We start from the raw sequence: 144,179 nt of genomic DNA, 5'->3' as shown, positions 1-144,179 counted from the left end.
TCATCTCTGTCATTCTATTGATTCTATTCTTTGCACAGTGCCGATGACCAACATGTTGGCAAAACCCAGTATCTCTCAGTTCTTATCTTCCTTAAATTCTAAGATAAGACGATAAGCATCATTGGGCACTGCTAATTATTATCTCCTTGAGACATTATTTTCTTTTGAATCACTGATTTTCTTCTTACCTAACTTCTTAGGTTTTTTTGATAACTCCCCGTTTCCTATTCATTCTCTAAATTGAACAGTGGCTTGACCCTAAGCCTCCTATTTTCTCCATCTAGAATTTAACTATTGTTCCATTGTAACACCTAATCTTGTGACTTCAAATGCTACCATCATGTGATCCATCTCTCCAACACAAAATTAATTTTCCACTTGATTACATGATATCCCCACTTGGATTTCTAATAGACATTTTGTGTACAATTTTACCAAGGAAGATCTTTGTGTTTGTTTTAGCCACAGACATGCTCCTGTTTAATGTTTGCTCTTCATTTTAGTAAACATCTACTGAATTCCTCAAGCCATAAATCTAGATATTATCCTTAATTCCTATCCTTTCTCCCTTATAACCAAATAGCAATATTTTCATTCTACTTTCAAAATATATTCTGAACCCATTCACTTCTCGACACTTCAACAACATGGCCACACTGTGTGAACTGTGCAATTAAAAAGAGCATCCAGCTATGGAATAAATCTGTGCAAAAATTCAGACCATATTCCACTCACTAATCCTGGTATATTATTGGTTGAATTGTATCCCCCTGAAGCATACATTTAAGTCCTAACCCTTATTACCTCAGAATTTGGTAATTTGCAAAAAGGATATTTGAAGATGTCATTGGATGAGGCCAAATCTGATGTGACTGGATTCTATGAATCCAATAACAAGTTTTGCTTAGACAGAGGAAGAGATAGTGCTGCAGCTGCAAAACCAATAAACACCAAAGTCCAGCAGTTAACTACAGATAGCTAAGAAGAGGCAAGGAAGGATTCTTCCCTAATAGTGTAAGAGGGGGCATGGCCCTGCAGTACCTATCCTTCAGAACTGGGAAAAAATAAATTGCTGTGGCTTTAAGCTACTTAGTTTTTGATATTTTGTTTTGGCAGTAAGGAACTAAGATGTTGTGCATTTTTTTGTATACATGTTTGGTCTAATGGGAGAGTCTTGCACTGAAAAGATCATCCTTTCAAACTTTCAAACTGTGCAAAGGTGACAAAATAATTAGCCCTAGCATCACTCCAGCACAAGCCACCATTATTTCTCCCACAAACAACTGTAATGCTTTCTAATTGTCTTCCTTCTGTCTTCTCTAACACCAATACAATATTTTCACATATGGTAGCCAAATAAAACTATAAATTTAGCATGTCGCTCCCCAGTTTAAAATATTTACCTCACTTACAAAGGTCCCACACAATCTAGATCTTATTTGCTTTTCCAACTATATCTGGCATCATTTTAGAGATGTTTGATACATCAATCTACATAAGGAATTTTATTTTAACAAATAAGTTTGTTCTTTCCATTTCCAATATGCTTCCATCCAACTCACTTGCTGTTGGCTCCTTCTTAGTGTGACAGTAATATCCTCACAAAAGCTTTCTCTGAGGATTCAAATTAAAGTAACATCCAAAACACACATTTTAATTTTTGACAATCTTCATTATTAATTAATTTTCATTTACTCTTAGATTCATTTCTTGTTTATGTCTTCCTTTTCTAAAATATGTTTCTTGCCTGACATATTCACTACTTTTTCTCAGCATTTTGAATTGTATGTGGCATATAGTAGGCATTCAATAAATAATTGATCAATAACTGGTTGCCTGAGTGATTATCTTAAATGCCTGCACTAGTCACATTGTCAGTCATTGTTGTTTTCATTGTGCATTTGTTAGGGAAAAAAATCAAGCAAAAATGAAATTTGGATATTCATATGCAAAAGAATGAAGGAGGATCCCTACCTTATACCATATAAAAATCAAATCAAAATGGCTCAAAGACCTAAATATCAGAACCAGGACTATAAAATTCCTAGAAGAAAATGTAGGAAAGAATTTTAAGGATCTTGTACTAGGCAATGGTTTCTTAGGCTTTTCACCCACGGCACAAGTGAAAAAAGAAAAATTAGATGGGCTTCATCAAAAGTAAAACTTCAGAATATCAAAGGACTTTATCACAAAAGTAAAAAGAACCTATTCAATGGAAGAAAGTACTTGATAAGTGTTTAATATGGACAATATATATAAAGAAATTCTATCACTCAACAATAAAAAGACATTAAAAAAACAATTAAAATATGGGAAGAAGACATGAATAGACATTTCTCCAAGGAAGATGCACAAATGTCTAAAAAAATGCATTGAAAGATGATCAACATCATTTGCTATTAAGGAAATGCACATCAAAAACCACAATGTGAAAAAAAAAAAGAGAAGGGATAATTGGAGATGAAGGGATACAGACTGTACAACGGGACTGGATATAAAAACTCAGAAATGGACAGCACAATACTACCCAATTGTAATGCAATTATGTTAAAACACTGAATGAAGCTGCATGTGAGGTATAGGTTTTTTGTTTTTGTTTTTTTTGTTTTTTTTTCCTTCTATTATTGTTTTAATTCTTATTCTGTTGTCTTTTTATTTCTTTTTCTAAATCGATGCAAATGTACTAAGAAATGATGAATATGCAACTATGTGATGTTATTAAGAATTACTGATTGTACATGTAGATTGGAATGATTTCTAATTGTTTTGTTAATTCTTTTTTTAATTAATAAAAAAAAAAAAAAAACACAATGTGATACCATTTCACAGCCATTAGAACAACTACTATTTAAAATTTAAAAAAAAAGAAAAATTACAAGTGTTGGTTAGGATATGGAGAAATAGGAACACTAATTCATTTTTGGTGAGAATGTAAAATGGTGCAGTCACTGTGAAAGACAGTTTAGTAGTCCCTCAAAAGCTAAGGATAGAATTACCATTTGACCTGCCAATCCTACTACTAGGGATACAGTTAAAATAATTAAAAGCAAGGACTCGAGCAAATATATGCATACTGATATCCATAGCAGCACTATTCATGATTGCCAAAAGATGGAAGCTACCCAGGTTTCCATCAACTGATAAATGGATAAACAAAATGTGGTATATACATACAATGGAATATTAGTTAGCTGTACAAAAGGGTGAAGTTCTGGTTCATGTGATGTATTAGTTAAGTTACCCAAATGCGATGCATCAGAAATTCCCTTTAAAAGGGGAATTTAATAAGTTATGCATTTACAGTTCTAAGGCCATAAATACTTTCTAACTAAGGCATCAAGAGAAAGATACCTTGACTTAAGGGAGGGTATCTGGGAAGACACATGACTGGCATCTGCTGGTCCTCATTCCCAGTTCCATTGCTTCCAGATTCTCATGCCAGTGTTTTCCTCTCTACAAGTCTGTGGACCTTTGCTTACCTCCTCTGGGACACAACTTTGGGCTCTGATTTGCTTAGCATTTCATGGAAAGGCACATGGTGATATCTGCTGGCCTCTTCTCATGTCTAAGCATCTGCTCTCTCTGTCAGCCCTCCAAGCAACTCCAAACACCCGTGGCTCCTTAAGATCTGAGATAACTGTTTTCCAAGCATCTGCATCAGCTCTGAGATTTCCTAAAAATGTTTTTACTTTTTTTTTTTGAATGAGCAGGCACTGGCAATTGAACCTGGATCTCCAGGATGGCATGGCGAGAACTCTTCCTGCTGAGCCACCATGGCCCACCCAATGTTTTCACTTTTAAAGGACTCCAGTAAAATAATCAAGACCCACCTTGAATGAGTGGAACCACATCTTCATTTAATCAAAAAGTCACACACAATTGGGTGTGTCACATCTCCAAGGAGATAATGTAATCAAAAGTTCCTGCCTACAGTATTGAATCAGGATTAAAAGAAATGTCTGCTCCCATAAGACTGGATCAGGATTAAAATATGGCTTTTCTGAGAGTTCATAATAGCTTCAAACCAGCACATGTGCAACCTGGAAAAACTTGAAGCCATTATGTTGAGTGAAATAAGCTAGACACAGAAAGGCAAGTATTGTATACTCTCACTGATATGCGATAATCAAGATAACTAAACTCACAGAGTTAGAATCCATGATATAGGTTAGCAGGGGCTGGCTTGGGAGTTGGGAATGAAGAATTAATGTTTAATTTGTACAGCATTTCAATTTGGGTTGATTGTAAAGTTTTGGAAATAAATGGCAGTAATGGTAGCACAACATTGTGACTATAATTAACAACAATGAATGATATATGCGAATGTGGTTAAAAGGGGAAATTTTAGGTCATATATACATTTCTAGAACAAAAATTAAAGATAAAACATAGGACTATACAGAGCTGTACAACCCAGTGAACCCTATTTTAAATGATGGACTATAAATAATAGGACAAGTATAAGAATAATCTGTCATGAATTATAACAAATGTACCACACTAATGCAAGGTGTTAATAATAGGGTAGTATGCGGGAAAACAATACACTCGAATGTAAACTATTGACAATAGTTAACAGTATAATTATAATTTTTTTCTCCAATTGTAAGAAAGTACAATTTTCTTTCTTAATTACACACTAAATGCAAAGGGTTAATAATGGGGGTTAGTAGGGGAACACTGCATTTTTTACACGATTTTTATGGAAAACCATAACTTCTCTAATAAAAAAATTAATACATAAAGACAATCCTCTGCTCTTTTTTCTTTAAAGAAAAAACACTTATTCTTCAATAAATAGTTGCAAAGTCAAGTCTATGGAATCTTCTTATAACCCATCTCCTCCCCCAAATATATCTCAACATACATGCGAGAATTAGATATGTATTAGAAAGCATTCATTTTTAAGGGACGAAAATTATCATTTAGTAATTCCTTATTACTATATAACCTTTGAAAGAAAGTCAGCACAGAATAAATTTCTAAAAAAGGAAAAGAGTATCTAATATAGCGAAACAGATTGTTCACAGTGAAAAAAGGTATCTGAAAACCAGAATAGTATAGCTTCTCCTAGTCAAAGAAAGAGGGTTTGAAATTAATTTTGCGATTGTTAATATGAATAGAAATAACTAAATTATCATGTTAAAGATTTTGTAAATTAGATGTGAAGATCTAAGATGGAGTAAGTTTGATTTGTAATGTTTTTCTTCCAGTTTTCTTAAAGCTCTGGATATTTTTAGTAAGTGAGATATTAGCAAAATGATGAACTTGCAACATTTCCTAGAAAATTTACCTATTAAGCAACTATTTTCTTAGCATGTACATTTCATGTAACCCCAGTTCATATTTTGTAGTTCGTTTTTTAAATTAAATAGTAAAAGAAGTATTTAATAGTAGTCTCTTCTTTAGGCTTTAGAAGCACATAAGTGATATTGTAATTTTACTACTGTGCATCTTATAGGAGAGTGATAAAGAGGGCTTTACAGTTATAGGATTCAAGTCCAGATATGTTGTGTATGAACTGTGAGATATTGTGAAAGTTATAAAGCCTCATTAAGCCTAATTTTTTTCACTTGCAAGTGGATACATGTTATTTTATATTGCTGCTGTAAAATAGGTGATGTATTGTTTAAAGCTATTAAAATATTGCCTACCCCCACATAGTAATGCTCAGTATGTGGAAGATTTTATTTTTGAAAAATAAATTATTCCCAGGTGGAATGACTTAATTATATGCCCACTTAAAAAAATCATTCCCAACTATTTTTTTAAAACACGTTCCTACCCCACAAACCATGTTAGCATTTTCTCTCATGATTATGAAGAAATTAAAATCATATACAGAAAAAATATAAACTCATTTTAAAATTATGAGAGTTACCAGCATAGATAAAGTTGCAAAATGTTAAAGGCTTTATAATAAACTCATTATATAGGGTGCTGGCCATCTACTATTTTGTTCCACATACTTTTGAGCAATGCTTCCTTTCTTGCCCCCAATAAAATTCTTCAACTGTGGGTTTTGATAAAGGGTTGCTATCTAACAGGCCCCACATCCTGGCCATCATCAATTAGTCAGGATAGTGTATCTTTCCAAAGCTGTGCCATCATATATCTTCTTCAGTAATTTTGAAATTAGATTTTTAAAAAGGTGGAGGACTGTGCATATAGAAATAACTGGTAGATATGAAATCCACAATGTTGATGAAGTTGCTCTGTACAAAAAAAATAATAACCTTGGGTCTGATGCTCCTTTTATCTACCTTATCAACAGATGAGTAAAACATGGAATAAAGATGAATAATAGGGGGAACAAATGTTAAAGTAAATTTAGAGTGAAATGCTGGTGATCGGTGCGGTGAAGGGTGGGGGGTATGGTATGTATGAATTTTTTTCTGTTTTCTTTTATTTCTTTTTCTGAATAGATGCAAACATTCCAAGAAATGATCATGATGGTGAATATGCAACTATGTGATGATATTGTGAATTACTGATTATATATGTAGAATGGAATGATCAAAAATTACAAATGTTTGCGTTTGTTTGGTGTTTTTTGATTTTTTTTTTTAATTTTTAAATTAATTTAAAAAAAGAATAAAATTGACAATGTGGGAAGGAGTGAGAACCTGGAAATTTCCCATTCTTTGTTATGGCTGTTTCTGAAGCCAGCTGTTTCCATGCATTTTGGTGGGATGTTTTTGTGAACGTGTATATTTCCCTTTTTGCCTAAGTTTGTTCAAATTAGGTTTCCTTTCATTTAAAACAAAAGTGTTCTGAGAGATGTTTTTGTCAAACGTTACTGTTTATAATTAACTCATTTGAAAAGCAAAACAAAAGAAAACAAGCCAAAACTGTTGTCACATCATGTTATTTATATTTGAAAATTTATTAAGAAATTGAAACTTTTGTAAACAGGAAATACTCTCAGAGAGCAAGATACAGATCTTTGAGAGCATATTTGGATATACGTTTCTTGTATTGTTAATTTTCCCTTTCAGGTGGAAATATCAATGTGAAAACACTTTTTTTTTTTTTGGTTTTGCCCAGAACACAGGTCAGTTTAACTTATCTGGAATTGGTTCTTCTGACCCCACCATGCTCTATTCTAGCAGTTCCATAAGTGAAGGCCTTGTTGTTTTACATCGTGGATGCGACTTTTTTATATGTTTTCATTATCCTTGGATTCTTCCAATTTTTATTTCAATTTTTTAGGAAATGCAAGATGTCTAAAACATGAAAAGTCTCCTGGTTTTATTATTATAAAAGCCAAGAATTCTCAGCTACCTTAATCTACTGTCATTTTTAACACTTCTATTTTTATCAGTTAAATATTGTATACAGCTATAACCATCTAGTATATATATATATATATATATAATATATAGTGCTATATAATATGCAATATTATAAAGTATATACTGTATAACATATAGTATTATATATAATATAATATACAAAATTATGAATAATCTTGTGCAGAGATTTTCAAAATATAATTTCCCAATTAAAAAGCAGTTACTTTTTAGAAATTATTTGTACTTGCTACTCTTAAACGTAAAGTACTGTTATGAAATAAATGAAAAAGTAGAAAAAGAAATACTATATTTATGATATAAGCAGTAATAAACCCTTATTTTCTAGCTATCCTGTTACTAAAGATGTTAGAATAGTTGTTTCTAAAAGGAAGAAACATTATTTGATTTTGTTATTTATACAAATGTGGCATCAGCAGATTTACACACGGATGATAAATAATGAGCTATTTCTTATTTTGAACAATGTAGAAAATGCCAAAAAAAAAGACTTTCCCTTTTTAAATCATAACACAATATGATGAAAATCATGACTTCTGATTCTGGAAAATATTGAGGTGATCTGGCCAACTATTATAAAAGCTAAACTGCACATACACATAAACACACACTGTTTGATGGCACTGGGGAACAATTGGTACAGGAAGGATTTGCAGTGCTAAGATTCTGAAGATTCAGAATGCCCAGGAAGTGAGCTTTTTCACACTCATCATGGCGTATTCCTTGAAAGCAATTTTTGTCTGGGGATTAAGTGGGGAAGATAAATACAAGCAGAGCCACAAGCAACAGTTCCCTGTTGAAGTGAGCATCAATAGGAGACCAGCTGAAATAAACATCCAAATGTACAAAATTTATTCCACTGAGTCACCCATGAGCTGGCAAATCTGCCATGTATGTGCAGGATGTGACTATGAGAAATTTGGTAGAGATAGTAGCTAGAAGATTAAAGAAGAGAGCAGAGATTGATGGAGTTGCGTGATGCAGAGAAGACCAGATGTTGATATTTTATATCAATCATGATAGAATAATGCCTTGATTAAAATCTCTAGACATTCAGTCACAAATCAGAAAGCCATATCTTAGGAGTAAAAGCAAAAGCAAAATATACCAGGACAGAAAACGAATCCTTGAAATGATCTAGGTGATCTACAGTACTGAATATTAAGCCCCCCCCCAAAAAAAGACTTCACATTCTTTAATTTGGAAAAAATTATGACATATACATCATATGGACCTCTACAATTTTTCACCTAAGTAAGCATCATTTCTAGATGGAACCATTCCAGAGGATAGGAATAGAAGTAAACTTCCTCAACATGATCAAGGGAATATATGAAAAAAACCACAACTAGCATCATACTCAATGGGGAAAGACTGAAAATTTTCCATCTAAGACCAAGAACAAGACATGGACACTCACTATCACCATTGTTATTCAATATTGTGCTGGAAGTTCTAGCTAGAGCAATTAGGAAAGAAAAAGAAATAAATGATATCTGTATCAGAAAGGAAGAAGTAAAACTTGCAGTGTTTGCAGATGACATGATCATATATGTAGACAATCATGAAAAATCCACAGTAAAGCTACTAGAGCAAATAAATGAGTACAGCAAATTGGCAAGATAGAAGATCAACATGCAAAAATCAATAGTGTCTCTATATACCAGTAATGAGCAATCTGCTTAGGAAATCAAAAAAATATTTCATATACAATACCAACTGTTTCAGTTTGTTAATGCTGCTAGAATTCAATATACTAGAAATGGATTGGCTTTTATACAGGGGCTTTATTATACTACAAGTTACAATTCTAAGGCTGTGAAAATGTACAAATTAAGACACCAAGAAGAAGATAACTTTTTGGAGTAAAGGCTGCTGAAATTAGTTTCCTTTGTCACATGGGAAGTCACATAGCAACTGGTGCTGTTCCAGCTTTTGGTTTCAAATGGCTCTCTCAGCTTCTGGCATCTCCTGTGGAATTTTCCTTCTGCATTTCCAAATGTCTGTGTCTGATCTTTCTCCAAAATGTTTCCATCTTAAAGGGCTCCTGCAAGTTGATTAAGACTCACCCTGAATAGGTGGGATCACAACTCCATGGAAAGAACTTAATCAAAAGTTTCCACTCACAAGTAGGTGCATCACATCTCCATGGAAACGACTCAATCAAAAGGTCCTACCCAACAATAGGTCTGTCACAAAAAGATTTGATTAGAAAAACATGGCTTTTCTTGGGTATATAATAGTTTCAAACCATCACATTCTTTCTGCTAGAATCCCTAAAAACATGTTCTTTCCAAATGCAAAATACATTCATTCCATCACAATATCACAAAAGCTTTAAATCATTTCAGTAACAATACAAATACAATACAAAGTCAAAAACAGTACAGAGTTTCATTAACAGCTACAGGTGCGGTTTGTCTTAAGGCAAAATTCTTCTCTGGCTTTGGACCTATGAAACTTACAGCAAGTTATCTGTTGCCAAGATACACAGGAGGAACAAACATGATAAACACTCTATTGCATAAGAAGAAATAGAAAGGAAAACAGGGGTCACTAGATTCAAACAATTCCAAAAACCTGCAGGGCATACTGCATTAGATTTCAAAGTCTCAGAGTTATCTATAGAGTGATGTTTTTTTCTCAAGGCTTGAGACCCTTTCCAAGTGCTTACCCAGCGATCCTCTACTCTCCCAGTACTGGGATGAGGTTGCAACAGTGGAGAATATTGGAGAAACAATCATGTTCTTGGCCCCACCCTCCTCAAGATCTGGGTGTCACCCAACTCACTGCCATCTCTAGAGCACAAGATCAATCCATTCAGAACAGTGGAGTGATGGACAGGCTATGCCCAATCCCCAGGGAATGTGCTCTGCCCTTTCTTAAGCCTGAAGTAACAACACTTTTCCATCCACACTCTGCCTCTGAGGCATACTCACCCTCTCTGCATGCATGGGTGGAATCACTTTCTTAGGCTTAGATTCTCTGGCTCCAGACCTTAACTTCCATAGTTCTGCTTTTGAAGTCATTTTTCTGTCAATCTGTCCCTTAACTGTCCTTCTTAGTCCAGACTGGCAGTCCAGACTAACTGTCTCTTTTAGTCCAAGTTTCACAAAAGACTTTGTTGGCCTGGTAGTCAGCAAGCATTGGACACAACCATCAGACAATAGAACTTTCAACAAATCCTTTCTGGATAACTCTATTTCCAGTACTGGCTTGGCTGAGGTGGCTGATTGTTTCCATGTTTGTTTAAATCTTTATGCGGGGCACTATTCTCTGAGATCTAAATTTCCAAAAGCTCAGAATTTTGCAGACCATCAATTTCTGATTTCTTTGTACACAAGAGGTCAGTTCTTAGCTTATTCCTTTCCTTTCACATTTTACTATAAGCTTTAAAGAAAAGCTAGGCTTTTTCCACATTTAGTTTGGAAATTTCTTCAGCTCAGTAGCCAATCTTTTCACTTTCAAATTCTGCCCTCTATACAATACCAGGACTCAATCTTGCCAAATTCCTTGCCACCTTAAAACAAGGGTCACCTTTCTTACAGTTTGCATTTACATATTTATCATTTTGTCTAATGCCCCATTGGATATATCTTTAGAGTCCACACTTCTACCAACAGTCTGTTTGAAGTGATTCAGGTCTTTTCTATCAAACATCTCACAATTCTGCCAGAACCATCCCCTAATCCATTTACTGACTGTCACAGAATTTTTTGTATTTGAAAATCTTAGCATCCCAATTCTGGTACCAAAATCTGTTTCAGTTTGTTAAAGCTGTCAGAATGCAATATGCCAGAAATGGATTGGCTTTTATAAAGGGGATTTATTAAGTTATAAGTTAAAATTCTAAGGTCATGAACATGTCCTATCTAAGGCACCAAGAAGAGGATACCTTCTGAAAGAAAATACAGGTGACATTTAGGTTCTTCTGTCACATGGGAAGACATATGACAAGATCAGCTGTCCTTCTCTCCTGGCTTCTGATTAAAAATGGCTCTCTCAGCTTTGGACATTTTCATTCTGCATCTCCAAATGTCTGTGTCTGATCTGCCTTCAAAATGCTTCAGTTTTAAAAGACTCCGGTAAGCTAATTAAGACCCATCATGAATGGGCAGAATCACATTTCCATGGAAACAACCTAATCAAAAGGTCCCACCCAACAATAGGTCTGCCTCCACAAGAATGGATTAAAAGAACCTTTCTTTTCTGGAGTACATATCAGTTTCAGCCATTACGGTAACCAAAAGTACCAAGTGTTTAGGAATAAGTTCAACCAAAGACATAAAACACCTATACACAATAAACTACAAAACATTGCTAGAAGAAATCGTGGAAGACTTACATAAATGGAAGAACCTACAGTGTTCACAGATTGAAAAATTAAATGTAATTAAGATGTCAATTCTGCTCAAATTGATGTATAGATTCAATGCAATTCCAATTAAATTCCCAACAACTTACTTTGCAAAAATAGAAAAATCAATAATCAAATTTATTTGGAAGGGGAGGGTGCCCTGAATAGCTAAAAAACATCTTGAGAAAGAAGAAATGATGTGGAAAGTTTCATGTTACCTGAATATAAAGCATATTACACAGCTACAGTGGTCAAAATAGCATGCTACTGGCATGAAAACCAATGAACTGACCAGTGGAATCAAGTTGAGTGTTTAGAGGTAGACCCTCTCATCTATGGACAACTGACATTTGATAAGACAGTCAAGTTGATTTAACTGGGAAAAAGCATCCTCTTCAACATCTCATGCTAGGAGAACTGGATATCCATATCCAAAAAAATGAAAGAAGACCCTATCTCACAACTTATACAAAAAAATGAACTTAAAATGGATCAAAGACCTAAACAGTGTAGTTAAGACCATAAAACATTTAGAAGAAAATGTAGGGAAATACCTTAAGGATTATGTGAAAGGAGATGATTTCCTAGACCTTACATCCAAAGCACAAGCAATGAAAGAAGAAATAGATAAATGGGATTTCCTCAAAACTGAATGCTATACCACATAAAAAGACTTTTTCAGGAAAACAGAAAGGCAGTCTATGCAATGGGAGGCAATATTTGGAAGCCACATATCAGAAAGGGGTTTAATGTCCAGAATATATCAAGATCTTACAACTCAACAACAAAAATAAAGACAACCCAATTAAAAAAGTGACAAAAGACACGGACAGACCATTTTCCAAAGAGAAAATGCAAGTGGCTCCAAAACATCTCAAAAGTTTCTCAATTTCACTACTGATTAGGGAAATGCAAACCAAAACCATAATGAGATATCATCTCACACATATTAGAATGGCCATTATAAAACATATAAACAAACAAACACAGAAAACTACAGATGCTGGAGGATTTGGAGGAATAGGCACACTCATTCACTGTTGGGGATATAGAATGGAACAACTGCTCTAGAAGGCAGTTTGGTGGTTTCTCAGGAATGTAATTATAGAATTGCTGTATGATCCAGGAATTCCATTGCTAGGTACGTATTTAGAGGAACTAAAAGCAAGGACATGAATGGACATTTATACACAAATGTTTATAGCAGCATTATTCATGACTGCCAAGAAATGGAAACAGCCCAAATATCCATTAACAGATGAATGGATAAACAAAGTGTGGTGTGTATATATGATGGACTATTTTGTAACTGTAAGACAGAATACAATCATGAACCATGTAACAACCTGGATGAACCTTCAGGACGTTATGTTGAATGAAATAAGCCAGAAACAAAAGAGCAAATACTGGGTGGGCAATGATGGCTCAGTGGCGGAATTCTCACTTGCCATGCTGGAGACCCGGGTTCAATTCCTATTGCCCGCCCATGCAAAATAAAAAAAAAAAGAGCAAATACTATGTGGTCTCACTAATATGAAGTAATTATAATGAGCAAACTCTGAGTTCAAGTTGAGAATACAGGTTATCAGATAGAAAGAGGGTAGATTTTGGGCAGTTGATTCTGAAGGAGTTTAGAACATTCAACAGGATTGATTGTAAAGATCCAGAAATGGATAGTATGATATTATGTGATGGTTGCACAATATAATAAGTATAATTTTTTTTTATTAATTAAAAAAAGAATTAACAAAACAATTAGAAATCATTCCAATCTACATGTACAATCAGTAATTCTTAATAACATCACATAGTTGCATATTCATCATTTCTTAGTACATTTGCATCGATTTAGAAAAAGAAATAAAAAGACAACAGAATAAGAATTAAAACAATAATAGAAAGAAAAAAAACAAAAAAAACAAAAACAAAAAACCTATACCTCACATGCAGCTTCATTCAGTGTTTTAACATAATTGCATTACAATTGGGTAGTATTGTGCTGTCCATTTCTGAGTTTTTATATCCAGTCCCGTTGTACAGTCTGTATCCCTTCAGCTCCAATTATCCCTTCTCTTTTTTTTTTTTTAATTAATGGAAAAAAAGAAATTAACCCAACATTTAGAGATCATACCATTCTACACATGCAATCATTAATTCTTAACATCATCACATAGATGCATGATCATCATTTCTTAGTACATTTGCATTGGTTTAGAAGAACTAGCAACATAACCGAAAAAGATATAGAATGTTAATATAGAGAAAAAAATAAAAGTAATAATAGTAAAATCAAAACAAAACAACACAAAACAAAACAAAAACCTATAGCTCAGATGCAGCTTCATTCAGTGTTTTAACATGATTACTTTACAATTAGGTATTATTGTGCTGTCCATTTTTGAGTTTTTGTATCTAGTCCTGTTGCACAGTCTGTATCCCTTCAGCTTCAATTACCCATTGTCTTACCCTGTTTCTAACTCCTGCTGAACTCTGTTACCAATGACTTATTTCAAGTTTATTCTCGAATGTCCGTTCACATCAGTGGGACCATACAGTATTTGTCCTTTAGTTTTTGGCTGGATTCACTCAGCATAATATTCTCTAGGTCCATCCATGTTATTACATGGTTCATAAGTTTATCCTGTCTTAAAGCTGCATAATATTCCATCGTATGTATATACCACAGTTTGTTTAGCCACTCTTCTGTTGATGGAGATTTTGGCTGTTTCCATCTCTTTGCAATTGTAAATAATGCTGCTATAAACATTGGTGTGCGAATGTCCATTTGTGTCTTTGCCCTTAAGTCCTTTGAGTAGATACCTAGCAATGGTATTGCTGGGTCGTATGGCAATTCTATATTCAGCTTTTTGAGGAACCGCCAAACTGCCTTCCACAGTGGTTGCACCCTTTGACATTCCCACCAACAGTGGATAAGTGTGCCTCTTTCTCCGCATCCTCTCCAGCACTTGTCATTTTCTGTTTTGTTGATAATGGCCATTCTGGTGGGTGTGAGATGATATCTCATTGTGGTTTTGATTTGCATTTCTCTAATGGCCAGGGACATTGAGCATCTCTTCATGTCCCTCTTGGCCATCCGTATTTCCTCTTCTGAGAGGTGTCTGTTCAAGTCTTTTTCCCATTTTGTAATTGGGTTGGCTGTCTTTTTGTTGTTGAGATGAACAATCTCTTTATAAATTCTGGATACTAGACCTTTATCTGATATATCATTTCCAAATATTGTCTCCCATTGTGAAGGCTGTCTTTCTACTTTCTTGATGAAGTTCTTTGATGCACAAAAGTGTTTAATTTTGAGGAGTTCCCATTTATTTATTTCCTTCTTCAGTGCTCTTGCTTTAGGTTTAAGGTCCATAAAACCGCCTCCAGTTGTAAGATCCATAAGATATCTCCCAACATTTTCCTCTAACTGTTTTATGGTCTTAGACCTAATGTTTAGATCTTTGATCCATTTTGAGTTAACTTTTGTATAGGGTGTGAGAGATGGGTCTTCTTTCATTCTTTTGCATATGGATATCCAGTTCTCTAGGCACCATTTATTGAAGAGACTGCTCTGTCCCAGGTGAGTTGGCTTGACTGCCTTATCAAAGATCAAATGTCCATAGATGAGAGGGTCTATATCTGAGCACTCTATTCGATTCCATTGGTCGATATATCTATCTTTATGCCAATACCATGCTGTTTTGACCACTGTGGCTTCATAATATGCCTTAAAGTCAGGCAGCGCGAGACCTCCAGCTTCGTTTTTTTTCCTCAAGATGTTTTTAGCAATTCGGGGCACCCTGCCCTTCCAGATAAATTTGCTTATTGGTTTTTCTATTTCTGAAAAATAAGTTGTTGGGATTTTGATTGGTATTGCATTGAATCTGTAAATCAATTTAGGTAGGATTGACATCTTAACTATATTTAGTCTTCCAATCCATGAACACGGTATGCCCTTCCATCTATTTAGGTCTTCTGTGATTTCTTTTAGCAGTTTTTTGTAGTTTTCTTTATATAGGTTTTTTGTCTCTTTAGTTAAATTTATTCCTAGGTATTTTATTCTTTTAGTTGCAATTGTAAATGGGATTCGTTTCTTGATTTCCCCCTCAGCTTGTTCATTACTAGTGTATAGAAATGCTACAGATTTTTGAATGTTGATCTTGTAACCTGCTACTTTGCTGTACTCATTTATTAGCTCTAGTAGTTTTGTTGTGGATTTTTCCGGGTTTTCGACGTATAGTATCATATCGTCTGCAAACAGTGATAGTTTTACTTCTTCCTTTCCAATTTTGATGCCTTGTATTTCTTTTTCTTGTCTAATTGCTCTGGCTAGAACCTCCAACACAATGTTGAATAATAGTGGTGATAGTGGACATCCTTGTCTTGTTCCTGATCTTAGGGGGAAAGTTTTCAATTTTTCCCCATTGAGGATGATATTAGCTGTGGGTTTTTCATATATTCCCTCTATCATTTTAAGGAAGTTCCCTTGTATTCCTATCTTTTGAAGTGTTTTCAACAGGAAAGGATGTTGAATCTTGTCGAATGCCTTCTCTGCATCAATTGAGATGATCATGTGATTTTTCTGCTTTGATTTGTTGATATGGTGTATTACATTAATTGATTTTCTTATGTTGAACCATCCTTGCATACCTGGGATGAATCCTACTTGGTCATGATGTATAATTCTTTTAATGTGCTGTTGGATACGATTTGCTAGAATTTTATTGAGGATTTTTGCATCTGTATTCATTAGAGAGATTGGTCTGTAGTTTTCTTTTTTTGTAATATCTTTGGCTGGTTTTGGTATGAGGGTGATGTTGGCTTCATAGAATGAATTAGGTAGTTTTCCCTCCACTTCGATTTTTTTGAAGAGTTTGAAGAGAATTGGTACTAATTCTTTCTGGAACGTTTGGTAGAATTCACATGTGAAGCCATCTGGTCCTGGACTTTTCTTTTTAGGAAGCTTTTGAATGACTAATTCAATTTCTTTACTTGTGATTGGTTTGTTGAGGTCATCTATGTCTTCTTGAGTCAAAGTTGGTTGTTCATGTCTTTCCAGGAACCCGTCCATTTCCTCTAAATTGTTGTATTTATTAGCGTAAAGTTGTTCATAGTATCCTGTTATTACCTCCTTTATTTCTGTGAGGTCAGTAGTTATGTCTCCTCTTCCATTTCTGATCTTATTTATTTGCATCCTCTCTCTTCTTCTTTTTGTCAATCTTGCTAAGGGCCCATCAATCTTATTGATTTTCTCATAGAACCAACTTCTGGCCTTTTTGATTTTCTCTATTGTTTTCATGTTTTCAATTTCATTTATTTGTGCTCTAATCTTTGTTATTTCTTTCCTTTTGCTTGCTTTGGGGTTAGCTTGCTGTTCTTTCTCCAGTTCTTCCAAATGGATAGTTAATTCCTGAATTTTTGCCTTTTCTTCTTTTCTGATATAGGCATTTAGAGCAATAAATTTCCCTCTTAGCACTGCCTTTGCTGCGTCCCATAAGTTTTGATATGTTGTGTTTTCATTTCCATTCGCCTCGAGGTATTTGCTAATTTCTCTTGCAATTTCTTCTTTGACCCAGTCGTTGTTTAGGAGTGTGTTGTTGGGCCTCCACGTATTTGTGAATTTTCTGGCACTCTGCCTATTATTGATTTCCAACATCATTCCTTTATGGTCCGAGAAAGTGTTGTGTAAGATTTCAATCTTTTTAAATTTGTTAAGACTTGCTTTGTGACCCAGCATATGGTCTATCTTTGAGAATGATCCATGAGCACTTGAGAAAAAGGTGTATCCTGCTGTTGTGGGATGTAATGTCCTATAAATGTCTATTAAGTCTAGTTCATTTATAGTAATATTCAGATTCTCTATTTCTTTGTTGATCCTCTGTCTAGATGTTCTGTCCCTTGATGAGAGTGGTGAGTTGAAGTCTCCAACTATTATGGTATATGAGTCTATTTCCCTTTTCAGTGTTTGCAGTATATTCCTCACATATTTTGGGGCATTCTGATTCGGTGCGTAAATATTTATGATTGTTATGTCTTCTTGTTTAATTGTTCCTTTTATTAGTATATAGTGTCCTTCTTTGTCTCTTTTAACTGTTTTACATTTGAAGTCTAATTTGTTGGATATTAGTATAGCCACTCCTGCTCTTTTCTGGTTGTTATTTGCATGAAATATCTTTTCCCAACCTTTCACTTTCAACCTATGTTTATCTTTGGGTCTAAGATGTGTTTCCTGTAGACAGCATATAGAAGGATCCTGTTTTTTAATCCATTCTGCCAATCTATGTCTTTTGATCGGGGAATTCAGTCCATTGACATTTAGTGTTATTACTGTTTGGATAATATTTTCCTCTAACATTTTGCCTTTTGTATTATATATATCATATCTGATTTTCCTTCTTTCTACACTCTTTTCCATATCTCTCTCTTCTGTCTTTTTGTATCTGACTCTAGTGCTCCCTTTAGTATTTCTTGCAGAGCTGGTCTCTTGGTCACAAATTCTTTCAGTGACTTTTTGTCTGAGAATGTTTTAATTTCTCCCTCATTTTTGAAGGATAATTTTGCTGGATATAGGAGTCTTGGTTGGCAGTTTTTCTCTTTTAGTATTTTAAATATATCATCCCACTGTCTTCTAGCTTCCATGGTTTCTGCTGAGAAATCTACACAAAGTCTTATTGGGTTTCCCTTGTATGTAATGGATTGTTTTTCTCTTGCTGCTTTCAAGATCTTCTCTTTCTCTTTGACCTCTGACATTCTAACTAGTAAGTGTCTTGGAGAACGCCTATTTGGGTCTAATCTCTTTGGGGTGTGCTGCACTTCTTGGATCTGTAATTTTAGGTCTTTCATAAGAGTTGGGAAATTTTCAGTGATAATTTCTTCCATTAGTTTTTCTCCTCCTTTTCCCTTCTCTTCTCCTTCTGGGACACCCACAACATGTATATTTGTGCAGTTCATATTGTCCTTGAGTTCCCTGATACCCTGTTCAAATTTTTCCATTCTTTTCCCTATAGTTTCTGTTTCTTTTTGGAATTCAGATGTTCCATCCTCCAAATCACTAATTCTATCTTCTGTCTCTTTAAATCTATCATTGTAGCTATCCATTATTTTTTCTATGTTTGCTACTTTATCCTTCACTTCCATAAGTTCTGCGATTTGTTTTTTCAGTTTTTCTATTTCTTCTTTATGTTCAGCCCATGTCCTCTTCATGTCCTCCCTCAATTTATCGATTTCATTTTTGAAGAGGTTTTCCATTTCTGTTCGTATATTCAGCATTAGTTGTCTCAGCTCTTGTGTCTCATTTGAGCTATTGGTTTGTTCCTTTGACTGAGCCATATTCTCAATCTTTTGAGCGTGGACAGTTATCTTCTGCTGCTGGCGTCTGGGCATTTATTCAGATTTCTCTTGGTGTTGGACCCAGCAAGGTTGTAATATTTTTCTGTGAAATCTCTGGGTTCTGTTTTTCTTATCCTGCCCAGTAGGTGGCGCTCGTGGCACACGTTTGTCTGCGGGTCCCACCAGTAAAAGGTGCTGTGGGACCTTAAACTTTGGAAAACTCTCGCCGTCCTGGGGGTTCGCTAGCCGAAGCGGCTTGAGCCGGCCCGGGGTCTGAACGCAGGGAGGGTTGCTGGTCGCCGCAGCCAGGGAAAGAGCCCGTCCGAATTTCCTAGTCGGCCCTGGGCAACAAGCGTGGCGGGAGGGCGCCAGCGGCAGCGGCCCGCCCGAGAGAGTGCACGTTCCCCGGGAGTCATGGGTTTGGAAGGGGCCTCCCCCACCCGTCACCGTTCTCCGCGGCCTGGGGGTTTCCGATCCAATTCTCTCAGTTGGTCCGGGGGCTGCATGTGGTATGGGTGCCAGTCGCCTTGGTTTCAGGGGACCACCTCTCCAATTCTCCCAGCCGGCCCGGGAAGGGGGAAGGGAGTAACTCCGGCCGCTTGCCACCCCGCCCGATAAGGCCCGCGCGCCTCGGCGATCTCACCCGAGCTGCTTCTCTCAGCCAGCCAGCCGTTCCAGGATGGGGTACGCTGTCTTTTTTATCTCTGTTGTGGCTTTGGGCGCTTTCTGTATCGTTTCTACTCCCCTAGTAGGTGTCCTGGAGAAGAAACTAAGATCCGCGCGTCTTACTAAGCCGCCATCTTCCATAAGTATAATTTTAAAAGCTGAATGTGAGTATAGTTAAAAGAGGACGACTAGGGGCAGGTAGGACACTGGAAGGAAACATAGAGGATAAATTACTGAAATTGTAAATTATTAAATGTACATTATTGAATGAACAAATATAAGAAAGTTTTTACTTGAGGAAGAACAATTGATTGTCACCATTGCAAGGTATTAAAAATGGGATGGTATATGGAAAAAAATACAGTTAACACAAACTAAGGTCTATAGTTAACAGTAACATTATAATGTTCTTTTAGCAATTGTAACAAAAGCGATATATCAAAGCTAAGTATCAGTAGAAGTGGGATTTAAGGGAGGGGTATAGGATTCTTGTTTCTGTTGTTTCTCTCTTTTATTTTCTTTTATCTTCTTTATTTGCAGAAGAAATGGAAACATTCTCATATATTGTGGTGGTGAATGTATAACTATGTGATTCTATTGGGAACCGTTGATTGTACATGATATCATGGATTATATAGTGTGTTAATAAAACTGTTTAAAAAATAAACAGAAGGTTACAAGTGTTGGAGAAGATGTGAGGAGAGAGATATGCCTATTCACTGTTGGTGCGGAAGTAAAATGGAGCAGTCACTTGAGAGGACAGTATGGTGGTTCCACAGGAGGCTAAGGATAGGGTTGCCACAGGATCCTGCAACCCCATTATTAAACAAAAGTTTGTAAGAACTGAAAGCAGGCACATGATAGACATTTATGCACTGGTGCTTATGGTGACATTATTCACAATTTGCAATGGATGGAGGCCTAAGGGTACATTTACTGATGAACGGAAGGTGGAAACGTGGCGTATACCTAAGATAGAATATTGAGTGGCTGCAGAAGGATTAAAATCATTTGACATGCAACTAGGAGAATGAACCTTAAGGACATTATGCTGAGTGAAATAAGCTAGAAACAAATGAACAAATAATATTTGGTCTCACTAATATAATTCTCAGCAAATGCTGAGAATTGAATTTGTATGCATATGCTATCAGGATAGAAAATGGGCAGAGACTGGGCAATCAATAATTAAGGAGTACTGAATGTTCAAATAAAGCTCATTGTAAAGGTTCCTATGTTGCAAGCTTTTACAGTAATCATGCTTATTCTTGAGTTTTAACTTATTTTTTAAGCTCTGAGATGCTGTGTTCTTTGTGCATAACCTGGTAGTTTCCTGGAATATTGGGTATCTGATCATACCTGAGGCAGAGTTAGGGTTCTGAAGCTCTGAAAGTCAGCAGCTTTTGACTTTCAACAGTTAACAAAATAATATTTAATATTCAGCAAATATGAAAGAAGCTGAATAAGAGATCAGACTCCAATGAGAGGTATGAATGAAGTGGACCTTGTTAGGACCTAGGCAAACCAGAACACAGGATAAATGATGATATTGTCCATATTTTATTTAAATATTTTTATTCAAGAAAATGAAAAATACACTTAGAACCAACAAAAACGAATATATTAGTTAGCCCATCTATGAGTATATTTAAATAAAGCATAAAAATAATCATAGTAAAGCCTGTGTTTATAGTAAATTTCATAAACCAATTTAAAACTAAGGTAAAATAAGGAAAAATCTATCTCCTTTCTATAAAATGAGGCATTTAAAAATTTACTTCACACAATTGTTATAATTAAATAAGTGAATATAAATTGCTATATAAATAGTAAATGAATCAAGTTTTGCAATCCACCCCACTGTTCCTGCCTCTAATGTATCTGAAATAAATTCACTTTTATCTTAGCTTATGATTGTCTTGAGGATAAGAGCAGAAATCTACAAAATGCTTATAGGCTGTTTAATGAGACCCTCACCCCTTACTCTGAAGCTGATTTGTTGGTGAAAATTTGCATCTAATCACTTTATACAATATATAAGAGAGCACTTTTTAATGCAATATTACATAAGCATATTTATCTTGACAGTGACCATCCACAATCATATTTTCAGCTTATAATTTTTTGATGATTATGGAAATATCAACCAAATATTACCATACAGTTTCATGATTGATTTTTACTTTTTTTTGTTTGCTTGTTTTTTGCATGGGCAGGCACCAAGAATTGAACCCGAGTCTCCAGTATGGTAGGCAAGAACTCTGACTTTGGGCCGCTGTGGCCCACCCATGATTGATTTTTTCATATCTTTTCTCTAAATTCCTGAAAGAGAAAATGAGATAAAATTGATTTTTTTCAATTTTTTATCTACTATTTTGTGTATATTGTTAGGAAAATCTATACTAACATTTTTTGGAATTGTTTTGTTGTGCTCTATGCTGGCTGTGGTTTATAATAACGCAAATAGTCTGAATCACAAGTCTCTGTTTGAAATAATGGTGTGGCATAAAATACACCTCTTACTAGATAATTCTTTTTATAGTCCCCTTTCTTCTTTTCCATTTCCCTGACTTTGACATTTCAACTAGTCATTTGAAAATTTTGGAAATTTCATTTGGCGGTAGTGTAGGAGAAAGCAGTTGCAATCAATAGGATTTATGCATTACATTGTTTGTTAAAAAATTGACTTATTCCTGGTTTGGAAATATTAGAGTATGGTGGACACTGCACAGTTATAAGAGAAAAAACATTTGCTAAAGTTATAAGTGGACTACTCGGAAAAGCAGACTCACCTGTGTTAAAAGGCATGCAAATGAGAATCCCTATGAGAAGTCAGTTGGAGGGAAAAAATAGCAGAGCAAGGCTGCTTGGAAAGACAGGCAGTATAATAATACCAAAACCAAATATTTCAACTTTTGAATGTGCATTTGAGGTTTCATAGGCAAAAGAGTAGGTCACTATGAAAGAAAAAAAAAATGATGAGAAGCATGTAAGTTAACCTTTCTGAATAATAATGCCATACACGTGAGTTTTCCAGCCATCAGCATCCTCCCTGAAGACCATTTATACTTCACAGCATTAATATTCATTAGGTGTAACACCATATGTTGCACAGCAGGATGCATTGCCAGCAGACCGTTTGTCATAAGGCCAAATTTAATAAAGCATTTTAAAACAAACATTATGATGATAAATACAAAATGACAGGCTAATTAAAAGAATCTTAATTGCATTTTTTTCTTTAATAACATTGGTTTAGTTATATCTGTCTTTGTGTTAGCATCATTCTTGACCAACTTTTATTTTGCCCACTTTTCCCACCACACTTCTACAAGGGGAAATTATTCCATATATGAGTTAAATTACTTAATGCCTCTTTTTCCTTCCCACAAATTGATTATAAGTTAATGAATAGCTGTGTACCACCGATGTTCACATACATTAACTTTCAATCCTAAAGGCATGGAAAACATTTCTAACAGTGGTTGTACATTCACATGTCTGGTGAAATAATAAATTGTAACATTCAATTCAAATTGTAAGCCAAAATATCACCTGACCTTTTCATGAAATATTTGGGATTAAATTTTCTTTTCAGCCTAAAGAAAGCCATCTACTATTTCTTCAGAAATCTCCATTGCTTTTTTTTAAAAGAATGTCAGTAGAACTAGGAGGAGAAAGAGAAGCTAGGAGAGATTACCATCTTTATTGCTATATGAAAGAGGAGCCAAGGGCCAAGGATCACTGGCAGCTAGTCCCATCATGCCACAGTCTTTGGGAAGAATGCATCACCTTGATGATATCTTGTGTATTAATTTGTTAAATGCTGTTGGAATGAAATATGCCAGAAATAGAAAAGCTTTTAAAAAGGTAATTTGTTAAGTTACAAGTCTACAGTTCTAAGGCCATAGCTTCCAAGCTAAGGCATCCAGAGAAAGATATCTTGACTCAAGTATGGTCAATGGGTCCATAACACCTCTGTCCATTTGGAAGGCACATGGCTGGCATTTGCTAGGGTCTTTGGCTTCAAGTTTCAGACTGCTTCCCAGTAGTATTTTCTGTCTGCATCTCCAAACATCTGGGTCTCATGTTGGCTCTGACACTTTTTCCAAAATGTTCCCCTTTTTAAAAGACTTCAGCAAACTAATCAAGACCCACATTGAAGGGGTGGCGTCACACTTTCATCTAAACAAAAGGTGACACCCACAATTGGGTAAATATTTTCATGGAAACAGTCTAATCAAAGGGTCTCACCCTACAATATTGAATCAGGATTTGAAGAGCAAAGCTTTATTCTGGGGTTACAAAACAATTTCAGACAAGCACATTCCATCCATTGTTCTCCCCAAATACAAAATACATTCATTCCATCACATTATCACAAAAACCTTAAACCATTTCAGTAACAATATAAACATCACACAAAGTCAGAACAGTACAAATCTCATCAAAGTCAGTTACAGGCATGTCTGTTCTAAGGGAAAATTATCCTCTGGTTCTTACCTGTAAAACTCCAAACAAGTTGTCTGCTGCTAATATACAAAGGAGGAACAGTCATAGAATACATGCTTTCATTGCCATAGGAAGAAAATGAAAGGTAAAAAGGTTTCACCAGACCAAACAGTTCTGAAACCCTGCGGGGAAAACCCCATCGGATTTCAAAGTCTGAGGGTCATTCATCTTCATGGCTATAGAAAGCTGCAGTTTCACCCTTTCCAAGGGTCTATGTAGTGGCCTTGGTCTTTCCAAATGCTAGGGTTAGGGTTGCAACATTGGGGTGCATTGAAGGAACCACTCTTCTTTTGGCTCAACCCTCTCCAAGCATCAGGGCAGCACCCAGGTTCTCTGCCATTTCCAGGGCACATTCTCCAGAATGATGGGGCAATCACCAGGCTCCACCCAATCCCTGGTTTATGTACACCACCCTCTCCATGGCCTGGGGCACTGAAACTCTTCCTGACAAATTCTCTGCCACTTTTAAACAAAGATCACTTTCCTTCCAATTTGCAATAACACATGCATCATTTCTCTAAGGCCTCACTGGAAGCACTTTTACTGTTGATATTTCTACCAACAGTCTCTTCAAATCATTCTGGGCCTTCTCTAACAAATTCCTCACACTTTTTCCAAAATCTTCCCCTCAACCATTTAACAAGCCATTTCAAAATGTTTGGCATTTGCAAACCATAGCACCCACCTCTCTGGTAACAAACTGTATCAGTCAGTGTTCTCTAGAGAAACAGAACCAACAGGAGATATCTGTAAATATAAGATTTATAAAAGTGTCTCATGCATCTATGGCAATACAAGAATCCATAACCCATAGGGAAGGCTGCGAGAATAGCAACTATGATAAAGGGTCTTGATGAACTCTACAGGACAGACTCAGGCTGAAGAAGCAGTGAAAATTCTCTTCTCCCTTAAAAGTATTCCACCGATCAGATGAAACAGTGCTGATTGGATTATCTCATTAGCAGAAGGCCTAACCTCAGTTAATCATAGATGTAATCAGCTACAGATGCAATCAACTGACTGATGTCTTAATAAACCAGCCTTCTGATTTGTCAACAAGCCATGCAATATCATTGAAGCAATGATTAGGTCAGTGCTTGCCTGACCAGACAACTGGGCCCAATCACCTTGGCCAAATTGACACCAGAACCTAACCACCATACCTTAATTTGAATTTTTTATAACCTCAAATTCATAAGCCCACAAATTTCCTTTTTTAAGCCAACCCATTCCATAGTATTTCCTTGAGCAGCCAAGGAAACCAAAACACACCATAACTGGCAAAATCCATTCAAAGTAATACTACTATATTTAGTCATTTGAATAATAATCTCATTTTTCTCCCTTTCCTTCATAAAATGCCACTTAAAATTGTATATTATTATTGTAGATTAAAAGGATTTACTAGGAGGTCAGACCAATTCTTACAGAATAAGTAACCAGCTACTAAGTGTCTATTATTTTTCCTTGCTGACTTTTTTCCTTTGGTTGATTTCAGGCTATCAATAAGAAGTCATACATTGAAAAATGATGCCCATAACAGGCTTTCATGCACTAGCATAAGCTAGCTCCTGCAGATCACTGCTCCAAGATGCATAAGCTAAAATGGTAATGCATGCATGTACATTAAGAATTATGACCATCACACTTAGCCAAAAGTGATTGGAAGTGTGAGCAACATGTCTCATTGTACACAGATTTATATTTATGAGAAACCAAAATTTATCCAAAAGTTTTTTGATCATGGAATAAAAAATAAAGGACATTTATTGGTTTAATTTTTGTGCCATACATAGAGTACTCATTTAATATTCCCTATAGCCTTTTGAAGTATGTACTACTATTATCCATATTTTATAGATGAGCAAAGAAATTCCTAGAGAGAGTACTAGTTTACTTAAGATCACACAAATGGTAAGTGGAGAAGATGGAAAATGAATCCTAACCTGCCAATTCTAGAGCTGGTACTCTTAACCAATATACTCTATACCATTAGCTTTAAGATTTCAGTATTTACTCTCAGCAAGGTATAAAAATCACTTTGTAAAGTTATCTTTTTAATAGAAATATCAATGCAGAATCCACAGGACAATGTACTCCCTTCACTGGATGGCTCATGTTGGACAAAATCAATTTGAATTTAAGGTTATCATTTTTTCTTTGGTTTATACTTGGCCCTTGCCTTCTGATATCCATGCTTTTTAGTTTCAAATAATGTTAATAGCATCAATGGAGCTTCTCCCAAAGTATTACTGTTTCAAATTCTGATTGAGGGAAAATTTATTTTTAAATGATGGTTTACAGGTTACATCCCTGATCATATCTGTATAGTATGGTACTAATTTAACTGTCAGACTTTTGGCATTGCCCTGTGTTTTTCTGTGAGGCTAACAATTCTTATTTCATTTTCTTAATTTGTCTCCTTTTCCACTTCTTTTACTTGAAACATCCCTTCTATGGCATTCACACAGAGAAGAGGTAATAGGCTTGGATACAAATTCTAACAGTATACTAAGCAAAGAAAAAAACCCTTTGTTAATGACAGCATGCATCATTCCAAGCAAGAATACTTAAATGAGTCCCCAAGATTATTATATTTCTACTTTGAAAATCTACTGCCTAAGAAACTTTATCAAGTAACTACTTCCAAATTAATTTAGCCCACTGTCTGAGACCAAAAATACACAACTCATAAAGTGAATAACAATTATAACATTGGTTAAGCTATGACTGTGTTGTTTGTAATAATCACTTTATTTCCAGCTGAATATCACATCTTTACTTTTTTCTTCATTATTAGAGAAATTGTGAGTTCACAAAAAAATTTGGTATAATATAGGATTCCAATATGCCAACCCACCACCAACACTTGCATTTGTGTGAAACAATTGTTAAAATAGATGGTAGCATGAAATTATTCAAAGCACTTTCTCTGATCACAATGGGATGAAGCTGGATCTCAATAACCACAAAAGAATAACATTCACAAATATATGGAGATTAAATAACACACTCTTAAACAACCAGTTGGTCAAAAAAGAAATTTCTAAAGAAATCGGCAGCTATCTGGAACTGAATGAAAATGGGAATATAACTTATCAGTTCTTATGGAATGTGTCAAAGGGTGTGCTGAGAGGGAAATTTATTGCCTTAAAATGCCTATATTAAAAAATAAGAAAGAGAAAAAATCGAGGACTTAACAGTACACCTGGAAGAACTTGAGAAAGAACAGCAAACTAACCCCAAAGCAAATAGAAAAAGAGAAATAGCAAGGATTAAAGCAGAGATAAATGAATTAGAGAACAAAAGACCAATAAAAAGAATTGATAAAACCAAAAGTTGATTCTTTGAGAAAATCAATAAAATTGATGGGCCACTAGCAAGACTGGCAAAGAAAAAAAGAGAGAGGATACAAACAAAATAAAAAATGAGAAGGGATATGTTACCACAGACCCTGAAGAAATAAAGGAAATCATAAGAGGATACTATGAACAATTATATGCTAACAAACTAGACAACTTAGATGAAATGGGCAAATTTCTAGAAACGCACAAACAAGCAACACTAACTCAGGAAGAAATAGAAGATCTTAACAAACAAATCACAAGTAGAGAGAGATTCAAAAATCTTATTACGAAGAAAAGCCCAGGACCAGATGGCTTCACAGGGAAATTTTATCAAACATTCCAAAAAGAACTAGCACCAATCCTGTTCAAACTTTTCCAAAAAGTTGAGGAAAAAGGAACTCTACCTAACTCATTTTATTAAGCTAATATCATTTTAATACCAAAACCAGGTAAAAATGCTATAAGAAAGGAAAACTGCAGGCCAATCTCCCTAACGAATATAGATGAAAAATCGTGTACATAGCGAACATAGATGAAAAATCGCCTTCTACATGATGCCCAATGAATGCAGGTGGCTGAAGAAAGTTTTGATGGAGTAGATTGGTGAATGATGGCGTATACTTATGAAGGAAGGTCATGCTGCTACAAAAAAGGAACAAAGCTGTGAGGCATGCAACGATGTGAATGAACATGTGGAACATTTGTTGAAACAAAATAAGCCAAAAAAAAAAAAAAAGAACCACAATCATTTGGTCACCTTTAGAAAATGCTTATAAGAAAACAGGGGCCTAGATTGTAAGTTTTTAGAGCAGACACATTAAGCCCGGAGTGGTGACTATTATTTGTGGAATTTGAGAGGCTGTTTTATTATTATGACCTGATATTTAGAGATAAAAATGAAGCCGAACAGGTTGGGGTTAACGTAATTCAGAACATAGGGGTAAGGAAGACAGTGTCTATATTTAGAGCTACAGATATTCTTTAGACATGTAGATGTCTTTCTTACATCCTACACATAAAATTAACTCAAACTGGATCAAGTACCTAAATATAAGAACTAATATCATACAGCTTCTGGAAGACAATGTAGGGAAACACCTTCAATAACTAGTAACAGGAGAGAGCTTCTTAACTTTACACCCATAACATAAGCAACAAAATAAATAAATAAATAAATAAATAATAGGAATTCCTCAAAATCAAATGCTTTTGCACCTCAAAAGACTTGGGCAAAAAAGTGAAAAGACAGCCAACTCAATGGGAGAAAATATGTGGAAATCACCTAATGAACAAAGGTTTGATTTCCTGTACGTATAAAGAAATCATACAACTCAACAACAAAAGAACAAACAACCCAATTATAAAATGAGGTCAAGATATGAATAGGCATTTTTCTGAAGAGCAAATACAGATGACTCAAAGCACATGAAGAGATGCTCATTTTCATTGGCTATAAGGGAAATGCAGATCAAGACTATAATGAGAAACTGGAACACTTATGCACTGTTGATGGGAATGTATAATGGTGCAGTCACTATGAAAGATTGTTTGGCGGTTTCTTAGAAAACTAGATATAAAGTTGCCCTCTGACCCAGCAACAGCAGTACTTGGTATTTACCCAGAAGAGCTGAAAGCAATGACACAAACAGACATTTACACACCAATGTTCATTGCAGCATTATTCACAATCACCAAAAGATGGAAACAAACCAAATGCCTATTAACAGAAGAGTGGATCAGCAAAATGTGGTATATACATACAATGGAATATTATGCAACAGTAAGACAAAATGATGCCCTGAAGCACATGACAGGATAGATGAGACTTGGGGACATATGCTGAACGAAATTAACCAGACACAAAAGGATAGATACTGTATGATTCCACTTCTATGACCAGCATAAAGGTATAATCAGAGGTTTTTAATGCACAATATATGGCACTCAGAGATACACAGAAGTTAGAGATAGGTTGAAGCGTTAGCTAATGAGGTTGAACACCAATGTAAGAGAACACATAGGAGTGAAGGTGATTCTCTCGTGGGTCTAGAAGCAATATTCCCATATTGAAGATGAACAAGATTGAAAGAGGTTGTCTAAACTATGTGTCCACTGATTCACACTAGAAATATGAATTAGTTCTTGCAAAAATTACTTCAAAGACATGATTCTTATATAGAGAGTGTTTAAGTCCAGAGTATAGGGGGAAAACTGCTATTTCATGCTGTGAGCTATGTTCAAAAGGAAACTATCAGCACTACAACAGCAACAGCAGAGGTAAATAATGGGGGGGGAGGGACAAGAATTAAGAGGAGGTTTAGGTTTCCTATTTGGCAAAGGTGCATTTATTGGTTTTCTCTTTCTTGGGAACAATGAAATTATCTAAAATTGAGAATGTTGATGGACTGTGGACTTTGCACCTTCTACATGATGCCCAATGAATGCAGGTGGTTGAAGAATGTTTTGATGGAGTAGATTGGTGAATGATGGTGTATACTTATGAAGGAAGGTCATGCTGCTACAAAAAGGAACAAAGCTGTGAGGCATGAAACGATGTGAATGAACATGTGGAACATTTGTTGAAACAAAATAAGCCAAAAAAAAAAAAAAAAAGAACCATAATGGTTTGGTTACCTTTAGAAAATGCTTATAAGAAAACAGGGGCCTAGATTGTAAGTTTTTAGAGCAGACACATTAAGTCCGGAGTGATGATTATTATTTGTGGAATTTGAGAGGCTGTTTTATTATTATGACCTGATATTTAGAGATAAAAATGAAGCTGAACAGGTTGGGGTTAACGTAATTCAGAACACAGGGGTAAGGAAGACAGTGTCTATAGTTAGAACTACAGATACTCTTTAAGTCCAATGGAAGAAAGGTTTATTTGGTCTAGAACTGAAATTTTTTGTAGTGCGTAATCTAATTCAACCTATCTGCATACTCATTTGAACAATCAAAATACAGGAAACACAGAACAAGAAAGAGGTCCTCTAGTCCTGTATAGATTAATGTAATGACTGGATACATCCTAGAGTATATTAAGCAGATAATCAAAAAGTATTGGCAAAGTCCCCTGAAGGAGGGGAGAAAGAATATGGAACTATTAAACTGTTAAACCTTACCATCAGGGAATCCGCTGATACTGTGTCAAACTTTAGTGACACCCAAATCAATAGATCATGTCCTCGATCGTGAGGCTTTCTCTTGTGAAGCTCATGTAGGTAGCAGAAAAGCTTAAACTACCTATAGGTATGCCTAAAAGTTACTTCTAGAGGACCTCAACAAAAGAGGTCCTCTTTTGTTGCTCAGTTGTGGCCTCAGTCTCTCTAAGCTCAATTCTGCAAGTCAAATCATTGACCTCCCCCTTATATGGCACATGACATCCAGGGGTGAAGGTCTCCCTGGAGACATGGGAGATGACTCCCAGGGATGAATCCAGACCTGGCACCATGGGATCAACAATTACATCCTGACCAAAATAGGGAAAAGAAATGTAATTAATAAAGTATCAGTGGCAAAGAGAGTTCAAATAGAGTTGAGAGATTACTCTGGAGGTTGCTTTTATGCAAGCCTGAGGTAGACCTTGCTACCTATCATAACCTGCCAACCCCCAACCAGGACCACTCCAGCCAATCCTAAAGAACACCTAGGGCTTTATATAACCTAGGGCATTATATAAGATTCTGCAAGGCTTCCCTAATTGAGTAAATTTCCAGAAACCTACAACCTCCAGATGGGTCCCTGGTTCGGATAAGTCCTGAAACCTTGCCCATTCTCTCCAGATCATCAGATATTTCCATATCCCTACCCCATATTAGTGACAGACCCAACTTCAAAAATTTACAACAAAAAAAGTTAAAAAAAAGTTTTAAAAAAGTTTTAAGGTCATTTTACTTATGTTAACAGTATACGATCTTTAGGTGTTAATGTCTTCCAAGTGGACTGAGGGGTAATCGCTTATTATTATTTATAGTATAGAGATATGTAGTTTGTTTTTATTGCAAACTGATCATTTGCTCATCTTAAATGTATTACATCAAAAACAATGTCCTTCAGAGGGGACTACCAAATCAATAGGCTGTGCCCTCGATCTTGGATTTTGCCCCTATGAAACTTATTCCTGCAAAAGAAAGGCTAAACCTACTTAAAATTAGTCCTAAGAGTCACCCCCAGAGAACCTCTTTTGTTGCTCAGGTGTGGCCTCTCTCTCTAAGCCAACTTGGCATGTGAACTCATTGTACATACTCTCAAGTGTATAAATCTCCCTGGCAACCTGGTACAACTCCCAGGATTCATCAACACCCAGCCTTATATGGGAATGAGAAAGCCTACTTGACTGAATAGGGGAAGAGGAAAATGAGACAGAATAGTTTCAGTGACTGAGAGATATCAAACGGAGTTGAGAGGTTATCCAGGAGGTTATTCTTTTGCATTATATAGATATCCCATTTTAGTTTATGGTGCATTGGAGGGGCAGGAGGCAAATACCTGAAACAGTTGAGCTATGTTTCAGTAGCCTGGATTCTTGAAGATCATTGTACAACCATATAAGTTTTACAATGTGGCTGCATGATTGTGAAAACTTTGTGTCTGAAGCTCCTTTTATTCAGGGTATGGACAGATGATTAAGAAAATATAAATAAATAAATTAATTAATAATAGGAGGGATAAGGGGTAAAATAAATTGAGTAGATTGAAATACTAGTGGTCAATGAGAAGGAGGGCTAAGGGATATGATATGTATGAATTTTTTCTTTGCTTTTTATTTCTTTGGAGTGATGCACATGTTCTAAAAATGATCATGGTGATGAATGTACAACTATGTGATGATATTGTGAACCACTGATTGTACACCATGTATATACTGTATGTGTGTGAAGATTTGTCAATAAAAATATTTTAAAAAATGAGTCAATACCAATGGAACAAATTAAAAACAACAAAAATGCCCAAATTTAAAATAAAACAAGCCATAGTTATGGAATTTATTTTGTGTTTTGCATATGTCATTTTGTATATATATATTTTGTATTTTGTATATGTCAAGAGTAAGGTGATGTCTAAAGTAACACAATAATCACTACTACAACCTAAAGATTAGAATGCTAAACTCTGAACCAATTTATTACACTATTAATTACTTTCTTAGTCTAACAGCTGTGATAATTTGACATGAGCAGTTGTTTAAAAACCTGTATACTTATCAGAAGCCTCTTGAGGGCTTTATAGATTTCAAGAGTTCATCCTAGATACGTGAAATTAGAGCTGGTGCCCAGGGCGTCTAAATTTTTAAAAAGTATCCTAAAAAACGTTGTTCATCGACTTATATTAAGAAAACAATAATTGTGGTAAAATCAGCTCTCATTTTCTTCAAGGTAAGGGCCCATGGGACTTTCTTTGAGAGATAATCATTGTGCTAATTCAATAAATGCAAAATCTAGTCAAATGTAAGTCAAGGGAGTGCTCCTTTTCTATTTATTAGCAGTTTAGAATGAAAGGATTATTTCACTTTTCTCAATTCTAACATACTGAAAATATTATTTAATATATAGGACAACTTTGCTAACATTTAGAAATGAAATATTTGTCAATAAAATAAATGGAATTCATTTTTCTAATAATCTCAGCTGACATGAGCATAAAGTTCACAAATCAATTTAACAGCTCACAAATCAATTTAAAAGTGCACAAAATCTGTTAAAATGTTTTTATACTTACATTTCCTATAAAACAGTCATTTCTTATATGGCTTGAGAAATTGAGGCTGAACTCAAATACCTATTGACTGGTTAATAAGTAAGCAAGATTTCATCAAAATCTTAATTTCATTACATATTTAGGTTAAATGTCATCTTGTTGAAGCAACAACATAGTTAGAATTAAGTGAATTCACAATTTTAGGCCAAGACAAAAATATTAGATGCAGCAGAAACACTTGAACTAGGAGAACAAGCTAAATGTAAGGGATCAAATTTTTACAAATCCATCAAAACTGCCTACCGCAGCATGTCATAGGATTGCTGATCCTTCTCATTCGCAGAAACTGTTATAAACTGATTCACAAACGGCATGGAATGCATTCCAGAACTATGAAAACAGCAGTCATTCCATAAATATTTGTAGATAGCCTTTTTTATCAATGTATGCTGGCACTGATTGTGGGTGAGCAGGTGAGCCACCTTCAATGACCCAGTTAGAAGTTAAAATTCATCACATCACCTCAGGGAGGGGTGGGGGGAAACGTACAATTGGTATCAGAAGTAAAGCATTGAAACTCCCCTCCTTTGTGCACTGTTGTTAACAAGCCTCCAAACCCTGAGTCATGAGACTGCTGAAACTCTGTTCACAACCCTAGTCCTAAATCCTTATAACTCTAACACTCACCTGCAAAGCATTTTGCAGAGCATTAGCTTCCATTTCCCAACCAGCAGCCATCAGGAAGAATCTTCTCCTGTTTTTAAGTCCAAATAAAATTCATGTCTAACTCCATGCTTGACGTGTTCTCTGATCTTAGGCTGTGTTGACCTGAGCTCAAGACCTGTATTGGAAAATGTGGTAAAATGCCCAAAGTTGACAAATCTGAGTATCTGGGTTTGGGGGTATATTGGAGTTCTACATATTGTTTTTGAATTACTGTTGCAACCTTCCTGTAAGCTTGAAGTTCTTTTTGTTCAAAAGTTCATTTGAAAGGGGAAACAAAACCTCTCCCCTTTAAAACAGACTATAGTATTTTATGAGTTAGTTAGTAGTTAGTTCGTAAATTACTTTTTGGGATACAATAAGCTTTCCATTAATATTTGGTAACAGATTAATCAGTTCTAATAACTGAGCTGATGAGGTTGTCAAAAATTTAACTGTAAAAAAATGATGAGCTTTCTGAGAATTGAATTATTTTCCTTCTGAAAAGTCACAGTTACTGAATACTTCACAAAACTATCCTCAAGTCCATCCCTTCTGGTGTACCTTTTTATTTCTCATTTTCTTTTAAGATGAGAAAAAGGATTTTCCGGAAGAAAAGTTTATTTTAAGATGTTCTTTTTTGAGTTTTTAACTAACCAAGAGATTGCTTTCATATTTAGTTTTCTCAAATAAACTTCTTGCTTGGACTAATATCTTTAGCGAATGAATTCAGAAGAATAAAGCAGAGAGATCAGAAGCAGCTAAACTGGAGGAAACTTCTCAGGCTTCACTTCTAAAGTGGTCTTGAAGTCTGGGTCTCTCTATGCAGCTTTGGGTGGAGAAGGATGCACCCAGTACTAGCTTCCTGGTTGCAGTTCTGGTGAAAATCTATTTAGCCTGAGGGTAAGTGAATAAATTTAATTTAATAAATATTTATTCAATACCAATTGTAGATACAATATTTTACTGTCTTAGATTTTTAAATATAACTAGCACTTAGCTTCTGTCATCAAAGAACTTTATAATAATTTGAAGACCATGCAAAAAGATGGAGAGGGGATTACATATGATTCTGGGTCTCTTGCAACAGTTCTGAATGCTGATGTTCCTCAAAGTAATGTTTTAAGCCCTGTTCTCTTTTTTTTTTTTTTTTTAGCCTTGTTCTCTTTTAAAACTCTCCCTTCAAAATCCTATTAAATATCATGGCTTCAAGAATAATTTAGATGATGATGATTCTGAAGTGAATTCTAAATTTTTTACTACTCTATCCATAATATATTAAATACTTTCACTTTAGATACGCCACAGAATCTTCAGACTCTTTATACTTCAAATTGAATTCCGCATTCAAACTTTCCCCTCCCTAAATAAAAGATGATTGTCTTTTTTTGTTCTCTATGTAAAAAATCTGATTTTCCATTCAGATGGGTAAGGAAGAAACTTGAGGTTCATATTTGACTTAGCTGCTATGTTCACATATTCGTTTAATCACTAAATCCTAAAAAAAATACCTAAAATATGCATATTTTATTTCAGGAGCCTAACTAGATCTTGTCCACCTAGTGCTTTCCTAATTATTCTCTGTGATCTTGCTAATAATTGCATCTTTTTTGTCCTCTTGCATGGACAGGCATCGGGGATTGAACTTGAGTTTCTGGCATGGCAGGCGAGAATGCTGCCTGCTGAGCCACCATGACTCACCCTGATAACCATATCTTAAAAGCTTTTAGGTAGTCTTATTTCTAGCGATTACTGTAGGAAGGATAAATATCAACTTGTCCCTGTCAACCAAAGTCTTATAGAATTTTTATTCTCAATATATTACCAACTCTTTACCCACCCTTAGAGTCCCAGCTTAGACATCATACCCATTTACTTTATTTTTCTCCCATATTGCCCTCTTCTTGCCTGCACAGTATTCTAACTCTTTGGCTACTTGATAAAATCTTGATTAAGCCAGGCTAAGTGCACCAGATTATTGTGACACTGCCAGGAGAGTGCTTTACATATAATAAATCTTCGCAATATATTTGGCAAATGAATTCAGGATGCTATTCAAAGGAATCTGGTTGAATGATCAGTGATACTCAGAAGAGAACATATGTTTTATGGAGATAACAACATCCCCATAATACTATGGGAATGCCAAGTGAAGACAATTTCTATATAGCCTGGCACTATTTCATATCTAGGGAAATAACCATAGGAGTCTAATTCAAAGAATATCACTGTACTCCAAATTTAGAGGCAGATCTGGTGGGTGATGGGAAAGACTCTTTACATTATAACTTCCAAGAAGTAATTCTTCAATAAGAATATAAACCAAATGTATTGTAAAGTAAATTTTACTCTGAGTCATGAATAACAGGATTCAGAAATTTAGACACTTCACCAACTCTCCATTTCCATTCCAGTCGATATTTATACATATTAATTTGTATGCAGGTAGTAGAGTCACCTGGGGAAAAATATCAATGAAAACAATAAACTCAAACTTGAATTATATTGTTCAGATATTTTTCATTCTGATTAAAATAACAAGTTGTGATTTATGCTACAGTTTGTGTTTAAAGGAACATGAGAGACAATATCCGTGAATTTTCTGAGACACTAGGAATGTAAGAAAGTCTTAAAAGGGAGCCTTGCAGAAGGATGGCTGAAGAGAAAATCTGATGACATCTTGAGTATTACTTGTCTATCTAATAAACATTTACCCTTTATTTACTTAAGAATTATTAAGTTTAATTGGAAGGAAGGATATTGGGAGCTGGACACATCAGCTAAGATATAGGGGAAGTCAAAAGAGAGTCACTGATTTTAAAAAATTAGAAAGCTTCTCAATATTCTTCAAAAGCTCCTCCTAATTTTACAGTATGTTAAATAGTAGGCTTGAAAGTATGCTTGAACTTGGCTAGTTCTGCTTCAATTGCCGGTTATTGGTTGTTTCCCTGTATTTTGTTCATATTGTATTGTGTGAGGTATGGTAAGGACAGAAGCAGACCAAGAGAGAGACTGAAAGAGTTTAAAATAAGTGTTATACTCACAGTTCCTTGGGAACAGCACACCATGCTGGATCACACAGGAAATCTTTCAAGGATGGTTACAACGCAAAGAGAGCAAGCGAGACCGAGGAACTGTATTTATTGTGGTTTCTGTGGAAAGAATGCAAGAGTGGAGCAGGGGTAGACCAGCCTGGGATTGGCTGACTATATTTGAAAATGGCATCTCCGAAACAGATGTCAGAGTTATCTAGGAGTACCAGATGTATAGCTGGAGCTTGGCCGCTGGGGGATGCCTGGAGTTATTAAAGCATCAATTTATAAGAGGTGGTTAAAACACCCTGATCAATTGTTTTTGAATCATTGCAGTTGTATAAATGTCTATGGTTAAAAAAATTATCCACTTTATTATTTTCATAATCATCATAATTAAACTTCATTTTGAATCCTGGACTACCATTTGCTAACTCGTTGACTTTTGTAAGAAACTTAACTTTTCTGTGCACAGTTTTATTAGTGGTAGACTATAAAGACTGGCATTGGCATTAGATGCAAATTGAGTGTGCTGAGTGCTTAATATAGTAACTGGGGTGGGGTAATATTTTAAAAAAAGATTATTATTCACAATATTTGTTTGTATCTTCAGATGCTTTGGCCAGTGGAATGGACATGACACAGATATGACAATTTTTTTTTCCTAGGCTCTGTTTGATGGAACCATCTTGCTACCTGTTCTGGCATATTATCACTTTGTAATTGTTTCCATCACAGTGCAACAACTGTAGCTTTACAGTTACATATATTGCTAAAGACCAGTTCATTAAAGACCTGACATGGGTATTATTCAGGCTAGAACTTTGGTAGAGTTGTCTTAATTTGGCCAACTGCTATAACAAATACCACAAAAAGGGTTGGCTTAAGCAATAGTAGTTTATTGGTTCATGATTTTGAGGCTAAAAGAAGTCCTAAATGAAGATATAAGCAAGATGATGCTTTCTCCCAAAATCTATAGTATTTTCATTCTGGCTGCTGGCAATCCTTGGAGTACCTTGGTTTATTTATGTTTCCCATCACACGGAGATGGATGTTTTCTCCTTTCTGGCTTTGGTAACTTCTGAGTGCCCTTATAAGGTCTCCAGTAACTTGGATTAAGACCCATCCTTATTCAGTTGGACACACCCTAACTAAAAATAACATCTTGGGCCTATGTATAATAAATAGTAGGCCATAGAAATGAGGATTAAGAGTACAGGCATGTTTTTTCCTTGGGTACATAACTCAGTCTACTACAAGTGTAATTTTTGAAAAAGCTGTGCAAAGAGGTACAATTCAATGACAATTTCTTTGTTGTGTTTTGTTGCTTCCTGTGAAATGGAGCTCGAAGGATATTAAGGAATGATGAGAAAGAGAGAGAGAGAGAGAGAGAGAGAGAGAGAGAGAGAGAGAGAGAGAGAGAGAGAGAGAGAGAGACACAGATGGGCTCAGGGGGTCTGAAGCTTGAGTTTACTTCAGACCGACTTCAGACAATTTTATTCTTAACCGGATCCTGGTTATATACCACAGGATGACAATAGGCATGCATGCATTTCCTGAGGAAACAAAGTTCTTATCTTTCAGTGTTCTTCCTTCGTACTTAAAATAACCATTTGGGGTAAACAAACATTGTCTTCCTCCTAGACTGTCTTACATAAATCAGATAACATAAAGCAGCTTACTGCCGCCACCACCCTAATGCCATCTACTGCCAAGTAGTTCCACAGGTCTTATGTTAATCCTATCTCCTACAGTGTTTCATAGGCCATGCACTATATCCCTTATAAGGTCCAAACAGCATAAAAATGATGGCTGGAAAAGGACTAAGGAAGTGCTTTGAAATTATAGAAATCTACTACTCCTGCCAAGTAATCTATTCAACAGATTTTTCTTTCCCACAATATGGTCCTAATTGTTAAAATGTAATATGATTTCCTAGGTTAAAATGTAGACATATTTGATGCTACACCTGAGATTCTAACAACCTTATCTTAATTATTTTATGTTCCATGTAGTTACGTATTCCTTATTTTTCTGTCTACGCTACAAACTCTAATCTTAATTTACCTAATTTTTGTAATATTCCTTTCCATCTTAAAAATAATAATAAAGTCTGAAAAAATAATGTTCATTTCTATCTTGGTATTATTAGTCTTTGATGAATTGGAATAAATTTTAAGTATCAAAAATATATTTGAAAATTTGCAGCAAATTGCCAACAAATAAAGACATAAATTCTCAAAAGTAATAAGTACTAAATCCCATTTGTGACTTCTTAAAAATATAACAGTGTGGGCAGGCCACAGTGGTTCAGCAGGCAGAGTTCTCGCCTGCCATGCCGGAGACCTGGGTTCATTTCCAGATGCCTGCCTATGCAAAAAAAAAAAAAAAAAATATATATATATATATATATATATATATTTATATATATATATAAAACAGTGTTTATATTAATGACAAAAAAAGAATATTTGAAGGTATTAAAGAACAAATAAGGGCAACAAAATAAAGCTTGAGAAGAAAATCCAAAAACGATTTTCACTTATTATCCTAAATTTTTGGATAATGTCTCTCTAAACATATACATTAAACGACGAAAGTGTACAAACAGTTCTGAAATGAAATCATCATGTTCAAATGTCTCTTTTACTCAAAATAGTTAAAGATATGAGGATAAAATAAAAAGGTCAAATTCATTTATTCAGAACAAAATTGCCTTCCCGTCAAAAACGTAATTTCAGGTATTCTAATAACCAATATTTCTTTCTTGAATGATTTTCATTATTTTTGTGTTTTCTCAGTTCTTTGCTATGGTGGTTTATATGAGAAATTTATTTTTATTTTTAAACTGAACTCAAGATTGAAGCTATAAGCTTATGTGATATATGTAAATATCTTTGTCATGAAGGTAATTACATTAAACAGTTATATCACTAGGCTAAACAACTTAATCATAATTAAAATAAAAGGCAGGTACCTAAACTTTATCATAAGCAGGGAAATAATCATTAAGCAAAGTGGTTTATTAAGCTTACCTTGCAAAAAGTTGATTGGGATTTTATTGTTCTAATCTAGTCACCAGCTTTCTTTATAAAAACTCAAAGACACTCACAAGTAATTGGAGGTATGTCTATCAATTCCATCATTTGGGCTCTATTTCATTAATCAGTTAAATTACCTTATAGGGTTTTCAATTAATCTGCCTATATGAGACCTAGCATTGATTTACGTTTTATGTCCAGGTTTGCAAGATGTTTTGTTCAAAAAGATCGCTTGTCTTTGGTGTAAAAACTGTGAAACTAAACATTATGTTTATTCACAGAATAAACATAGCATTTCTATTTTTAAAAGGCTTTATCATCAAATATCAGAAACAGCCACCTGAAATTGATTTCGATAAATTGAACCTACACCTTGAGGAAAAGTCTACAAGTCTAGCATGTTAAAAAACAAGCCAGACCCCCTACCCCTTGGCAGTGTTTACTGTTAAACATCCCAGTGGCTCATCTTTAACGATGAAATCAGGCCAGTCTCTAGGCACTTGGTGCTAATGCTGTGTGGAGCATCAGGTTTCCACTCTGCCTCTTCCTGCATCTGGATGCTGCTCTGCAGCTGGCATGAAGTAAACTCCGTGACTCAGTGAACCACATACTCTATCACTTCAGCAGCTTTTTGGTAACATGCACAATGTAATAACTCTTCAGGTTCACCAAAATTTACCTTAGATCCTCAGATTATTAAGTGGTACTTGGATGACCATAGAAAAAAATAATTTCTACCATGTTCCCTGCAGAATGGTGAATTTCTACATTTTATATCCATTTCATTCATTGTTTTTGTGGTTGCCACACATATAATGTGATTGAAGTTATATTTTAATTAATTATATTCAGAATCATGCAAAGGAAATATTTTATTTCTAATGACACCTGTGCTGAGTTGGAACTGCTATGTGCCCAGGAAAGCCACGTTTTTAACCCGTCATGTAGGAGCAGCCCTATGGTTGAGTGGGACCCTTTGACTAGGTTGTTTCCATGGAGATATGACCCCACTCTTGAGGGGGGTCTTAACCCACTTACTGGAGTCCTTTAAGAGGGAGATATTTTGGAGAAAGCACAGATGCTTGGAGACAGAAAGGGCCCCAGGAGATCCTAAGCTAAGAGATGAAATCTAGAGTTTGCACCAGAGAAGCTAAGAGGGGGAAAAGGAGGCAGGAGAGGCCAGAAGGACCACAGGAACTGAGAGAGCTGCTCTGGAAACCAACCCAGGAAAGGGCCAGCATACATTGCTATGTACCTTCCCATGTGACATAGAAACCCCTGACGCATTCAGCCTTTCTCGAGTGCAAGTATGCTCTTGTTGGTGCCTTATTTGAACATTTTCATGGCCTTTGAACTGTAAATTTATAACCTAATGAATCCGCTTTGTAAAAGCCAATCCATTTCTGGTACATTGCTTTCAGACAGCATTAGCAAACCGAGACACCCAAAACTAATATTTAGAAAGACTGGACTAATATTTATGAATTGTGAAAGAGGGGAATAGCAGTTAAAATAAATATTAGAGCTATAATAATTAAAACAGCATGGGACTTGGGCAAATAAAAATGATCAATGAAAGAATAAATTTCTCTTTATTTATAAATAAATATGTATTTATAGTATATATAATATATTAGAAGAAGTATGATCAATGAAAGAATAAATTTTCTTTTTATTAATTTATAAATAAATTTGTATTCATAATACATATAATATATTACAAAGAAGTATAAAAAACCAATTTTAATACCTGTCTGCATTAGATGCTGTCTACTTCTCATCCCTGGTAATTTTGAGCTTTAGGTCCCCAATACGAATGGATTTTTAGGCAGGGCTTGGACTAGTCTTTAAATGAAATATCTGAATTGAAGGATCAATACTTATTAATTTAGCGGAACATGGGTCAGTTACAAATACCAGATAGCGTCCTTTCCAGCTACTTTGGAATGAGTCTTTATGGAGGTGTCTTTTTCAATATACAAATGGTTCCTGAATATCTTCATCTCCTGGGAGTGTACTGTGAAAGATTTTTCTACCAAAGTTTCATTTTTCTTTAATGTTTTGATTAGTTCCTGACAATAAATTAGCATATTTCCTTTCATAAAACAAATTTCATATATTCCACAGTTTATTTTCATAGTTTTCCCTGTTATAATTTCAAATGGGAATAATTTATGTTTTCCGAAAAGAGTGGATTTTAGGTTTAATAAGACTATAGGTAAGGCTTTTGACTATGTAGGGTGAGGGAGTCCATGAATTTAGTAATCAAATTTTTAAATGTGATTTTATTGAGATATATTCACATAACATACAATTTTATTGAGATATATTCATATAACATGAGGTATATAATCAATGGCTCACAGTATCACCTTACGGTTGTGCATTCATTAGCATTGTCAATTTTAGAACATTTTCATTACTTCAGAAAAAGAAATAAAAAGAAAGCCACAAAAATTAAATATTCCCTATCCTTCTGCATTATGGACACCTAGTACTGGTGTGGTACATTTGCTGCTTTAGATGAAAGAATATTAAAATATCATTATTACTTATAGTCCATACTTTGCAATAGGTACATTTTCCCCATAAAGCGCTCTATTATTAACTCTTGTGATAGTGTTATACATTTTTTTTTAGTTCATGAAAGAACCTTTTAATATTTTTTAAAGTTAAACACAGTCATCACCCACCACAAGATTCACTGTGTTTTACATTCCAGTTTTTCTTCTAGCAACATCCATGACTCTAAACTTCCCCCTTTCTACCACATTCACCCACAATTTAGCACTGTTAGTTATTCTCACAATAACATGCTACTGTCATCTCTCTATTCATTTCCAATGTTTAAGTCCAACCTAGTTAAAAATTTTGCACATATTAAACTACTTCTCCTCATTCTCCACCTCATTCTATAACCCAGTAACCTATATTCTAGACTTTATACCTCAGTTTACATATTATTATTAGTTCATTTAGTGAGATCATATAATATTTGATCTTTTTAGTTGGCATTCCATTTAATATAATATTGCAGGACCAGATCTGTAAAACTAATACTTACTGGTAATTTTAGGCTTAAGTCACCCAAAAGTAGATGGCATCTGATATGAATGGCTAGCCCAAGAACCAGGACCAGACCTGATTTTCATCAGATTATATGAATTGAATGAAACCTGCTATAATCTTCATTTTTATTCCTCCCTCAGCCCCCTTCTTTGTACACTCTGTCTCTCTGTCCTTCTCTGTGCCTTCCATGATGAATTCAACCCTTCTTAAACTCATTCCCCCCCTTACCTTCTCTTCTTGGTCCTTTGCCATTCACCATCTTTTTTTCCCCAAACATTCAAAAAGCTACTGACCAAGGCAATATATCAAATTGCTGAGTCTATGCTAATTTAGACTCTGCAGAAGGACCACAGTTATTGGCTGCACTCATAGGTACTTATTTAATTGACTATATCTTAGAACTTTGGAAGTCTAGATTCATAAAATAATTCAAAGTCTTGGTGAGCCTGTTGTGGTAGTTAGACTCATTGTCAACTTGGCCAGGTGAAAGCACCTAGTTCTGTTGCTGTGGACATGAGCCAATGGTACGTGAACTTCATCTGTTGCTGGTTACATCTGCAGTCGGCTAGGAGGCCTGCTTGCTGCAATGAATGATGTTTGACTTAATTGGCTGGTGCTTAAATGAGAGAGTGCAACATAGCACAGCCCATGCAGCTCAGCATACAGCTCAGCCCAGGCCTTTGGTGATGCAGAAAGAAATCACCCCGGGGAAAGTTGTTGGAACCCAGAGGCCTGGGGAGAAGGCCAGCAGAGATCACCCTATGCCTTCCTACATAAGAAAGAACCTCAGTTGAAAGTTGGCTGCCTTTCCTCTGAAGAACTAATGAAATAAATCCCCTTTTATTAAAAGCCAATCCATCTCTGGTGTGTTGCATTCCAGCAGCTAGCAAACTAGAACACCTGCTTATTTTATAGTCCCTGCAATGTCTCTTATTCATTGTCTCATCTCCAGAATCATAGCCACAACAACCTGCAGAATCATGGTACTGAGCTAAACCCTTGATCTTGAAGCTTGCATTTATAAAATATACCTCTATAATGGCAAAGCTAAGCCTAATCATAATTAATGCCTAAGAGTCATCCCATGAAAACCTTCTTGTTGCTCGCATGTGGCCCCTTTCTAAACCAAACTCTGCATGAAAACTCACTACCTTCCCCCCTACTTGGGACATGTCTCCCAGGGATGAGCCTCCCTGGGACTGAGGGATTAATACCAAATATTGATCAGCAATGCTTCCAGAGGAAACTCTTGATAAAAAAAAAGGGGGGGGGGAGATGTATTAAAAGGAATAAAACAAAATAATTTCTGTGGATAAGAGATTTCAGATGGAGTAGGGAGGTCATTCTGGAGGTGACACTTCTGCAGGTCTCAGTCAAATATCACAAACTGCCACAGAAGCAAAGCTTCAAGCAATGGTGCTCCTCAAAACCTGAAGACATCTGGACACCATAAGCAAACTTCAAGATAAAGGACTCACTTAACTATTCAACCTGAAGTGCAATGAGAATACACTAAATAGCCACCAACCACAAGCAACATGTGTAATTTTCTTTTCTTTTAAAAACTCTTGCTTGGAAATGCCAAGATGCAACATGATTTGGGTTCCTACCTGAATTTGTGCTTCCTGAATTGCAATTCTAAGACTCCAAATTAATGTTTTTATTGCCTTGTAAAAAAAAAAAAGAAAAGAAATGTAAAACGAATGCATGTTTAATAATTTATGTGGAGAAAATTGGTTAATGGAAAATAAAGCATATAAATTCTTCACCTCATATGTGCCATGATAAATTTGACTAGTCCAGCCATTACTCATCTTTCTTAGGTTTCACAGAATGCATATAACATGCATCATTTTACTGTGATGTTTATTTTTCAAAGTGGAGGATACATAAATACTAATTATGACTGAAAACATAGAAGTATTATAGTTGATTATTCAATGACATCTACTTTAGTGTTGAGTCTATAATGTGTCACTAAATATTAGTTTGAATTTGTTCTTTTAATGTGTGTGTGCATGTTTGTATTGAATTTATCTATTCAAGCCATATAAGTACCATTGCAAAAAAAAAAAGTTTCCTGAAACTGTTAGAAAAGTTTGAGCAGATTTTAAAAATAATAGTGAAATATGTAGATCAACTGAATAAAAAGGAACCTTGTATTCCTTAGACAATCACCAGTCTTTGTTGGAAGGAATAAAAAAGGAACTTTGTATTCCTTAGACAACCATCAGTCTTTGATGAAAGACAATTGAGAACAAAAGTTGTTACCTTTCTGCATTTATGTTAGGTTTGTTTTTGTTTCATGTTCTCACGTGTTATTGTTTTGTTTTTTGCTTTGAGGCCTTATTTATAATGCAGCCAATAGTTTGCTATTTTAAATCTTCCTTCTGTTAATTTCTCTAACTTTGTTCAAGTCCCATTTCAAAGTTGCTGTGTTTGAATTTGCATTTTGCAGTTTCTATCATTATAATTCTTCAAACTTTCCCTTATCTCAAAGCATGCACCTTTAAATTGATCATGAATCCATGCATTTATAGTTAGAATGAATAAATTAACCAGAGTAGGCAAAGAAAGACAAGAATCACAGTCTAGAAAAGCAACACATGATAAATGCTTATCTCAGTTGCAGTACATTTAAATTCAGGTATTCAAGAAAACATAATGCTATTTTACTCTAACCTGACTCAACTTACTGTTTATTTTGAGCCCTTGTCCTTCTAAAGTGTAGGAAACTTTAGAATTAGTCTTTTCAGCAAAATTTCTGCTGTAGGTTACCAGAGCAAGAATAAATGCTCAGAAGAGGAAAGTGGTGTGACAAGGTTTTGTGAGGCAAGAGAGCATCTTTCTCAGCCATTCCTACCCACAGCTCTCTACTAAGGTGCCTCTCTCCTGTATTCTCTGTCTACACTGCCTGTACCCTGGAGACCAGTCCTTATTTTATATTCCAGAGGGCCAAGAAATCTGTGTGAGACTTTTACCACACTTCAAAAATTGCAAAGCCTTTTCCTTCTCCTCAGGGTGTTTCTACCTCTTCGGTGCACATGATCTTTTGATAAAGACTTTTAAAATTTTCACTGCCTTCTCTCTCTTTTTCTTCCCACAAACTCCAGATGCTTAGATTAATGTTCTGAGCTGACAAAGCGGGTTTTATAAGGTAAGGAAATATTTCTCCTTATAATTTTTTTCAAAGATATTTCTTCCTTAATATCTGTTTTTTTCCAACCAAAAACAAATGTGACAAATTCATCAGTGGAAAAATTTCAACCACAAATATTTTCATTGTTTGATATATAAACTGTTTTCTTACACAGCTTTACTAAAAGAAGCATTTTAAATTAGTTGCCAACACTCTGAATTCTGGATTTACAGCTTCCAAAAATTTCATTTTTAAATGAGATTCAGGAGAGTCCTTTCTGTGCATTATAAACAACAAAAAAAATAGTGTTGAGTTAGTGCTGCTCACCTAAAAAGAAACTTATATTCGCTATTGCATGGTAGCTCTTTCCACTCCTGAAAACTGAAGACAGTTTCGTTTGAAATTCATCAGTGGACTTGACAGTTACTTCTTTTACACTTGGCCACTTACCTATTTCACAGATCCTGCCTTGGCTCCTGCATGTGTTGTTTTTGCACTTCTAGAACAAAGGGTTTAAACTCTTGGAAACCAAATACTAGAATTCTGTTTTCCCCCTTATCCTCTCATGACCCTCCCTAAGGCAATGAGTATAGACCAAATAACTGCTTCCAAAAGACGCAGGATGGTGGGGAATCAAGGACTTAGACTGGTATCTCAAAAATGTTAATCTATTATTCACCTATCAAATTATTTTTTACATTATTACAATTGTAACATAAACTTTAAAACCATTAATTCTGAAGAAATTCCCAAAATGCAAGACTGATTTATTAAGCCCTTCACTAGGTTATAGTGTGTTAGATTTATGGATGGTATTAAAGATCACCCATGAAACTTTGGAAATTTAATTTTTATGGAGGCAAAAATAATTTTCAAAATAAAACCAAATGAATTAAATACTCAGTATAAAATTTGAAATGGACATCTTACAAGAAAGGGTTTTGCAATAGATGCTTAATTTGGAGTTCTGGCTATTATGTCATGCTAGTTAAAGCTGTATTAAAATGGAACCAGAAGTGTTTGTCTTTCAAAGGACCAGATCTAGTCTGTAAAAAATCGATTTCCTTGCAGGTGGATACCATAAACCCACTGAGGTTGTGCTAATGCCTCCCAGCGTGCTGTATGCATAGTAGGGCCTTGATATAATTGGGGAAAGAATGACCACATGCTGAAGGAGGGGAATAAATAGGCATACATTAAGAGTGCTCCATTTTCTACAGTAAATAGCACATGACACATTTATTAAATAAGAAACATCTTTCTGAGGTTAATTTTCTGAGGTAACAGTATTCATATTAGTCACACATCAAATAGAAAGACATAGAAATATAAAAAAGGTCTCAAATATTTTTTAATAGTAAGTGATGGATTTCTAAACAACTTTCCAGTCTGATTCATGCTTCCTAAACTGTCTTTGCATGAGATAGGATTCTTTACTGGAGAACTTGTTCATGTCATATTTTTGTTGCATTCATTTCTTCTAGATGTGAATATTCCAATTACACATGAGAGGAAATTGAGTCTGAGGGGTTGAGACATGCCTCAAAGCTCAGAATAACTAAGTAACATAGCTAGAAATTGAAATAGGATTTCCAAGAGACTGTGTTAGATAAGCACAGAATTTTAATTCTAAGTACATGGATTTAATTTCTGATATATGTATTTTTGTGTGTGAATCACCCTGTCTTCTTTATAAACACATATCACTGAACGGATATGTTTCCTTCTTCTACTCCTTTTTCCTTTCTTTCTATATTCTTAGAGTAAAAAAGTTCTCTGTTAAGATATTATAAAGACAGATACTTTTTCTAAAAGTAAAAGATCATTCAAAATTTTGCTAAGGAAAGGGTGAGCAGCCTCTGATCACTGACCTTGTTCAACTCCTTCATCTTATGAATGTTGAAACTAAGTCCCAGAAAAGTTTATGCTATTTCAATTGAATTTATTATTGCTCGTGCACAGCCCTCTAAAAAATTATTTAGGCAGTACATAGAAGGGGTAAATATGGCAATTTAGAACAAATACAAAGAAAAATAGGAAATTGGGATTAAATAAATATTCATAGAGCAACATTGCTACAGTACTGTTTTAATACCACATCATATTGGAATTAATGCAAGTAGATGGATGATTATGCATGTACAATGAAAATATGTACAAGAAAAAGTGATATATATCAGGAAATGTTTAACTCTGAGTGAATCAGGAAGTCTTCAAAAGAAAAGTTTGTATACAAAGGAATTAAAATGTTGAATATATAATTCTAACATTACTTTCTTACACATATAGAATGAACGTGTGTCAAAGATTTTTCAACTTATTAATTAATGAGAAAACCATCAAAAGAGTCAAGTTATCTCAGATAGTAAGAAACTAAGGGTTTTATAAAGGCCATCAGGACAAGAAAGGCATTTCCATTTTTATAAAAAAATAATATTGCTAGTGTAGATACAAAGATAGAAAGCCACTTCCAGAATGCACGAGGATGTTTTACCCAGCAAAATTGCCATAAGTAATGAAAGCTAATATTTAAAAATGAAATTGTAAGTCACTGAAATTGTCCTAACTGCACATAGCATATAAAGAAGCATTTATTCAAGAAAATCTGCTAAATTTCAATAAAGCAGCAAAACTCTGTAAAACTTGAGTCATTTCCCACAGCTGCCCTCCTACCCTACTCCCACAGCTCAATGTGATGGAAGCTCCACTTTGGGGCAGGTATGATCAAGAAAATGGGGCTTCCTATCCTACTATACTGGTAGGTGGCTACCAGTACGTAGAGTGGGGCTTGAGTTTGGACATGGCAAGCACAGAATATCGGGACCCTAATCTTCTTTGTTCCACATACATCATAGGTTTCACACCAGAAGTGGTGAACTGGGAAGATCAGGGACTACTACCCCTGCTTTACAGACACTATGCTTGTAGACAGGGTGTCATTCCTAGAAAAACAGGCCACTATCCTTGCCCCAGCTACAGAACAGTAACTGAGAAATTTTTAGAGGAGACCCAGAGCATGGGAACTGAAAAATCCAAAGCTTCCTCAAAGGAATTGATTTTATTTAGAACATTGTGGGGAACTTTAAGAATCAGGGCACTCCTGAAAACAGTGGCAATTTTGGTAGCAAGCATTTAAGAGGAGACCAGTAGCTCTATGAAAGCAATAAGCTTAACCACAAGTCCTCCGGTTTATGAGAGAAACCTAGGGAAAGCCAAAATGAAGCAAAGGCCTGCTGGAGTCAGACAAACCTCAAAGAGTGGCCTCATAAACCTCCCCTTCAAAAGGACCCATATTTAATTGAATCAGACTGTGGCACAATTTTTGCTCAGATCATTGCTGAAAACAGTAAAACAATCAGCTGGTGATAAGTGGAGGCTTAATATCTGGGGTGAGACCAACAGGCAGACAGCTAAACATTAAGGAAGGAGGCAGAGAGAGATGCTGAAATGATCGCCATCTGAGGATGAATGTGAACACGCTCTGGGCTGTACTCTCTGAGGAGTACATCAGAGGTCTCACATTATTGGGGAAATAGATTTCAATAAAGTAGTCTAGCCAAGTCACCTCATCAACAAACAAGCAAACAAACAATAACAAAAATAACACTCAGCTTTGAAATGAGTAGGGAATCAATATCCAGAGCTGCTATAATATATAATCTAACATTTCTAGTTTTCAACAGAAAAATATTACAAGACAAATAAAGAAACAGGAATATGATCCATGCATATGAATAAAAGCAGGAAACAAGAGCTGCCTGTGAGAGGACCCAAATGTCAGACTTAATAGTCAGACACTTCAAAGCAGCTATTATAAATGTGTTTGAGGAATTAAAGGAAACTAGCCTTAAATAAGTATAGGAGGGCCTGATGAAAATGTCATTACAAGAGAATTGCAATAGATACAAAATTATTGTTCTTCATGGCCATAAATTATAACTTTTTAGGTTATCTTTTCTACCAGAAAAATCATTTGCACTGCCATGTAGCTCAAGTTAACATGTAACTTCAGAGACTTTGAGCCATTTATTTTTGCAAATAATAAAATTTAATTTGATATATTCGCCTAGAAAAGCTTAAATAATCCTTAGGTGGCATTATTAAAACAGTAGTTCAGTTTGGCATTGAAAGGACCTGCAGTCATCTCTTTGCCTTATTTTAAAGCTTTGGATAATTGATCTTAACAAGAAGTATAATCCCATGTGGATGGGAAGGAAAAGATATTAAAGGTTGAGGAAATAACATGTGCAGAAAAAAGGATAGGAAATAGCAGGATGTGTTTGGAGAACTGCAAGTAATTCACTTAAAATGTGTATGAATTTTAATATAGAGAGGAGGAAGATGGAGGATTAGTACAAAGAAGCTGCTTGTGTGCCTGCCTCAGTAAAAAGTTTGCATCTTTTGTGAAGAGCAACTTCTACCATTTACAGAATTCAAATAATAGTGAAGATAGTTTTAGGGAGAACAGTAAAGAAAAAAATAGCATTGAATAAGAATAGACTGCAAAGATCAATCTTGACATCCATGCTTCTCTAATTTTAATGTGCATACAAAACACTTGGTGAACTTGTAGAAATGAAGTTTTTATTTAAAAGATCTGAGGTGGAGCCTAAGATTCTACGTATCTAAATATATTTAATGTATATCTAATATAATCAAAATGTTACCATTTCAACACGTAATCAATATTTTTAAAGATTACTATTGAGACATGTTGCATTCATTGGTTCATACAAAGTTCCACAAATCCAGTGTGTCTCATATAATCACAAAACATTTCAACTTATATCTAAATTTGCATAGGAAATGTTTGATAAGTATTTAGATTTCACAAATTTTACTATTGAAAAGGAAAATTTATATACCAAAATTTTTCCAAATATATCCAAAAATTTTGCAATAGCGGAATCAAAGTTATTTTTTAATGTAACTTTAAATTGATTAAAATTAAGCAAAATTAAATATTCAGTTTCTCAGTTGCACTAGCCACAGGTGAAGTGCTCAAGAATCAAATGTAGCTTGGAGCTACCATATTGGAGAGTGAGGGTATAGATGATCAGAGACTAAATAAAGGAGCGACAGGCGATAGTATGCTGTCGAATTTAAATAGTAACTTCAGGTAAAGAAGTGTAGGAATGTGTCAAAATAGGCAAAAATGTAGTAGAAAAGCCATGAGACAGTCTTCACTTATTCTTACAGCTCAAGAGAGCCAATGGTATGCATCTGTTCTCAATTCTACATCCTGTAATGATATATCAGTACCTTGAATTCAGCGATCTTTGGTGTACTTATAACACAGAAATTTGTAAATGCTCTCCCCATCAAGAGCAGGTTAGTATATATTTATTAGCACATTAACAGAGTTAAGAGATATTAAAGATAAAATCACCTATTCTCATTTCCTAAAGCTTCTGATGGCTTCAATCAAAATAAATTCTAAATACCTGCACTATTGTACATGACCTGGCTCTGGTCTATCACTCTGAAACCATCTACATTCTAAAACTCAGTAATTATAACTATAGGAGGCAGATAAAATCATAGAACTGAATTAGATCAATTAAGACGATGATGATAAAAGAAGTCAATAAAGATGAATACAGAACTTTGAAGATCACTGACATTTAGTTAGTAAATTAAGGTAAAGAAATGTAGGAAGAAGTGCAAAACAATACCCCAAGAGGGAAAAGAAAAACCAACAGACAATCTTCATTCATTTTTACTTAAAAAAGGTTTTGTGTCATCAAATTGGTCCATCAAGGCATTGTTCTATTCGTGCTATCCTAATGGTTAATTGTGCTACCATCTTGGTTAATCAAGCTAGAATAAGATATGATTCCTGCTATATTTCAGGAAAACTTGTGTATAACAGAAAATACCCACAACTTGGTAATTAGCCTGAAAAGACGTAACTGTTGAATAACGGTTAAGCACACAGGATGAGGCTGTACTTGAATCATAGTCATTCAACTCTCTTTCCTGCATTCTTTCTCACCATTTCCAAAGTTCCTCCAAGCTGTGAGTCTTGAGTTCTGAGAAGGAAAAAATTTAAGGTAAAATAAAAGAATTAAAGGTCTCCAAATACGTTTTGGAGGACCATCATCCGAAAGACTGGACACTAGAAAATATTAGAATCAAAACCAGGGAGGCCTTGAGGGAAAGCAAGCGCTAGCAATAGAGGGCAAGATGATACTCAAGTTACAGAGATGTGTTAGAGTATTACAACAAAAACGGTTACATGAAATATGGATCCCAGCTCATTTCTCATCTTGGAAACAACATTGAGGTACTGATACTTGGAAGATGGATTCTACTCATTTATTCAGCTCAGACAAAGCTGTGAAAATAATATTCCACTTGCATAAGTTTGGTGGGAGTAAAGTGGATATTCAGGTTATATCATAGTTTTTAATATCTAGAAATTTTTTTAAAATAAAAGTTTCCTCATATCTGTCAGAAATGATTGCTCTTAATTGTGGAGTCATAACTATCTGTTTGTAGTCACACTTGTCAGTCTTATTTGCATTAAGTAGTCTTATTTGTTGGCTGTACAATATGACTGTGAGTTATTTTATTCTATTTTTATAGAAGTTATTCTTATATATTATGTCATTCATATTTATAACAGCAATACCTGAAAATTGTAAGTGCTTAATGTGAAGTTTTTAAATTATTTTTAAGAACTTTTGCTCTGTTCATGTCTGTGTGAGACAAGTCAGGAGTGACAAAAGTAGCATCCCACTTAGAGATTAGCTGGAAGCATGCTGAGAAATATCCCACTAAGACACTGGAGAAAGAGCTTATGCAAACAAAACTGAAAATGTATTATTCAACTGAAAATTGAAGTAGATGAAACAAAAATAATTCAAAGTAATTGAATGCTGACTTTAGAAAAACTAAGATTTTTTTTTTTTACTTTTAATGTCTCCATGTGTGCATTCACTAAGGAGTATTTAGGTTATTAAAAAAAGTCTGTCACCTAAAGCAGAGATCAAAATACAAACTGTAGCACATCAGAACACTATGTGAATTTGTGATACTCCCTGGAGAACTTTAGATTCACAAAAAGCGATGGATGGACTGCACGAGCACATAAATATGCTTCTGCATTTTCCTCTGTGACAGATATACTCTTATTGCAAGGCATTGCTGCAACCAAACCACCTTGGGCCATGAGCTCATCAGAGCTCTCAAGCTCAGCAGGGTCAACTCTGGCTAATGTTTGGAAGAGTAATCTCCAAGGAAAATCCAGGTGCAAAGGATATAATGTTAGTAATTCAATAGATGACATTGTTCCCTTTAAGTCACTAATGAGCAATTTCCCTTCAGGGCTGTTATCAGACACCATGCTACCCAATGTCTCATCGTAAAGATTTAATATATGTGGACATTTAAGATCTCATGATTTTTTTCCTGTTGTTGAACTTACTATTACCATTATCCTTATTTTCATAATAATCACTGTGTATTAAGTATTTATTTTAAATGTTAGGGCATAAGTATATTTACAAAGTGAGCATAAACTTGCTCCCCTCCACAAATTTCTGGAAAAGGGTCATACAGATGAGTGGGTTGCAAACTTCTTCATTTCAAAACACACAGAAAATTATTATATATGAATGGTCTCTTGGGGCAAAGGAGTGAGGCTGCAAAAACCCTGATATAAAAAGCACAGGATTCCCTGTGTGAAGGACTGAGCAGGATTAAACTAGCCTGTTATGTACCTTTGTCTGAAATGAAAACATGCACCTCCTATGGACAATAGAAACTTAGAGACAGTGTGTATGTCCTGGTGAGATAAAAGTTGATAATTATAGTCCATTTTGCAGCCCCTTACATCTAGAAGTATTGTGAACATCCCACACAACCATATCACAGCGGCCCTAAGGTTAAGGACAAATGTTCTGAAGCACCTGTCACTAACACACCACCTGGAATGTTCTAATATAGTCAATGGACAAAGAGCAAAGAATTAAAGTACTATTACTGAAGTACGTATATAAAGTAATACTAATATTTACAATTACATGTGAACACAAAGAGTGCACTTTATAGAATGGAAAATGGAGAATCTTGCAACTTGGATGCTTGGACATAGAATACAATATTTTTCTTTCCTTCAAGTAGACTCAGGAAGACTTCAACTTCATGATGTGATGGGTAATTTTATGGTTAATCTCCACGCCCAGTTGTTTGATCAAACACTAGTCTAGATATAATTGTATTGTGTTGATGTGTGATACGTATATACACATACATACACACATACACATATATTGATTTTGGTTTTCTGGATAACCCTGCCTGATGATACATGTGGAAAGGGGAAAGACCCAGAATACTGAAGTAGAACACAGTCAGAGGATTGACACTACCCAACTTTGTCCTACTCTAAAATTACAGTTATCATGGTAGTGTGGGGCTGATGAAAGAAAAGACATAAGTAGAAATGAAACAGAATAGAAAACCCAGAAATATACTCACGCCTCATACATCAGTACAGTTCATTGATCCTTGACAAAGGAGTATAGACAACTAAACTGAGAAACTACAATCTTTTCAACAAATAGCCCTGGCTATCCAGATGCAAATTTGAATCTAGTCACAGACCTTAAACCTTTCACAGAAACTAACTCAAAATAGGTCGTAGAGCCAATAGATTATAGACCATGGATTTAGTTACTAAAAATGTATCAATTTCAGTTAATCTATTCTAACAAATTTGCCCCTCCAATACAAAATATTAAAAATAAATAAAGCAAATAGACTAATGCACTAAATGTTAGGTATACTACATATTTGCAGTTGTATTTTCAAATTTGAAAAGTAATGTGGTAGTTTATATATTCAAATAGTTTCAAAATAAGAATAAAAAAGTATTTTAGTATTATTCACGAAATTGTTCTGCTGAATCAGAAAGGAAACACTACATATTGTTACTTTCCTACAATTATTGTCTTAATATTTATTGAAATCCAGGCATGCCTTGTATATATTTGGAGCCAAAACTCTAGAGAACATTTGTCCATACTTTCAAGGGTATCAGGTAGTTACGTATATATAAACACAAAACTGTGTGATAAGTATTATGAGCATGTAATATTTGCACTGAATTCAAGAAGGCTTCCTAGAAAAGAAGTTAATGATATATTTTGAAGCTAGAGTAGAATTTTTTCAGATAACTTACTTGTTTGGAACATTCTGGATAAAGGTAAAGTTGTTTTGCTTTTGTTCTTTTTTAGATCCCCTGCAAAATCTATTTTTATAGCAGTTAATCACAAAATATTTACTGATGACTAAGATAGGTTGAATGTTTTTCTTAATAATTTCTTTAAAATATAGCATTCTTTCCTTTTATTGTGTTTGAAGCATTACCACAAAAGTATTTATCCTGATTTTAGAAATGAAAAATAGAAGAGTGATACTGACTCACCTTGATGTCTAATAAATATTCATACTAGGTAGGACTCTATCTGGCTAATCAGTGCTACGTTTTATGAGAGGGTATCTTAGATTTTTCAGGATGTCCCATTTTACATTGCCACCAACAATGAATGAGTGTTCCTATTTCTCTACATTCTCTCCCCCCAATATGTAATCGTAGCCAATCTAGTGAGCTTGAAATGGTATATCATTGTGGTTTTGATTTACATTTCCCTTTTAACTAATGATGTTGAGCATCTTTTCTTGTGCTTTTTTTTTTGCCATTCTTATATATCTTTGGAGATATATTTATTCAAGTCCTTTGCCCATTTTAAAAATTAAGTTGTCTGTCTTTTTTGTGGGTAAGTTGAAGGATTTCTTTGTATGTGCTGGATAGTAAACCTTTATAAAATATGTGATTTCCAAATATTTTCTCCCATTGTGTAGAGTTTATTTTATTTTCATGATAAAGTCCTTTGAGGCAAAAAGATTTTTAATTTTGATGAGATCCCATTTATCGATTTTTCTTTGGTTGCTTGTGCTTTGGGAATAAAATCCAAGAAAGCATAGCCTAAAACAACATCTTAAGTAGTCTCCTCTATATTTTCTTGAGGTGTTTATTAGCTTTGGCTCTTATATTTAAGTCTTTGTTCCATTTTATGCTGATATTTGTATAAGGTGTGATATAGGGGTCCTCCATTGTTTTGCAAATGAATAAACAGTTTTCCCAGTACCATTTTTTGGAGAGATTATTTTCTCCCAATTGAGTGGTCTTTTGTCCCCTTGTCAATAATCATTGAGCCATAAATGTGAAAGTTGATTTCTGAACTCTCAGTTCATTTCCCCTGGACTGTGCCTGTCCTTGCACCAGTAACATGCTGTCAATTACTGTGGCTTTGTGATAAGTTTTATTACAAAGTGTTGGTTCTCCAAATTCATTCTCTTTTTTTCAGATGGATTTGGCTATTATGTGCCTCTAACTTTTACATATAAATTTGATGATTAGCTTAACTATTTCTGCAAAGAATGCTCTTGGAATTTTGATTACATTGAATCTGTAAATAGCTTTAGGTCAAATTGACATCTTAATCATATTTAGCCTTCCCATCCATGAACAAAAATGTCCTCCCATTTATTACAATCTTCTCACACTCACACACACACACACCCACGCACAAAATATATACTCTTTTCATCTTGAGCGTTTCCTTCTTTTCCTAGTTTTCTAATTGTTTATATGAAGAAGAGGTGCTGGATTTTGTTAGATGTATTTTCTTCATTAATGGATATAATCATGTCTTTTTTCCCCCTTCATCCTAATAATATAGTGTATTACTCGATTTTCTTAGGTTGAACCACTCTTGCATAGTAGGGATAAATCTCTCTTGATCATAGTGTGCAATTCTCTTAATGTGCTATTGGGTTAGCCTTGCTATGATTTTGCTGAGAATGTTTGCATCTATATTTATAAAAGATGCTGGTCTGTAGTTTTCTTTTCTTTTGGTATTTTCATCTGGCTTTGGTGAAGGTGATGTTGGCCTCATAGAATGAGTTAAGGAGTGTTCAAACTTCTTAAATTTTTTGGAAGAGTTTGAGTAAGATGCTTTAACACAGTTTTACTCATTGTGTTATCACAATTCAGAGTAATAGATGTGATTATTATTCCCACTTTACAGGCAATGACACAGAGGCTCAGAGGAGTTAAGATTGGTATTAATTCTTCCTAGAATATTTGTTAAAATTCCTCCCGTGAAGCTATATGATCTTCGGCTTTTCATTGTTGGAAGGTTTTTGATAACTAATTCAATCTTTTTGCTACTTATTGGTGTGTTGAGAGCTTCTATTTCTTCTTGTGTCACTGTAGGCACTTTGTGTGTTTCTAATAATTTGGAAAGAAAATTGGAGAAATTGGAAAGAAATCAGGGGCCATGGGCCCCAAACAATTATAAAATCTAAGGCGGCAAACTCCATTAGATTTCAAGGTCTGGGAGTCATCTATGGATAGACATTTTGTTTTTCAAGCCTGATAGAGCAGGAGCCCCACCTCTTATAAATGCTTGCATAACAGCCATGTTCTCCTTGAATCTCTTTGTTGAGAATTTGGATGGTAGCCAGGTTCTCCACAAACCCTGAAGCAGAAGCCCCACCCTCTCTGATAATAGGGTGGCAATTCTGTACCTGAACAATAAGATAGAAAGCCTACCCTGTCCCAGAGCAGAGGCTGAAGTTCCATCCCCTCCAAGCACAGGACTTGACTTGCCCTTTTCATACAATGGGCGGGCCCACTCTCTTGTCCTGAGAAGATTTCTTCAGTCTAAGCCCCAGTTTCCATGATTCTGACCTTGAAGTTATTTTGTCTTCAATTAGTCTCTTCTATGTTATTTTTGGTATATGTGGTTGAGATTCCATTCAAATAAATCTCACAAAAATCTAAAGATTTAGCAAGTTGTTCACAGGGGACTAAACCATCAAATAATAAAACTTTCTGCAGATCTTTCCTGCTTACTGGCATTTCCGGACCTGACTTCCACTGAAATGACTGCCTGGTTCCATGTTCAATTAAACCCTAATATAGAGTCCTATTCCCTGGGTACTTGTTTTCTATTCTAATCTATTCTATATTCAAATACTAATCTCAGATCTGTCTGGAGAAGCTCAGAATTTTCCAAACCATCAATTTCTGATGTATTTGCTTAAGAGTTCAGTTTTCAGCTTATCCCTTTCCTCTCAATTTCACTATAATCTGCAAGGAGAAACCAGGCTGAGCCTTCCACACATAGATTTGAAATTCTTCAGCTAAATATTCAAGCTTGTCATTTTTGAGTGCTGCTTTTTTTCTGATGTCAGAGCACAGTTTTGCCAAATTCTCTGCCACTTTAAACCAAGGGCTGCCTTTCCTCTAGCTTCCAATGGCGGATTTATCATATCCTTCTAATGCATCACTGGGGCTACCTTAAGAGTCTGTATTTCTATCAACATTCTGTTACATGATAAATAATGCATTTTCTAAGATGATACGAAGTTCCTCTACAGCTTTCACTCATTTTTGAGTCCTCACAATTCTTACACCTCTACCTGTTACCCATTTCCAAAGTTATTTTCACACATTTGTATTTATAATGGCAGCACCTTACTCTTCGTACCACAATCTGTTTTAGTTTCCTAGCCTGCTCAAGCAAATACCATGCAATGGGTTGGCTTGAACAATGCGAATTTATTAGCTCACAGTTTTGAGGCTGTGAGAAAGCACAAATCAAGGCATCATCAGGCAATGTTTTGTCTCTAAAGATTGGTGTCTGAGGTTGGCTGTCCATAATCCTTGGTCTGGGCTTCTCTGTCATATGGCAAAGGACATGGCAGTCCCTCTGACCTTTCCCTTCTCTTCAGGGTTCCATTGATTTTCAGCTTCTTGCTTCCCATGGCCTTCTCTCCTATCTGCCTGAGTTTTATTCTGCTTATAATGGACTCCAGCAATAGGATTATGACCCATCCTGGCTGAGGTGGGCCAAACCTTAAATGAACTAACCTCATTAAAGAGGTTCACACTTTGTGTTCCTGTACATACAGGAATAGATTGTGCTTAGGAACACATTTGGTCGTGGTATGTACATTGCCAAGCCATCACAGTAGGTATCTTTATCTCAAAGCCCAAGGAAAATTCTTAACGTTACAAGACTCTAGAAGTGATATAACAAGATAAACCTAAATAATCTTGCAGATGAAATTTGCCTTATAGCTAAATTACTTTTAAAAATATGCTGGTATTTCTTTTCTTCTTTCAAAACATTTTACATAAAATCTTCTTTGCACAACACATGGTGATAATAAAATGTACATCAGGTTAAATAGCTCCAGAAGAAGTGGGGAAGGAATTATATAGGAGTGCCTCCTATAGCCCAACAGTTGACATTTATTTCACATAGTCACTCTGGGTTGGGCATTTTAAAAATATATAACATATGAATAAGCACATGGTGGTTAAATTACTCATCTAGTTCCATACAGCTAGTGTATAGAAGAGTCAAAATTCCCATCTAGATATGTATACAAAAAATCCTGTGCTCTTTACCCTATAATGTAAAACACTCAGAGGAATCTAAAATATATAAAATACAACCCATCACTTTACAGGATATGTAAGAACATAGAAGCCCAAGGAAGAGCTGTGAAAGAGCTGTCACAAGTATGTAGATAATTGACTTCCAGTTCTAGATCCAGACAGAATTGACACTTGCCTTCTTATTTTTCCCCACTAAGTAGAGTTAAAACCCTCAATATGACATATAAAATACATATTAAAAAGCTCTGAAAGATGGACAGTAGAAAGCAGATGAAAGACCTTAGGCACAAAGAAATACAGGATGGTGAGTATCCTGGAAAATTTTGTTTTCCTTGTACATATCAGACATGGTGCTAGAAAAGCTGAAAACTGGGAAACTCCAACCAATGCAACAAAAAAAGCACCAATAAAAGAGTTCTCTCTCTAGTCAAAGGACCAGCAAACTAAAGAGGGCAAAAAAAAAAAAAAATCAGAATAAGAAATATCTTATACAATAACTGCTCTACTCTAGCCAACCACCATGGATAAAACAGTGGCGCTGCCACTACTTCCATTAATGGCCAAGTGGGGAGCCTACATTTAGACTCTTGCCAACTCTAGTGAGATATCCTGTTTCCTCATATAGGGGTGGATTCACAAAAGGTGTATTGGGAAACCAAGACTTCCACCACCATTCCACATTTCTTTTCTTGTGAAAAGACAATCAACAGGCACTAACACCGAGATGATCCCACTGTTGGAATTATCTAACAAGACTTTCAAAGCAGTCATCATAAAAATACTTCAGCAAACAATTGTGACCTGCTTGAAAAAATTAAGAAAAAGATTCAGATAATCTCAACAAAAAATTTAAAGATTTGATTTGATTTGATTTAATTTAAAATTGAAATTTTAGAACTGAAAATAAAATAACTGAAATTCAAGGAAGGATATGCTCAACCACAAAACAGAACGGACAGATGGGAGAATCAGTAAACTTAAATATTCAGCAATAGAAATTATCAGTTCTAAAAAACAAAGAGAAAATTGTCTGAAAAAAATTAGTAGTGCCTCAGGAACTTGTGGACTACAATGAAAAAATGTTTTAAATTCATGCAATCAGATTCCTAGCAAAAGAGAAAGAGGGCAGTGCTGAAAAAGTATTCAAAGAAATAATGGCTGAAAAGATCCCAAATATGACAAAAAAGTAAAACCCACATAAACCTATAGATTCAAGAAGCTGAGCAAAATTTCAAAACAGGGAAAACCCAATGAAACTCATGGATGACTCATCAGAATGGAGCTACAGATAACCAAAGACAAGAAAAAAAGTCAAAAATAGCAAAAGAGAAACTATACCTTTCTACAGGGAAAAACAATTCCAGTTGCAGTGGATTTCTCATTAGAAACCATGAAGGTTAGAAGGAAGTGACTGACATTTGTCAGATGATGATATGAAAGAATTGTCAGCCCAAGTTCCTATAGCTTTATGAAATTATCCTGTAGGGATGAAGAGAAATTAAGGCATTCTGAGATTAAGAAAAACCAAGAGAATTTCTTATCAAAATCACTCTAAAAGAATGGCTCAAGGAAATTCTTAAATCAGAAAAAAAAAAACAATGAAAGAAGGAATCTTGGAATATTAAGAACAAAGAAAGAGCAACAGAGAGTAAAAACATGAGCAAATACAGTACACTCTTTTTCTTGTGTTTTCTAAATTACATTTGATGGCGGTAGAAAAATACTGTTAAATTTTCATGATGTAATATAAATGTACAAAGAAACATTATACAATGTCTAGATGAAAACATAAGGTGATGACTTTTTAGATATGATAAAGGCGCTATTGATGAAAGACAAATTATGTTGGAGTTTGCTAAAATTAAACACTTCTTCTCTACAAAGGATGCTTGAAAGAATGAAAGCAAAAGCCATAGACTTAGAGAAAATATTTATAAAACATATATCTAATAGAGGACTTGCATCCAAAATATAGGAAGAATGTTTAAAACTCAAGTTAAATAAACAACCCAATTCAAAATGGGTAAAAGAGCTGAACAGACACCTCACTAAAGAAGATAAATTAACAGCACTAAATGCTGATGAGGATGTGAAGTGATAGGAACTCCCACTCATTGCCGGTGGTAATTCAAAATGGCAAAGTCACTTTAGGAGACAGTTTAGCAGTTTCTTACAAAGCTAAATACAGGCTTACCACATGAGTCAGCAATTGCATTCTTAGATATCTGCCCAAAGGATTGAAAACGTATGCCCACCCAAAAACTTGCACCCAAATGTTTTTTTGCTGCTTTATTCATAATTGCTTAAAATTGGAAGCAGTCAGATTGTCCCTCAATAGGTAAATGTATAAACAAACTGTGGTACATCCATACTATGGAATATTATTGAACAATAAAAGAAATAAGCCGTTAAGCCATGAAAGAACACAAAGGACACTTAAACACATATTTCTTAGTAACAGAAGCCAGTTTGAAGTCTGCATAGTCTATGATTCCATATATAGGACATTCCAGAGAAGGCAAAACTATAGAGACAGTAAGGAGATTTGTGGTGGCCATGGGTTTGGGGCTGATGGCCAAGGGGAAGAGGGAAATAGAAAGGAGAAAAATAAGTGGAGAATTGGTAGGTCTCTGAAATTGTTCTGCGTACCATAATAGTAGAATTATGAGATTATGAATTTGCCAAAACTCATAGAATTGTTCAACCCAAAGAGCAAACCCTAACTAAACTATATAATTTTGTTTAATTATATAGTTTAATATTAATGCATCAATACTGATTTATCAATTATAACAAATGTATCATACGAATATTAATAATATGGGAAACTGTGTACATGGTGATTCTGTTCTTTCTGTGCAATTATATCTATGCTTAAAACTGCCCTGAAAATAAAGCTTATTATATTTTTTAAACTATCAGTTAATGGCAAAACTTTATGTGAACACTCCTTTTCCAGTATTAGTTTCAACATGAACACATTTGACATTTTCTTCTCCATAGTGGTCACAGGAATCGCAAATTTCTATTTAATCTGTCATTATATATATATATATATATATATATATATATATATACACACACACACACACACAAGCATATATGTTTAAAATTTAAAAAAAAACTAACCACTTTTTTGCAAGTTTAAAAAGTTGTGCTTAGAAGAAACAAAATTTGTCCTCAGATATATTAGGTTATTTGTTGAGATAATCTGATGAAGTTAAAAGTGAAATTGTTGTTATTTCTCAAGTTGGTTTCCATTTTTCACTTTATCAATGAATCTGAAAATCATACTTCTAGTGTTGCCCTCCTTTTTGCTTCTTCCTCCAATCTCTCATGATACTCTATCATAGTCATCTGTAGGAGAACATCATATTACCATCAATGTCATTTTGAATGACAGCTTATCCTAATGGGCTGTCTCTTCTATTTCATGATTTCCCATAAAGGATTCAGCTTCAAGTTTGCTCTTAACCCAACATTTGCAGTATATGTCATATTATTGAATGTGCAATTTTCCTTAATCTAATTCTTTCTATGTTGTTTTCACATTCACTAGAGAGTATATTCTTTAAGTAGAGATTTTGCTCCATCTAGTTCTCTAATTCACCATAGAAATTAGCCTTGTAGCTGACAAATGGAAGGTAACTAACAATTATTTTCAAAGAAATGAATAAATAATGTTCACAGCTTTTCTGAGTTCCATTTGGCCTCTTTTGCCAGATGAAAAATATTTCTCTTATAATTTTCCCATTTAAAAATATTCATTATTAGGTTAATGTGAATGTCTTTGGTCACATTCTCTTACTTTTTTCATGGTATTATAATTTATGTAAAATACATAATATTAAATTGTTTTACTATCTCAACTTTTTAAACTCATGGAATTATAACATGTTAATTGTTACATTTTTAAAGAATGAATGGATGCTATTCTAAGAACATATGTGTCTTTCATCATTTAAACAATCACAGCATTTTCTATTTTATTTATTATGTGTTATTTTCCAGTTTTATATTTGATTAACAATATGATACATTTTGCTTATGTAAGCTTTCTTCTTACCAGTTCCAGCTTTAATGTATCTTTCTTATGGTCTCCATGCAGAAACATCTGCGAGATGGATCACATAATTATTTCTCTAAATTTATAGACATAAGAAACTTCACTTGTGGGGGTGCAAGGATAGTTCAATGGTAGAATTCTTGCCTGCCATATGGGAGACGTCTGTCGATTCTTGGCCCCTGCACTTCCCAAACAGAAAAAAAATTCAACAAATGGCACTGCAATAATGGGATACTCACTGGAAAAATAATGAAATGTGACCCCCACTATACAGCATACAAAAAAAAAAATACAACTTCACTTGTAAACTTAATTTCAGATGCATTCAAACTTTTACTCAAGGTAAAATATCATTTTAAATAATATTTTTATTAGCTTGTAAACTTAAAATTTTCACTGGGTAAAGATAGGCAACCCAAAAACTTTTCTCAGTCTTCATTGAGCCAGGTGTTGTATAAACACTTTTCTATATGCTATTTAAGTTTATTCTTACAGTAATTAGGTGATGTAGATATTAGTCTTATTTACATTAGAGGAAAAAAGCAAGGTTCAGAGAGTGTGAATAACTTGTCTAGAGGTTTCTCTTTATAAGTGTAGAAGACAAAGAATAAAAAAATTAAGAAAAAGTGATCTAAAAAACCTTTTTTATAATCAAGGAAGAATGTAACTCCATTGTTTAGATCACCCAAATAACGATGTGTTCACCCCTCTTGTGACCTTGAAAATAGCATACTGAATATTTTAAAGCATTTTTTTTTTGCTGAATAAGTAAAACGTATCAAAGTTGTGTAAAAAGCTCTAGAGAGCAAAAAGCAGTTCAATTTATTCACAAAGTAATTAAAAGATTACAGAACATTCATTTCCCTCAGGTTGGAATCATTTCATCTCCACCTTTTATTTCTATTCTCGTCTTGATGATCAATCACTTATGCTCAGTAACCTGTCAAAATGTGCTGGATTAACATCTTGGGGATGCTTTGCTCATCTTTCCCTGTAAAATTCACACATTTTACTAGGACAAAGAATTCAATTTGGAAACTCACACATTTTAATAGGATAAAGAATTCAAATTTGTGTTTGGAAGGAAGCAAAAGCAGAGAGTACATCAAAATCATATTGCTTTGATATTCTTTATTGTTTTATTTTTGTTGGTTAAAAGCATATCTGATTATTATGGTAAATGCATTCTTCAACTGGAAATTTTCAGCATTATATCTAGAAACATATGTTACAATTTTAACCAAAATGGAGAAAAACATGCGTCTTCTATTTGTAAATCCATTGATGACTCATAACATTCTGCCACAAATAATCAAAGTAAAATCAGCTTTAGTTAGAAAGAAACAGTGTATTGCTCATTTTACTTTTCTTCTGTCTATGGTTAAAGTCTTTCAAGTTCATTGCTTTCATACTAACAATTTTACTTTACTTCTTTAAGGATTAGTAACTTTTGTGGACTAATAAAAGAATGACACATACAAAGTTCCAAAAAATTTATTAGGCATTCAAGATTAATAACAAAAAATAGTTTTAAACAACTAGAGATCCAGCAAGATTGGGCATCTTTAAACAATTTATAGAAGTTAGGCTTTATTCTACTACAATTAATGAAAGACAAACCAAATATAGCCTAAAGAATAATATGTGTTCTTTCTAAAAATAAGATCAAAGAAACAGATTTATTATTTGACATAACAAGAATTCAGGAGAAAGGGTAGCTTCAGTTTAGCTAATTTAGCAACTCAGTGTTTTGATCAAGAATCTACATGCTCTTTCTCAACTGCCATCCTCAGTCGTCAGCAATGTCTTCCTTGAAAGTAAAGAAATGTCTTCAAAAATTCTAGGTATCATCATTTCACTTAACAGCATCCAAAGTCACAAAAACTGGGAGAATCATTGTTATCTGCTTCTGCTACTTTTTAAGGTTGAAAAAACTTTTCAGGAAATGCCTCAGCAGATGTCTCCATACATTTTATTTTGCCAGGCTTGCATCACATGTTCACAGCTGAAGCAATCAATGGTAGAGGAAATGAATCCTTCATGAATGGCTTAGACTTTCTATGTTTCAAGTTCAAATGAATACATTTGACCACAATCTGGTTTATATTACCAACAAATAAGGGAAGTGGCTTTGGATAGGCAAACAATAGTGACTGCCAATACTTTTTGTGGTGCTAAAACTCTGAAGTGTTTTTTTTACTTCTGGTTGTGTGATATGAATTATCAACGGACAAATAGAAATTTAGTGTTCAGCTAAGTTCACAAGGACAATTAATTTCCCTCTTCTGAATGTTGTTCTATTATATGATATACTGGGATGGATGTAAAAAATTAGTCTGAACCATGATCTTATGTCATTTAGTTGATATGAGCATATATAGACATATATAGAATATAATTTAAAACATGGCAATGAGTAAAGAATGTAATGATAAATTGTGGGTGTTTTTAGGTGAATAGAACACAAGGTAGTATAAAATAAGGTGAAGTAATGTGATAAAGGCAATAGCCACAAAAGGAAGAAGAAATAAATGAAGGCTCAGCCTGCAGTGGAAATCTCTGTGGAAGAGTTGTGGGTTGAACACAATACTGGGGTATGAATAGATTTCAAGTAGGGTTAGAGCAGAAATGAAGCTTTTGGGATTGGCGGAGCAGAATAAACAGATACATGGAAACAAAACTGTTTTACTAAGTGGAATCTGTCTGAAGAGTAGTGAAGAGATGGAGGGCATATGGTTAACAGGAGAAAAGTCAGAATTCAAATTTAATTTTTGAAAACTTTCCCTTTCAAAAGATCAAACATCAAGTTCCTTTGGATAGAAAACTATGGGGAACATAAAAGAGTTCTCAATATTTCCTGTGACAGATTCACCATTATTATTTATTCATGTCGAATTTTGGAAAGGCACTTAACTCCTCTGAGCCTCTGTATCATCACCTGTAAAGCGGGAATAATAATGATACATATTGCTCTGAGTTGTGGTAACACAAAGAGCAAAACCACGTTAAAGCATCTTGCATATGTAATCGACACATACGAATTCCTTCTTTCTTGTGACATGGAAGTTCAATGTGCATATATTATTAACAACTCCGGGTAACTATATATTGGCATGGAACTCACAATGAATTTGAAATGTTGAGAATCAATGGAGTTAATTGCTTCAGAAAGTATTTGATATAAAACCAATGAGCAGAAATCTTTCCAACAAAATATTTCCCTCAGTGTTAGTATCATTTGTAAGACTGACACTTGCTGGATAATTTTAAGATTTAAATCAAATGCTGATGAATTTGTCAGTAAAATATGTAGACCAATGCCATTCATTAATAGGTAGCAGTGGTCTATAAATATTTCATGAAGTGACACTCATATGCAAATGTTTGGAACTAAGAAGCTATTGTTATAATGAATTTAATTCCAATGGGTCTTTTCTACAGTATTCTCTGTTAAAAGTACATTTAAAAATCAATTTTAAACTGGCTGAAAATAAAGAGCAATGATCCATTTGGAAAAAAAACACTAAACTATCGATGCCTGCCATAAGAATTTTAAATCTGAACTTAATAGCATTGAACAGTCAGTCTCATAAATAGTTGAGTGAAGAGGGAGTCTTTACATGGTTACATGTTATTAATGTATACCTGTTAAGAAACACGTAGCTCCATCCATCGTGCACTGTTATCTTCTCTCCAGACCTCACAGAATTACATTTTACGTATCAGTATTCAAGTGTAAAATTGGAAGTAAATTTTGATCACCTAAAATGTAGTATTTACTACATACCTTGCAAACTGAGAGAGGTTTAAAATCAATGAAATTTCATCCAACATGATGGTCTTATTCGCATTACTTTAAGTTTATTGTATTGTGTGGCATTATCTCAATAGATAAAACCATTGTGTGGTACTAATTTCAGGTTACATATTTAAATTCATGGTTTTTCCCCACAGTTAGTGTGTTTCAATTAGATTTACATGTTTTAAACCACTCTAATAAATCCATTTTATGTATTTCTCATTATTTATATCTTCTCTGCAAAAATGCCAATCAAATATGACTATCTGTGAGGTTTGCCCAAGAAAAAGTACAAACATACTATCTCAACCCTTCATTTATTCCCCTTGCTGTAACATGAATAAAGCAAAGTGATTTTCTAGGGGAAAATTGCTAACATTTATTGTTTACAATGAAAGTGAAAGTTAGCCCCTATCCTAATAACAAAAAGGAAGACACACCTTATTTAAAATAAAAAGGTCAAATTATCCTACTGCCCATTTTCCTAAACAGATATCTATTAATCTATAGACCATACCTTGTTATTTCCAAACTCAAGTACTTTTTTTGAATGGGCAGGCACCAGGAATTGAACCTGAGTCTAGGGCATGGCAGGCAAGAACTCTGCCACTGAGCCACTATTGCCCACCCAAGTACTTTTATATGTCTACTGTGGCATGTTTTGAAGATGAACCAACTTAAAATTTTTTACTCTTTGTTCAATCTTTATTTATTGGGTATTTATTGATTATCAGACACCATGCTAAACTCCAGACATACTTTATTGTCCCCAATAATGCACAGTATTTCTATTTATGGAGTGAGTACACCATCTAGATCGGTAAATAAAAAAAATTAATTAATTAGACATCTATTAGTTTGGGAAAGGAAAAAATACATTAAGGAAAACTATAATTTATGCACACGTGAAATATTTCTTGCTTTTTTTTTTTTAGCTCAGTATTCATCACTGCTTATAAAGTGTGACACTTTAGAGAACATGTAAAAGGGTAAGCACCTTTAGGAAGCAAAATTAATAAGAGAAGATTGACTTCTCAGACAGAATCCTTGGTGGTACATGGCCTATATGTTGACCCCAACTCCAAATGTCATCTTTCCAAAATTTCTGCTTTTTTCCAATTCATTTTTTTAGTCTTAAATTCTACCAAACACAGCAATTTGCATGAATAAATATCCTGTTTGAGAAACACTAACACTTTAACAGTTTACACATAAAAATATGTTCTTAGTTCCAAACAATAAATATCCTAAGTTAAGATAGAAATATTCCTGAGATATTTACAAATCTCCCTAGGATAAAAAAAAAAATTAAGCAAAATTGCTTCATTGTTATAACCCAAGATCAGTGACATGGAAACATGGAATATGCTGATGGCAAGATGGGATAGGAATATATTTATGAAATGTTGTGAGTTTCACAAAGCTGGTTCAGACTGGAGCTGTATTCCAGCAGGGTGGCCTAAGGTTTATGTGGTCTCATGAGAGAGCATGGAAAAGACAGTGATGAAAAAGAAGACAGACTATCACAAGTGAAATCAAAACAACTGGCCAGGAAAGGAAGAGGCCTTTTTTCCCTCCAAATCTTTTCTCCAGGGACTCAGGAATAACAGCCAAATAATGGGTTAAAGCAGCTATTTGTGGATCTGTTTGGGAAACACTAACACTTAAACCAGTTTATACATAAGAATATGTTCTTAGTTCCAAGAAACTGACTCATAAATGCAGTTTTGGAATATAATCCATTCATAAATTGCGATCTCTTCATTTAATTACATTCAGACAAAATTCCTTTGACTCATAAATAAATTAAGCAAATAATTTCCTTCCCAAACATCTGTTAGTAGGAATTGAGATCTTGTACACCAGATACAACATGCTTTGTAATAACATGGATGGTACAACCTTAGAAGCATAGGAACATTATGAAGTCACGAGTTCTTTTGGGTCTTATTAGTCATGATTAACCATTTATTCATACTCTTTCCTAAAAGATTTTAGTTAGGATGTTTGACAGAAATAGATGTGAACTTCATTTCTTTGTTGAACAATATGAAGGAATCATTATTTTTGAAGATAATCAACTCTGAGACTATTACTAATGACCTTATCTTTCATTTTATAATATTATTTTGAAAACCCATTTGCATTTTTATAGCTGAAATTAATTAAATACATTTGACTTCAGTGGAATTTGGAACTTTACTGCAGGGAAATAAATCCAATAGTTATTTATTATCACAAATTTAGGAAGTAGTTGATTTCAGATAACATGGGTATAAAATAGAAAAAGGATGTCATCAAATAGAATGTTTAACAAAATTGGTTAAATGGGAATGAGCCTTCCTCCAAAATTGTATGCAATATATCCTAAAGTGACAATAACAAAAGTCAGATATTATATCATGTTATAATACTTGCGTGAATACTTTGAATAGATATTCAGTGTGTGTGGTATGCTAGGTACAGTTCTAAGGCTATATATAAGTATGTTATTTAATCTGCCACAAAAATCTATAAAATAGGCATCAGATTTGTGACTTTTGAAAATAAAAAAATTGAAGCAGAAAAACTTTAAACACCATGTTCAATGTTACACAGATAATAAAAGCTTCAAGATATATAGCTTTGTAATAGAGTATATGTATATTATTAACATAGTAAAATAAGTATCTTGTGTAATTAATTGTTAAATAATTTAGATGCTGCATCAAAACTTTCATTAGTCTTTTGGAGACTTATGGAGGAATTTAGTGTTATAATGTATTCACATATGTTTAGGAGCTCCTAATTCCTATGACTAAAATATAGATGTTAATTTCCTTATTTTTAAAAGAAAATTTATTATTGCATATCTGCAATTATCTGGGTCTTCTCAATAAAATGCTCTTTTGAAGAAACTGTTAGAATTCAGAAATAAAGATAAAAGAGAAGTGAGAAAAGGAAGGATAGAAAGAGGAAAGAAGATAAGGGTTGGAGGGAGGGAGAAAGGAAATAAGGTGCAAAGGAAAATGGGAGGAAAGAGGAAAAGAAAAGGAGAAAAAGATAAAGAGACCTAGTAAAAGAAAAGAATTAGATTTTTTTCTTCATAGACATGTTTCTGCAACTCCACCCCCACCCAGTAAATTAAACCAATACACAAATGTCTTTAGTGCAGGGCGTTATATAACAATTCTTACAAGAAGTATATAAATGAAGTGAGCATCCAAAGGCAGTAAAATATATGCGGATACCGATCCAGGTAAAGAAGAAAAGTGATATATGTGTAACTACTTAAGACATGGTGATGATAAAGTACAGACTTTATTAGTGCATGGAGCATTCATTTGTTTACCTAATACAAACATTAAAACATAGTGGAAAAGTAAGAAGTAATATTTCAGAAAATGTATTCTCTATCAGTTATCTATTACTATTAATAAATCACCTTCCAAAAGTTCTGACTTTCAATCAGTCATTCATTATGCCTCATAAATTTGTGAGTTGACAATTTGAGCTTAGTTGGTCATTTCTTCTATCAGTTCTTCTCTTGTCTCTCATGCAGCTGCAGTCCTGCAGTCTTGACTAGGGCTGGATCATCTGAGATAGTCTCACTCACATGTCTGGTGGATAGTGCCAGCTTTCGACTGGGCTCTCCTGGTTCTCTACCATGTGTGCTCTCTTCTACCATTAGGATAGGTTGAACTTCTTTATGTGATAGAGGAAGTGTTCTAAGAAGGTTAAAGCATAAGGTGCATGTCTCTTTAGAGTATAACCTTAGAAGCCATACAGTGTCACTTCTGCAATATTATATTGATCCAAAATAAGTCATAAGTTTCTCCTAGATGCAAGAGTTGAGAAATAAACCACAGCTCTTGATGGAATAAAAGTCATATTGCTAGGAGGTCTAGACACAGACATAAATGATGCATGAAAGGCAATTATTATGACAATCTACACAGGGTCATTAATTTTTTTTTGAATTATCCCATGAGTTTACAAACATGCTATTAATTCTTCTGTCTATAAAAACAACAGATTTTCTTGACTTCACTTCTCCTTTCAGATGGCTCATCATTTCTTTTGTTTCCTTTTATAGCAAACATCCTTCAAAGAGTAATTTGTCATCACAGTATTCAATTTCTCTCCTCCCATTCACTCTTAACACTCAACCCAATCTGCTTTAAGTCCTCATCATTCCACCAAAATTATTCTATTCCAATTCATCAATGAGCTCCACATTGGTAAATCTAATAATCAATTCTCAGTTCTCATCTATAAAACATAGGTGTTGATATTACTTACAAAATTGTTGTAAGGAATAAATGAGATAGTTTATATGAAAACACTTTAAAAAAGAAAAGTACATGAGTGACATCATGGAAAAGGTGTGTTTTAATTTGTAACCTGCCAGAATATGTTATACCAGAAATGTAAAGGCTTTTAAAAAGGTAATTTAATAAGTTACAAGTTTATTGTTTTAAAGAAGTGTCCAAATTAAGGCACCAACAAGAGGTTAACTTCACTCAAGAAAGGCTGATGTATCTGGAACATCTATGTCAACTGGGAAGTCACATGGCTGGCATCTGCTGGTCCCTTGCTCCTGGGCTCCATTGCTTTCAGCCTCTGTTCCTGTGGGGCTTCCTCAATTTCCTTCTCTGGGGCTGGATTTAATCTCTTGGCTTCCTTTGACTCTCACCATATTTGGGCTTACTTAACATCCCATGGCTATCTCTACTGGGCTCCAAGCATCTCCAGACATCCATGTCTCTGTTCTCTGAAGCAACTGTTCTCCATGTGAATACATCTACTTTTTCTGTTGGCTCTGAGTTTTCTGTTGTTTCTGACTCTCTCCAAAATCCTCTTTTAAAGGATTCCAGTAAACTAATCAAGACCCACCTGGAATGGGTGGAGTCACATCTCTATCTAATCAAAGGCCACAACTTTGTGGAGATAATCTAATCAAAAGTCTGCCCTACTATAATAAATTAGGATTAAAACATGGCTTTTTGGGGGTACATAATATTTTCACAGCACAAGGTGAAATGGAGAGCTCCAAGAATTGGTTCCTTTAATGAAGCAACCATTATGTTGGCAAAAACTGACACAATTTATTGAACTCTAAGAATCTAATCAGAAATACCCAGTAAACAAGGGAGCACTTAAAGAAGAAATAGCCTGGCTGACCACTGAGGTAGCAGAACAGAAAATACAAAACAAAGAACACAGTCTTTGAAAAAAATAGTTTGGAAAAGCCACTAAAAAATAACTTTGATCTCAATAATCAACAAACACAAGCTCTTGGGCATAGGAAAAAATTATTTTCAAAATTACTATTATAATATTGAAAATGTCTAGTTTTAACCTGAAATTACAAGACATACAAAGAAAAAAGGAAAACAGGATACAGTCACTGAAAGGTAAAAATGAAATTGACCAAAAAAATAAAGTCCCTGAAGAAACCCAGACATTGGACTTAATCGACAAAAACTTTAAACATACCATCATAACTATGCTTTCAGCTAAAGGCAACCATGGACATACAAATAAATGAATGACACATGAACAAATAGATAATAGCAATAAAAATTAGAAATTGTAAAAATGAACAGCATAGAATTATGGAGGTGAAAGCAAAATACCTACAATGAAAAATAACTAGAGGTATGCAGCAGAGGACTTGAGTAAGTATAAGAAGGAATCACTGAATTTGAATATAGGACAAATGAAATATTCTAATCTGAGGAGCAGAAAGAAAAAGTAATCAAGAAAAATGAACACAGCCTAAGGAACATTTAGGCACAATTATAAATCCCAAAATGAGCATTTTGTGTGTCACAGAGGGAGAAGAAAGGGAAAAATGGCAGCAAGAATATTTGAAGAAATATTAGTTGAAACTTTCCCAAATTTAGGGAGACATGAATATACATCCAAGAAACTCAAAACGCTCCAAGTAGATAAACCCAAAGAGATTTAAACCAACACATATTAGGATCAACTGTCAACAGCCAAAGACAAAAATAATGTCTTGAAGTAAGAAAGAGAGAAGTGACTGGTCACATACAAGACATCACTAATAAGATTAATGCCTGATTTCTTATCAGAGACTATGGATGCAAAAAAAGGCAGTGGGATGACATACATAAAGTGCTGGAAGAAAAAGACAATCAATAACCAAGAATTATATACCTGGCAAAAGTATCCTTTGAAAAAGAAGGAGAGATAAAGACATCCCTGGACAGACAAAAATGAAAATATTTCATTGCTGGTATACCCAACATTCAAGAAATGATAAGGAGAGTCATAGCAGCAAAAAAAAGAATAAAAGTTGGAGGACTGACATTATACAGTTTGAAAACTTACTATAAACTTAAATTAAGTAAAATATTGTAGTATAGGCAGAAAGTTAGGTATATAGACCAATGGAATAGAATAGAGCGTTCAGAAATAGACACATATGTTTATGATCAGTTGATTTTTAGTAAGGGTGCCAAGACCATTCAATGGGGAAAGAGTAGTCTCTTCAACAAATGGTACGATAACAGTTGGGCTTTCACATGCAAAAGAGTAAAGTTGAACTCCTACCTCAGATCACACATGAAAATTAACTCAGAATGCATTAATGTCTTTCATGAGATTGAATTTGGTAATGGATTCTCAGATACTATACCTAAAGTTCAAGTAACAAAACAAAAAGGGCTAAATTGAACTTCATCAAAATGAAAAACCTTTTTTTTACATTAAATTGAAGATGATTGTAGAAAGATATAACTTTTACAATGTGACTGTGGGATTGTGAATACCTTGTGTCTGTGGCTCCTTTTATCCATGGTATGGACAGATGAGTGAAAAAATATGGATAAAAAATAAATAAATAATGGGGGGACAAAAGGCAAAATAAATAAACACTAGTGGTCAATGAGAGGGAGGGATATGGTATATATGAGCTTTTTCTTTTTTCTTTTTATTTCTTTTTTCTGGAATGATGCAAATGCTCTAAAAAATTTTCATAGTGATGAATATACAGCTATGTGATGACATTGTGAGCCACTGATTATACACCCTGTATGGAATGCGTATGTGTGAAGATTTATTAACAAAAATATTTTTTTTTAAAAAAGGACGTTATCAAGAGAGTAAGAAAAAGACCTCCAGAATGGGAAAAAAATATGTGAAAGTCATATACATGATAAGAGACAAGTATGCGGAATATATAAAGAACTCTTACAACTCAGTAATAAAAAGACAAATAACCCAATTAAAGAAATAAGCAAATAGACATTTTTCATAGTAAAATAAGCAAATAGAACTCAACTAGACATTTTTTCAGTTATATATGGTATATATATATATCAAAAAGCACATGTGGCAATTTGAACCTCTGTAACATTAAAAATATACAAATCTAAATTTAAAAAACACAATGAAGTACTTCTTCACACCCACTAGCATATTTATAACTTCTTTAAAAAAGGAAAATAATAGTTGTTGGCTAGCATATGCAGAAATGGGAACCCTCATACATTCCTGGTATAAAATGGTAGAGCTGCTGTGGAAAAGTTTGGTGGTTCCTCACAATATTAAACATGGAGTTAACGTTTGACCTGGCAATTTTATTCCTAGGTATATATCCAATATAATTGGAAATAAAAGTCTACACAAAAACTTCTTCATGAATTTTCATGGCATGTATACAATAGTCAAAATATAGAAAAAATCCAAGTGTCAAGCAACTTATGGATAAACAAAAGGTGGTAAATCACACCATGGAATATTATTTGACCATTTAAATTAATTAAGTACTGATACATATTACAGTGTGAATGAACTTCAAAAGCATCTAAGTAAAGGAAACAAACACAAAAGATCACATTTTGTTTGATTCCATTTAAATGAAATATTCACGGTTTGTAAATCCATAGAGACAGAAAGGAGCTTGGTGGTTGACAGGACCTGGGGAAGGAAGAAATGGTATGTAACTGTTTAGTGGGTATAAAGTTTTATTTTGAGGTTATGAAATTGTTTTGCATCTTAGAGGTGATGGTTGTACAATTTACTAATTGTCACTGAATTGTTCACTTTAAAATGATTAACTTTACATCATGTGACTTTCACCTCAATAAAAAAAGGTACAACTATGAAATAGTTTTTTCAGTTCTTTTTTATTTTTTTGCATAGGCAGGCATGAGGAATCAAACCTGGGTCTCCAGCATGTTTGGCGAGAATTCTGCCACCATCGCACCACCCTGAAGTAGTTTTATTTATAGCAATGTTACCACCTAATAGGAAAAAATAAATGACTGACTTCCATTTAATGTGCTGCATTCTCTAAAATGTGATAATGTTCTAATTAATTATATTCTAAATTTCACTGAAGATTAATTAATAAGCCAAGGGAATAAATGAAAAATTCTCTAACCACAAAATGCATTCAAAATTACTACCATAATATATTAATGCTTGCATAGTCAGAAAAAGTTTCCTCAAAACTTCTAGTTACAAATAAAAGTATAGAATTTTTATTCTCAGCTAAATTTTACTAACCTAGTATAGATACAAAAATTTTAAGATCATTTTCATTAAAATTTTCACATTGCATTTTTAAGATACAGATGAGATTATTTGAGAACTTGTTTCATTTGCTTAAAACAATTGCAAAAACAGCCTCAGTAGTCATTTGGCAGTTACAGCTTTAGATTTATGAGGGAGGACTGTCAAATTTACGTTGAATTTAATTTTTTTAAAAAAGTAAAACAGCATACATTTCCTGAGATCCAAATATATTGTTTAAGGCTGTGGGTAATATTTTAATGGTATAGTAAGTTAAAATTTTGAAATGAGACTCTTAAACAGTATCTACAACAGTCCAATGACTGACCTACACAAAATTACTGAACATGAAATGTCTAAAAAGCGTTTTGGTGACATTTAACCTCCTTAACCACAGCTAGGATGTAAAGGCTGGAAAGCTATAGAAGGATTTAGAAAGGTACTGTTTGTGTTTTGGGACTTTTATTCCTTCCAAGCAGTTGCAGTGAGGGATGCCTTTTCTCCTGAGCCTAATCAGATGCATTTCAGGATGGACTCTCAGAGAGCAGGATGTGGGTCCCCTGCAGTAGGAGGCATACTGTACATTGTGCAGCCCTTGCTGGAAAAATCAGAAGTGCTTCATGCTGACATGCTAATAGGAGTGGGAGTGGGATGGAGGGATGGATATAAATATATTTATTGGCATATTTCTACTTATGTATTTTATTTATATGTGGCAGTTTAGTTAATGGACATCAATTTGCTTCTAATCTTAGTGAGATATCTGAAAACTGGCATTTTAGTGTCACTATGATTTCTTTTTTAGTATTTTTGTTGAGAAATCTTCACACACATACATTCTATAAATGGTGTACAGTCAACGGCTCACAATATCATCACATAGTTGTATATTCATCTCCATGATCATTTTTTCAAACATTTGCATCACTCCAGAAAAGAAATAAAAAGAAAAAACCTCGTACATACCATACCTCTTACCCCTTCCTCTCATTGACCACTAGTATTTCCATCTACCCAATCTATTTTGCCCTCTGCCCCCCCTAATATTTATTTGTTTTGTTATCCATATTTTTTTTGTTATCAATATTTTTTACTCATCTTTCCATACCCTGGATAAAAGGAACATCAGACACAAGGTTATCATAATCACATAGTCACACTGTAAAGCTATATCTATATACAATCATTTTCAAGAATCAAGGCTACTGGAACACAGTTAAACAGTTTCAGGAACTTCCCTCCAACCACTCTATTAGACCATAAACTAAAAGGGGATTGTCATGGTCAGGTTCATGTGTCAACTTGGCCAGGTGGTGGTACCTGTTTGTCTGGTTGGGCAAGTGCTGGCTTGTCTTTTGCTATGAGGACATTTCACAGAATTAAATCATGATCACGTTGGCTATGTCCACAGCTGATTCTTTTTGTAATCAGCCAGGGGGAGTGTCGTATTTAATGTGTGATGCTTGATCTAATCACTGGAAGCCTTTTAAGGAGGATTCAGAAGAGACAGGCTCTCTTCCTGCTTTGGTCAGTGAGTCTCTCCTGTGGAGTGCATTCAGACCCTCTATTGGAATTGTCAGCTTCACAGCCTGCCCTACAGATTTTGAAATCTATGTTCCCATGGTTATGTGAAAAACTTTGATAAATTTTGTATTTACGAATATTTCTTGTTGATTTTGTTTCTCTAGAGAACCCTAACTAATACAATTTGGTAGCAGGAGTGGTTCTTAAAAATCAGAATCTTAAAAATGGGCTTTCAAGAATGGTTTTCTAAACTGACTAGAGTCAAGACACTAAGAACTCTGAGTCCCACAATCAGAATGACATTGTCAGTCCATGAAGTGAGTTGGAAAAAGAGATAGTCAAAATATCACCATTCGATTCTTCTAATGTTTCACTTGTATGAAGCTAGGCTCTGGGGAATAATGTTTTTGAACCTCTACAGAGTTCAAAATAGTACTTATAGAGAAGGAAATAGTAATTATAGAGGTATTGGCTGGTTGTTGTAAGATACACTGTGTATATTAATGAGTGAAAAGGATGGGTTTAAACCTTCAAACGAGAAGCTTAAGTGCCTCTGACAGATGTAAAAGTTTCTGTGAGTGTCCTGATGGAATATCTTATTTCCTGTAGTCACAGATTTGAGATCTCTGAAAATCAGACTCAGGATCTTATTGTTAGAGTAGCAACTTTACAACATAAACTGAAATCTGAATCTTGCATGGTGTCTGCTGTTAAAGTAAGGGCATTGATTGAAAAGGAGTGGGACCCTGAAAAATGGGATGGCAACATATATGGAATGATAATGATGTTGGTGGAGAGGTTGAAACCCTAGGTCATGCTGAGTCTTCTCTCAATAACCCTGTAATAGTCTGCCCTGAGGACACAGCTGCCCAATGTTCAGTCTGCCTTGAGGAGTTGGGCACCCAACCTCCACCTAAACGGATTAGCACTAGAATGATAAATCCTGTTTCACCAAATGAAACTGCAAATGAATGCCCTGAAGCAAATGGCTTGAAAGATATTTCCAATTCTTTTCATGACCTACCCCCACCACCCCTTATTTCTTCCAGACCTATAACTAGGTTAAAGTCCCAATAGACCTCTAAAGGTGAGGTGCAAAGTATCACACATGAGGAGGTATGCCACACTCCAAAATAACTGTGTGAGTTTTCCAATTTATATAGACAGAAATCAGGGGAATATGTGTGGCAATGGATTTTAAGGGTGTGGAATAATGGTGGAAGGAATGCAACTGGATCAAGCTAAATATATTGATATGGGCCCACTAAGCAGAGATTCTGCATTTAATGTTATAGGTTGAGGGATTAGAAAAGGCATTAACAATTTGTTTGGATGGTTGGCTGAAACAAGGATCAAAAGGTGGCTGATATTACCTGAGGTTGAAATGCCAGAACTGCCCTGGTATAATGTAGATGAGGGGATCAAGAGGCTTGGAGAGATTAGAATGTTAGAGTGGATTTATCACTTAAAGCCTGCTCTTACACCCCAGGAATGTCTGGAGGGCACACCTTTTACCAGAACAGTGAGAAATAAATTTGTGAGACTAGCACCATCATCCCTGAAGAGCTCTGCTGTTGCACTTCTCTGTAGGTCAGATATTACTGTGGGAACTGCTGTCACTGAGTTGGAATCCTTAAACACAATGAGCATGACCAGATCCCAAGTTGGTAGAAGCCAGGGGGCAGCACTTAATCACTAAAGACAGGGTAGACGTGGCTATTATAATAGACATCAAATTCAAAGCAGGAGTCAAAATAATCTAACTCATGGAGATTTGGGGCATTGGCTAGTAAATCATGTGGTACCTAGAAATACAATAGATGGGCAGTTTACCGAATTCTTGTTTGAGCTATATAAACAAAAGAATTCTAGGTCAAGTGAACAGAAGTCTAACTTGAATTACAAAAAGACAGAGTCATGGTCCCTTAATCAATTTCCAGAATTGAGACTGTTTACAGACCCAGAGCCCCTTGAATGAAGGGGAGGCCTGGTCCCTTTGGGGGAGAACTCTGTTACACTGCCACAAATCTATACTGTTAATCTTCCTCCAAGCTTTCCTGAAGGAGACTGACAGCCTTTTACCAGGGTAACCCTTCATTGGGGAAAAGGAAATGATCAGATATTTTGGGGATTACTACACACTGGTTCAGAAGTGACATTAATTCCAGGGGACCCAAAAAATCACTCTGGACCACCAGTCAGAGTGGGGGCTTATGGAGGTCAAGTGATCAATGGAGTTTTAGCTCAGGTCCATCTCAAGAGGGTACAATGGGGCCCTGGACCCATTTTGCAGTTACTTCCTCAGTTCCAGATTGCATAATTGGAATAGACATACTGAGCAACTGGCAGAATCCCCACACTGACTCTCTAACTGGTGCAGTGAGGTCTATTATGGTGAGAAAAGCCAAGTGGAAGCCACTAGAACTGCCCCTACCTAGCAAAATAGTAAATCAGAAGCAATACCAGATTCCTGGAGGGATTGCAGAGATTATTGCCACTCTTAAGGACTTGAAGGATGCAGGGGTGGTGATTCACACTGCATCCCCATTCAACTCCCCTATTTGGCCTGTGCAGAAAACAGACGGGCCTTGGAGGATGACAGTGGATTATCATAAGCTCAACCAAGTAGTAACTCTAATTGCAGCTGCTGTTCCAGATATGGGTATCATTACTTGGGCAAATCAACACATCTCCTGGTACCTGGTATGCAGCTACTGATCTGGCAAATGTTTTCTTCTCAATAGCTGTTAGTAAGGACCACCAGAAACAGTTTGCTTTCAGCTGGCAAGGTTAGCAATACACTTTCACTGTCTTACCTCAGGGGTATATCAGCTCTCCAGCCCTATGTCAGAATCTTGTCTGCAGGGAACTTGATCGTTTCCCCATCCCACAAGACATCACACTGGTCCATTATATTGATGATATCATGTTGATTGGACGTAGTGAGCAAGAAATAGCAACTACTCTAGACTTACTGGCAAGGCATTTGTGTGTCAGAGGATGGGAGATAAATCCAACAGAAATACAGGGGTCTTTCACCTCAGTGAAATTTCTAAGTGTCTAGTGGTATAAGGCATGATGAGATATCCCTTCTAACGTGAAGAATAAGTTGCTGCATCTGGCCCCTCCTATGACCAAAGAAGAGGCACAACACCTAGTTGGTCTCTTTGGATTTTGGCAACAACATCTCCTTCATTTGGGTGTGCTACTCCAGCCCATTTATCAAGTGACCAGAAAAGCTGCTAATTTTGAGTGGGGACATGATCAAGAGGAGACTCCGTGAAAGGTCCAGGATGCTGAAAAAACTGCTCTGCCACTTATACCGTATGATCCAGCAGATTCAGTGATGCTGGAAGTGTCAGTGGCAAATAGAGATGCTGTTTGGAGCCTTTAGCAATCCCCTATAGGACTTACTGGGAAGGTATTTGCGTGTCAGAAGATGGAAGATAAATCTAACAAAAATACAGCTGGCACAATGCAGACTCTTAGGATTTTGGAAGAAAGCCTTACCATTTGCTGCAAATAACTACTCTCCTTTTGAGAAACAGCTTTTGGCCTGTTACTGGGACTTAGTAGAGACAAAACACTTAACCTTGGGCCACAAAGTTACCATGAAACCTGAGCTGCCTATCATAAGCTGGGTGTTGTCTGATCCACCAAGCCATAAAGGTGGGCATGCACAGCAGCACTCCATCATAAAATGGTAACGGTATATGTGAGATAGGGCCAGAGTAGGTCCTGAAGGCACAAGTAAGTTACATGAGGAAGTGGCCCAAATGCCCATAGTCTCCACTCCTGCCACATTACCTTCTCTTTCCCAGACCAGAGCTATGACTTGCTAGGGAGTTCCTTACAGTGAATTGAGGAAGAGAAAACACGGGCCTGGTTTACAGATGGTTCAGCATGATATGCAGGTAGCACCTGAAAGTAAACAGCTGCAGCATTACAACCCCTTTCTGGGGTGTCCTTGAAGTAAAGTGGTGAGGAGGAATCCTCCCAGTGGGCAGAACTTCAAGCAGTGCACCTGGTTCTTCATTTTGTTTGGAGGAAGAATTGACCAGAGATGCATTTATATACTGATTCATGGACTGTTGCTAATGGTTTGGCCATAATTGGAAAACTGGTGACAAAGAGGTCTGGGGAAGAGGTATGTGGATAGACCTTTCTGAGTGGGCTAAAAACATGAACATATTTGTGTCCCATGTGAATGTGCACCAGAGGGTGACTTCAGCAGAAGAAGGTTTTAATAATCAAGTGGTTAAGATAACCCATTCTGCAGATACCAGTCAGGAGTCAGCAACTCCTGTCATTGCCCAATGGGCAAAGAAGAAAATGACCATGGTGGTAGGGATGGAAGTTATGCATGGGCTCAGCAACATGGACTTCCACACACCAAGGCTGACCTGGCTACAGCCACAGCTGAGTGCCCATTCTGCCAGCAGCAAAGACCAACACTCAGTCCCCAATATGGCACCATTCCCCGAGGTGACCAGCCAACTACATGTTGGCAGATTGATTAAATTGTACCACTCCCTGCATGGAAGGAGCAACGATTTGTTCTAACTGAAATAGACACATACTCTGGTTATGGGTTTACTTTCCCTGCATGCAATTGCTTCTGCCAAAACTACCATATGTGGGCTTACAGAATGTCTTATCTATCATCATGGTATTCCACACAGCATTGCTTCTGATCAGGGAACACACTTCATAGCAAATGAAGTGTGGGAATAGGCACATGGTCATGGAATTCTCTGGTCTTAACCATGTTTCCATCATCTAGAAGCCGCTGGATTGATAAAACAGTGGAATGGCCTTCTGAAAACCCAATTATGGTACCGACTAGGTGGCAATACCTTGAAAGGCTGGTGTAATATTCTCCAGAAAGATGTGTACACTCTGAATCAGTGTCAACTGTATGATGTCGTTCTCCCAAAGCCAGGATCCTTGGGTCCAGGAACCAAGGGGTGGAAATGGGAGTGGCACCAGTCAATATTACCCCTAGTGATCCACTAGGAAAATTTTTGCTTCCTGTCCCTGTGACCCTAAGCTCTGCTGGTCTACAGGTTTTAATTCCAAATGGGAGAGTACTTCCACCAGGAGAAACAACAATGATTCCATTGAATTGGAATCTAAGACTGCCACCTTTTCACTTCAGGCCACTCATGACCCTGGATCAACAAGCCAAAAAGGGAGTTACATTACTGGCTGGGGTGATTAACCCTGACTGTAAGGGGAAAATAGGACTGCAACTACACAAGGGAGGTAAGGAAGAGTTTTCCTGGAATATAAGAGATCTCCCAGGGCACCTTTTAGTACTACCATATCCTGTAACTACAATCAATGGAAAACTGCAGCAGCTGAATCCAGGCAAAGCTGCCAATGGCTCTGAAACTTCAGGAATGAAGGTTTGGGTCACTCCGCCAGGCAAAGAACCATGGCCAATTGACATCCTTGCTGAGGGTAAAGGGAACATGGAATGGGTAGTGGAAAAAGGCAGTGATAAATATGAACTACGGCCACGTGATCAGTTACAGAAATGAGGACTTTAATGCCATTTTGTTCATGTTATACTATTTAAGTTGTAAGACATCAAGCTTAAGAATGGATATTACCCAAGGATTTGCACCGTATTCTGAAGAGATTTAATGTGTTTCTGGTTATATGCAGGACAGTTGATTATTCTTAGGTGAGGAAAAAAATATGTCTTTCATTGTTTTCTATTTAGAAATTAAGTATGGTTTAAGGTAATGAGTATAGCTGCCAAGTTGACAAGGGGTGGACTGTCATGGTCAAGTTCATATGTCAACTTGACCAGGTGTTGGTAACTGGTTTGTCTGTTTGGGCAAGTGCTGGCCAGTATTTTGCTATGAGGACATTTCATAGAATTAGATCATGATCATGTCAGCTACATCCACAGCTGATTTCATTTGTAATTAGACAGGGAGAGTGTCTTCTTTAATATGTGATGCTTGATCTAATCCCTGGAAGCCTTTTAAGGAGAATTCAGAAGAGAAAGGCTCTCTTCCTGCTTCAGCCAGTGAGCCTCTCCTGTGAAGTTCGTCCAGACCCTTCATTTGAATCATCAACTTCACAGACTGCCCTACAGGTTTGGACTCTACATTCCATGATTATGTGAGACACTTTGATAAATTTTATATTTACGAATATTTCCTGTTGATTATGTTTCTCTAGAGAACACTCATACAGGGATATTTATAAAATGCATAAGAATAATCTCCGGATTAACCTCTGGACTCTGTTTGAAATCTCTCAGCCACTGAAACTTTATTTTGCCTCATTTCTCTCCTCCCTCTTTTATCAAGAAGGCTTACTCAATAACTTCATGCCAGGTCCAAGCTCATCCTGGGATTTTTGTCCCATGTTGCCAGGGAGATTTATTCCCCTGGAAGTCATGTCCCATATAGGAGGGAAGGCAGTGAGTTCACCTACCAAGTTGGCTTAGAGAGAGAGAGAGAGAGGCCACATTTGAGCAACAAAAGAGGTTCTCTGGGGGTGACCCTTAGGCCTAATTTTAAGTAGGCTTATCCTACCCTTTGCAGGGGTACATTTCATAGGGATGAACTCTAAGACCAAGGGCTCGGTGTATTGATTTAGTTGTCCTTACTGCTTGCGAGAATATCAACAATTCTTCAAACAGGGAAGTTGAATATTTCCTCAACTACCCAGTCCCCCAAGAAGACTTTGCAAATTCTTCTTTATTCACTGTCAAAATTACTCTAGGGTATACCAGGGCATCACACTAACCTGGACAAACCAACAAAATTTCACACTCTACTCAAGAGTCCATGTACTTTGGGTGTTGAACTGAACTAACCATACAAGTTAAATTAGGAAGTTTACTACCCAAAATGTTATTTTGTACCAAATAAACATCTCTTCTTTAGGCTCACACAGAAGTTGAAGTTTTAAAATTTGGGCAATATCATCCTTTACCCTCTATTCTGATATACCTTAGTCTTATCCAGAGCAACTTCATTTATGTCTGTACTTGATGTTTGATCTCTGTTCAACTTTTTAAACAGTTCTTGTTTGGAGTAATGCTGACTTTCATAGCTTCAGAGCTCTAACTCTGAGTCTCAAATGTTACATAAACACCTGAAGTTTCTGGGAACTACCAGGTTATGAACAAACAGCTCAGTATCTCAAAATTTAGAGATAACAGTTATACATCCTGAATATATGTGACTACTATAAGAGCTTACAATCTAGGACATTTTACAATAGGCACCAATCTGGTAACCCATGTTCTTGACTTTAGGTCACCAAAATTTTATATTATAGCTAGTCCATATGATTGAGGCATGATAATATTTGTCTTAATTGTTCCTGACATTTCATTTAATATGCAATCCTTAAGATTCATGCACCTAGTTGCATTCCTCACAACTTCGTTTCTTCTTGAGGCTGCTCAGTACTCCACTGTATGCATGCACCATAGATACCATGGACATTTGCACACTGGTGTCTATGGCAGCCATGCTCATGATCCATGATGGATGGAGGTGGCCTAAGGGCACAATGACTAAGGAATGGAAAGGGAAATATGTTCTTTTAAATCAAAGACCAAACATGACAGGGGTGGCAGGCATTGAAAAGAAAAAGAAAGGGTAAAATGCAGTTAATGTTTAGAAGTAAAGGAAATCAGGAAATTAGAAAGAGAATAAAGCAAGTGAGGAGCTCTGCAATCTTCAGAGAGACAAGAAACCACACTGAAGAACATATTAAAGTTAAGTTAGAGAACTGCAAGAATCCTTCATGTGCTGTTCTAAAGCTGTAACTGAAATTAAAAGCAGCAGAGCCTGTATCAGGTAAGGAAGGCACGGGAAGTTACCACAAAATCAAACCCACAAAAGATGAGGAGCAAGGGCTTATGAAACAATTGTATTACTTCTGTGTGTAGAAAAACCGAAAACTAAGGAAATTATCTATGTATGCTTTTGAATATTAGCTAGAATAAATATTCTAACACAACAGAAGGATACTGTGACAAGTGATGAGTACATTTCAAATATTTAGAAGGTTTTATTTTTTCAGATGAGAATATATTCATCTGAGCTCCTCTGTGATAGAAACATCACAATTAAGTTTTTCTCTTACATTATACTTTTCCAATTCAATTCCACCTGCTTGCAAGTAAAATTGAACACATCAACTTTTTAAATAAATTAATGAATAGATACATAAATTAATTATTAAAAGTGGAAAAAATAAATAAGATTCTAATATTTTTCATAACACGGGGTAAAAAGGAACAACAACAAAATATTTATTCCTCCCCCCCACATATATATATACATTTTTTTTTTTTTTGCATGAGCAGGCATTGGGAATCAAACTTGGGTCTCTGGCATGGCAGGCGAGATATAAATTATTTAATTTGCCCAATATGCCTTGCTGAGGGACTTAGAGTTTGAGCAAGAGGTAACCTTAGAGATCATAAAATCCAATTCAATGTGACTGGTTGTGTTTGTTTCCACTGTATATAGGAAGAAAAACTGAATTCTATTGATCCTGACAACTTTTAAAGGCTGAAGTGACTCAGAATTTATCTATGTGTATTTCCAGAGACTATATATATGTTTTTTCTTTAATTGCTTGATTTAACTATAGGATAAGATTTATCTTTATGCTATTTTTCAAATATCCCCTGTGAATTCTGAGGATAGAAGAATATGTCAATATATCAATTTTCTTTAAATATTGGAAGAAAAAGAATTATAAGAATGAAGGTGTTACAACACAATCATCACCTTCCAATTTAAAATTAAGTACTCACTTCGCCATAATACAGGGCTAGTTAGATGAATGTAACAGGTTTAAAATCAATGATGTGTAAGGTAACTTTCAATTCTTATATTTTTGAAGCAGGGGAGAAGGTTATCCTCAAACACTTACACTTGGGGGGGTTATTAGGTGTGCCTAATACACTTACACTTGGGGGGGGTTATTAGGTGTGCCATAGAGCAGGTAAAATGAATTACTTATTCACATTGAGGCAGCCCCAACAAATGATTTCTAGTCAAGTGCTCTGTCTCATCCTATGTGGATGCTTCATCATAATATAACCATGCCTTAATTATTTGATTATTTACTAAGACACAGAGAAATGGGAAGATCAAAGAGCAAGCAAATAATGTCCCCATGTGGCATGATCCTTTCCATTGATAATTTCTGTGTAATTTAATATTATGAGCTTTGCTTTTCTGTGCAGGATGGTTCAGGTAGTAGTAGAAGTTGTGGTGAGGGTGAGAAAAGGCCAGGCTTGGGGGTGTGCAGCATGAAACAGCCCACTTGGTCTCCAAAGTTGGACTGGACTAGTTCAGGTGGATCCTGGTCACACTGTGCCTTGGCCAGCTGAAGTTAATCAGTGACCAGAAAATAAGGAAATTCACAATAGAATTTGGCTTTAGATTTTGTCAGTTTTACATTCAGCTTTACATCTAACACTCAGAATAACCCTGTAAGCTAGATTAAAAATGAATACATCATATCTCTAAACATTTAAGTAACCTTCTGTGATTAAACATTCTGGTGAGTACTTGGTCTAGGAGGACTTGATTCCCAGTCTACAGGACCAGAAATCAGCTTCTTTAATCACACAGTGGCTTCTGACCATCTTTTTATGATTTTAAAGTGTTTTTTTGCTTTGTGAGCTTCAGAGAAATCTGGTTTATTTTAAATACTACAGGGCTCAGAATCCTACAAGTGGATGAATGCCAAGTTTAGTAGAATGAAAGTGGTGGGTTTGACTATAAAAAGGTAACACGAGGGAGATCCTTTCAGTGATGGAACAATTCTGTATCTTGTTTGCATTGGTGGTTACATGACTCTACACATGTGTTCTAGTTTGCTAGCTGCCAGAATACAACACACCAGAGACAGATTGGCTTTTAATAAAAGGGGATTTATTTCATTAGTTCTTCAGAAGAAAGACAGCCAACTTTCAACTGAGGTTCTTTCTTACATGGGAAGGCACAGGATGGTCTCTGCTGGCCTTCTCTCCAGGCCTCTGGGTTCCAACAACTTTCCCCGGGGTGACTTCTTTCTTCATCTCCAAGGGCCTGGGCTGAACTGTGAGTGCTGAGATGAGGCATGCTGAACTGCTTGGGCTGTGCTATGTTTTGCTCCCTCATTTAAGCACCAGCCAATTAAGTCAAACATCATTCACTGCAGCAGGCACGCCTCCTAGCCAACTGCAGATGTAACCAGCAATAGATGAGGTTTACGTACCATTGGCTCATGTCCACAGCAACAGAACTAGGTGCCTTCACCTGGCCAAGTTGACAACTGAATCTAACTACCACAACGTGATAAAATGGCATAGAACAATACACACATTGTGTCAATTTCCTGGATTAGGTATTATACTATAGTTCAATAAGATGTAAACATTGGGGGCAAATGGATGAAGGATATATGGAAACTCTGTGAACTATTTTTGCAACAGTTGTAAAAACACAATTGTTTCCAAATAAAAAGTTAAAAAATTATCCCTGTCATCTCAGAGCCCTTGCAATTGAGTTGACAGTTGATCTCTGAGCCCCTTACGAGAAATAACTCATTCTGAACCACACTTTGCAGACATTTCCTGGAGAGCTTTCAATGTCTCCTTAGGATTTGAATCAAACTGGAAGCTCCCTAAATTCTAATCCTTGACTTCTAATGGAATATTAGCCCTACAAATCACCACCCATATGTTCAAAATATATATTCAGAGAGGTCCATGTCCTTCACCCATAATACCATATTACTGTGTGCTGAAAAATTAGACTTTATAGAGAAAATCAAAAAGGAATAAATTAAGTGAAATCATGTTATGTTCAGTAAAGTAGATTATTTTAAATATAGTTTTGGTGATATGGAACTATTTATGCCCAGAAAAACATGCTTTTAACTCAGCCCATTCCTGTGGGCATGAATCCATTTTAACTAGGACTTTATGATGAGGTTACTTCTGTTAGGGTGTGGTCAATTCCATCAAGATGGGTCTTAATCTAATTACTAATCTTATTACTGAGGACCTTTACAAGCAGAATTAAATTCAGACATACATAGAGAAAACCACCAGAAGCAAGAAACTGAAGGTGAAGAGAATCCAGACGAGAGAGGAGAGGCCAAGAAAGGCTGCATGTGCATTACCATGTCACAGGGAAGCCAAGGACCAAGGATCACCAACAGCCAGCCCTACAACACTAATCTTCAAGAAGAAAACATCACCTTGATGAGGTCTTGATTTGGATTTTATCTAACCTCAAATCCATGAGTCAATAAATTCCACTGTTTAAGCCAACCCATTGCATGGTATTTACGTAGCAATGAGTTGGAAGTTGTAAGAAGTTTAAGCATATGTAACTTTTGCTTTCTTTATGTAGGAAAAACACAAATTAGAAGTTACTTCTGTCATAATTAAACTGATCCTGTTTTTAAAGTTATGTTCCAATTTGGACTAACAGTATGCAAATCATAAGAAAAAGCAATTTTTTAAAAACGCTGAAATAATTTTTAATTAGATTCATTCTAATCTTCTAATTGAATAACCCCACAACCAAAATAGATTATATGCATCTGTAACAGTAAAATCACAGTAATTTGTTATATTATGATTATGTGTTTTTTAATCAAAGAAAGCATCAAGTTAATGTATTGTGTTGTGCTAATATTTAGCTAATGCACACATAATTGACTGTAAGCATTTATGAAGTTTTTGTTATAAGCTTTTTGTTATAAAGCTTGTGCAAAGAATATCTGATTAAAATTAAAGCTACTAGTTTTGCTAGTTTCATGAAAATCTCTTAAAGGAAAAGGTAGCCTATCACTAAAATCTAAATCCTTTCTTTGATTAGCTCAATAAAATGAATGACTCTTTGACAAAGCTTTGTGTCATAACACATTTTGATAGACATTTTAAAGTGCACATAAAAACTAGATTTAAAGAAATCATCACAATAAATTATTTGGCTCATTTGATAAATAATTTTTAAATGTAATGCTGGGCTTTTGATAGTGAAAAGTTTCTGATAATCCCTTATATTTGTTTGGGGTTTAATAGACTACCAAATGCTTTTATGTAAATTACCACATTCAATGTCACTAATATGGGAATCAACGGATATTCTTTCCTATGGCTGATGAAATTGCATTAGAGGAATAATGTGACTTTTCCAAGGTAAATAACTAGTGAATGGCAGAAGATTTGTACTCGATTTCTATAATGTTCTCTTCATTATTGTATAGATGACTTTCAACCCATGACATTCTTACACTCTGATATTCTGCTCTCTGACCAAAATTTCCTCACCTTCCACCTTTCTCACTTCCTTTCTCCAATTACACTTGCTTTTCAGGGACATCTAGGCAACACCCTTTGTTTGATCATTGTCCCACTGTTTCATTTGCCCACAATATTTCTTACCCACAAAAATTATTATATTCTATTATTTCTGTCACTATACCTGGATATCTAATCCTTGATGGACAAAAACATACAACTTGGACATTGGAATCACTGCAAATTGTAGATTTCTAATCCCAGTTGTAGTCATCATGCCACTTGTTGCACTCTCTCATCCTTTCTTCCAGAGCATCTTCTGTTTGAAATAAGTCTATCCATGTTGGCTCTATTTTTCTTCATTTTGTAGCTATTTCACATTTTTCTCTTTTTTGGGTTTATAACTTACATATTATAAAAAGCACAGGCCTTCTCAGATAACTTTTGGCAATTGCATAAATTCAATTGCATTTCTGCAATTGAATTTTCCTTTATACTCTTTTCTGGTAAACATTCTTTCAATCCTTTCTAGTAAACATCCTTCTCTAAGAGGCATCCACCTTTTCATTTCTATTATATACATTAATTTTTCCTCATCTAGAATTTCTTGTGACTGGAAACATTTTGCCAGTTTTGTGTTTCTATGTCAATACATTGTTACATGTATCTGTACATTTCTTTTTATTTCTGTTTGGTTTTCTACTGTATGACCATGCTAAACAAGTGTTTATTCATTCTCTTGCTGATAGACTACGGGAATGTTTCCAGTTTGGGGCTTTGATGCATTAGGCTGCTGTGAACATTCTTGTACAGGTCTCATTATCAAAGTATTCTGATTTCTCTGGGATAAGTACCTTGTAGTGGATTTGTTGAGCCATTGGTTAAGTGTATATCTAACTTTTTAAGAAATTACCATGCAGAGCTTTAAAGTGGTTGCACTATTTTACACTTTCTCCATAAATATATGAGAGTTCCAGTTGTTTCACATCTTCTCTTATATTTGGCATTGTTGGCGCATATTATTTTACCTTTAAATGCTCATAAAATGGTATTTCGTGGGATTTTAACTTTTGTATATTTAATGACTGAGGAAGTTCAGCAAATTTTCATTTTCTATTAGCTGTTTTTCTTATCTTCTTTTGTATAGTGTCTATTCAGGCATTTTGTCCATTTTTAATTTTTTTATTGTTCATATGTAAGAGTTCATGTATTCTGGATCTTACTAATATATGTGTTAGAAATATTTTCTTCCAGTCTGTGGTTTCTCTGGTTTCTTAATTTGTGTCTTTTGATGAGCAGACATTTTTCAGTTTTTGAAATTACATTTTATCTGTGCTTTACTCTTAGAATTAGGGATATGGTGCCTTTTCTAGGTAATCTCAGAATATGACCAAGCCTAGAAGATATCATCTTATGATTTCTTCTAGCAGTTTTATGTTTATAGCTTTTACATTTAGTTCTAAGAGTCATGTCAAATAAATTTTTAGAGATTAAATTTGGGGTGAAGTTTTATTATTTTGCAGAAGAATATTAAATTGGTTCTGTACCATTTGTGAAAATTCATTAACTTTCTTTGGCTATGTCAGATTTATTTTCCCAGATGTCTTCATATATATGCATATATATACACACACACATATATATATATATATATACACACACTCACCATCACACATATTCTTCTTACAATGTAGCATTACCACTCCTTTGAGAGGTTAGGAGCATTGTGCTTCCTCCCCACTGATCCCTGACTGGTCTTCACAACTGCTTTTACTAATAGAATGCAGTAGCTGTAATGTTGTGTATTATCAAAGTTAAGTCATGAAGCTAATATGGCTTTTGTCTGGATTTCTCTCTCAGTGCATGAGTTTTTCTGGAGCCCTGAGCCACAGAGTAAGAAGTCCACCTGCACTGAAGCTGCCGTGCTAGAAAGACTATAAGTAGAATCATGTTCAGACAAAGTTGCTACATCACTTTGGCTAAATCACTTGCCTTGACACAGACCTTTGGCCTAGTGAATAAACAGCTTTCCACCTCTGGGATATAAACTTCCCCAAAGCTCAAACCCACATGTGCAGCTACCACCCACATACCACACCCAGTGCTCACAGCTTGTCCGAAATGATAAGTAACCACTTCAAAACCAGGGCCCTAGTCTTTTTCTCTCACACGTGTTTGCCTTCAACCAACCAATCTGGACTCTAGGGGGAATCTACTAGCTGCCACCCTAGACCACAGTAATGTCACACACCCACAGATATCTCTCTTGCTTGGCTTTTGTGCTCCCTACCTGCTGACTGAGCCACCTGAGCCCATTGTGCTTTCCTCATCACCCCTCTCTCCCCGGAACCTGTGAGTAACAAACTGTCTTTACTCATGCATTATTGTCTCAGTCTCCCATTGTGTCCTATCTGACCTCTACCTGATCCCAAATCTAAAATGCAATGTGACGAATTCAAGACAATCATCAATGTGATACTTCCTTTCCTGCCAGAATTTGGATTCAACTATTAAAGCTAAACTTCTCAGGATTAAACAAAGCCATATTTCTATATTATTCTGAGAAAAAAAATAATATTTGTCATTGTTTTAAGATACGATGGTAAAAGATTTCATGTAGTCACATTTTCACAATCAATAAACAAATCATTCTCCACTCAATCTTTGAGATTCATGAAAGCAGGGACTGGGGTCTGTCTTTGTTCACCCCTATTCCCAGTAGATAGAATGTTGTCTAAAACAAAACAGAACAGGTATATAATAAACATTTGTGGATTAGATGGATCAATGAAAGATATCTATTTACTTAAGAAACTGTGATAATTGGTGCTAAGGAAAAGCAAGGAAGTATTATGTCACTTTAAAAGAATGTACAATATCAAGAAAAGGATGATAACATTTGAAATCAGATAAAGGCCATATTGCAAACTTAAATGCCCTCAAAGGTTAGGCAAGCAATTTAAATGTGTGAGGCAGCTAAGAGGAAGAAAGTAAGAAATCAAAGGGCTTTTTGCAAACTAGAGAATCAAGGCTAAATCTAAATGTAATGAAATTCTCTTTTCTTAAATTAAAGCAAAGCAAAAAACTGTGTAATACCAAATAAAATATGTCTGAGGATTTAGTTACAACCACAGGAATTGGTTCTTGACTCTTGTTCAGGATATGCAATTGCATTATTTATAGACTTGCTAAAAAAAAAAAATAGAAGGTCAATGTATAGCACAGGTTCTGCAGTACCTGTGATAGCCACTCACTGATCTGAGAAAATAGGGTGGACCTGATAGTTCAACTTAATATATAAAACCATTGCCAGACAAGAATATGATACAGGCAATTTCTAAATCTCTTCACTGGTTTAGAATGAATAATTCTATGTGTAAATCATTACTATTTTTATAGACTATATTAAATCAGAAAAGAAAACCTTTAATTTTTCCCCAATATAACAGTCTATATGCCCTTGACTCAAAATGATAGACTAAATTTACTTAGTTTATACTGAGACATTTTTTTAAATTTGTTTCCAATGTTCTGCAGAGACTTACAGATCATTTATAGAAATTCTATGTCATTAAAAAAATTACTTTGGATTCATATCCGTGAACTGGTATGTCTTTATTTAGTTCCTAATCACAACCAATTCTCACCATGTTCTGCTATTTATATTTGTCAGCTAAAGGGGTACATTTATTAAATGTTAAATGAATTATCTTATCAAAACATATTCTCTCACAAAAGAGAAAGTAAGTGATGAGTATTTTACATTCAACATTAGGAAAGTACTTGATTTAACCCAGTGCTATGGTACATACAAATTTTCATAGATAAAGTTAATATGTTTTCATTTTTATAGCCCTCTCAAACTTTTCAAATAGAGGTGAAGGGCTATTTAATCCATTCTTCTTGATAGATTTATGAACAGAATATATGTGTACATAGCCTGACCTGCTGGCTCTACTTTTGGCTTCTTTTTGAGTCAGATATTAATTTGTGAAAGCATTTTAAGAAATTCAATAAATATTACAAGTTGCTGTTTAATACAAAAAATGAATTTAGTATTTCTGAAACGTTTCAGTTAGAACATTCATTTAGATGCAAAATGATAATATGTGGTGAGAAGCAACGGAAACTTTTTTATAATGCCCAGTTGAGGACCTTGCTGAGCTAAAACATCTCTACACGTTTTCATTCTCATATTTAGGAGAATTGTAAATCGCTGGAAACAGCTACTTCACTTTTCTCTGACCCAGTGTTTGAATCCCACGAGACTTTCCAAGGGATATTAGTTGGATGGCTTCAGCACATCTTCCTAAGGACTCTCTATACAAACTCCAGCTGAACTGGCAGCCTTTGATTAAGAGATGTTTTGAGCCAGCCAAAAGACTGCATTATCTCTTCTTTCTGGAGTGAAATATCTTCTTTGATCAAGTTCACAGTCACCTCAGGGTCAGAAGGGAGCATCTTGCATTTGTCCTGCTGGCTCTTTCCCAGCCCCTAAGTGGACTCCATCTGCTTCTTTGCCAGCACTAGTTTAAACTGAACAGCAGCATTAAGAAAGGAGGGGTCAGGAAGGGAATGAAATATTTTTAAAAATCCAGGTATGAAACGCTGGCCATATGTTTCAGATAGAGAGGCAATCATTAAATATTAATATCATTCCATTGTTGCAAAGCCCTATTTTTGTGTTCATGAAATACACTAGCTTTCAGCACCCCAGTTTTTCTTGCTTTCTAGGTTTAGGGTTCATTAACTTTCTTTAAAACTTATTTTCAGGACTATAGGTGAATGCAGTTTTCCTACCTGATGAGAGTAATTCTCCTGCAGGAAAACTCCATCTCTATATTAAAAGAATTGTTAAACTAAAAGTTAGTATTCCATTATCTTTAAATGGAAAAAATTACAATATTTTATTCCATAGTTGTTTTGCCCTAATAGATAGTATGAAACTGTATTCTATGAAGCACTTTACTTTTAGACATTCATTACATGTGAATTTCCAAAGGTTTACTAAGTAACCACACATACTTATATTGCCATGGATAAGTAGCAAAACATAATTTTTGCCCTGGATTTTACCACAGTCTTTTGGAAGACTTTTTCTTTTAGTGAGTAACATAAGGTTTCTCTCTAGGCCCAAAATGAGGTACAAATATTACTGATGTTTGAGGATCTAATCAAAGGAAAATGCTGCTGATGCTGGTAGAAAGAAGGACCCATTGGGGGTGACGGGATTTGGTTCTTCTAATCTTGACCTGTCACTAATTTAATACGTAAGCGGCACCAAACTCATTGCCTTCCACTAAATAAATGCCTGCGACTCATTTATTTTTCTCCAACTGTTCTCTAACAGAGTTGCCTAGACAAGAGCTTTGCCTCTCGACCTGTGGGCTGCAGAGCAGCAGCTTCACCGCCTCTCGGGAGCACGTTGGCAATGCAGTCTCAGTGCCTCCTGTTTCTAGAACCACTGATTCAGAATGTGCACCTTAACAAGGTCCCCCTGTGATTTGGATGCACATTAGAGTTTGAGAATCGCTGCGCAGATTAATTTCAAGTACCTCTTTTCGTCAATAATCCATGATTGTGTGGAATAAAAATCCCATAGGCTGTTGATTTCCCGTCACAGTGTCCCAATTTAGCCCAAAGTACAGATTCTTTCTCTTGCTGTTTGCACAACCAGAAAACAAGTAAAAACTCTGGGCATTTTTTTTTTTTGTATGAATTTATATACCAGGTGTTTTTGTGTTTTAGTCTTAAAAGAAGAAAGAGCAAAGTCAAGAGGGGAAGAAATGAAGACAGAAAGGACCTAGAGGTACGGATATGATCATTGCTCTCAGTCTGTCTTTGCGATCGTGTTTTGAGAATCAAATAGAAGAGGGCATGTGACCGGAATTTGAATGTCGTCGTCGTAACCCCGCGATGATTGACTGTTCGTAGACAGGCAGACCAGGGTACCGGCGTGAGTGTCTTCAGGAATTCTCAACAGCAGCAGAAGTGGACATTGAGGAATAGCAGCAGTAAGTGCAGGGCCCAGATGACTATACTAGAGTCAGCATGTTCCTGGAGGATTCCGGGAATCATGGCCTTGTCAATTAGTCTCAAATGTCTTTTGGATTGCAGCATTTCAGTGGCATTACTAGATCAGAAGAAAATATATGGACTGTATTGGTTGCACATACATGCTCCGGAGATAGCTGGACATAATTGCACTACACTCAAGTACTAAATGTGAGGCCATCTTTCTCCCAGCACTTTCAAATGTTTTAGTGCATGTTATTCCTAGGTAACCAACTGCTCAACCTAGGAACTAGGAATTATGTTTGACTTTCCTTCTCCATTAATCGCATATGCAATCAATCATCAAGTTTGATCAGTTCAAATTCTGAAAGATCCCTTTTCTCCATTAGCTTCTCTCTAATCCTAACAATCATGTGCCCACTTCAGGGTATCATCATGTCTCAGAAACAAACTTACAATGGGCTGCCTTGGAACAGGTTTTGTTTTCCTCCAATCGAATTGTTGTGGTTTAAAAGTCCAGTTTTTTATTGTGTCCCTGCATAACTCAGTAGTTCTATCTTCCTCCATTCTCTTGCAACTCCTGTAACATTTATGTAATTTTAGTTTCTCAAACGTGTTTTACATTTGTTTAGACCCTGAATCTTTCAATATATTATAACCCAGTGTGGTGGACTTTTACTCCTCAATTTAACCAAACTATTTCTCATCATTTAAATCTTAGCCTAGATGAGGTTGAAATAAACTAAATAATTTGGACTCATTGGAATGTATAAAGGTCAGGAAGAGCTCCCAAGAGGTTTGCTTCGGGCTCAAATAACACTCACATTTTTATCAATAAACTGGTTAATGGATTATAAAGTCCACACTGATCCTGTCAAAACTTTAGTAGGTTGCAGGTACGTTTCCTTCATAGTATTATTTTTTAATAGAATCATCTCAGATCATTTTTGTACTCTCAAACATTTGACACATAAGCTGAAATTAATTACAAAAAATTCTGAGCAACTAAGCAGATGGACTTGATTTTACTACCATTTCTAATCAATCATACTGCCTTGCTTAATTGTTCATACATACCTTTGAGCACACAATATCAGTGAAGAATAATTCAGTTAAGGGTTATCAGAATGACTTTGCAATAGCTCAATATTTCTGGCTCTTAGAAGACAGCTTTGATACACAGAAAGACCACAGAGAATTGCAGCAGTCCTATTTTCCAAGCTGATCTTTTACCTCCAGTTACATAAATACAACTAGCAAGGGCTTAATAGGTTTTTTTCTCTGGCATATTTCAGACTTTATTCCAAAAGCAAAAATTTTTACTCAGACAACTAGAGTTCTACAAAACTCCTTGGTTTCTTTTCACATGTGTTTGATATAATCAGTTTTCTCTGGTATTTATTTACATGATTTTGCACATAGGCTTCTCTTAAGATCCAAAATACCAATGAACTCAAAGTAAATTGATCCAAGGTAGTTGAAATTATCAGATCTTCCCACTCAAAAAACAATTCTGTTCTTTTTTTTTTTTTCAGAAGCAAAACTCTACTCTGTGGTACAAAGTCAATGAAAGGAAAAACAAAAAACAAGACTCACAGTCTTTCTGCATTCATCTTTTACTCACTATGAGAATCCACTTGAGAGACATAGCAAAAAAGAAAGAAAGAAAGAAAGAAAACAGCAGTGCAGAAATCCAGAGAACTGCATCGTATCTTTTTTGCCTTTGGGGTGGTGAGGGAATTTTCCTTATTGACTCCCAGGTATGTTTCACCATAAATGGATATCATTTCTAACTCTTCTAACATTCACACAGTTTTTAATGTACAGAGAAATCTGAAACCAAGCAGGCTTTCCTTGGTTCCTCTTTTTCCTAGTGAACATTTTACATAGCTATTGCAAAATGGTGTCTCCAGAAATTCCTCTCTTCAAGATTCCTTTTACTGGTCATAATATCCCTCCTTACTTGGAAATGTGAGCAGACCTATATATTTCCCATTTCTTGACTGTTCTGGCAATTTTCCCTGAAAGGGAGGAAAAACCCTATAAAATTTCTTTTGCACCCCCCACCCCCCCCCAAAGCAGAAACATCTGCTGGAGTCATGAGTAGGTTCCTGGCGGAGCTGCACAGCCCTGGCCTGGAGCTGATTATCTCTGCAGCTTCACCAGTGTCTATGCGCTCAGTGAGGAACACACTGAAAGTTTTCTGGGAAGGCTCATTTTTGAATGGTGGGGACCTGGAAGAGAAGAAAGAGGGAAAAGTTCAGAGCTATTTTGGTCCATGCATTTTATGAGTTTCACAAACTAAAATTATTAGACCACCAAATTGTTCAATTAGAAATCTAAGAATAATAATAATAATAAAAGGCCATTGCTTTCCGTAAATACAGCTGCTTGGCAAATGCTAATAAAACAAGTGACAGATGGTTATTTGATTTTTTTTCCTGCCAGGAAAAAAAAAAAGTTAGCTATCTTAAGTGATATTCTGGAGCAAAGATTGGTTGCTGGCCTGTCTGTAAGTTGCCAATTACCTGTTACTTCACAGTAAGTTTGGCAGGAAGGAGCATATTCGGGCTTAAGTGCATAAGTAAGTTTATTTTTTGAAATAGTTTAACAGGTGCAAGTCAGGCCCTGCTAGGAGTTTTATGTGACAATGTACTGACTCCACCTAATATACAGTATAACAAGTTGCAAGATTATTGGTGTGCTGTCAATTCAATCAGTTATTTGAAAGATGAAAATAACCCTAGTTCTTTGCACCCTCCAAATAGGGCAATTTTATTTTCTACTATCCCTTTTACTAATGCATAGTTGATACAGTCAAAATGCTCTCTGTGGTTCTGATGGGATTCAAAGACAAATCAATACGAACAAATTATAGTGAAAAATCTGATAATGTTTCATTTAAAATTTCAATGAAGACGTATAAATAAGGAAAGCTTAAAAACAAGTGAGCATTGAGAGACTGTGGAATAGAATTCATTTGTATAGGCAGAGGTGACAATCTCTGATACAGGGGTTATTAAACTTCAAAATGCATTAGAAATATCAAGGGCTCATTAAACACACATTGCTGGTTTCTGCCCTCAAAGTTTCTAATCCAGTAGGTCTGGGGTGATGCCTGAGAATTTGCATTTCTAACATGTCCTCAGGTCCTATGTTTGCAGCTAATTTAGGGATTATGCTTTGCAAACCACTACTCTAAGAGATGGTAGGAGAAGCCAAGATAAAATTCCAGATTTATTAACTATAAGAGGGAGGCTTCTTGGATTTCCAAAGTGATGGGCCACTGTGGAGGGCTTTTATCCATGTACGCCAGAAAAACATACTCTTAAATGGAATCTGTTCTTGTTGTGTGAAACTACTGTAGATAGGACCTTTTTTTGAAGAGGTTATTTTAGTTAAAGTATGGCCCAAATCAGGATGGCTCATCCTATTACAGAAGGCCTTATAGTGATGGCCATAGAGAGAAAGAGAAAGCGCAGGGAACAAACAGAAGCTGGAGAGGTCAACAGAACCAAGAAGCTAGCATCGCCTTGATGATGCCTTGATTTTTGGCTTCTTCTAGCTTTCACACCATGAGCAAATAAGTTTCCATTAAATAAGCCAACTCATTGCATGATATTTGCTTTAGCACAGTAAGAAATGTTATCAAGGAATACAGTGAACAGAGAAAGTTTGGAAATGCTAAGGAAATGCTTATATGAGCATTGAATGACTAGAAAACACCATAGTTCTTAGATAAAGCACCTATAAATGGATGGAAGACAAAAGATTTAATGAGGCATACAGATATTTTATGGGTTGAAAAGAAAACTTAATCTAGAATATGTTTTCAAAAATGATACAAAAATATGGGAAGTGAATATGGTAGTGAATAATTCAATGAAAAAGAAAAATTATAGGACCTACATATTTGGGATCAGTGAAAGAGAGATCATTTATGAACAGTTGATGGATAAGAAAGAGGAGAAATTAGGTAGATGTGAGTATTTTAAAAGGAATCGTGAAATGAATTTGAAGTGAAGAAAATGCAATTTGAACATTAGGAAACATTTTCAAATTGGTAAAACTAGCATACAGAGAATGTGGAAAACCCTGTAAACTCTTTAAAAAAATTGGCCCAGAGATGGAGGACCTTCTCTGTGAGAGGATTAAAGTCTTTAAATTGATTTTAATGTCCTTCCTTTTTACCTTTTCTTATTTCTGATCCTAAAAGCCACAGCCTTATTTGCATAAAACTCAAACCACGAGCCAATAAATTCCCATCATTTAAACCAACCCATTGCATGGTATTTGTTTTAGCAGCCAGGAAACTAAAACAACCACTAACTAATTTTGCTTTATTTTAATCCTGGGTCTCAAATGCACCTTGATCTATAGTCAACCAAGCAAAGGACACACACACGTGAGAGTGATACAAGGTGACTATTATCCTATTTTATATCTATATATCTGTATTTCTATATATATTTATAATCTTTTCAAATGTAGGTTTTTGACAACTAACTACTCTGATGAACCAGTGACTTTTAATTCTTTTCATATTAAAAGAAATTCTATCCCCAAACACCCCAAATAACAGAGATGTAAACACTCCAGGCAAGTCTTTCCTTACTATTTCGGGTTTGATTTCCATAATGCATTCATGTCTTAGCCTCCCTTAAATCTTCCAGTATGGATATACAACCTGGAGGAGTGAATTCTGCTCTATTCTCAGTCAATACTCCTCTATTTTGAAACCTTTTCTTGCTACGTCTCCATGTTTTTACTTCTCTAATAACGTCCGCCAACAGCTCTGTATTGAACGACTTCCACACAAACACCTCATTTGACCGGAGACTTTGTTCGTATTACATCAGTGAATTTCCTAATTACTGAAGCTTACATTTTAAAATACTTTTTTAAAAACTCTTTTATTGTACAATATAGCATATATACAATGCAAAGAAAGAAAAAAGCAATAGTTTTCAAAGCACTCTTCAACAAGTAGTTAAAGGACAGATCCAAGTGTTTGTCATGGGCTGCCACATGATCCCCTCAGATTTTTCCTTCTACCTGCTCCAGAATATAGGAGGCTAGAAGGCTTATTTTTTTCTATCATCACAACCAATTTTTTCTTTCTTTTTTTGTGAAAAATAACACATATACAAAAAAGCAAAAAATTTGAAAGCATAGTACCACTATTTGTTATAGAACATATTTCTGAGTTTGACATGGGTTACAATTCCACAATTTTAGGTTTTTACTTCTAGTTGCTCTAAGATACTTGTGCTGGTTTGAAATGATGTATGTACCCTAGAAAAGCCACATTTTAATCCTAATCCCATTTTGTAAAGGCAGCCATTTCTTCTAACCCCTATTCAGTATTGTTTGTTTGAAACTGTAATTAGATCATCTCTCCAGAGATGTGATTTAATCAAGAGTAGTTGTTAAACTGGATTAAGTGGAGGCCTGTCTCCACCCATTCAGGTGGGTCTTGATTAGTTTACTGGAATCCTATAAAAGAGGAAACTTTTTAGGGAAACCTGGAGATTCAGAGAGAGCAGAACAGAATGACGTAGCCACAAGAAGCAGAGAGTCCACCAGCCAGTGACCTTTGGAGATGAAGAAGGAAAATGCTTCCCAGGGAGCTTCATGACAGAGAAAGCCAAGAGAGAAAGCTAGCAGATGATGCCATGTTTGCCATGTGCCTTTATAGATGAGAGAGAACACTTATTGTGTTTGCCATGTGCCTTCTCACTTGAGAGAAAAACCCTGAACTTCACTGGACTTCTTGAACCAAGGTATCTGTCCCTGGATGCCTTAGATTAGACATTTCTATAGACTTGTTTTAATTGGGACATTTTCTCGGCCTTAGAACTATAAACTAGTAACTTTTTAAATTCCCTTTTCAAAAGCCATTCCATTTATGGTATATTGCATCCTGGCAGCGAATAAACTAGAACAATACTGGAGACTAAAAGAGATAGCAATTTAATGATTCAGCATTCATATCCATTTGTTAATCCTATCTTTCTCAATATAACTCCACCATCAACTTTGATCTTTCCATCCCTCTCTTTAGGGGTGTTTGGGCTATGGTCATTCCAACTTTTCATGTTGGAAGGGTATGTCACTAATATGGAGCAGGAAGATAAAACTAGCTGATGTTTTAGAGAGGCTAGGCCCTCTAGGTTTGAGGACTTATCTGGTCCTGGGACCCATCTGGAGGTTGTAGGCTTCTAGAAAGTTGCTCTAGTGCATGGAACCCTTGTAGAACCTTATATATTACCCTAGGTGTTCTTTAGGCTTGACTGGAATGATCCTGGTTGGGGTATGACAGATTATGACAGATAGCAAGGTCTAACTGAAACTTGTGTAAGAACAACCTCCAGAGTACACACTTGACTGAACTCTCTGCCACTGATACTTTATTGGTTACACTTATTTTCCCCCTTTTGGTCAGGATGGAATTGTTGATGCCATGGTGCCAGGGCCAGATTCATCCCTGGGAGTCATCTCCCACATCACTCGGGAGACTTTCACCCCCCAGATGTCATGTCCCACGTAGCAGGGAGAGCTATGATTTCACTTGCAGAGTTGGGCTTAGAGAAAGTGAGGTCACATCTGAGCAACAAAAGAGGTCTTCCAGAAGTAACTCTTAAGCATACCTACAGGTAGATACATATAGGTATATATATATATACTCACACAGATATATCTGTGTGAATATATATATATATATATATATGTGTGTGTATGTACATTTATTTGGACATGTACATGTATTTACACATGTACACATGCATACTGATACGTAAGTCTTTAAAAAATTGTTTTCATTTTTCTTTATCCTTCCCCTGGTTGTCAGTTAAAACACCCCACTGTGCCTCTTTGCAACTCAACATGAAATATGCTGCTTCTAATATGCTATTCTTGAGGAAAACAGAAACCCAATCTTATTAGAATGGTACAAAATAATGGTAAATCATTTCTAGGAAAGATTGTCATTTGAATAGACATCTTTGTCTATTAGCTTTCATCAACATTTGTCCAAAGCTTTATAGTATATAGTTCAGCTTTTCAGAGCTTGGTTTGGTTGGTTCACTTGTCTTTATGTGCTTGACTGCATTAGGTGATGCCATGTCGTTTTAGGTATAAATACAAGTGCATCTGTGCCAGGTTTCTATAGTGCCCAGTCTCCTCTCATGAGCGTGTGAGTAGTTTAAGGACAGAGGCTGCTTTTTCACCTCTCCCTACATCCTTACCATGGCCTGACTGACTGGGATGGTAAGAGGCAGGGAACAAGCATTTCCTGTGAATCTTGTTTCTGTGGAAAGAATTTGAATATTTTTCAAAATTTCCTTGTGTTCCATGTTCAAATTAGGGTTCAATTCATTAACAACAAAGGAATTTAGTCCCTTTTTAAGTTCTGTTGGCAATCTGACTCAAAGGTGTAAAAAAGAGCAGGAATAGAAACAGACCTAATTTAGTTCACTTCTGGGTCAATCTAAGGTGGACCTGGTGAAATACCTGGAAACCATGGGTCAAATACGAGAATTTCTTATGTGTCAACAGAAAAAAATACTTTGGGGTTTCCATCATCAATCCTCTATTTTCACATTTCTGTTGCAGTTAACCTAAAGAAAAATAACAATAATTAGTAAATAAAAGTCAGGGAGATATCAGTTGATAAATGGTTTTGCTTTGTTTAGCTGTGCAGCTCTGGAATGAGCATTTTACTTTTTTCTAACTCAAAAAGTTTGAATTTAAGAGCCAGCAGCTACATTCATATTAAAATGTCTGATCAATATGCCAATGTCACTAAAAGGATGTGACACTTAGGTTCTCATGTCAACGTGGCAAAGTGATGTGCCCAGTTATCTGGTCAGGCAAGCACTGGCCTAACCATTGCTCCACGGATATTTCATGGCTGGATGATAAAACCAGAGGGCTGGTTTATTAAATCATCAGTCAATTGATTGCTTAGAGACTTTCAGTTGTTTTCCAACCCTTTCAGAGGTGAATAGGGTATTTTATCCTGCTTCAAAGGATTTATCTAAATCAAATTTGGGAAATATATGAAACACTTGCCGCTGTTCTATACTTGTTTGCCCACGGCAACCATGACCATAGATCATAGGAGTCTGCATTAATGAAACTCAAGATGTTCTCTTTTCAACATAGTGCTCAAAAAAATTACAATTTTTGGATTGAAGTTAATAATTGGCCTTGCCTGATGTCTGCCTTAAAGAAGTCTTCATCACTTTTGCCTATGTTTTATAAATAGGCATTGTATTGCTTATTTATGTTAAACTGAAGTAATAAATAAACTCATAAGTATATATTTCTGACATATAATAGATGTTTGTTTGTTCCCTTCTCATATAACAGTTAAGGTGTTTGTTTCTGGTTGGCAAGAGGAACTCATGAACATAATATCCAATGATACAGATTCCTCTCTAATTTCTATTATATCATTACCATCTTCATCCAGCCAACAAAAGAGGAGAGGAAGCATGGAGGAGGCAAATATCCAACTTAAAATCTTTGTCTCCAAAATGATTTGCATCACCTCCTCTCAGATCTTTTGATGAGATACAGTCACATGGATGTACTTGGCTTCAAGAGAGCCTGGGAAATGTATTTTAGCCAGGAGCCATCTGCAGTCCTACTGTTACAGAAAGAGTGGACATGGGTGGGGGGCAAACAATATCTGCAATGGGCACCACTGTCCTCTGATCGCACCTGCTGGCACCAAAGAATTAATTTCAAGACACAGTGAATTCCTGTTTGTATGTCTTGTTGGACATCTTATTAGAGTGTGATTGTGATTTTAAGATGAGTTCTCTCTCTCTCTCTCTCTCTCTCTCTCTCTCTCTCTCTCTCGGTCAAGAAACATGTAAGTGTTCACTTGCTATAGGGTCAAAATTTCTCACTAGAATGTATGGAAGGAATGATTACTTATTTTCTATAAAGTGTTCTGAAATTAAACTGCCCGTTTTGCAGTAGAATATCTAGACTTACAAAAACAAGAGAGTGACAGTTTGCACAACTTGGAATCAGTTTTGCATTTTACACATTTCAACAAATTATCCAATCACTCCAAACAAGAAAAATATTTTAAGGAAAAATTGCTTTGTCTTCATGTTAGTATATTATAAGCTACAAACCAGAGGATGCTGATTGTTTTCTGTTTTCCATTCCATATGTCCTAATATTTGCATCTTGAAATGTTAAAGTGAGATGGATGTAGTGACATTTTCAAAGCCAAGAAATCTATTATCTGAGGAATATCCACATGGAAGTCAGAAATAATTATAAATACATGGGTATCTAGGCCTGTACGGGAAGAAAGGAGCCTGAAAGCAAGATCTCTAGTGTGGGGCTTCATCATAGACAATGAAAATGACATTCACAATGTTTCCCCATCTTGTTTTCCTCTCCTAAACTTCTATTTATTTATTATTTCTTGTATTTATAAAATACAAACACGGATGAACACAGTCAAATACAGTCCAAGTTTTATATCAAAATCATAACAACAGGGGAAATTCAGCTATTGATATATCATCACACATAGAACTAGAAAATTCCAGAAATCCAAAATTCAATTTTGTCCTCTATCTTCTATTTTTCTATTTTTATAAAAAGAGTTCCTCACCCAGGATGATGATCTAATTGAATTTTAAGACTCTCAAGAAGGAAAAGGCAAACATTTATATTGCCTATTCTTAAATATTTGATTAAATTATAACCAATGGCAATATTGATCATACCTATAAAATAATCTACATTTCTTTGAAAACAGTATGCAAAGAAAGGCCTAGATTAATATTGGTCTGGCATACAGAAGGCATTTGTTAAATTTTAGTTACTGTTAAACATCAAGAAGTTATAAAAGTCTGATTAACATCTTAGTTTCTACTTTTTTTTTGCATGGACAGGCACCGGGAATTGAACCTGGGTCTCCAGCATGGCACGCGAGAATTTTGTCACTGAGCCACTGTCGCACTGCCCTGTAGTTTTTATTTTTAAACAAATATTAAAAATATAAAGGCAAACTCTACTGTTTATTCTCATAAGCACATTATGAATGAAAACCTGCAAGTGGTCCCCTATCTGTCTTCTACACCAGTGCCTCATTAGAAAATGAAACACACACAGCCTACACTCAGCACATGAGAGCTTTGCCAGAATAGAATACATTAAGCTTCATCGAAATGCTTTTGGAGTCCATGAAATTCTCTGCTACAAGGAAGCCACACCAAAAGCAATTATTAAGTGACTGGAGAGATAAATGTACCTATTAATACTGCACACCTGCAGTTCTTCCCTCTGCAATTTGATCTAACAGATGATGATTTGTAATGGCACAACCTCAACACCCACCCACCTGTAGTTTATTAGGAAATCAGCCAAGGAACAGTATTGCTTAGTTACCAGCAGCAGGGAGGTAGACACGCAAAGAGTCGATTTTTATTATTTCACAGGTGACACCTTCATCCAAAAGCACCCTTTACACCTGTGCTGCCCTTATCAACACACAACTTTGCCAGGGTATGCAAATTAAGCATCTCAATAGGCATATGCCTTTTCCTATTCAAAGACTCTGAATTTATGGACAAGTGTATAGTTTTTTTGAAAGAGATGTAAGAATAAATTATTTTTGCACAATGTGGGATTGCCCAGTATATGTCCCACAAGACTAAGCCATAGAATATATTTTCCCTTAGTTAGTGTTTTTTATACACTATTTAGATTTTATCTAAAGGTGGGTACTTGGAGATTTTTAAACACGGGACAAGAACATAACTCCTTATTTAGCTGTGGGAGAGAAACTATACTGGTTCTTTTGCGTTAAAAACAACATGGAAAAAATCTCTGCCAGATAAAAACTTGATTTGACACAAAACGTTTGCATTGACTTACCATTCATATTTATTAGACTTGACTCAGCCTTTATTTACAACAAAGTACGCTCACTATGAACTAGCATTATAGAATCAGGGACAATTTGTGTGGTTATATCTTTAACATTTTATCATTGAGTTGGTGCAAGAAACCAGGCAAAATTAACAAAGAACACTAGGACGAATAGAAAAATAAATGTTTTCAAGTCAGAACTATGCTTCAAAGTCCAGTCAGTCTGCTAAGATTTTATGAAAGTTTAACTGAGGGTCTCAGTGGCAAACAAAATAGATATAAACCACGTAATGTGGTTTGTTTCAAAGCACCTAAGATAACATATACTCAATTTCTCTTCTTTGTGTGTAATCTGTTTTCATTCATGGACAAGGCTCTCATCATTATAATTAAAATTTCAAAATCATGAGAAAAGTTAATTTTTTTAGTTTGGAAAGCATTTCATCTAAATTCATTGCTAATGGTACTTATAAATTTTTAATAGTACCTGATTTTTTTCTTTCTAGACTTGCTTTATTTCTCCTCTCAGAAAAAAAATGGAATTATTCCTTAAGTCTCTTTACAATAGTTTCTCTGGTCATCCCCCTTGTGACTGTGAAATCACTAAAGTAAAGAATTCTTCATAGCTTGATATTCACAGGCTTCCATGGCATTTTCATTAGTTACATGAAAGAAAATCAAACATAATTACTTGAATTGATACTTTCACATATGAAGCACACCCACCTCCACTAAACTGAGCTCATAAAAGCAATCATGGATTACATATACATGTGCCTTAGTCAGGAGAGGTTGGGTTCTGCTGTGGGAACAGAAACCATCAAATATTAGTGGCTTACATAACACAAAGGTTTATTTTTTTTACTTTTTATTTTTTGAGGGTGCATAGTCCGGGAATCGAACCCAGGTGTTCTGCATGAAAGGTGAGCATACTACCACTGAACCACCTGTGCACCCCACAAAGATTTATTTTTATACATCCATTGCAGGTCAACTTAGAGGGCTCTACACGCAGTAATGTTCTCAGCATGGGAGCTGATCCATCAGGTTGGGAAGACATAACTGTCACCCAGGAGGGGCCCGTGAATGGTGATAGCGTTTATTATATTCTAGTCTACTTTCACTACTATCTGATAATAAAAAATATATAAGTATATGGAAGAGTATGACTTATTCTTATTTGAGATAACCACTAGTCAGTCAATTAAAATATAGATAGAGATATAGACAGATGCATAGATATACATATGTGTACCAATTGTACCAAGACTTTACATGATGAATTAGGTATACTATAAAGAAGCAAAGTATGTGAAAGGAAGAGCAAGTATGCATTAAAGACTTGAGAAGAGTTGGAAAGTTGGTATTACACAAATCAGTGAGAGTAAATTTGTGAGAAAATATATTTAAATTAAAAGTGAAGGATCCTAAATTAATTTCCACTTTTAAAACTAATATTATTTGAAAATTTATAATAATTTTTATATCTAAATTTTTTATAAAGTTCGTGAATCACGTGTCTGCTTTCTAAAGATTTTCCCAAAATGTCTCCAAAGGTAAAAGTTAGATTCTGCTTCTGTTTAACAGACATTTCATTTGAAAATGTGGTATTTCCATTTAAATGATAAACTCTATCTTTGAATATTAAAATTTAGTTTTAACATACTAAAATAGGTGCTATTTGATCTCAAAAATCTCTTTCCAAGAGATGTAATTCATGTTTTATTAGATATATGCATAATTAATATTCAAGAATGTAAATTGGCAAAATTAGATCCAAACATACTGAAATTCATTTATGTATTACTGACTAAAAAAATCATGCCAAGGTGGTGCCACGGTGGCTCAGTGGCAGAATTCTTGCCCACCATGCCAGAGACATAGATTTGTTTCCTGGGGCCAGCTCATGAAAAAAAAAAAAAAAACATGCCAGTATTTAATGGCTTGATTGTCATTATGATTTCTTTGGTTTTTCTCATTTTTATGTGATCTCTTTTTATGTGATCTCAATATTTTAGGGTGTCATTCTCTAGGAGAATATCTGGAACTTCTCTATTTGAGGGTGTATTAGTTAAGGTTCTCTAGGGAAACAGAATCAACAGGGAACACCCGCAAATATAAGACTTAAGTGTCTCACATGACCGTGGGAATGCAGAGTCCAAAATCCACAGGGCAGGCTGTGAAGCCAACGATTCTGATGGAGGGTCTGGATGAACTCCACAGGAGAGGCTCACCAGCCAAAACAGGAAGAGCCTGTCTCTTCTGAATCCTCCTTAAAAGGCTTCCAATGATCAGATTAAGGATTATTCATTGCAGAAGACACTCCCCTTTGGCTGATGTAATCAGCTGTGGATGTAGCTGATATGATCATGGTTTAATTCTCTGAAAAGCCTTCATCACAACAGACAGGCCAGCACCTGCCCAACCAGACAAACAGGTACCAAAACTTGGCCAAGTTGACGCATGAACCTGACCATGACAGTCTACCCCTTGTCAAATTGGCAGCTATATATATCACCATAAACCATATCCAATTTCTAAATTAAAAATAAAATAAATGAAATACACATTTTTTCTTTCACCTAACAATAATCAACTCTCCTGCATATAACTGGTAACATAGTAACTCTCTCCAGGATAGGGTGCAAGCCCTTGGGTAATATTCATTCTTAAATTTGATATCTTACAACCTAAATAGTATAACATGAACAAAACAGCATTGCAGTCCTCGTTTCTAAAACTGATCACATGGTCGAAGTTCATATTTATCACTAACTTCTTCCACTACCCATTCCATGTTCCCTTTGCCCACAGCAAACACTTCAGCTGGCTGTGGTTCTTTTCCTGGTGGGGTGGCCCAAAACTTCATTACTAAAGTTTCAGAGCCATTGTTAGTCCTGTGTGGATTGGGCTGTTGCAGTTTTCCATTGATTTTAATCACGGGGCATGGTAGTACTAAAAGACACCCTAGGGGATCTCCTATATTCCAAGAAAACTCTTCTTTACCTCCATTATGTAGTTGCAGTCTTACTTTCCCCTGATAGTCAGGGTCAATCACCCCAGACAATAATGTAATCCCCTTCTTGGCTTGTTGATCCAGTGGCATAAGTAGCCCAAAGTGACAAGGTGACAGTCTTAGATTCCAGTTCAATGGAATCGTTGTTTCTGATTGTGGAAGCAGTCCCCATTTTGGAACTAAAACCTATAGACCAGCAGAGCTCAGGGTCACAGGGACAGGAAGCAAAAATTTTCCTAGTGGATCACAAGGGGTAATAGTGAGTGGTACCACACCCATTTCCACCCCTTGGTTCCTGGACCCATGGATCCTGGCTATGGGAGAAACAGCATCAAACAGCAGATGCTGATTTAGAGCATACACAGCTTTCTGGAGAACATTACACCAGCCTATCAAGGTATTGCCACCTAGTTGGCACCATAATTGAGTTTTCAAAAGGCCATGCCACCATTCTATCAATCCAGCTGCTTCTGGATGATGGGGAACATGGTAAGATCAGAGAATTCCATGAGCACGTGCTCATTCCCTCACTTCATTTGCTGTAAAGTGTGCTCCTTGATCAAAAGCAATGCTGTATGGAACACCATGACAATGGATAAGACATTCTGTAAGCCCACAGATGGTAGTTTTGGCAGAAGCATTGTGTGCAAGGAAAGCAAACCCATATTCAGAGTATGTGTCTATTCCAGTTAGAACAAATCGCTGCCCCTTCCATGAAGGGAGTGGTCCAATGTAATCAACCTGCCACCATGTAGCTGGCTGCTCACCTTGGGGAATGGTGCCATATTGGGGGCTGAGTGTAGGTCTCTGCTACTGTCAGATTGGGGACTCAGAGATGGCTGTAGCCAGGTCAGCCTTGGTGTGTGGAAGCCCACGTTGTTGAGCCCATGCATAACCTCCATTCCTACCACTTCATTCATGGGCCCACTTCATTCATGAGCCCATTGGGCAATGAGAGGAGTTGCTGGGGAAAGAGGCTGACTGGTATCCGCAGAATAGGTCAGCTTCTCCAATTGATTATTAAAACCTTTCTCTGCTGAAGCCACCCTCTGGTGCACATTCACATGGGACACAAATATCTTCATGTTTTTAGCCCACTCATAAATGTCTATCCACATACTTCTTCCCCAGACCTCTTTGTCACCAATTTTCCAATTAGGGTCTTTCCAAGTCCCTGACCATCCAGCCAAACCATTAGCAACAGCCTATGAGTCAGTATGCAAATGCACCTCTGGCCAGTTTTCCTTCAAAGCAAAATGAACAACCAGGTGCGGAACAACCAAAGTTCTGCCCGCTGAGAGGATTTCCCCTCATGACTGTCCTTCAAGGACACCCCAGAAAGGGGTTGTAATGCTGCAGCTGTCCACTTTCAGGTGGTACCTGCATATCATGCTGAACCATTGTAAACCAGGCCCGAGTTTTCTCTTCCTCAGTCAATTCACTGTAAAGAACTCCCCAAGAGGCCATAGCTCTGGTCTGGGAAAGAGAAGGTAATGTGGCAGGAATGGAGACCATGGGCATTTGGGCCACTTCTTCATGTAACTTACTTTTGCCTTCAGGACCTACTCTGGCCCTATCTCGTATATACCATTTCCATTTTACAACAGAGTGCTGCTGTGCATGCCCAACTTTATGGCTTGGTGGGTCAGATAACACCCAGCTCATGACAGGCAACTCAAGTCTCATGGCAACCTGGTGGCCCATGGTTAAGCGTTCAGTCTCTATTAAGGCCCAGTAGCAGGCCAAAAGCTGTTTCTCAAAAGGAGAATAGTTATCTGCAGCAGATGCTAAGGCTTTCCTCCAAAATCCTAAGGGTCTGCGTTGTGATCCTCCTATAGGGACCTGTCAAAGGCTTCAAACAGCATCTCTATTTGCCACTGTCACTTCTAACACCACTGGATCTGCTGGATCATATGGCCTAAGTGGCAGAGCAGCTTGTACAGCAGCCTGGACCTGTATCAGCACCTCCTCTTCTTCTGTCCCCACTCAAAATTAGCAGCTTTTCTGGTCACTTGATAAATGGGCCTGAGCAACACACCCAAATGAGGAATATGTTGTTGTCAAAATCCAAAGAGACCAACTAGGTGTTGTGCCTCTTTTTTGGTCATAGGAGGGGTCAGATGCAGCAACTTATCCTTCACCTTAGAAGGGATATCTCAACATGCCCCACACCACTGGACACCTAGAAATTTCACTGAGGTGGAAGGCCCCTGTATTTTTGTTGGATTTATCTCCAATCTCTGACACACAAATGCCTTACCAGTATGTCTAGAGTAGTTGCTACTTCTTGCTCACTAGGTCCAATCAACATGATATCATCAATATAATGGGCCAGTATGATGTCTTGGGGGAGGGAGAAACGATCAAGTTTCCTCGGACAAGCTTCCTTATGACATAGGGCTGGAGAGTTGATATGCCCCAAGGTAGGACAGTGAACGTATACTGTTGACCTAGCCAGATGAAAGCAAACTGTTTCTGGTGGTCCTTACTAATGGCTATTGAGAAAAAAGCATTTGCCAGATCAATAGCTGCATACCTCGTACCAGGGGATGTATTGATTTGCTCAAGCAATGATACCACATCTGGAACAGCAGCTGCAATTGGATTTACCACCTGGTTGAGTTTACAATAATCCACTGTCATCCTCCAAGGCACATCTATTTTCTGCATAGGCCAAATCTGGTTTCTGAAAGGGGAAGTGGTGGGAATCACCACCCCTGCATCCTTCAAGTCCTTAAGAGTGGCAATAATCTCTGAAATCCCTCCAGGAATCTGGTATTGCTTCTGATTTACTATTTTGCTCAGTAGGGGCAGTTCTAGTGACTTCCACTTGGCCTTTCCCACCATAATAGCCCTCACTGTATGAGTTAGAGAGCAAATGTGGGGATTCTGCCAGTTGCTCAGTATGTCCATACCAATTATGCATTCTGGAACTGAGGAAATAACAACAGAATGGATCCGGGGGCCTAGTGGACCCATAGTGAGACAGACCTGAGACAAAACTCCATTGATCACCTGGCCTCCAAAGCCCCCACTCTGACTGGTGGTCCAGAGTGATGTTTTGGGTCCCCTGGAATTAATGTCACTTCTGAACCAGTGTCTAATAATCCCCAAAATATCTGATCATTTTTGTTTTCTCCAGTGCACAGTTACCCTGGTAAAAGGCCATCAGTCTCCTTGGGCAAGGCTTAGAGGAAGATTAAGAGTATAAATCTGTGGCAGTATAACAGGGTTCTCCCTCAAAGGGACCTTGCCTCCCCTTCATTCAAAGGGATCTGTGTCTGTAAACTGTTTCAAGTCTGAAAATTGATTAAGGGTCTGTGACTCTGTTTTTGTAACTCAGGTTAGACTTCTGTTCACTTGACCTAGAACACTTTTGTTTATACAGCTCGAACAAGAATTTAGTAGACTCCCCTTCTATTGTATTTCTAGTTACCCCATGATTTACTAGCCAATGCCACAAATCTCTTCGAGTCATATAATTTTGACACCTTCTTTGAGTTTGCTGTCTATTATAATAGCCACGTCTACCCCGTCTTTGGTGGTTAAGTGCTACCACCTGGCTTCTGCCAACTCGGGATCCTGTCATCTCCTTTGTGTTTAAAGATTCCAGCTCAGTGACAGCAATTCCTTCAGTAATATCTGACCTACAGAGAAGTGCAACTACAGAGCTCTTCTGGGATGATGGTGTTAGTCTCACAAATTTATTTCTCACTGTACTGGTAAAAGGTGCATCCTCTGGACATTCCTGGGGCGTAAAAGCAGGTTTTGCAAGATAAATCCACTCTAACATTCCAATCTCTCTAAGCCTCTGGATCCCTTCATCTACATTATACCGGTAGTTCTGGCATTTCAATCTCAGGTAATGTCGGCCACCTTTTGATCCATGTTTCAACCTACCATCCAAACAAACTGTTAATACCTTTTCTAACCCCTCAACCTATAACATTGAATGCAGAATCTCTACTTAGTGGGCCTATATCAATAAATTCAGCTTGATCCAGCCTTATATTCTTCCCACGATTATCCCACACTCTTAAAATCTAATGCCACACATATTCCCCTGATTTCTTTCTATATAAATTGGAAAACTCACACAGTTCCTTTGGAGTATAATGTACCTCCTCATGTGTGATACTTTGTACTTCACCTTTAGGGGACTATTGGAACTTTAATCTAGTTATAGGTCTGAAAAAAATGAGGGGTGGTGGAGTGGGTCATGAAAATAATTAGAAATATCTTCCAAGTCATTTACTTCAGGGCCTTCATTTGCAGTTTCATCTGGTGAAACAGGATTAATCACTCTAGGGCTAATTCCTTCAGGTGGAGGTTGGGTGTCCAACTCCTCAAGGCAGACTGGAGGTGGGGTGGTGATGCCTCTGGGCAAATTATTACAGGGTTATCTAGAGAATACTCAGCATGATGTAGTGTTTCAACCTCACCCCCGACATCATTATCAATCCATATGCCACCATTCCATTTTTCAGGGTCCCTCTCCTTTCCGATCAATATCCTACTTTAATAGCAGACACCATGCAAGATTGAGATTTCAGTTTACATTGTAAAGTTGTTACTCTAACAATAAGATTCTGAGTCTGATTTTCAGAGATCTCAAGTCTGCAGCTACAGGAAATAATATTTTCCTTCTGGATACTCATAGAAACATCTACATCTGTCAGACGGTGCTTAAGCTTCTCGTTTGAAGCCTTAAGCCCATCCCTTTCACTCCTTAATGTAGCCAGTGTATCTAACAACAACCAACCAACATCTCTATACCTCTTATTTCTACAAAATTCTGTAAAGGTGTCAAGAACATTATCCCCCAGAGCCTGTCTTCGTACAAGCAAAGCATTAGGAGAATCAAATGGTGATATTTTGACTATCTCTTTTGCCAACTCACTCCATGGATTGGGAGTATCATTCTGATTATGGGAATCAGAGTCCTTAGTGCCTTTGCGTCCTGTCAGAGTAGAAAACCATTCATAAAAACCCATTTTTAAGTTTCTGTTTCTTAAGAACCACTTCTGGTACCAAGATGTATTAGTTAGGGTGCTCTAGAGTAACAGAATCAACAGGGAACACTGTTTTAATATAAAATGTATAAAAGTGTCTCACATGACCATGCGAATGTAGAGTCCAAATTCCACAGGGCAGGCTGTGAAGCCAACAATTCTGATGGAGGGTCTGGACGAACTCCACAGGAGAGGCCACCAGCTGAAACAGGAAGAGCCTATCACTTCTGAATCCTCCTTAAAAGGCTTCCAATGATCAGATTAAGCATTACTTATTGCAGAAGACACTCCCCTTGGCTGATTACAAATGTAATCAGCTGTGGATATAGCTGACATGATCATGATTTAATTCTCTGAAATGTCTTCATCACAACAGACAGGCCAGCACTTGCCCAACCAGACAAACAGGTACCAAAACTTGGCCAAGTTGACACATGAATCTGACCGTGACAGGGTCTTAGAGCAACCATAACACAAAAGGAGAAGCTATCAGGTCTTATTGTCACTTCTGCCAAATTTTATTGGTCAAAGCCAAGCTCAAAATAGAAGGCAGGTGAAATAGTCTCTAGGTCTTGAGACACAAGAAAGGGAAAGGTGGAATTGTTGATGATCATTGTGTATGATACAACTGGAGTGGTATTCTGGAGAAAGTTGCTAGAATGGTATTTCATGGGAACACAGGTTTAGGGCACAACAGAAACTTTCAGCAAATGATCCCTTTATTGTACAGAATAAAGGGTCCAGATAAGGCAATCTCTTTGTCACTTATATAGAACGACATGTTCAAAAGAGGAGGTCAAGAAGGCCCTTCGCACTGTCTCTGGAGTAGCCAAAAACTGCTCCAGTTCAAGTGAATAGATTGCAGCACCAATGGCCCAGTTCCTGTGGGAGAAGAGAGACCCGTCTAGGCTTTTTGAGTGTGATGTTTATCCACCTGGAGGAAGGACAACTCTCATCTGCCACTGAGAATTCCTGTTCTGATAAGCATCCAGGGCTGCTTGTTTCCTGTCTCTGGGTTTAATATCTGGTGGGGCCTTTTCACTGGACTTATCTTCTCCCCCCAGGTTGTGGAATGGCACATAATAGAACAGGAAGTGGGAGTAAAGGATGACTACTTAACAGTTGACCGTGACTTCCCTAACAGATACTGTCAAGTTTTTCTCCAAGGACTCCTAACCTTGGTCAGTATGAGTCGTGCTAGTCAATGATTGATAGTGTGCTGCTTAAAGTTTGAAAGAGGCTAGCTTGATGTTTAGAGACTATAGATTGATGGCTTACACCCAGTTAAACCTGTTACACGGCCTGGCTTGACCAGATGGATAGTGGTAAATAAAGGACCCTGATGGACTTTTTTGCCCAGACTCTTCTGAAACCAATATACCGCCTATATATCTCCCATGGTTCACAATCCAGAGACAGAGTAAATCCTGTACAACCAAGGAAAGAACCTAAGGAGCTGCACCTGGAAGTTTCCATGGCCCCCCGATGCTTTTGCCTGTTTTATTTCTCCTCCTTTACCATATCCTTCACTTATATTAAAGTCTTACTTTAGTATACTCTGTGGAATCTGTGCGTCTGCTCAATTATCTAACCCTGTGAAATTGATGTGTTCATCATTTCATGTAGTTGGCTAAAACTCACTATGTAAAATGAAATAATATATCCATTCATTTATAAAAGTCATGCAAAAAAGCTATGTGCTAGTGAACCACTAATAATCTAACAGCAAATTTGGGTCTTAAAACTAAACTTTTCATTTTCCCTTACATAGAGAGAGCCAGAAGCACCTGTCTTTTCTATGAATATTACCATTAATGCTACTGCTGGTAATAACAGTAAAAACAATGGCTAAAATGTATTGTTGACCATAGTTATCGAAATCTGTTATATCATTTATTTGTCACAAAATATTAAGATAAACAATACTATCATCATTTATAAAATTCTTACCACTATATATAACTTCTCCAACATGTCAATATTCCACAAAATACATGTCACAGTTGTGCCTACATATAATAAATATAGTGTCTTTACACCCATCCTTACTTTTTATAGTTTTTGCGTTTATCAGACAAATAGACTTTGCAAACTTTTCTTTACCATACCGTGTTTCCATGCCATGGGATATTTCTGGAACATCTTTCCTTCTAGATAGTTTGATGAGAATAATTACATTGTTCCTTTAGAATATGCTCTACAAAATTAATTTTGCTTCTCCAGAATATATTTTATCCAAAGTACCTCTTTCCACATCTGTCATATATAGAGTATTCATTAAAAATATCAATATTAACTGGCATCTATTTCAGAGCCCTACTTTTATGAATGCAAGGAAGAATTCCCATCTCAGGGAAATTGAACTTCTTAAGTAACTGCCCTTTCTTTGTTCAAGAAATCGCCCCTTTAGAGTGCTCTCATTCTGAAATCTTATTTTCTTTATACTCATCTTGAAAAGAAATTTTACCCCATAATGATTTTGTATTGAATCTGTGAGAAGATTTTACCCAGGGCCAAAGAATTTTGTCTCCCTTGAATTTCTTTTTCAGGAGAAAGGTCCCTTGTGGTGTGAATATTTCTTCTACATTCCTGGGATACACATCTGTGTCCTAGGATTGGAAACAAAATTCATCATTCAAAAGAATATTGTAGAAAGCAAGTCAGGTCATACATTATAAACAGAACACAGAGTATACATAAAACAAAGGAATGAATCCATTGTCTCATGAAAAATAAGCCTAGACCAATAAAAGGAATTAGGAATTTTTGATAAATGGCTGCTTCTATGACTAGAACAGGAAATATATGAGCCTGGTACCTCTTCTAGGGCCAAAAAGTAAATAATCACTCAAAAAAAAAATCCATACATAAATGAGTGTATGTTAAAGGGACCCAGGAGTCAACTGAAAGTGATCCCAATGACCAAAAGTGGAACAATTTGTGTAGCAAAATAAAATAAATTTCCATGAGTCCATTCAGATATTAATAAGGGATAAATAAATAAATGAGGGAGAAGATATTAGCAGAACAAATGTGAATAGTTTATGTAGCTATTCCAACCTAAAGTCCAGCTGAGCAGAACTCTCATTTCTTAAATGAGGGCTGTGCATTGTGACTTCTTCCTAAAAAGTACAGTTTGGAATGGGGTAAAGAGTAATTTTATAATGGATAAATTTGACAAAAACTTCCTCAGCCAAGTGCTCAAAGCCAACATGGGCAAGCATAAGTTATGTTGATAGTATGTACCCATGATAAAATATAATGAAAATGTTATTTTTCCCTTATGGATTTTATCCCAAAAACTAAAAACCCCAATATAATCATGAGGAAAACATCAGACAAATCTCAAGTGTGACTTATTTTACAAAATGCCTGAACAGTTCTCAAAATTGACGAAGTCATCAACAAAAATGGAAAGTCTGAAAAACTGTCACAGCCAAGGGGAGCCAGAGACATAACCACTGAGTGTAATGTGGTATCCTGGATGGGATCCTAGATCGGAAAAAGGACCTTAGGTAAAAGCTAATGAAATCTGAATAAAGAATGTGCTTTGGTTCATTACAATGCATCTATATTGGGTCAACTGTAACATATATACTTTGCTAACGTAAAGTGTTAATAATAGGGGAAACTGGATACGGACATTGCAAGAACTCTCTGTCCTATCTTTAATTTTTCTATAAATCAAAAACTATTCTAAAAAAAAAAGATTTTATTTTAAATATTTTTAGACAACGATTGAAGTGCCCAGAACAAAGGAAGAAATCAATGCATATTCCTCAAAATAGACTGGGCAAACCATAAAAATGATCATCAGATAAATAAAAAATTATGAAAAAAAAACCCCACAAAACTTAAGTACCTAAGTCTGTGAGCCAAAGTTTGGAGGCATTTCAATTGTTACAGCCTACCCCACTGATAGATACTAGCTTAACTACAAAAAGCCAGTAAATTTATTAAAAAAAGCTCTACTTGTATGCATTATAAAGCAAGGAATATGTCAAAAGGAAGCAGAAGATAGAGTAGAGTGACTCTAAATGGTAAAGTTTGGAACTTGAGCCAGAAAAGAAAAATAATTGTAATTGTTTGAAAACATTGTTTAAAGAAAGTCCTCAAGTCTGTGGTAATATTCATAGAAAGTCAGAGAAAGGAAAGGAAAGCAAAGAGATGAAAGAAAGGAAAGGAGGAAAAAGAAGGAAAGAAAGAAAAAAGGAATGAAGGAAATCTTTTAGCACTATAGGAGATGAGTATTGAACAAAATTCTTTCTGGCAATGTTGGAAAGTAAAGAAAAATAAGATTTACCTTGTTTTATCAAGAAGAACTATAGCTTATCCTAACTAATGAAGGAAGAAATCTTTGCAGAAGAATTAAAAGAACCTAATTAGAGAAGAAATGCTAAAATTAGAAAATCACCATTTTGAAAGCACCAAAGAAATCTCTGATTCAAACTGTTATCATCATTTTAGACAAAGATTTCTGGGAGTCAGTATCATCTCCAGACATTACTTGATAATTGCAAAAGGAAAGAAATCAAATTTAGCATCACCAATAGTGGACCCGATATTGTGTGCATCCTGATGTGATTCATTATGAAGTATACCTATGAAATATCCTTGTCAGGAAGTATTAAACATGAGTTTACCAAACCTTTAGAACTATCAATCAGTTAGACAGGAAATGCAGAGCTAGGTGACCAAATGAAGCAACACCACAGGAAAGCAATTCAACAAATTCCTCAATATGACCGGTCTTTTCAAAATGTCAGTGCTGTTAAGAAAGAAAGAAAACAGTTACAGATTAAAAGAGAATGAAGATACATAGCACATAGAAATCCAAAGTAAATTTGGACCCTGCTTAAAAATAAAACCTAGAAGTGTCTGGAGATTTGATTACAGGCTAGAAATTGTATGGTACTACAGAATTATTTAAAAATTTTTTACATATGAAAATAATGTTGTAATAACATATGAGTGTATTTAGGTCATGAGATCTGAAAATTACTTTCAATTTTAGTAATATAAATAAACAAGCATACAGATGGAGCAAAATGTTCATAATTGTAATTTAAGTGATGAATATTCAGGTTTTTATTGTACTCTCTTTAAATGTTCCATAAACTCATAAATTTCATTAAGTAAATTTAGAAAAAAGAAATAATATGAATTCACTACATTTATTTTTTTTAATTATCCTGTGTAGTGCAGGATGTAAAAAATTAATACCCTTATACACCATCTTTTAAATATTCTTAAAACACTAGTAATAATAATAACTAATATTTAATTGAGGATTCCTTTGCTGTGCCAGGTATTGTGAATGCATCCTTTTTCATGAGGTAAGATGTCAGTATATATAGGTGAAAAGACTGCAGCACAGAGAGGTATAATAACTTGCTTATTTTACATGGCAGGGAACCAGTAGGGACAGGATTTGAATTCACACAGTCTAACTCTGGGGGCTGTATTTTTAATAGCTTAGCAGGCTGCTTTATTTAGATAACCTAATAAGAAACAAAATCTAAGATGAATCTGAATCAAAATGACTCAGAATAGTTAAAACTGAAGGATGAAAAAATATACCAAACAAAAATAAATTAAAGTGTATTTATAATTACATGCAAAGTAGAAGACGGTGAAACAAAGCAAGGCAAATAATATGATATGAAATATACAGAAAAGCACAATCACTAAACTTATGCATGTAATAACAGAAAAAATCCATTAGGCAAAAATAGAAATCTAAGGATATATAGGTAGATAAAATAATAATGAAAAATGATAAAATGACATGCAGAAAAAATGACACAGGATTTAATGAAAATTAATCAATAAAAATATTATATGCAAAAATAGAAATATAGTTGAGATGAATAGTTAATATTCACAAAAATAAGTCAGGTGTGCTGTCATCAAAATACAAAATTGCAAATGGGAAATTTCTAAAGTCTATTTTCTCTACAGCACAATAAAACTTAACAACAAAAGTATAAATAAGATAACCATTTCTATTTCAAATTTTAAAAATAATTTTCTAAAGAGCTATTAAATTATACCAAGCATTTTAAAAGTTCTAATCAATGTACTTTGAAAAATACTAATCTTTAGAAACTTATGTAAGCAAGGTTGGTCAAAGACATTAAGTAACATTAACATGATGCATTACTGAAAATTAAAATAAAATCTATTATTTTTTTTCAGTTTAGGAATTTCTTAAATGATAAATAAAACAAAAGATAAATAACCCAACAAAATGATTTTTAAATACCACTAAAATAACACTATGCAGAAGTTAAGAAAAAATGTTTTTATAAATCATACATTCTGAATTTGTACATTGTGACTTCTTTCTAAGAAGTATAGTTTGGAATGGGGGATAGAGTAATTTGTACACATTGGAAGAATGTGTACATTGTGAGACCAAAAAATATAATTTTATGCTTTTAAATAATCCTCAATAATAGCACCGTTATACAGAAAAAAATAAAATTTTCAACACTTATCAAAAAAGTAGAAAATATCAGTAATAGCCAAAGATTAAAAAAATTCTAACTGCTAAGGAAAGATTCTGCAGTATGTATGGGTGGTTCAGTGATAGAATGTTCATCTGTCATGTGGAAGAACTGGGTTCAATTCTTAGTCCATGAACCCCACTCCACCCCCCAAAAAAGAAAAAAGATGTGCATTAAAATTCTTTTACACTTAAATTCTTTCAAGTATTCAAGAAAAGATAATAATATCTACAATAAAAAATGGAAAGTTTCTGAAATGATCTTATGAAATCTACTTAAACTTCATGTCAGTACATGCAGCATGAGTACTATGCATCAAAATCAGTTATAAATATTTACAGTAACATCTGACAGAAAAAAAATTAACAATATAGACTTTACCCCAAATACAAAGATGGTTTATTATGGATGTATTAATAGACAATATTAACTTTTAAATTAAAATAAAAAATTATTTGATCACTTTTAAATCAGAAAGAAAAATCATATTATCATTTCATTGGTTTATTAATTAGCCAGGGCTCTTTAGAGAAACAGAGCCAGCAGGAATTATCTGTAAATATGAGATTCATAAAAGTGTGTCATGCAACAATGGGGATGCAGGGTTCCAAAATCTGGCAGGTCCAGTGAAGGTCCTCATTGAACTCCCCAGGAAAGGCTGGCTGGCTGAGGCAGAAAGAGAAATCCTCCCTTCTGAATTCTTCTGAAAATTCTTTGGGGGATTGTTTCACTCATTGCAGAAGACACTTCCCTTAGTTGACAGCAGTTGTAATCAGCCATGGATGCAACCAGTGTGTTCATGAATTAAATCCACAAAATATCCTTGCAGCAATAGATAAGCCATTGCTAACTTGACCAGACAACTATGCAGCATCACCTGGCTAAATTGACACATAAACTTAACCATCACAGTCCACCCTTTGTCAACTTGGCAGCTATATACATCACCTTAAACCATACTTAATATCTAAATAGAAAACAATAACAGTCCCATTCTTTTCATCTAACAATACTTTACTGTCATGCATACAACTGGAAAAGCACTAAATCTCTCCAGAATAGGGTAAATAAATCTTTGGGTAATAGTCTCTCTTTGTATTCTAACTCAAATAATACTATAACATGAACAATACAGCTTATGTCATATGATGAAAGGGATGAAATAGAGAGAAAAAAAGATAGTCGCTTTATGTACAAATACAAAAATACTCATTACAAAGCAAAGAAGAAATATTCATACCATTATAGTCCTCATTTCTATAAATGACCACATGGTCATAGTTCATATTTATCATGACCTTCTTCCACAACCCATTCCATGTTCCCTTTACCCTCAACAAGCACCACAGCTGGCCATGGTTCTTTGCTTGCTGGGGTGACCCAAACCTTCTTTCCTGAAGTTACTGGGCCATTGATGGTCCTGCTTGAATTAAGCTGTTGCAGTTTCCATTGATTTAAATCACAGAGCATGGTGAGGATGGTAATGCTAAGAAATGCCTTAGGGCAGCTCCTGTATACCAGGAAAGCTCTTCTTTAACTCCATTGTGTAGTTGCAAACTTATTTCCCCTTGGTAGTTAGGGTCAATTACCCCAATCATTAAGCAAGCTCCTTCATTGTCTTTTGATTCAGGGTCGTGATTAACCCAAAGTGACCAGATGGCGGTCTTAGCTTCAAGTTCAATGGAATCATCATTGGGTCTTTTGGTGTAGGCATTCCTCCTTCTGGAACTGAAACTTATAGAACAGCAGAGCTCAAGTTTGCAGGGACAGGAAACAAAAATTTTCCTAATGGATCACTAGGGATAATAGTGAATGCTGCCACTCCAATTTCCACCCCTTGATTCCTGGATCCATGAATCCTGTGATCCTGGATTATAAGAGAAACAGCACCATAGATTAGATACTGAATCAGAGCAAACACAGCCTCCTGTAGAACATTACCCCAACCCTGCAAGGTATTGCCACCTAGTTGGCACCAAAATTGGGTCTTCAAAAGGCCATTCCACTGTTCTTTCAACTCAGCTGTTTCAAGATGATGGGAAACATGGGGATATCAGAGAACTCCATGAATATGTGACCATTCCCACATTTTATTTGCTGTGAAGTGGCTTCCTTGATCAAAAATAATGCTGTGTGTGATACCATGATGGTGATAAGACATTCTGTAAGTCCAAATATGGTAATTTTGGCTGAATCTTTGCATGCAGGGAAAACAAACACATATCCAGATATATGTCTATTCCAATTAGAACAAATAACCATCCTTTCCATGATGGAAGTCATCCAATGTAATCAATCTGTCACCATGAAGCAAGCTGATCACCTTGAGGAATAATGCCATATCAGGGACTGAGTATGGGTCTCTGGGCAGATTGGGTACACAGCAGTGGCTGTAGTCAGGTTGGCCTTGGTGAGTGGAAGTTCATGTTGCTGAGCCCATGCATAACTTCCATCACTACCACCATGACCACTATGCTCATGAGTCCCTTGGGCAATGACAGGAGTTGAAAGAGCTTGACTGGTATCAGAGAATAGGTCATCTTATCCACTTGATTATTAAAACCTTCCTCTGCTGAAGTTACCTTCTTGTGTTTATTCACATGGGACACAAATATCATCATGATTTTGCCCACTCAGAAAGGTCTAGCCACATATCTCTTCTGCAGATCTCTTTGTCACCAATCTTCCAATCATACTCCTTACAAGTCCCTTACCATCCAGCCAAACTATTGGCAACAACCCATGACTGGGTATACAAAAGCATCTTCTGCCAGTTCTCCTTCCAAGCAAACAAACAACATGGTGCACTATTCAAATCTCTGCCCACTGGGAGGTTTTCCTCTCACCACTGTCCTTCGGGGGCATCCCAGAAAGTGGCTGCAGTGATGCAGCTATCCACTTTTGGGTGGTACCTACATATCATGCAGAAATATCTAAAGGTACTTCTGATAAGGTCTTAAGCAGAAATGATGCACATATTATTATAAACTGGAAGGAAGGTGACCCTTGTTTTAAAATGGCAGATAATCTGGCAAAATTGACTACGGGTGTTGGATGGAAGGCCAATTTTAAAAGCCACAAAATGGGATATTTCACTGAAGAGATTTACAAGTCAAATATGAAAAGTGCAGCTTGGTTTCTCCTAGTACCTGTAGTGAAATGTGACAAGAAAGAGGTAAGTTGAGAACTGAACTCTTGAATCCAAAGAAACCAGACATTAATGGTCTGAAAAATTCTGGGTTTCCAGAAAGGAAGACCCAGAGAATATTGCTCAATGTGAGGATGTAACCAAACATGGAACCAGTCAGCCATTTCAGAAAAGCCAGGATTGGAGATGCAGTTATCTAGGAAGAATTTGTGAAAAGTCCTATTGTAACGGTTGTGATCCCTGCATACTACATAGAAAACCAATGAGGGCTATGGGATCTGTAGAAATGGAACCACTGCCAGTTGGGACTAAAAGAGACAGAAAGGAGGCAAATTAAGAAAAAATAACTTCAAAAACAGAACCATGGAAGGTAAGGTCTGGAGCTAAGAAACCTCAGGTCAGGAGAGCAGAACCACCCATGCACATGTAGAGAGTTTGCCCCAAAGCCAGAGGATTGGCCTTCCGCCTAGATGTTCTGGAAGAGTTGTGCTGCCCCAGGCCTCAGGGAAGGTGGAGCACATTAACTAGGGATTGGTGGGTGTGCTGGTTTGAAAGGATGCATGTACCCTTGAAAAGCCATGTTTTAATCCTAATCCTATTTTATAAAGGCAGCCATTTCTTATGTGATTTAGTCAAGAGTGGTTGTTAAACTGGATTAACTGAAGACACCCATTTGGGTGGGTCTTGATTAGTTTCTGAAGTTATATGAAAGAGGAAACATTTTGGACAATGAGAGATTCGGAGAGAGCAGAGAATGCTGCAGCACCACGAAGCAGAGAATTCATGAGCCAAGGACTTTTGGAAATGAAGAAGGAAAATGCCTTCCAAGGAGCTTCATGAAACTAGAAGCCAGAAGCTAGCAGATGATGCTGTGTTCGCCATGTGCCTTCTCACTTGAGAGAGAAACTCTGAACTTCATCGGGCTTGTTGAAGCAAGGTATCGTTTCCTGGATGCCTTTGTTTGGACTTTTGTATAGACATGTTGTAATTGGGACATTTTCTCAGCCTTAGAACTGTAAACTAGCAACTTATTAAATTCCCCTTTTTAAAAGCCATTCTGTTTCTGGTATATTGCATTCTGGCAGCTAGCAAACTAGAACAGGGGCTGTCTGGCTTCCACACCATTGTGGGATTGAACACTTGTCATCCAGATGGCAAAGATCCCGAGCACTACCCCAATGTTTGGAGAGGTTGAAACTGAGAAAAAGGTGGCCTCCTCAATGTCCCCCAAGTTTGCATTTGGAGAGAATAGGGGTGTTGCATAAGTCCTTAGAAAGGGTAGGACTGCTGCTTTCTAAAAGGAAAAATGACTCTGCAGATTTTTTTGAACTGTCTAGGACTGGCAACCCTGTGTTTCTTTCAATTTCTCCCTATGGAAATGGGAATATGTACCCTATGACTGTCCCTTCTTTGTATATTGGCAAAAGATAACTTGTTCTGACTTTATAGGTTCACAGCCAGAGGAGAATTTTGCCTTAGAATAGACCTTGTCTGTAGCTGAGTTTGTTGAGATTTTTGTAATGTTTCTGATTTTTTAATTGTATTTGTATTGTTACTGAAATGGTTAAGGCTTTCTGATATAATGGAATCAATGCATTTTATATATGGAAAGAACATGTCTTTTGGGGGTCCAGAGGATAGAATGTGCTGGTTTGAAATTTTTGTGTACCCTAGAAAAGTCATGTTCTTTTATCCTCACCCATTATTGCTGAGTGGGATCTTTTCAATTAAGTGGTTTCTGTGGACATGTGTCTCCACCAATCAAGGTGGGTCACTTACTAAAGTCTTTTAAGAAGGAACCATCTTGGAGAAAGATTCAGCACCAACACAGCCAGAGACCTTTGGAGATGCAGGAAGAAAACAACCCCTGGGAAGCTGTTTGAAGAAGCCACTAGAGAAAGATACCAGAGGTGGCCATGTGCCTTCCCAGCTAACAGAGGTGTTCCAGACTCATTGGCCTTTCTGGGGCCAAGGTATCTTTCTCTGTATGCCTTACTTTGAATATTTTTAATAGCCTTAGAACTGTAAACTTGCAACTTAATAAATTCCCTTTTTAAAAGCCATTCCATTTCTGGTATATTGCATTCCAGCAGCTTTAGCAAACTAAAACAATTGAGTGCTGAAAAGTTTTCATAAATAAATGCACAGTATTTGCTTAAAGTATTTTTCATTTTAAGCATTGATATAGAAAACTTCCTCACTCTGCTAACATGAATCTGTCTGAAATCAATAGCCAACATCATTTTAATGTTTATGCTCCATATTAAATGAGATGTCTACGATTATCATTATTATTAACATTTTTCTATTAATTTTAACCTTTTAATTAAGACTCCAAGCAAATATAAGGACTACGGATGTTTGAAAAGAGCAGGAAAAGTTGTCATTGTTTGCAGCTGTTACATATCTTGGCATCTCCAGTTGGATTTTTAATAGTCACCTCAAACGTATTTTCTCTATAATTGAAATCTCTTCCAAAACAAATATCAAATATTGTTCCTCTACAGTCCTCCACATTTCAGGAAATAATACCATATCTTGCCACTAGTTCAAGCCAAAAACCAAGGAGTCATTTTTGATTCCTTCATTTCCTTATCCTTGTATCCATTGCAAGCAAATCCTGGCAGTTCTACGTCCACCATATTAGCCCATTATCTCTTATGTGGGCATTACAATAATCCCCAAAGTTGATCTTTCCATTTTCATCCTACAATCTCTCCCTTTCTTGGCAGTTGTAGTGATTTTTACATCAATTAAAATACACTTTCTAATGCTTCCCATTGTACTTACAAGTACATCTAAAAAAACAAGTACCTGAAATGATAGACCCCTATTAACTATCACGGGACTATTAACTATCCAATCTGAAAGAACCATTCTGTCCTGAGTTTCTCTCTAATGCAAAAACCTGAAAGAATCAGTTGAAAAAACAACAGAATAAATAAAAGTGAGATTTAAGTACTTATACAAAAGAAGTCTCTATATAACAATAACCATTAAAACAGCATTATAAAAAAAGATATTGCACCTAAGAATAATTCAATTTCATAAAATAATCTTTAAATTCATATGGATTTGAAGATAAAAAAGAAGGCTGTGAAAAATAAAAGTATCATACATTATCATATAATAATGTATCTAACATTTTAGCCACCAAAACCGTATGGTAATTTGACTTAAGAATAGGTATGTATTTAAATGCAATAGATATACTAGTCATATATATGTCAGAACACAATATACAAAAAAGGCATTAAACACTGATAGGTATGGAGATTAGTTTGAGAACAATTATTTGAATATTTGGAGGAATAATAAATTTAGGATTTCAATTTGCATATAACTTATACCAAAATGAAATTTAAAAATAAAATTTTTAAAACAGTACACATGAATGAATATGGGAAAATAGAACTGAACATTCATAAATTAACTGAAGCTACCGGGGTTTTCTAAAATGAGATGAGTTTATTTTTTAAAAATACTAAATAAAACATCCCAAAGATTGGTATAATTAAATTGAAAATGTTATTTCAAACATAAGACAAAACAGTAAAAGAACAAATTGGGAAATAAGAAATATTTAAACAAGTTACAGTACAGTTTAAAATGTTTCTGAATTTCAGAATATTTAAAGTTCATTTCAAATAATATAACACATGAAGAAATTCAACACATTCCAAAAAATAACCAATGGAAACTAATGTTGATAGGCAATTCTCCAAAGAAAACGAACTGTGCTAGCAGCATACAGAAACATCTAATACAAAAAATGCCAAATAAAACAATAAGAAAACATCCTTGCTAGCTTATTTCCCAATGACAGGAAGCAATAGTACAAGTCGATTTAACTATTTTTAAAATAACATTTTGAAATATACTAGGGCTTCAAAATTTTTAAAACTTATGACTTAGTGGAGCCAATTTTAAAATATTAGTATTTTATCTTTAACAAATAATCCTTAGTAGAAAGATAAAAGGTCACATAATATAGTCTTTTGATGAAATATTACTCATCTAAAGTGTAATAGCACAAATATTTTACAAAATATATAGTTTTGAGAAAAATTTTGTCATAATACAAAGAAAAGAAAGCTGAATTGAAATGGAACCTGCAGCATGGTTATAAGGGTCAATTAACACCATGCATTTAAAAATAAAGGACACTAAAAATGTAATAAATATTTCTGCTGATATTGTTTACTAATGATTTTGAAAGTCCTTCTGCTTCCAAGTTTTTACTAACATTATTTTTATGTTGGATAAGATATCCTTAGAACTATCAATTTTATATCATAATACATATATAAATATAGCATATAACTTTGTAGATGTCAAAGGCTTGGCCTACTAAAAAACTAAAAGGAAAAAAGCTTATTTGAACAAACAGAAGTGATGTTCTTCTAATTAGGAGAATTCTTTAGGCTCTTTCATACTCACATAAAACTTAAAAATAATGTCAGATTGCAAGTGAATAAATCACAAAGATTTCAGAAGCCTATACACAATGGTGACTCTGTCGATTTCCCAAGTCTACTCCCAGGAAAGGAAAAGAATCATAAAGTAGATACCTGTGACCGAAAAGGGAAAAATCCATGTTGGCATTTTCCCAATATTCTGATTGAAAATAAGATTCAAGAGATTAGTATATTGAATGAGGATGCACCTGAAAATAATTTCCAGGACAAATATGTAGTGGGAACAGTTAATAAAGAAATGTGTTTCCTAAGTAGCATTTATAACTAACTTGTCAAACACTGGAGCTGAGGAATTGGTACGGACACAAACAAACACTTTGAGCAGGCTAAGTTCACCTTTAAAGAGCATATAAATAGAGTCCAGCTTTACAGAACATGTAATTAGAGAGAGACAGTCCACCTTTAAAACGCATAAAAATAGAGAGAGAGAAAAGATAATTAAAATAAAAAGGTAAACAGATCCAATGATATGGAAACCAACAAGGATTTCCTTTTGAGAAAAACCATAACAATCACTCTAAGCACCACAAGGGAACTTGAATTACAAATATCTTGTAAAAGATACAAATAAATAACAAATAAATAATTTTTTCTTTGAGTAAAATACACCAGGGATGAGGGTTACAGAGTAAGAAATAGGAAGGAAATTATGTATACTTTCCTTGAGGAGGAGTTTTGTTATTACATTCTTTTTTTACACACTGACATATTGCTTACAAATTGCAGTGTATATCATAATATCAGTGCACTAAGAAGTCCTTCAGAAATTCTACATAGCCAAGAAAATGCAAGGTAAGCCAAGCAGTATAAGGGATAATATTGTGTCTTACTAGTAAGAATACATGAAGACAGGCTTGTATACCTGACTGTAATAATATCATTAACACCTTAGGAAATGGAAGTTGACTGAGAACCAAATGCTAATTGTGAAGCCTGCAAATTCAAGTATATTCAAATAAATATGAAGATGTGATGTGCAAGTGAATTATTGCATATATTCTATACCAAAAAATTGTGAGAAACAAATAAAAATTAAGGTGTTTTAAATGTTTTCTTAAATTATAACATAGATGGAACAACAGGTCAAAATAAGCATGAGTTGAAAAATTCAGACTTTTATTTATTAGCTATTTGAATGCTATTTAATAAAGATCAAAACTAACAATTTCATGATTATGAAAATTATTAATGTAATTTGTTTTGTTGTGCCCATTTTGTTAATTTGTTCCTAAAATTGATCTGTATCTTAGCTTATAAGCAGATAAGACATAAGCAGATAAAACATAAAACATGTGAACATTGATGGGAAAAATATTCTGTAGTATTTAGACATTAGTATAATGAGAAGCACCATTTCAGTTGACGACATTAATTCCGATTTCCCTTATTTCTCAATTATACAACAAAGTCCTTTATTCCTTCAGCTCAGTAAAGCCCACCTGCATTTCCAAGAACTTAAGATAGATGACACTGACTTACTGTCCAACCCTGGAATAACATCTGCAGCTAAAAGTTTGTTCTCCATCATTTACATTGTTATATTATAGAGAATAGCTTTCAGAATACTAATTAGGATGTATTATTCCTTGGGCCCATGTACTACAATCTCACCCTTTGTATCAGGGATTGAAACACCTGAGCATCTGTGGACCAACAGTATTAGACTGAAAGAAGCCATCAAATTATAATAACCCAGAGAAAGTCCTTAAACTATGTCATTAGAGAAATTGACTCACTCAATAGTGAAATTCTTGCATCAAAATTGAGCCAAACTAAAAGGAAGAAAAGCAGTATTGAAAAATATGTTTAATTCTTCCAATGTCCTGAATGGTCAACTTCTATTAAAAAGTGAGAAAATGTCCTTCAAATAAATGTCCCTGCTTTCCTGGAGGCAATAAAATGCATGATATGCAAAGAGTGATGAATTTCTGAGGTTTCTGGAAAGCACCAAGTCCTTGTAGTCTTCTCACATTTTGCCCTTTAAAAAATTAACACTGCATTCATGTCAATTTCCTTGAGAATTTAGTGAGATTATTTCTCTTAAATCTTAAATATTTAACCTAACAGTAAAAATCATTAAATATATCTCCTTGGAAGACTAGTGTTAATGACACAAGGTAGACTCTATTGAGAATTTTTCACTGCAATGATATCATTAAAAAAAACAATATGCTGCTTGTTTGGAAGAAATATTACTTTTAAGAGATTAAAATAATTGCTTTAGTAGTTGAAATAATTGTGTCATCAGTTTATCTGGCCATTTCACGTTTCATATATTTTTGCCTACAGCAATAATTGTATATGAAGGATTTTTCAAATTAGATCAAATACAACAACCCTACTCAGACCATTTCTACCAAAGTCAGTAAACTGCAAAGGAAGTTTAGATTCTCTTTTCATAGTATAATAAAAATGATGCCATTCTTATCTGTGGTTTCTAAAATAGCAGCAATGATTTCTAAATGAATTCCCATTTTAAAGCAAAAATAGGACTTTAAAATTAAATGTGTCATTTGTGAAAACCTTGTGTCTGATGCTCCTTTTATCTACAGTATGGACAAGTGAGTAAAACATATGGATTAAAAATAAATAAATAGTAGGGAGAACAAATGTCAAAGTAAATTGAGTAGACTGAAATACTAGTGATCAGTGAAAGGGAGTGGTAAGGGGTAGAGAACAAAAGAGTAGGGGGAACAAAGGTTAGAAGATATCGGATAGTGGTAGAACGCTCACCTTTATGCAGGAGACCTGGGTTCGATTCCCAGACCATGCACCCAGAAAAAAAAGAAGATGCTGGGTAGATGGAAATGGAAATATTAGTGGTCAATGAGAGGGAGGGGTAAGGGGTATGGTATGTATGAGTTTTTACTTTTTTCCTTTTATTTCTTTTTCTGGTGTGATGCAAATGTTCTAAGAAATGATCATACTGATGAATATACAACTATGTAATGATATTGTGAGCCACTGATTATATACCAAGAATGGAATGTTCATATGTTAAGAATGTTTGTGCTTGTATGTTGCTATGTCCTGTCAATAAAATTATTTTAAAAAATTAAATGTATCATAACCAATTAATAGAAAAAAATTTTTCTGCAATTCCAACTACATAGTGCATATACTAAATATAGAACTTGTAAGAATTTTAAAGTATTGTACAGTAGTGACAGAACTATAATTAAAGATAAGCAAACATCAAAGATTTTGCAGTTTATCTTAAGAAATAGAAAATCTCTTTTGGTCTGTATATCAAAGCACAGCTAATTTTAGGGTTTTCTACTTGAATTTGTTGAAGTAATTTTCTGTGTTGTCAGAAACACACATGATGACAGGCAGTTGAGGTTAATGCAATTTAACAAAGCCTTTATGGTTTTGAACTTGATCAGTGTTCTTGTTGACTTAGAAAAGAAAATATATATATTTTTTTCCCTCAAAGGAATAAACATTTACTTCTGGTACTTGAAATTAGTGCTACAAATAAATGCTACAATAAAATACACCCGGTGTACTCACAGGGACAGGATTGAAAATATTAAAATAAGAATACACACATCCACCAATCATATAAGCATTAGCTCACACATCTCAATGGTACTAGCATTGTAATTTTAATCTACATGATGAAGATGCACAATAAAACAGAATTCCTCCAGGGAAGAATTAATATTAACAGCCTGCACATTGAAACTGGATTCTAGGAAATAAAGTCGTTGAATAAAAGGCAATCCCTGTTCTAGTTTGCTAGCTGCTGGAATGCAATATACCAGAAATGGAATGGCTTTTAAAAGAGGGAATTTAATGAGTTGCTAGTTTACAGTTCTAAGGCTGAGAAATGCCCCAATTAAAACAAGTCTATAGAAATGTCCAATCAAAGGCATCCAGGGACAGATACCTTGGTTCAAGAAGGCCGATGAAGTTCAGGGTTTCTCTCTCAAGTGAGAAGGCACATGGCGAACACAGTCAAGGCTTCTCTCTCTGCTAGAGGGCACATGGCGAATATGGCATCATCTGCTAGTGTCTTCTCCTGGCTTCCTGTTTCATGAAGCTCCCCGGGAGGCATTTTCCTTCTTCATCTCCAGAGGTCACTGGCTGGTGAACTCTCTGCTTCGTGGTGCTGCAGCATTCTCTGCTCTCTCTGAATCTCTCATTCTCCAAGATGTTTCCTCTTTTATAGGACTTCAGAAACTAATCAAGACCCACTCAAATGGGTGGAAACATGTCATCCCCTAATCCAGTTTAACAACCATTCTTGACTAAATTACATCAACCAGGGAGATGAGCTCATTGCAGTTTCAAATATACAGTATTGAATAGGGATTATTCTACCTTTAAGAAATGGGCTTTATATTAAAACATGGCATTTCTTAGGGGGCATACTTCCTTTCAAACCAGCACAATCCCCTTTATACATGGAGGGAAAGCAAAACACTGGAAGACAGTATAGACACCTTAGTTGGAGAAATGAAGGGATTATTGAGGCTTTGTAGTTAGTTTCACTTTTTCAAAAGAAATGTAAGCCTATGAAAGATTCTCCAACCCTAGTTTTGGTTTTATTTCCCAGTAAGTGTACATATTCAGCAAATGCCTTATTCTAGGGCAGTTTATTTATAAGAGATTAAAAAGCTAATTCACTGATACTTAAACTCAAGCCTGGGCCAACTTGAATTCATATTTTCATTTTTAGCTGCATTGTAAATGCTACTGTTTTTATGGTTTAATTCAGTACAATGTACTATGCCTGCATTATCAAAAAAAAATGAACAAAAAAACAATTGAACCATGTAGGAGTTATAAAAATAAGGTGATAGCAGCTATTCTGAACTAGAAATAGGAAGATTTGGTCTGGAAGTCAGATGAAGTATAAAGGAAGTAGGTAGTCATTAAACATAAAACATCAGTTTCAGCAATGAGAGCACATCTCCCAGTATTATTCCCTAGGACAAGAACCAATGAAACCTACTATTAAAACCTACACTTTTAGTAGAGTGTGTCATGTGGGAGGTGAAATATAACTAATTCTGAATTGCAGAGTGAGAGAATGAATGAATCAAAGAGACAAAATAGACTTAGAGACCCAAAAGAAAAAAGAATTCAGGCAGTAATAGCTTTCTTTGCATCGCCTTCTTCCTCCTATACTCTGTTCTGCCTCTTGTCTTCTCACGTTACCAAATTTGATTCTCTTCAACACTTTCTCATCTTCCATAAATAATTTAAGCAAGAATAGAGTTGAAGACAGTGAAAATGACAAGTTTAAAACTCAAGTTGTTGTAGGTATTCTAATTTAGATAAATTTCTAACATCTGTTTCTGCTCAAAACCTTTCCCATAAGATGTTTTACACATGTACACTTAAACAAAATTTCTTTAAAAATGAGTATTTAACTCATGAGGCAATTGGAAGTGGAAATTCATAATATAAATATATAGGATGATAATAGTATATTTTATCCCAGAAGAATTGACAAAATCTGTCTCTCTAAGTTAAAGAGTAGAGATTCAAACAAAAACTCAAACATTTCCTTGCAATTTGCGTTTACTTATCTACACTTCTTTGGGGAATATTTTAATTAATCTGAATTACAGCTATGTGCGCTGAGATAATTCAAAGAAAATGTCAATAAATCACGTTTGTACAGAATGGAATGTCAGGAAATGTATTCTCTGTATTTCCCAAGGTTTTTACTGACTGCACATTTCTCATCATGAGGATAATTCACCTTCAATATCTAGCAAGTAAAATAGTAATCCTTAAAATGAACATATGCATGAATGTTTTTTAAAAGGACCTTAAGAATCCATGTAGTAAAAGCTGACTGTGGGTATATCTGGATCCTATTGTCTTCTAAACCAGAAGACAGATCTGAGAGGGGCCATATCCTGACAACCACACATTGGCATAGGCTCTTTAAATGTTTTTCTCCCCCTACTTAACAGCCAATCACAATACTCATAATATATGAACTGTATCTTAACTTAAAAATATAAAATCTTGTGGATTAAAAGCGTGTAGCTAAATACATGTGCAGTTACAGTTTTGCTGCAAATATGAATAAATACAACACTGTACTAAGGAACCATTTAGAAAAAAACATGAGTTTGAGTGTGAGGAAGTATTTTATGCAGTAACAATACAAGCAAAATGAAAATCTCTGCATACCCTTCAAAATCCCGTTTTAAATCAGACTGACGTACTAAGGAATTCTAGACATGGTTATTCAGTAATCTGGGGAAACTTTATATTGTAATATATGAAATAAATAAGGAAATCTTCAAAATCATAAGAAACAGAAAAGGATGTATACAGTTTGAGTCAAACTTTGAAAAGAAACTACCTTTTGAAACGGCTAAAGTGGTGGATATATATGGAGTCAACAAATTAATTAACTATTCTAATTAGTACCATGAAGCCCAGAAAAGACATCTGACATGAAGCCTTGCATGAAGATTTATTGAAATTGGAGACTACTAGCTCTCTACTTGATTTCACAATTTTGTTAATACAAAGCTGGTGATTTTTAAGTTGCTATTCTTTATCCAGTGTTTTGTACTTCACATTGGTTCTGCCAACATATTTCATAAAATTTCAGTCATTGTGGCTTCTTTTTTATACTATATATTATAAATCATTTATATGCTACAAATCAATAACTACCTTTTCATCTAACTGCAGTTCGATTAAGTAGATAAAAGAAGAAAAGTTAGAAAGTTTCTGGAATGATAAAAAAAAAACATGATTCTTCAGATTTAGAGAGCCCATTCAATCTCAGTAAGAAAAAATAAAAGGAAAGACAAACCTAAATACATGAGAATTAAATGGTTCTTACCAAAAGCAAAGAGCAAATCTTAAATATAGCCAGAAGAAAAAAAAGCCAATTATTTACAAAAAAGCAACAAGATTGATTTCTCAATAACAAATAATAGACAGAAGGTGGTAAAACAATTTCTTCTGGGTACTGAGAGTAAATAACTGTACACCTAAAATATAAACTCAGTGGCACTACCTTTCATAAACATGAAGATGAAATAGACACATTTACAGACAAAAAGCAAGAGTTGCCAGCAATAACCTGTCACTGAGCAAAGTTTTAGACAACGCCCTTAACACAGAAGTAAAGTAATCAGGAGGGCAAGACTGAGAGGCAAGAAGAAATGATGAGCAAAGAAACTCATAATTGTGTGGATAAATCCAAGAAAATGTTGTATATATTAAATAATAATAATGATAATTAAAATATATAATATATACATATTGAGAGGAAATGAATCATGATTAAATCCTTTTGTTGTTCCACTGAAGAGAAAAGAAACTGATTAATTTTAAACTTCACTTAAGCTTTGTTAATGTTAGTATGCATGTTAAAATTTCTATGATTTCCTGAAAGACTATAAATACAATATTTCCTGTTCAAATTAGTTGAAAGGAGAGTATTGAAATACACACACACACACACACACACACACACACACAAATACAATTAATCCAAAATAAGGCAAAAAAAGAAAAAACACGAAATGTGACAATAAAAGAAAGCACAAAATAAAATTACAGGCATGAATTGAATATTTCAGTACTTATGATAAATACAAATGGAGTGACTTCTTCAGTTAAAAATGGATATTTAAGGCATTTTTTAATCAGAAATATGCTCAATAACTGAACTAGAAAATAAGGATATGAAAAGGCTTTTTTGCACAATATTTGAGAAATATGTACAATAAATTCTAACCCAAGAAATGATGGTTTAGTTATTGTAATATCATGCCAAATTGTCTTGACTAGAGATGAAGTCAATACATTAATGACTTATTATCAGAATATAAGGAGCAAATAAAATGGAATCCTAGCCCACATCATAAAAATTCTTCTTGGAGTAAAGACTTCACCATAAAATGCAAAGCCATTAAACTTTAAAAACAATATGAGAGAATCTATAAACTTTAGATAAATATATATTTTCTATACATAAAGTATGAAACATAGAGGAAAAGTTTATGAATTTGACTATATTTAAACTGAAATTTTCTGTCAATAAGAATATGTCAAAATATGGCATATAGAATATGAAATGATAATCCACAAAATGAGAGAATATTTGCAATATGTAAAAATGACAAAGAAATCCAGAATTTATATATGCATGTATAATACTTACTTCCTAAATTCCAGTAAGAGAGATGAAAAAAAGAAAAAGTGAGCAAATGAATTTAACAAGCATTTCATGAAAAATTAAAAATGAATGTACAGTAAACATATTAAAAAGTGCCATAATTCATTACCACCAATAATGGAGAAGCAAAATGAATGAGATACAATTTTATAATCACTAGAGCAGTAAAAATAAAAGTTCTTAAGAAGTGTTTGCAAGACTAAAACAATTACAACTCCTTCACTGCTCATGGTAAACCCTGGTACAACTGTTTTGAAAATCAATTTGACACAATGAAATAAATGCAAATGTTCATACATTTTATGACCTGACAATTTTACTAATAGGTGTATATCATAGTTTTGCCCATGTACTCCAAAAGACATGTGCATAAATATTCATAGTTTCATTGTTTGCATAAACAGAAAGATGAAACTAACTCATATGTCAGATAAGTAGTTTATATACATAGTTTCATAAAATCAAATACTATACAGGAAAGAAAATAAATTAATGACCACAATAATCATCAGTATGGATTATTGTCAATAACATAGCACTAATGCAAAACATAAGTTGCAAAGAATGGATACTATATGGTTGCAATGATAAAAAATTTGGAAGCATGCAAATGTGTTATAAGCATTAAGAAATGCAAAAATAAATGCTATGCACAATGTTTAGCCCAATGATTACTTTGGGGAGGAAAATGGAAAGGAAGATGATGGCTTCCAGGAGGGACAAACCATGATATTCAAAGTGCAGTTATTTCTAAAAGTGGGTGGTGAATAAATAGGTGTTTATTTTATTGGTATTTTTATATCTTGCCTTTGTCATTTAAATATATATGTATAAAATAAATAAATATATATTTATAAAGAATAGGTCCTCTGTAGTTAGCCTATGATCTAAACTCTACTCTGCCTCTTTATGACTGTATAATTTAGACAATTTATTAAAATTTCTTGTGCCTCAATTTTCTTTTTTGTGAAATGTCAATAATAACATTAAATAACATGGTACTGAATGGTTATTACAATGTCTAATACACAGATAGTGGTCAGTAAATGTTAACTTTTTTAAAAATACTTCATATTTTTAAATGATGTGTCTGCAAACAGAGAATGAATTTGGATGAATATAAAAGAAGAGATTGTAGAGGTGGGGAGGCTAGAAAGATCATACTTGCTGGCACAATCTACTTTTTGTCCTGTAAAAGGGTTGCTTCTGTGACAACTATCTTTTCCCAAAAGATTCCTGTATCTTAGGTCTCCAACCACCCTTTCAGATACATCCTTGTATCGTAGTATTGTAGCCTACACAGATACGCCCCACTCCTCCCAAACTATGCTCTTCGTCCTCTAAGTTAGTGCTAAAATATTCTTTAAATTATCTCCATCTCTTTTTTTAATTAATTAATTTTTTTAAAAACATAACAACATACAAACACAAACATTCTTATCATATGAGCTTTCCATTCTTGGTATATAATCAATAACTCAGAATATCATCACATAGTTGTTTATGCATCACCATGATCATTTTTAGAACATTTGCATCAATTCAGAAAAAGAAATAAAAAGAAAAAGGAAAAAAAAGCTCACACATGCCATACTCCTTACCCCTCCCTCTCACTGACTGCTAGTATTTCCATCTAAGAAAGGCAGCCACGTCTTCTAAGCCCTATTCCTATATATTTTAGCCTTTCTTTCCCTATTTTTTTCTGTACACCTTACCACACCATTTCATTGATCACTAGCATTTCAAACTACTAAATTTATTTTAACATTTGTTCCCCCTATTATTTATTTATTTTTAATTTATATGTTTTACTCATCTGTCCATACCGTAGATAAAAGTAACATCAGACACAAGGTTTTCACAATCACACATGCGAAAGCTATATCATTATACAATCATCTTCAAGAAATATGGCTACTGGAACACAGCTCACATTTTCAGGCACTTGCCTCCAGCCTCTCCATTATACCTTACTAAAAAGGTGATATCTATATAATGTGTAAGAATAACCTCCGGGATAACCTCTCGACTCTGTTCAAAATCTCTCAGCCATTGACACTTTATTTTGTCTCGTTTCTCTCTTCCCCCTTTTGGTTGAGAAGATTTTGTGACTTTATCAGTCTGTTGGTGCTGAGTCCCAGCTCATTCTAGTATTTCTGTCCCACATTGTCAAGAAGGTCCACACCCCTGGGAGTCATGTCCCATGTAGAGAGGGGGAGGGCAGTGAGTTTGCTCGTTGTGTTGGCTGAGAGAGAGAGGTCACATCTGAGCATCTTAGGCCTAATTTTTAAATAGGCTTAGCCTACCCTTTGCAGGGATAAATTTCATATGAACATACCCCAAGATTGAGGGCTTGGCCTATTGCTTTGGTTGTCCCCACTGCTTGTGAGAATCCCAGGAATTCTCCACATGCAGAAGTTGAATTTTCCCACTTTCTTGCCATTCCCCCAAAGGGCTTTTGCAAATACTTTCTTTTCACTGCTCAAATCACTCTGGGATTTATTAGGGCATCACTCTGGACAAACTTACAAAATCTCATGCCCTACTGAAGGTTCCATGTACTTATGGTGTTCAATTAAACTGTCCATATAAGTTTAGGAAATGCACAAGTCAAAATATAAAATTTGTACCAAACAAACATTTTTTGCTTTAGTCTCACCCATTAATTGCTAATTCATTCCAAATTCTCACTTTGTAAAATATGTGCAATTACAGAAGCTATGTTTTTAAAAAATATTACACATTTTATACACTAATGGTAAATTATATTAAAATTTACATTAATTAGATCATAATGAACGGATTTTGCTAGGGGTTAGAAATTTGAAGTACTGTTCTTTTGTAACTGAAACTAGATATACCTATGTCAAAAATTGTATTCTGATGTACACAAGTAAAGTAAGCAAAATTCCTATTGATAATTCTATTGTGAAATTTTTATTGCATGAAAGAAAACCAAAATCATCCTTTATTTAACATACTTCTGAATATTGCGGTGGCAAATATATTCATGCAATACTTAAACTAAAAACAAATGTTTAAAAAGATATTGGCTCACTGATGAGAAAATAATTCTATCCTAAGATGAACAACTATAAAAATGAACTACTCTAAGCTTAGATTTTAAAACATCATGGAGTAGCTAAAAGAGAAAATCTACAATAAGGTACAACAAAAACCACACTGTTATAATTTACACTAAGACAAAAAAATTTACTCCAAAAGAATATACAAATTAAACCAGTGAGTATTTTCTCCCCTCGTGTAATTACATGTATTATAAGCATTGCAAATCAAAGTCATGAAAAGGATGAAGGCAGAGATGTCAATCATTCAGTTAAGAATTAAGGAAAAACAATAAGACTTTAAATCATCATCAAAAAGTAACTGGGTTCCAGATGTTTGGAATGAATAGGTAGAAAGTAACTCTCCAAATAAGCCTATAAGTAACAAATACTTTGATGAGAAAGGAATGTGATTTTTTCCACTCAACAGCGCTGTTGAGATATTAATTTTTTTCAGTCATAACTCTGGCTATGAAAGTGATGCCCATGAAGATTTATGAATATCTCTTTTTACAATTATGAACATGTATAATAGGAACCAGTTTTTTTAATGAAATGGCTTAAAGTTACAATAAACAGAAAAAAATCACACTGGAAAAATTAGCCATTTCAGATGTTTAATACAAAAGAGATTTCAGGATTGTACCAAAATGTAAACACTACATATTTGTTAGGGAAAAAATCTATCAACAATTTATGTATGTTTAATTGTGGGTGACTATAACTTTGGTTTCCTATCTTTTAATTCAGTCCCTTTGGCAGTAAAACTCAGGTTTATTTGGTTTATGATAATGGAAATATTGTTTCTATTCAACAATTTCTATTTAACTATACATGTTCTTGTTCACTATTGTCTTTCATATATCTTAAAATGATCTGTGTAAAGTATGTAGTGTTAATTGCTAATGAATTAATAATGCTTAGCTAGAAGATAATATTAACTCTACAATGATATTAAGCACCGATTCTCTAGTTAGTTTTATTATATAGAAGAATATTCCTCCATACCTCAGAATTAGAACTTAAGAATAGATCTAATAGAACGTGTACTCTTCATAACTGGCCAAATTATTCATCAGGCCTTAGAAAAGTGTATAGCTCAAAAAGAAGAGCAGTGATCTCGTTTTAAAAGAGTCTGAGTTGATGAGACGCTGAACTTCTGAAATAGCAGTGGGAAGAAGAGGTGAGAAGTGTAGGAAATAGAATTAATGGGGTTTGGAAATTAACTGTACTTCAAGAATGAGAATCAAAGATGATTCAAAGGTTTCAAACTTAAGAAACCTTAAGTGGAAAGAAGCCCTACAGCTTAAGAAAGGAAAAATATCTTTTGGGGGTAAGAAAAATAATGAATTTATTTTTGGATATTTTTGAAGTTGAGGACACAGGGTGTTATCAGATAGAAATGTCTAGTAGGCAATTAGACACATGGATACAAAATGCAGAACAGAAATTGTAGCTAGAGATACATATTTAAGTGGGAGCTAAGACCTCAGGGTTGAATGGGTTTGCATAGAGATAGATGGCAGAAATAGAGTCTAAAGCACAGCATACCAAAGACATGAAACAAAGGAAAATTTTAGTGGTACATCAAGGAAAATAATAAAGACAAAAATGAATTGTTTTAAAGCGATAATTCTAGGTGAAGCAAGTTGTCCAGTTGAAAGACAACTATAAATGATTAAGTATCATATAGCATGTTATCTGACAAATAAAATAAAACTTTACAAGAGGAGGAGATCATGTGAGGCTAAAGAGTCAATGAAGGCTTTATAAAGAACTGGGCCATGTCTTCAGCTTTAAACATTGGCCAGAATTATAGTCAGTGAAAGAATAAAGAAGAGGATATATTTGTTGAGATGAACAATATATGACAAGAAATAGAAATGGGAGAGGGTATGGTGCTTGTAGGGAATACTACTGGGATTTACTTTGTGAAAGTATTGGGCAGTTATTTGTTAGATTAGAGGAAATACTATTACTGAGCAGAGAAAATTTATATTTAGTATAACAAAGACATAAGAGGATCCTGGGAGGCTTTTGCATAGGGCAATAGCATAATGAGAACTGGCATCCAAGTATGGATCTGCCAGAAGGAATGAACAGGTGAATTATGGAGATAACATAGGGACCCACTCCTATACACCAGTGATGAATTTTTATCACTATTTTTTAAATAGTGGTGAATTTTTTGTTTTTGTTTTTGTTTTGTTTTTTAAGGAAGAGTTGGGACATTTTGAAAGAAAGAAGAAATGGACTAGGTAGCTGATCTCTGTTAGCCCACCCAAAAAAGTTTAAAAGAAGGAAGTGCATGAGTCAAAAATAACTCCAAGATGCAGCACTTAAGTGAATAGTAACTTGATAAGAAGAGGAGATTTGATAAGAAGCACTGATTTAGAGTGGGAGGAGTCTGTTTGCTTTGGTTCCTATAAGGTTTGTTGTGATGGAATACATTAAAAACATGTATTCAGGTGGTGCAAAGGTAGCATAGTGGTAGAATTCTCACCAGCCATGCAGGAGATCTGGGTTCAATTCCAAGCCCATGCACTTCTCAAACAAACAAAAAGCCAAACAAAAATTTCAACCAATGATGCTGGAATAAGGTGTTACTCACATGGAAAAAGAATGAAATGGGACCCTTGCCATACAGCACACACACACACACACAAACATATCTTCACTGGGCAAATGCTGAAGGAATTGGAACTTGGATAAGTGGAATTGAATTATGGGATTAGATATATACCTTTGTGACAACTGATGGTAATTTCGTAAACTCTATTCATTGCAGAATGATTATTTTATGTATTTAAACATTTCAGAAATAACAGCAGGTATGTATTTAACACTTGAAAGATTCAGGCAAAGTTATTATGTTTCCACATGCCATTTAATCCTGACAACACACCCTCAATCTAGGTATTATTATAAATCAGAGAACAATGTGAGAAACAGAGAAGTTTAATGGTTTATTCAAAGTCACATAGCTACAGAAAGAGGATTAAGACATAGGTGATTTGAATCCAGAGCCTGAAATCTTAACCACTATTCAATATTTACCCCTACGTTTCTAAGGGTGTGCTGGTTTGAAATGGTGTATGAATCCTAGAAAAGCCATGTTTTAATACTAATCCCATTTTGTAAAGGCAGCCACTTCTTCTAATCCTTATTCAGTATTGTATATTTGAAACTGTAATCCAATCGTCTCCCTGGAGATGTGATTTAATCAAGAGTGGTTGTTAAACTGGATTAGGTGATGACATGTCTCCACCCATTTGAGTGCATCTTGATTAGTTTACTGTAATCCTATAAAAGAGGAAACATTTTGGAGAATGAGAGAGATTCAGAAAGAGCAGAGAAGAATGACATAGCTATGAGAAGCAGAGAGAACTAGCCAGCGACCTTTGGAGATGAAGAAGGAAAATGCCCCCCGAGGAGCTTCATGAAACCGGAAGCCAGGAGAGAAAGCTAGCCATGTTCATCATGTGCTGTTCTAGCTGAGAGAGAAGCCCTGACTCTGTTCGTCATGTGCCTTCTCACTTGAGAAAGAAACCCTGAACTTCATCAGCCTTCTTGAACCAAACTATCTTTATCTGGATGCCTTTGATTGGACATTTCTATAGAGTTGTTTCGATTGGGACATTTTCTTGGCCTTCGAACTATAAACTAGCAACTTATTAAATTCCCCTTTTTAAAAACCATTTCTGTTTCTGGTATATTGCATTCTGGCAGCTAGCAAACAAGGACAAAGGGTATATAAGTTTCAAACATTCATACCTGTGATAATCCCTTTTGATCAGTGTATAATTCCTTTAAAGTGCTGTTGGATTCATTTTGCTAGTATTGTACTGAGGATCTTTGTGCTATTATTCATAAGGGATATTGATCTACAATTTTGTTTTCTTGTGATATATTTATCTGGCTTTGGTATTAGGGTGATCTTGGCCTCATGCTTTGAGTTAGAAGGTGTTTCTTT

The sequence above is a fragment of the Tamandua tetradactyla genome, chromosome 10, assembly GCF_023851605.1.
Source record: "Tamandua tetradactyla isolate mTamTet1 chromosome 10, mTamTet1.pri, whole genome shotgun sequence".
NCBI lineage: Eukaryota > Metazoa > Chordata > Mammalia > Pilosa > Myrmecophagidae > Tamandua > Tamandua tetradactyla.
The sequence above is the reverse complement of the archived record's forward strand: the minus strand, read 5'-3'. Positions refer to the sequence as shown.